This window comes from Salvelinus fontinalis, chromosome 25 (assembly GCF_029448725.1).
Source record: "Salvelinus fontinalis isolate EN_2023a chromosome 25, ASM2944872v1, whole genome shotgun sequence".
Lineage (NCBI taxonomy): Eukaryota > Metazoa > Chordata > Actinopteri > Salmoniformes > Salmonidae > Salvelinus > Salvelinus fontinalis.
This window is the reverse complement of record NC_074689.1, coordinates 14,889,410-14,998,059: the sequence shown is the minus strand read 5'-3', so window position 1 is coordinate 14,998,059 and position 108,650 is coordinate 14,889,410. Positions and strand designations below refer to the sequence as shown.

The following is a 108,650-nucleotide window of genomic DNA, read 5'->3' as shown; positions in this document are numbered from 1 at the left end:
TGTAAGTGTAGATCAATTGGCTAAGCTGACAAGGAGAAATACTGAAAGGTTTCTTGGTAGCCTTCATTTGTGTGTTAGACAACAGAAATGTGCGACAAATAAAACACACTCCGTTCATTTCACAGAAAAGCCTTTCCAAGAAAAGTACAAGTGTATTCCGATACCTTGCTATGTAGTCTCTAACGACGACAAAACACAAATGTTACGCCTGTCCTGAAACTGGGTTTTGAAGGAGAATGTGGAACAACTCCTCCAGTGCGCTGGTTCTGCATCGATAGAACTTCGGAAGTGGGATGTGGACAACACATCAATAACCCCTACCACTATTATGATGCGTTTTTAGAGTTTCCTGAAGTTCATATGCAATAATCAATCCGCAGGCGATGATTTCCAACTTGATTTTTACGACACAATTGTCTCCTTTCATAACAAGTATCGGCCGGACTGCCGGTGTGTTATTATTTTAGTGATGATGTTAATGATGATAGAACATTGGAGCGTTTCCAACCACCATGGAAATTGCCTTCGGCGAAAAGATAGCAACCAAAGAGTTGAATGTCTTTTATAGCTTTGTTTTCATTGTGCAATTCAGTAATACAATGAGGTGTTATGGTTCTCACTGGGTGGAGTGTCATCCTTAAAGTTTGTCTCAAAGCAGTGATCCATGGCAAATAGCTAGAGTCAAGAAGATCGTTGCGACAGGTTTATAATATAAATCAAACATTGGCCAAAAGGAAAGAGAAGATAAAAAATAATAGAGAACTGTGCAAACAGAAAACCTGCTGTTTCAAATGGCCCTCTTGATAATTTGCCAAACGAGGAAACTTTTTGGAGTTACTCGTCGTTTTTTTCCTGTTTCACTTTCACTGGTATCAACAGAATGTACACACAATGCCTAATGCAAGTCCACTGACTACAAGTTGCCACTTGAGCCAAATATGGTTTTGTGCAATGCTTGTTGTTATCACATTGATACAGAGGTTTGAATGTTCAATGCTGAAGTACAGTAAGTGAAAAAAAAGGTATTTTGGGATAACCAACATTCTCCCACAGCTAGGGCATATCCAAAGAAGTATTTTTGGCTATAGTACCATCTCAGAATTTGTCTATTACCCCCTTAATTGTATTGAACTAAACTAAAAGTATTTGATTTCATCCACTCACACACAAAACTAATTTAGCACAATAAGCCCCTCCCTTATCATACCCTCTTATTTTTTTTTATTAATCGCCTATGTATTTTATGTTAATTCACATTTTATATTCAACGTTGGTCGTTTGCCATTCCCCCATAACTGAAATTGCCTTTGTAGCCTGAGAGCCTTTTTGCATTTCCTAATGTTTCAAATCATCTCTCTTTTGTAGTCTGATGTGATTGGGCTATAGTTCAACGTAGTGTATGATAGATTATAGAACACCTCTTTCTCAAGAGCCATAGTATTGCCATTGCCATCCATTTAAAAGCTTCACATTATTAAAAGCTGTTTACTGTATAGCAGACAGCAAGTCTACCTAAAGACTTAACTATAAAACGCACAACATCTATGGTCCGTGGAGACTGTGATACCACAGACCACGGAGCGCTATCTAATGTAAGACAATGGAGGTTTTCACTCATATCGTGGCAATGCCTCCCTGTAGAACTTCTCACTGGTACAGTACACATGCACATATAATTCTCTGGGGAGATCACTTCTAAATTCTATTGTGTAAAGAGCCTCCAGTCAATGCTTTTCTGAAAAGTGCAGCCATTGATCAAAATATATAGCTGTCCAACTCTAATACTGTTAAATGCAACAGTTCAGGGTATGCTTATTTTTGGGTTGTTGTTATAAAACTACCATCCCTGAAATGTTCTTCTTTAATTCGTTGAGATATATTTTTCGGTCATGTCCTCCTTGTAAAGTGGGCTACCAGCTGAGGCTGTGTGAACCCGGAGCAAGGATCCATCTGGATGCCCAAACGGGACGTAGGAGGAGGGGAGAGTCATAGAGAGAGGTGTGAAGAAGGGACCAGAGTTGGCCACTGACACAGCCTTCCTAAAAGTCAGTCAGTCAGTGCCATAATAAGAACAGATTGTGGTAGGAGGGATGGAGGGATGGAGGGATGTGTCCCATTTCTAAAAGTGAGTAACACAGAGACCAGATGACAGCAAGCTCTGAAACTCAGTCAAACAGGCCATCAGAGAGCGAGAGAGAGAGAGAGAAAGAGAGAGAGCGAGAAAGAGGAGGTGTATAATTGGAAAGAGGATGATGATGATGATGATGATGATGAGCTCATTCACAGCCAAAATTGGTTTCACAATAACACCATGCACAGGGGAACACTTTCAAAACAACAAACATAAAACAACAAACTGTTTGGTAGGATTTGGCCCATGATTACAGCTCATGAAGTCAGAAATGAATCTGAAATATTGGGTTGCTAAGGAAAAATAAGATGTTATCCTATTGTATAACCTGGCATATGGTGAAATAATGGATGGTGTGTGTGTGCGCGTGCGGCGTGTGGTCATGCTTGTGTGTGTGTGTATTGTGTGCTTGTCTGCAGACTATATGTCTTGTCCTTCAACCCCCACTGGCACACATATGGTCCCCTGCCACCTCGCCATGTGTGCTGCAGGGTTTAGAGTACTGTACAGTTAGTATCATGTTCTCTGAGTGGCGTCACTCTTGTTCCCTATGCCAAAGTCAATAACTGCACCACCCGTAATTGTAAATGGCAAGATTAGATCATTCAATTGATCCTGACTATACTCTACATTGATCCAACGAGCTGGATGTGTAAGGTTATAAGTAATTGTTTTGAGAGCCTCTTGGAAACGCTATTATAGTTTAAAATAAAGCTTTTCTAGTTGGTGCAGAGCTTTAGTCTATTTAGTGAAATATGATTCTTTTCCACAATGCCCATTGGAATTTGATACTCAACCAGAAATATCCATCAAATGTATTTGTAAAGACATTTTCACATCAGCAGTTGACACAAAGTGATTTACAATAACCTGGCTCTAGACACCAAAATGCAAGCAGAAGCAAAATCATATTGTCCACAAATCATGTTAGTAAAAATGTGGCCTTACTTGTGGCCTTATAACATGTAGAGGGCAGACAGACTACACTGTACAGGTCCACGCTCAGCAGATTAAAGACAATGAAAAAAGCCTGACATGGAAAAGGGCTTGGCCTCCGACAGAGAAACACAAAACCCAGAGACGTATCAAAGTCCGTCTGAAACGCGACGTTGATCGATGTTATCTGAGAAACGTGCGGCCATATTCTACTCCCCCCACTATCTCAACACGCACAACAATTCAGTTAGCGCTCCTCTCCCACTACACATAACAAGATTAGCGCCGAGCGAAGAGCCACGGCGATACACATCTCTCCCCTCGCTCGCTCATGTTTCATTCCCTTTAGGAAATAAATAAATGAGGAGAAATAAAGCTTGGCTGTTAACAATGGGCCTTCCTTCCTTCTTCTGTATTCAGAAGCGCTACCTATTGATGATCACCTGAATTCTAGCGTGTTTGCTTATCTCGCCGACTCACTCCCGTGCCCTCTACACTGTATTCCTTGTGGCATTAGAATGTTGCAGGCTACATTTACTTTTAATAATCCAATTCAGTGTATCCAATGTGTTTATATTAGCTTTGAGCCACTTGTCATATCATTGACATTCACTTTGAATATCTAGCTACAGTCCGTCTTCCCTGAACACGTGTATTTGTTTCGGGAGACCTACTGTATGTCGATAATGGCTAGGTTATTGTAATGTCTCTGGCCTTAATAGTACTGACTGACTGTGTGTCATGGTTGTATGTAAAAGGTTTGCCTACTGTATACTGCTTGACCTCAGAGTTAATGTGAGTATTAATGGTTAATAGGTAAGGCCAGGGGGTTTAATATATCATCAAATGATATTATCAGCTTTAAGAAACCATCGATTTTGTGTGTGTGTGTGTGTGTGTGTGTGTGTGTGTGTGTGTGTGTGTGTGTGTGTGTGTGTGTGTGTGTGTGTGTGTGTGTGTGTGTGTGTGTGTGTGTGTGTGTGTGTGTGTGTGTGTGTGTGTGTGTGTGTGTGTGTGTGTGTGTGTGTGTGTGTGTGTGTGTGTGATATTAAAATAGGAAATCTAAACTAGAGACAGACAGAATATTTCCTCTCCCTCCTCCTGTCACCAAATCCTTGGATAATCCAACAACCTGTCTGTCGTTATGTAACGAAGGCTGGCTTCTTAAAATACGTTCCCACAGTCTTCCTGGTGATGGCCTGTTAAAACATGGTATAATCCCAGGATCCCCCTGGGTCTGTCATTACATGGTATAATCCAACGGCCCCCCCCACCCCATCCTCCACCGCCACGCGGTTCTGGTGCCATGGGTCTTGCCAGCTGCTACCAATTCTTATGATCTTCATCTACATCATGATTCTCTTCATGTGGTCCCTCCTTATAAGGATCAGCTAGAGTAGAAAACCTCCCATTTAGTCAAAACCCTCCCATAGAGTCAAAAACCTCCCATTTTGCAGCATTGGTTTCCCATGTTGGATCTTGGTTGCTTTTCACGTGTGATATGACTGTATTGTCTGTAATGTCCCAGGGATGTAACATACTACATGCCTGTCTTGTCCGTGTGTTGTGGTTTTTACCTCCATGTTGCATGGACAGAAATACAGTGATGTCATTGTGACTGTGTGTAATCTGTTTTCTCCGAGGGTGATCTGGCACCACCAGACCTCCACACAGAGCCTGTACACATGTCACTTCCTCTCCCAGCAGCCCCCCGTGTAAACGTATCACAGGAAATGTGCCTTTTCTTGATAACCCTGACTCACTGACTAAACTGTGCCGTGCCAGTCAGAAAGTGCAGGTGAGGGTGTGTTATAGATGGGCCGCTAGATGAGCGAGCTGCAAAGTCAAAATTGGCTATATTGTAAAAATTCAGGAAAATAAAAATGTGCTTTTTGGTCTTTATTTAAGGTAAGGGCTAGGCAATAGGGTTAGTGGGGTGGTTAAGGTTAAAGTTAGGTTTAAATCAGTTTTTATGACTTTGTGGCTGTGGCAGCTAGTGACTATTCTGCAGAGCTGCCTACAGAAGTCGAATCATGACAATAAACACTAACCTGCCACTGTTAGCCTGGGATACAAACCCTCTGATGGAGCTGCTCCAAAATGAATCAGTGAAGTGAAACAACAGTGAAGTGGAGAGTTATTATACAATGTGGATTCCAGGCTATGACACTGGTTAGACACCATAATCACCAGCAAAGTACACTCTTTTTCAGCAAGTACACTAGATCCACCAGGCTAGCCAACCCATTCACTACAACAGTCTGTGGATGTGGTTCTTATTGATGTTCACTTGAGGTCTTTACTCTTAAGGCTATGACACTAGTTGAACATGATACAGAGATGCACAGCCCAGCCGAAGACCCATCCATTTTCTCATTGTGTGCCCACCATTGCATATATGTCCTACTGGGCAATTCATTTTCCTGATGCATGTGAGACTCTATTTAGATAAATGGTGCAGATATCTGAATGGCAAACATTAAACCCTGACTGGTAGATTTATAGATCAATCTGCAAGCCTGCTGAAAACACCACGGATCAGCTCTTTCTTTCCCCTGCAAAGGTTCCTTTTCCTTCACCACAACGTTTTTAAAGAAAGATTACACTAATAATTAATAATATATTGGCGGCAATAAAACAGTGGGATTTATACTAGTAATTTTTTTCCTGAGTTTGTGGTGATGTGTACTTGATGATCTGATGTTATTAGCTCATTTTGAAATGTTTACAAGGCAATAATCCACACTGCACTCTTGTATGCTTTAAGTGAAGCGAGAAAAACTGCCCAACTGAGCATTTTGCTTTGGAGACTATGTTGGGCAGTAAGAGAGACCAGGGGAACAAAGTAATTGGGGTCACTTGTAACAGCTTAATAACTCAAATTAGAAACTACTTAGAAAGCTTTTATCCAGTGTGCTAATGCTTGGTTAGTGTCTCTTGAACTGACAGTTGATTTGCTATGGCTCTACTCATCAATCTAGCAAGAAGGCAATATTTGGAGTATTGTAGTCGTGCCCCCCCCCCCATAAATGGATTATTTATGTCTGGGAAAGAAAACCCATATGACCCAGTACATAATGCAAGTATAATAAACCATATACAAATATGATAATATTATAGTGAATTTATGACATGTGAATTAATTAGCCCTTTTCATGCTTTATAATGTCTATATATAGTTGCAATTAGTTTTAGCAACATCTACCCAAAATATTTCACGTTCTTTAGTACTTTACCCAAAATATCATGGCATTAATGATAGTTAAAAAAGCTAGCTTTTTCTTGGTTCTACTGTGCTTACGTGTCCGGTGTAAAATAAAAAATGTTTTGGACTTCCACACAAAATTACTTCTTTACTTATCTTAGGTTTAGGGAAGTGTGTTGGTCACATTCTTTATCGTACAGCTATGAAAGTTATATATTTAGAATCACACCCTCGGTAGGAATCCAGCGATGGCTGTGTGACAGTGGGCGTCAACCTTTTCTAAAGACGGCCCCTTTGAGGTGATGTGGCAAAGAGCTGACAAAATGGATTGTAATGACTCAGCCAAGAACTGGATAGAGCCAGAGACATGTTTATTTGACAGAGAAGCGTCTGAATGTCCTAGAGCAGTAGGTTTTTTGTGTTCTGACTTAGAAAACAGTGGGAAATGAATCAAATAAACAATGTAAACATATTAGAAGTAATTACCAGTAAATGTAGTGTTTTATTGACAAAAAAATGTGTTTTGAGACCCTAAAGTAAATATATACTTCCCTATGTATTTATTTGGACAGTGAAGCTAAGACTTTTAATTTGGCTGTATGCACCTGTCACGCCCTGACTTTAGTTCCTTTTTTATATTTTATATTTCTATGTGTTTGGCCTGGTATGATTCCCAATCAGAGGCAGCTGTCTATCGTTGTCTCTGATTGAGAACCATACTTAGGTAGAACCTCTACCGCTTCTCTCTCCCGGATCCGGGGTCCTCCTCATCAAAAAAGCTGACTAGCATAGCCTAGCCTAACGGGACAGGGATATCATATAATGTAATTTTCATGAAATCACAAGTCCAATACAGCAAATGAAAGATAAACATCTTGTGAATCCAGCCATTATTCCCGATTTTTAAAAGGTTTTACAGCGAAAACACAATATGTATTTCTATTAGCTAACCACAATAGCCAAACACACAACCGCATATTTTCACCATGTTTCCACCGCATAGGTAGCTTTCACAAAACTGACAAAATAGAGATAAAATTAGTCACTAACCAAGAAACAACTTCATCAGATGACAGTCTTATAACATGTTATACAATACATTTATGTTTTGTTCGAAAATGTGCATATTTGAGGTATAAATCATAGCTTTACATTGCAGCTACCATCAAAAATAGCACCAAAGCAGTCAGAATAATTACAGAGAGCAACGTGAAATACATAAATACTCATCATAAAACATTTATGAAAAATACATGGTGTACAGCAAATGAAAGATAAACATCTTGTGAATCCAGCCAATATTTCAGATTTTTTTAAGTGTTTTACAGCGAAAACACAATATAGAATTATATTAGCTTACCACAATAGCCAAACACACAAACACATTTATTCACCGCAAAGGTAGCTTTTGCAAAAACCAGCAAAAGATATAAAATGAATCACTAACCTTTGGACAACTTCATCAGATGACTGTCTTATAACATCATGTTATACAATACAATTATGTTTTGTTCGAAAATGTGCATATTTTTAGCTACAAATCCTGGTTATACATTGTAAATACGTAGCATCGATTCACCAGAATCTCCAGAGATATTTTGAACACTCACCTAATCTGACCTAACTCATCAAAAACCTAACTCATCACCTAACTCATCAAAAACTTTACATAAAAATACTTGTTGTATGGCAAATGAAAGATACACTGGTTCCTAATGCAACCGCTGTGTTAGATTTAAAAAAATAACTTTACCATAACATACAGCTTGCGTTATTGCGAGACAGCGCTCACCAAAACGGGGGAGAATAGGACTCAACATTTTACACAGAAATACGAAATACCATCATACATTTTTTCCTACTTTTGCTGAGCTTCCATCAGAATGTTGTACAAGGAGTCCTTGGTCCAGAATAAATCGTTGTTTGGTTTTAGAATGTCAATTTCATCTGTCGAATTCGCGCCACAATGCTAGCCAAGGTTGCTAACATTCCCATCCTCTCTTGACGCAAAGAACGGAAAACTCCAAAATTCCCAATAAACTGATAAAACTCGGTTGAAAAAACCTACTTTATGATATTATTATCACATGTATCAAATAAAATCAGAGCCGGAGATATTTGCCGTGTAAACCGAACGCTTTTCAGAAGACAGTGTCGAGCTCCGCAGCGCGTTAGAAGACAAAGAAAATTCCGGACCTGTCACTCCAAAAGCTCTCATTCGACCTCAGATCAAGCTAGACACCCCATTCTACCTTCCACTGCCTGTTGACATCTAGTGGAAGGCGTATGAAGTGCATGCATATCGATAAATAAAAGCCAGTTGAATAGGCAGGCTCTGAAACAGAGCCTCGTTTTCAGGTTTTTCACTTCCTGTATGGAAGGTTGCTGCAAAATCAATCAATAAAGTTTATTTTATATAGCCCTTCGTACATCAGCTAATATCTCAAAGTGCTGTACAGAGACCCAGCCTAAAACCCCAAACAGCTAGAATGCAGGTGTAGAAGCACGGTGGCTAGGAAAAACTCCCTAGAAAGGCCAAAACCTAGGAAGAACCTAGAGAGGAACCAGGTTATGAGGGGTGGCCAGTCCTCTTCTGGCTGTGCCGGGTGGAGATTATAACAGAACTATGCCAAGATGTTCAAAAATGTTCATAAGTGACAAGCATGGTCAAATAATAATCATGAATAATTTTCAGTTGGCTTTTCATAGCCATTAAGAGTTGAAAAACAACAGGTCTGGGACAGGTGGCGGTTCCATAACCGCAGGCAGAACAGCTGAAACCGGAACAGCAGCAAGGCCAGGTGGACTGGGGACAGCATGGAGCCACCACGCCCGGCAGTCCTGACGTATGGTCCCAGGGCTCAGGTCCTCCGAGAGAAAGAAAGAGAGAAGGAGAAAATTAGAGAGAGCCAAGATTTTCAAATGTTCATAAATGACAAACATGGTCAAATAATAATCAGGAATAAATCTGTTGGCTTTTCATAGCCGATCATTAAGAGTTGAAAACAGCAGGTCTGGGACAGGTAGGGGTTCCGTAACCGCAGGCAGAACCGTTGAAACTGGAATAGCAGCAAGGCCAGGTGGACTGGGGGCAGCAGGGAGTCGTCATGCCCAGTAGTCCTGACGTATGGTCCTAGGGCTCAGGTTCTCAGAGAGAGAAAGAAAGAGAGAATGAGAGAATTAGAGAAAGCATACTTAAATTCACACAGGACACTGGATAAGACAGGAGAAGTACTCCAGGTATAACCAACTGACCCTAGCCCCCCGACACAAACTACTGCAGCATAAATGCTGGAGGCTGAGACAGGAGCGGTCAGGAGACACTGTGGCCTCATCCGAAGATACCCCCGGACAGGGCCAAATAGGAAGGATATAACCCCACCCACTTTGCCAAAGCACAGCCCCCGCACCACTGGAGGGATATCTTCAACCACCAACTAATAACCCTGAGACAAGGCCGAGTATAGCCAACAAAGATCTCCACCACAGCACAAACCAAGGGGGGGTGCCAACCCAGACAGGAAGATCACGTCAGTAACTCAACCCACTCAAGTGACGCACCCCTCCCAGGGACGGCATGAAAGAGCACCAGTAAGCCAGTGACTCAGCCCCTGTAATAGGGTTAGAGGCAGAGAATCCCAGTGGAGAGAGGGGAACCGGCCAGGCAGAGACAGCAAGGGCGGTTCGTTGCTCCAGAGCCTTTCCGTTCATCTTCACACTCCTGGGCCAGACTACACTCAATCATATGACCTACTGAAGAGATAAGTCTTCAGTAAAGACTTAAAGGTTGAGACCGAGTCTGCGTCTCTCACATGGGTAGGCAGACTGTTCCATAAAAATTGAGATCTATAGGAGAAAGCCCTGCCTCCCGCTGTTTGCTTAGAAATTCTAGGGACAATTAGGAGGCCTGCGTCTTGTGACCGTAGCGTACGTATTGGTATGTACGGCAGGACCAACTCGGAAAGATAGGTAGGAGCAAGCCCATGTAAAGCTTTATAGGTTAACAGCAAAACCTTGAAATCAGCCCTTGCCTTAACAGGAAGCCAGTGTAGGGAAGCTAGCACTGGAGTAATATGATCAAATTTCTTGGTTCTAGTCAGGATTCTAGCAGCCGTATTTAGCACTAACTGAAGTTTATTTAGTGCTTTATCCGGGTAGCCGGAAAGTAGAGCATTGCAGTAGTCTAACCTAGAAGTAACAAATGCATGGATTAATTTTTCTGCATCATTTTTGGACAGAAAATTTCTGATTTTTGCAATGTTACGTAGATGGAAAAAAGCTGTCCTTGAAACAGTCTTGATATGTTCGTCAAAAGAGAGATCAGGGTCAAGAGTAACGCCGAGGTCCTTCACAGTTTTATTTGAGACGACTTTACAACCATCAAGATGAATTGTCAGATTTAACAGAAGATCTCTTTGTTTCTTGGGACCTAGAACAAGCATCTCTGTTTTGTCTGAGTTTAAAAGTAGAAAGTTTTCAGCCATCCACTTCCTTATGTCTGAAACACAGGCTTCTAGCGAGAGCAATTTTGGGGCTTCACCATGTTTCATTGAAATGTACAGCTGTGTGTCATCCGCATAGCAGTGAAAGTTAACATTATGTTTTCGAATAACATCCCTAAGAGGTAAAATATATAGTGAAAACAATAGTGGTCCTAAAACGGAACCTTGAGGAACACCGAAATGCACAGTTGATTTGTCAGAGGACAAACCATTCACAGAGACAAACTGATATCTTTCCGACAGGTAAGATCTAAACCAGGCCAGAACTGGTCCGTGTAGACCAATTTGGGTTTCCAGTCTCTCCAAAAGAATGTGGTGATCGATGGTGTCAAAGGCAGCACTAAGGTCTAGTAGCACGAGGATAGATGCAGAGCCTCGGTCTGACGCCATTAAAAGGTCATTTACCATTTACCACAAGTGCAGTCTCAGTGCTATGATGGGGTCTAAAACCAGACTGAAGCATTTCGTATACATTGTTTGTCTTCAGAAAGGCAGTGAGTTGCTGCGCAACAGCTTTTTCTAAAATTTTTGAGAGGAATGGAAGATTCGATATAGGCCAATAGTTTTTTATATTTTCCGGGGCAAGGTTTGGCTTTTTCAAGAGAGGCTTTATCACTGCCACTTTTAGTGAGTTTGGTACACATCCGGTGGATAGAGAGCTGTTTATTATGTTCAACATAGGAGGGCCAAGCACAGGAAGCAGCTCTTTCAGCAGTTTAGTAGGATTAGGATCCAGTATGCAGCTTGTGTCAAGAGATATAGTACTAAAACACTTAAGTGTCTCTCCCGATCCCAGGCCCTGGCAGAGCTGTGCAGATCCAGGACAGCTAAGCCCTGGAGGAATACGCAGATTTAAAGAGGAGTCCGTAATTTGCTTTCTAATGGTCATGATCTTTTCCTCAAAGAAGTTAATGAATTTATTACTGCTGAAGTGAAACTCTTGGGGAATGCTGCTTTTTAGTTAGCTTTGCAACAGTATCAAAAAGAAATTTTGGATTGTTCTCATTTTCCTCGATTAAGTTGGAAAAGTAGGATGATCGAGCAGCAGTGAGGGCTCTTCGGTACTGCACGGTACTGTCTTTCCAAGCTAGTCGGAAGACTTCCAGTTTGGTGTGGCGCCATTTCCGTTCCAATTTCCTGGAAGCTTGCTTCAAAGCTCGGGTATTTTCTGTATACCAGGGAGCTAGTTTCTTATGACAAATGTTTTTCGTTTTTAGGGGTGCAACTGCATCTAGGGTATTGCGCAAGGTTAAATTGAGTTCCTCAGTTAAGTGGTTAACTGATTTTTGTCCTCCGACGTCCTTGGGTAGGCAGAAGGAGTCTGGAAGGGCATCAAGGAATTTTTGTGTTGTCTGAGAATTTATAGCACGACTTTTGATGCTCCTTGGTTGGGGTCTGAGCAGATTATTTGTTGCGATTGCAAACGTAATGAAATGGTGGTCCGATAGTCCAGGATTATGTGAGAAACCATTAAGATCTACAACATTTATTCCATGGGACAAAACTAGGTCCAGAGTATGACTGTGGCAGTGAGTAGGTCCAGAGACATGTTGGACAAAACCCACTGAGTCGATGATGGCTCCGAAAGACTTTTGGAGTGGGTCTGTGGACTTCTCCATATGAATATTAAAATCACCAAAAATTAGAATATGATCTGCTATGACTACAAGGTCTGATAGGAATTCAGGGAACTCAGAGAGGAACGCTGTATATGGCCCAGGAGGCCTGTAAACAGTAGCTATAAAAAGTGATTGAGTAGGCTGCATAGATTTCATGACTAGAAGCTCAAAAGACGAAAACGTCTTTTTTTTTTTTGTAAATTGAAATTTGCTATCATAAATGTTAGCAACACCTCCGTCTTTGCGGGATGCACGGGGGATATGGTCACTAGTGTAACCAGGAGGTGAGGCCTCATTTAACACAATAAATTCATCAGGCTTAAGCCATGTTTCAGTCAGGCCAATCACATCAAGATTATGATCAGTGATTAGTTCATTGACTATGACTGCCTTTGAAGTGAGGGATCTAACATTAAGTAACCCTATTTTGAGATGTGAGGTATCATGATCTCTTTCAATAATGGCAGGAATGGAGGAGGTCTTTATCCTAATAAGATTGCTAAGGCGAACACCGCCATGTTTAGTTTTGCCCAACCTAGGTCGAGGCACAGACACAGTCTCAATGGGTATGGGTATGGCTGAGCTGACTACACTGACTGTGCTATTGGCAGACTCCACTAAGCTGGCAGGATGGCTAACAGCCTGCTGCCTGGCCTGCACCCTATTTCATTGTGGGGCTAAAGGAGTTAGAGCCCTATCTATGTTGGTAGATAAGATGAGAGCACCCCTCCAGCTAGGATGTAGTCCGTCACTCCTCAGCAGGTCAGGCTTGGTCCTGTTTGTGGGTGAGTCCCAGAAAGAGGGCCAATTATCTACAAATTCTATCTTTTGGGAGGGGCAGAAAACAGTTTTCAACCAGCGATTGAGTGCTGAGACTCTGCTGTAGAGCTCGTCACTCCCCCTAACTGGGAGGGGGCCAGAGACAATTACTCGATGCCGACACATCTTTCTAGCTGATTTACACGTTGATGCTATGTTGCACTTGGTGACCTCTGACTGTTTCATCCTAACATCGTTGGTGCCGACGTGGATAACAATATCTCTATACTCTCTACACTCGCCAGATTTAGCTTTAGCCAGCACCATCTTTAGATTAGCCTTAACGTCGGTAGCCCTGCCCCCTGGTAAACAGTGTATGATCGCTGGGTGATTCGTTTTAAGTCTAATACTGCGGGTAATGGAGTCGCCAATGACTAGGGTTTTCAATTTGTCAGAGCTAATGGTTGGAGCCTTCGGCGTCTCAGACCCCGTAGCGGGAGGAGTAGAGACAAGAGAAGACTCAGCCTCAGACTCCGACTCGCTACATAATGGGGAAAACCGGTTGAAAGTTTCTGTCGGCTGAATGAGCGACACCAGTTGAGCATTCCTACAGCATTTCCCTCCAGAAGCCATGAGAAAGTTGTCCGGCTGCGGGGACTGTGCGGGGGGGGGGGGGGGTTTATACTAACGTTACTATCTGTACTTACTGGTGGCACAGACGCTGTTTCTTCCTTTCCTACACTGAAATTACCCTTGCCTAACGATTGCGTCTGAAGCTGGGCTTGCAGCACAGCTATTCTCGCCGTAAGGCGATCGTTCTCCTGTATATTATGAGTACAGCGACTGCAATTAGAAGACATCATGTTAATGTTACTACTTAGCTTCGGCTGTTGAAGGTGCTGACGAACCATGTCCAGATAAAGCGTCCGGAGTGAAAAAGTTGAATGAGGGAAAAAAAAGTTGTGATGGAAAAACTAAAAATATAAACGGTAATTAAAAACAAAAACAAAAACAAAACGTAAAGTTGTCAGCTAGCAAAGTAAAGTTGGCAGCAAAACGCACAGCAACAAAACGCACAGCAGACACGTCTGCAAATTCAACAGGTCACCAAAATGAGTTCTGTTTTACTCACAGATATAATTCAAACAGTTTTAGAAACGTGAGAGTGTTTTCCATCCAATAGTAATAATAATATGCATATTGTATGATCTAGAAAAGAGTACGAGGCCATTTAATTTGGGCACGATTTTTTCCAAAGTGAAAACAGCGCCCCCGTATTGACAAGAAGTTAGGTAGCCTTTTCCCACCTGGTGTTTGTGGGTAGTTGTTTTCTGTTGTGTGTCTGCACCAGCCAGAACTGTTTCGGTCGTTCTCTTTGTTATTTTTGTTATTTCAGTGTTTATTTAATAAATATGGACACCTACCACGCTGCACCTTGGTCCTCTCCTTCCAACAGCCGTTACATCACCAGCATTTTGGATTTGAGATCAAATGTTTTATAAGAGTCAAAATTACAGAATGTTACCTTTTATTTGAGTGTATTTTCATACGTCTCTCTTTTACCATTTAGAAATGAATGCACTGTATCTAGTCCCCCCATTTGAAGGTGTCATAAGTATTTGTACAAATTCACTTACAGTGTATTACATTTTGTCAAAAGTTTAGTATTTGGTCCCATATTCCTAGCACGCAATGACTAAATCGAGCTTGTGACTCTACTACTTGTTGGATGCATTTGCAGTTTGTTTTGGTTGTATTTTAGATTATTTTGTTCCCAATTGAAATGAATGGTAAATAATATATTGTGTCATTTTGGAGTCACTTTTATTGTGAATAAGAGTAGAATATGTTTCTGAACACTTCTACATTAATGTGGATGCTACCATGATGACGGATAATCCTGCATGAATCGTGAATAATGATGAGTGATTAAGTTACATGCACAAATATCATACCTCCAAGACATGCTAACCTCTCAGAATTACAATAACAGGGGAGGTTAGCATTTTTTGGGGGGTATGATATTTAAGATTCTGCAACTTTCTCACTGGTAAATCAAATCGTAAAATTTTTCAATTACCCTTTTTTTTTTTTTTTTTTTTTTTACTATTGAAGACAATGTTACATTTAACCCCGTAGCCTGTTAATTTAACCCCGCCTACCGGGTCAATTATAACATTTAGCTTCTTTCGTTTGAATTGTAAACGACTTGTATGTCCTAGAAACCGTGTTGCTGTTTGTAATGGTAGCTGAGATGCATGTCGTTCGCATAAAAATATCATTAATCTAACTCAAATAATGTTTTCTTAAATAGCAAAAAAAAATGTGTTCTTTAAAGCCCACATCTTCATTCCCACCATCTGGTTTGTATATCCAGTTATGGCAGGAGAAAATGGGAACTATCACTCACTGGGGTTGGTTATTCTGTGACTGTGTGCTATGCTATAAACAGATTTGGGATGGCAGCCGTCCTCCATATTTTCACAGACTTTGGGAGTCTTCAACAAAACTCTCTTGGTCACTCTGGGACACACTCGCAACAAGCACCAGCAGAACAGCATCCATAGCAATCGTCCCACTTCCAATTTAGGTGTGGATCAGATTGGAGAAAAGTGAGCAGTGAGCAAAGCGCTGCTGTATTGTAAGTATGTTTGTCACAGGAATGATAAAAAACAATGACATGCTGTGTGCTTCTCTGTGAGAAGGGCCAATTACCCGGGGTTTCCCTCTCCAAACTTCACCCCAGTGAGAGTGAACTTTCATCATCATCTTGTTGGTGGATAGTGTGGGTTAGGCCTGGGTGATGCTCCAATTACTATGACTCAAAGTGACTTTCTGAGAATAGCTAGCTGCTAGCCTCTCACTCTCAGGCTTTCTAGGGACTGTATCCATGATATCAACTCTAATTTCCAAGCAGTACAACCTAGAAGGAAACACAGACATGAACACACTTAAACACACACACATGAACACACACGCTGTACACGATCACAAACTCACACACCTTCAATTCTCACCACAGATGGCAGAGGCCCCATCACTTTCACAAACTCTAGCTGGTTTCTTGGAGAGTTGGCTCGTGTAAATCTGACTGCATGGTTAAGCTTATTATGTAAATACCCAGTCTGCTCACAGTGATGGGAACGTGTGGGCTGTAATCAGGTTATTTTTATACCATGCACTGCGATACTGTCTGTCTGTCTGTCCTACTCTCTCTGGCCAAGCCTAAACAACCAAGCATCCTTTCCATTACTGATAGTTCTCAAGCTATGGTTAGAGTAACAGGCCGATCAGTGCAATGCCTTATGTCTCCTTTCAAACTTCCTAGAATGAAGTTCAATGACGTAACAGACGGTCAAATCGTTCTGAGAGTCTCTGATATGTCAATTTCCTCTGTCAGCTGGTCTTGGATGTTGATTGGATGCTGATCCACCGGTTTATATGGCTTGTCTCTTCCTGGAAGACTTGACCAGTGGTGAGGGTGTAAAGCAGTGGCGGTTCTAGCTTGTATTGCTCCCTGGGCGAAGCTCCCTGGGCGAAGCCCCCCCCCCTTCAGCGTCCTCCCCACCCCCACCCAAAAAACACCACTCTGCACTAACTGTAATTTTTATTCTGACATTTGGAACAACACAAATAAATAATCATAATATTTAAAACTATATAAATATAAAAAATACAAAAAAAAGGAACAAAGACATATGCTGATTTTGCACTCGAGCATCAATACATTACCCATCCCCCAACACTGTCAACCAAGAGTCAAGACTAAACCAATTCACCTTGGTAATGTGCAGACTGGTTTCATATTATTCTTAATGATTTCGCACAAACCAGAAAAAAAGTGTGGTTTATTTGGTAGCATTTCGTAGCGTGACTGATTTTACTAATTTCATTAGTACTGCACAAAGTTAGAGGTGCGCTATTTGATAGATTCCCCCGCTCCCCCTACCTCGGGCTTCCAGTGGGGAGACCTGAGGTCAACCTACACCCGCTCCCCTCCCCATCTCGTACTTCAAAGTGGGAGACCTTCCCAGACAGTAGCCTGCCTAGCTCACAAACTAGAATCAGGGCGCCCACTCCGACAAGGTTAATTAACACACAGTCCCACACGGTGACATGATATCATTGACGTGACGTGCAAATGAGCGATAGAAAACCGATGTCACCATTCAGATTTTTTTGTGAGGGCGCCCCATGCCACCCCCGGCAAGATGCCGCCCTGAGTGGCTGCCCATGTCGCCTATACCTAAATCCGCCACTGGTGTAGAGTAGCTGCACTGATTATACTGGATGTTAGCCTCCAAGCTAATGTTCGTCTTACATCAGGCAGACGCCATCAGAATTACATGGACATTGTTTTTCTCTAATGTGGTTGCAAAACTTGTTGGATAAAGTCCCAATACATTTAGATCCATAGATCCTATGAGGGAGATATTGAACTGAGGAACTAGAGTGAAACAGACTGAAAAAAAAGAGAGAGGAGAGGGGTAGAGAAAGATAGAGAAAATGAGAAGGGACAAACAAATTCCAACTACAGAATGTGGTGCACCTATGAAGCCTACAGCGGGCTTCTGGGCTTTTTTCATTCATTTCTGGCCCTCAGAAGGAGGAGGAAGCAGAAGGAAGGCTTTGGAGCAGAGCTGCCAATATGACTAGGCTGGGTGAATGAAGAACAGATGCAGATATTACATGTAGAGTCACATTTGGAGAAGGATAGATGGAGGGAGAGCAGAAGAGAGGAAATGAGGCAGGGGGGGAGAGGGAGAGAGATTGAAAGGACAGGAGGAGAGGGAGGTTGGAGGTTTGTGGGGCCCTGCCTAGCCCTGGCAGGACTGCACCGTGGGAGGAACAGGGAGAGTGGAGGAGAGGAGCAATGTGTTGGTGGTGGTGGTGGAGCAGGCTAAAGACTCCTCTGAAGATTACAGAGCAGGAAATTAAATAGGAAAAAATAGGATTTGAGAGAAAAGGAGAGACGGGGAAATAGGAGGAAAAGAGAGAGAGAGACTGGGAGAGAGGAAGTGGGGAATAGAGAGTAAGATGAAGAGGGAGAGAGAGAGATGAAGAGAGATAGAGAGAGAGAGGAAAGACATAGAGAGAGTGTGAGAGAGAGCAAGAGAGAGAGAGAGAGAGAGAGAGAGAGAGAGAGAGAGAGAGAGAGAGAGAGAGAGAGAGAGAGAGAGAGAGAGACTAAAGGGGCCTGTGGTGCAGATGGCAGGTAAATTGACTGCTTGTGCTCTAGTTTTAGGATGCCGTGTGGCGTCACTGAACGTCTGGGACACAGACCAGACCATCCATGAGTCTGCTGCACCTGTTCTCTGTTCTGCTGCCTGTGTGTATGTGTGTGTGTGTGTGTGTGTGTGTGTGTGTGTGTGTGTGTGTGTGTGTGTGTGTGTGTGTGTGTGTGTGTGTGTGTGTGTGTGTGTGTGTGTGTGTGTGTGTGTGTGTGTGTGTGTGTGTGTTCAATACCACCAGCTTGAGATAACATCAAAGACAAATGCACAACTAGAGCAAGCTACCCACTACAGTAAAGAATATGTTCAGTACACTGAACAAGAATAGTGTATAAATGCAACTTGCAACATTTCCAAGATTTTACTGAGTTACAGTTTATATGAGGAAATCAATAAAATGCTATTGTGTTTGTTGTCCATAGCTTATTCCAGCCCATGCCATAACCCCACCGCCACCATGGGGCACTCTGTTTACAATGTTGACATCAACAATCCGCTCGCCCACACGACGCCATACACGTGATCTGCGGTTGTGAGGCCAGTTGGATGTACTACCAAATTCTCTAAAACGATGTTGGAGTCTGCTTATGGTAGAGAAACGAACATTCAATTCTCTGGCAACAGCTCTGGTGGACATTGCTGCAGTCAGCATGCCAATTGCAAAACTCAAAACTTGAGACATCTGTGGTATTGTGTGGTGTGACAAAACTGCACATTTTAGAGTGGCATTTTATTGTCCCCAGCACAAGGTGCAGCTGTGTAATGATCATGCAGTTTAATCAGCTTCTTGATGTGCCACACCTGTCAGGTGGATGGATTACCTTGGCAAAGGAGAAATGCTCACTAACAGGGATGGTAACAAATTCTCACCAAATATTAGAGAAACAATATTTTTGTGCATATGGAACATTAAATAACACTTTACATGTTGCGTTTATTTTTTTTATTCAGTGCATATTAGCTTAATAACAAATCTAGAGTTAATTTATCTATTTGTTTCTTGAAGCGTCTGAAGGTTGGTAATTTCTTCGTTCTACTAGCAGTTCAAAAAGTAGCTACAGATTGTTACACCAGATAATGTGATTTAACCAAAGATTTTTGGTATCCATTACTGGGAGTTATAGATTAGGTACTGTTTGGTGTAGCACAGAGAATTTTCGATCAATCTTAACTTGGTGATACTATTTTCGTTCTTGAGTCAAACATGTATCTTCTAAAATGTCTGAGTCCAGTTGCAGGTGGTGCGTTTGAAATTAGAATAGACTCCGTTATTAAAATGAATAAACGTTTTGCTCCAACAATCCAACAATGTGTACACCGCCATCTTGTCTATTTCAAATTAAACATTTTTATAACAGCGCATTTTCTCATTTCAAACGCACCACCTGCAACTGGACACAGACATGATAAAAGATATATGTTTGTCCGAATCGAGAACGAAGATAGTATAGCCAAACATGATCTGTGCTACACCAAACAGTATCTGTAACTCCCAGTAATGGATACCAAAACTCTTCTGTTAAATCACATTGTCTGATGTAACAATCTGTAGTTATTCAGAAAGCAGCCTTTTCAGTCAATATTTGCTATTGATTACAATTAGCATGGCAATCATGTAATTCAATCAACACAACAGACACAACAAGCAAATCTATAGCTTGCATTCCACATTCATCATTGCCTGTTTTCTGCTCATTAATTACACATACTGTAAAAACAAATATGACATTTCTAATGTTGCTTTAACAGTGGGGATTTTAGCATGTAAATATTGGTGGGGCAAACAGATGTTTTTTTTTTTAGATGCATGCCAGCAAAGCCACTACACAACACAGCACTAAACAATACAGGAAATGCACTATAACGGTGACAAACGGTGCCCACAAACTGTTAGGGCCTACCAGCAGAGCTTTCTTTTCAGCACCATGGAGTGAATCCTTACCACCGCTACACTTGCTATCAGCCTTATCTGTTAGCAAAACAGTTAATTCAGACTCATTTACTGCCTTTAAAAAAAAAGCATTGCTTATATGGCTGACTTGTGGTTTCTACTGACAATTGAGATGTACAAACTATGGAATAAGGGAACGATGAGCGAATAAGAGGCAATCCGTAATTTCGATTAAGGCATTAATGAGTGAGCAAAGAGGAACGTAGTCAATATAACAATTTGTTCAGCACTTTTGAAATGTACAGCAACAGAATTCAGAACATGGGCCATTCATACAGTATTCTCCCTGTACACCAAGTCATAACCAATGATAAATAAAGGGGGCATATAAGCAGACAATGAAAGCTCTTACAATATTCGATGATGACATTTCACCACCAAGTCAGAGCAGTAGGCTAAGTTATGAGGGGGAAAGGGACCAAACTATTAAGGTAAGGCATATGGGCTACTAACAGCTTACTACACAACATACATACTTTCTTAGCTACAGTATACATATCTTCCTGGCATATTGCATCATTTATGCAGCAGCATACAAGACATATTTGGACTCACTTGAACAATTGTGGGCAATTTTTGTCATGAAACTTTGTCATCAAAGTCTGGAATTCTCTTGATTTATGGTGCCTTCAAAACAACTGGGAACTCTGAGATAAACAAGGTTGAATCATGACGTCAGTGATCTTCAGGTCGGAGCTCTAGAAAGTGGCCCGAGTTCCCGACTTGGAATTCCGAGTTGGATGACCGTTCAAAACGTATTATCCCAGTTGGCGCTAGTTTTTTTCAGAGATCCCAATTGTCTTGAACTCACAAAAGTCTAAGATTTCCCAGTTCCAAGTTTCCATTTGTTTTGAACACGGCAGAGGTTGTGCTTGGCCAATGTATTCAACCTTTTCTGGCACATGGTGTTGCGGGTGAATGTTTATCGTTAAACCCAGACTTGGACCACACACCCTTTCCACCAAATAGCAGGCAGGGGAAGCAAAATAAGGATTCCTTGGCAACGCTTGCAGTTAGCCACTGATTCCTTCCAAACCACTCACTGTTGAATTTGCGATTTCCAACTTGTTGTGTAATGTTTATGTCCAATGGCCAATGAGCACCGATACATTTTATCTATAACTTTTCTTCATATAACAAAGATTGAAAAGGATTTGCCAGTACATTGTCGACGTGATTCATGGTGATGACTGCTTGTCTAGCTTGCTAGCTTAGACTTTGAAAGTATGATGTTGACATGATCAGTCCAATCAAAGCTACGGTAGATGTAATGTGATTTGATGTAATTTTATCTGTAGCCAATGACCTTGAACCTTCTTGGATGGGCATATCTAACGTAAATCTATGGCAGCAACCAAGGGTGATTGAACTTTCAAGCTCTCCCTGTACATTTTGCGGTGACAGAACACTGAGCACAACTAGAGAAGATGACCAACCCCTACACTCTTTATTTTCCGCTGGCTACCCCTTCACCACAGAAAGCACTGATCTAGAATGAAACACCAGAATTTTGGAGCAAAACAGAGACCACGTTTGTGTGCGGCTTTATTAACTCAATTTATATATATTTTTTACTTTGTTTGCACACTGACATGTGACACGTATTAATACCAAAACGATATGCAAAACAGGCAACAAATATATATGATTTTTTTTTCATAGCTAAACAGGTGGGCCTCACAAGTCCTCAACTGGCAGCTTCATTAAATAGTATCCGCAAAACACCAGTCACAACGTCAAAAGTGAAGAGGCGACTCCGGGTTCCTCTGTACAGTGTCTGTGTTCTTTTACCCATCTTAATATTTTATTTTTATTGGCCAGTCTGAGATATGGCTTTCTCTTTGCAACTCTGCCTAGAAGGCCAGCATCCCGGAGTCGCCTCTTCACTGTTGACGTTGAGAATGGTGTTTTGCGTGTACTATTTAATGAAGCTGCCAGTTGAAGACTTGTGAGACACCTGTTTCTCAAACTAGACACTCTAATGTATTTGTCCTCTTACTCAGTTGTGCACCGGGGCCTCCCACTCCTCTTTCTATTCTGGTTAGAGACAGTTTGTGCTGTTCTGTGAAGGGAGTAGTACACAGCGTTGTATGAGATCTTCAGTTTCTTTGTAATTTCTCACATAGAATAGCCTTCATTTCTCAGAAGAAGAATAGACGGATACTCATCAGTCTATTTCAGAAGAAAGTTATTTGTTTCTGGCCATTTTGAGCCTGTAATCGAACCCACAAATGCTGATGCTCCAGATACACAACTAGTCTAAAGGCCAGTTGTATTGCTTCTTTAATCAGGACAACAGTTTTCAGCTGTGCTAACATAATTGCAAAAGGGTTTTCTAATGATCAATTAGCCTTTTAAATTTATAAATTGGCCTTCCGGGTGGCGCAGTGGTCTAGGGCACTGCCTCGCAGCGCTAGCTGTGTCACCAGAGACTCTGGGTTCGCGCCCAGGCTCTGACGCAGCCGGCCGCGACCGGGAGGTCCGTGGGGCGACGACTAGCGGCCTTGCGTCGTCCGGGTTAGGGAGGGTGTGGCCGGTAGGGATATCCTTGACTCATCGCGCACTAGCGACTCCTGTGTCGGGCCGGGCGCAGTGCGCGCTAACCAAGGCAGCTAGGTGCACGGTGTTTCCTCCGACACATTGGTGCGGCTGGCTTCCGGGTTGGAGGCGCGCTGTGTTAAGAAGCAGTGCGGCTTAGTTGGGTTGTGTTTCGGAGGACTCATGGCTTTCGACCTTCGTCTCTCCCGAGCCCGTACGGGACTTGTAGCGATGAGACAAGATAGCAATTACTAACAATTGGATACCACGAAAATTGGGGAGAAAAGGGGGTAAAATGAAGAAAAAACAACAACTAAAAAAAAACATTATAAACTTGGATTAGCTAACACAACGTGCCATTGGAACACAGGATTGATGGTTGCAGCTAATGGGCCTCTGTACGCCTATGTAGATATTGCATTAAAAATCAGCCATCTCCAGCTACAATAGTCATTCCGAACATTAACAATGTCTACACTGTATTTTATGTTATTTTGATGGCTGAAAAATGTTATTTTCTTTCAAAAACAAGGACATTTCTAAGTGACCCCAAACTTTTGAACGGTAGTGTATGTTGTGTGCTACTCCAGCGATCACTAGCTGAAACCTTCAAAACAAGAATGTTATCCAATTGTATGCTCCTTTGGCTCACCTGGTGAATTTGGTCTACTGTATTTGTGGGTTCTTTAGATGGTGTATGGATAATTCTCTATGTAGACAAACACTGGGTGGAGACCGATTACCCGTTAGTAGATTGTATGAAGAACCAACTGACCACACTTACAGCCATTCATCAACTCACTGTCACGCCCTGACCTTAGAGATCCTTTTTATGTCTCTATTTTGGTTGGTCAGGGCGTGAGTTGGGGTGGGGATTCTATGTTTTTGTTCTATGTTGTCTATTTCTATGTGTTTGGCTGGGTGTGGTTCTCAATCAGAGGCAGCTGTCTATCGTTGTCTCTGATTGAAAACCATACTTAGGTATCCTTTTCCCACCTGTGTTTTGTGGGTAATTGTTTTCTGTTTTGTGTCTGCACCAGACAGGACTGTTTCGTTTGTTCCGTTTTGTTATTTTTTGTTCTAGTGTTCAGTGTTATTAAAAGTCATGAACACGTACCATGCTGCACCTTGGTCCTCTCCTTCTTCCTCAGACGAACGTCGTTACACTCACCTACTTCCTGTTCTCTTCCAACAATTAACTAACACCTGACCAATCGGATTAGAACAAAGTAGTTTGTAGGTATTGTAGATAATAAATTACCATTACAATTCCCAACAATTGATTCCTCGTATTTTAAAACCACACAGCAGTTACTTAGAAAGCAATAACATCTCCCATAAAATAAGTCTACACTACCATACGTCTCTACATACAGCATATAATGATCATAAAAAAATAATTGCAGGCTATCCTGCTAAAGTTATACACCATTCAGTTACAGCGATTTCAACCGTTGGCTCATTTGAAATCAGCAGCCTAATCTCTCAACACAATAACAAGGATGAAACAGCAATGTTATGCAGATGTTTGTGATGGCTGTAGATGGAGTCTCTCTGCCCATTTATTGCTGCTGCACACACACACACACACACACACACACACACACACACACACACACACACACACACACACACACACACACACACACACACACACACACACACACACACACACACACACACACACACACACACACACACACACACACACACACACACACACACACACACACACACACACACTGTGTACAACAAGACCCCCAGGGGGGAGGCCAGGCAAATTGAAACCTCATCAACAGAACTAATGGTGTCGAGGCTCCCCTCGCCACCCTCTACCTACTCTCTGGTTGTTTTTTCCCCATCACATTTGACTCTAAGTGGAAAATCATTGGTCTGCTTCATTAAACTAGATTCAAATGAAAATGAAAAATCAAATCAAATGTATTTGTCACATGCGCCAAGTACAACAAGTGTAGACTTTACCGTGAAATGCTTACTTACAAGCCCTTTCCCAACAATGCAGAGTTAAAAAGTAAGACAAATTTGCTAATTAAAAAAGGAAATCGTAACACAATGAAATAACAATAACGAGGCTATTTACAAGGAGTACCGGTGCTTAGTCAATATGCAGGGGTACGAGGTAGTTGAGGTAATTGAGGTAATATGTACATGTAGGTAAGGGTAAAAGCGACATGGCAATCAGGATAGATAATAAACAGAGTAGCAGCAGCATATGTGAAAGGTTTGAAAGAGTGTGGCATCAATATCAAATCAAATAAAATTGTATTAGTCATATGCGCCGAATACAACAGGTGTTGACCTTACCGGGAAATGCTTTGTTACGAGCCACTAACCAACAACGCAGTTTAAAAAAAGAATAAGAAATAAAAGTAACAAGTAATTAAAGAGCAGCAGTAAAATAACAATAGCGAGACTATATACAGGGGGTTACCGGTACAGAGTCAATGCGGTTTGTTGAGGCAATATGTACATGTAGGTAGAGTTATTAAAGTGACTATGCATAGATGATAACAACAGAGAGTAGCAGCGGTGTAAAAGAGGGGGGGGGGGTGGCAATGCAAATAGTCTGGGTAGCCATTTGATTAGGTGTTCAGGAGTCTTATGGCTTGGGGGTAAAAGCTATTTAGAAGCCTCTTGGACCTAAACTTGGCGCTTCAGTACTGCTTGCCGTGCAGTAGCAGAGAGAACAGTCTATGACTAGGGTGGCTGGAGTCTTTGACAATTTTTAGGGCCTTCCTCTCACACCGCCTGGCATAGAGGTCCTGAATGGCAGAAAGCTTTGCCCCAGTGATGTACTGGGCCGGTTGCACTTCCATCTGTAGTGCCTTGCGGTCGGAGGCCGAGCAGTTGCCATACCAGGCAGTGATGCAACCAGTCAGGATGCTCTCGATGGTGCAGCTGTAGAGCCTTTTGAGGATCTGAGGACCCATGCCAAATCTTTTCAGTCTCTTGGGGGGAATAGGCTTTGTCGTGCCCTCTTCACGACTGTCTTGGTGTGCTTGGACAATGTTATTTTGTTGGTGATGTGGACACCAAGGAACGCTCTCAACCTGCTCCACTGCAGCCCCGTCGATGAGAATGGGGGTGTGCTCGGCCCTCTTTTCCTGTAGTCCACAATCATCTCCTTTGTCGTGATCACGTTGAGGGAGAGGTTGTTGTCCTTGCACAACACGGCCAGGTCTCTGACCTCCTCCCTATAGGCTGTCTCGTCGCTGTCGGTGATCAGGCCTACCACTGTTGTATATATGCATGTGTGTGTGTGTGTGTATTTTGTGTGTGTGAGTGTATGTAGTGTGTGAGTGTATGTGATCGAGTGTCAGTGTAATATGTGTGAGTGTGTGGGTAGAGTCTCGTGAGTGTGCATAGAGCCAGCGCAATAGTCAGTTAAACAAAAGAAATGTCTCAATAGAAAATAGTCCGGGTAGCCATTTGATTAACTGTTCAGCAGTCTTATGGCTTGGGGGTACAAGCTGTTCAGGAGCTTTCTGGTCCCAGACTTGGCGCTCCGGTACCGCTTGCCATGCAGTAGCAGAGAGAACAGATAGACTTGGGTGGCTGGAGTCTTTGCCAATTTTTAGGGGCTTCTTCTGACACTGCCTGGTAAAGAGGTCCTGGATGGCAGGGAGCTTGGCCCCAGTAATGTACTGGGCGGTACACTACCTCCTGTAGCGTTTTGCGGTCGGATGCCAAGTAGTTGCCATACCAAGCGGTGATGCAGCCAGTCAGGATGCTCTCAACTGTACAGCTCTCAAACATTTGGAGGATTCCTTATCTATTATTTGAAGAGATGAGAGAGCCAGAGAGAGAGAAAGAGAGAGGGGGGGTGGGGCTTTTGGGTTGTATGGGAAAGGGATTGGGGCATTAGTCATTTTAACTCCAATTAGATTGGTGTGTATATTTTCTTCTTCAATGCAAATATTGTACAAATCCATGGGATTGTGACATTGTGTGTTTGCATATGCATAAATATAACTATTGTACTGTACAGTAAGTAGTAAACTGACACGTTTCCTTTCATCTAATATCACATTTAGCTTGTCATTGCCCTCTGGTGGACTTGACAGACAACAACGTACAGTGCATTTCCTCTGCTTTTATCAAAGCCTACTACTGTACAATCACTATGCATCCCAAATGGCACCACTATTCCCTACATAGTGCACTACTTTTGACCAAACCATATGGCTCCTGGTCAAAAGTAGTGCACTATAAAGTGAATAAAGTGTAATTTCAAATACAACCACATATAAGATGTATATGCTGGGCTGTCACGGCCTATACGGAAGTCATTCAACAAGAAACATTTCAACATTAGCTATTAAAAAATTGTACAGAGAACATCTGAAATGAAAGTGTTGCTGCTTGACAGTAGCCTAGTGTTTAAAATGTTAAAAACAGTTTTCTGTAAGAGCATCAATGAAACGGGCAACATGTAGGCTAATAACATGTAATAATGAGTGAAATAGGTCGTCTGTGCAATTATATAGGTTAATCATAATCGAAAGCTTCATCGTCATTATCATCATCATCAACAACCATCGGCAACCACCGATGTTATGGGCAACACAGATTCTGTCATACTAGCTTGGTTAAGGTAGCACGTTTGTGTTTGGCCCCAGGAATAACAACCTCGGGCTCCTTTATCCCCTCCCTTTTCCACTACTGTCCATAAGGTACGATATAGCGATGATATAGTTTGGTATATGATCCAAGATTCCGTGACGCTATGAGCCTCGCAGGCTCCAAAATGGGAGTGTTATAATATGCGGCTCTGATGGGGGTTCGGAGAGAGAGCGCAGGCGCAGTCATCCGAGTTATGGTTGAAAACTAGCAGCTATGCCGCGCAGTGTAGGACCCAAGCTAAATGTGTCTGACAACAGCATTAGATGTGGATCCACTGAGGAGAACTGAGCAGTGGACAAATAAAACGGAACATCTGAAAAACAATTGCGAATTATTGTCTTCTCCGGATAACTTCCTCTTCAACCCTCGACGAACCGAGGCGACGATCATTCCTTCCCCGGGCATGCGAGAGAGATACCGAGAGAGATACCGTCACCACCAATGTTCCTCCTAGCCTCCGCCTGAGACGCCAGGGATTTACTCCTTGTCCGTTTGTTTTTAGTGACTATTAATAAAACAAGCAGAAACAATTAAGGGGCTTCATTATGATTTTGTTAGCATTTCACACTAGAAGACGTTTGAATAGCTTTTATCTAGGGACGTTGTGCTTGCAATTCTTGCTGTGGATTTTATGTGCCGTGAATGGAGAGGAACAACCGTTCAGCGTAGAGGTAAGAATGGGAACGGGGTACTGCTAGCTTTTTTCACTGGTGGTGACCATTCATTGTTATTTCAATTTAAAAAAATAGAAACATCTTGTGTTTTATGCATAATAATTCCTAGTTACCAAGACACATAGGATCATAATGCGTGTCAATTTATGCCTGGGGTTTGAATACGAACCGATATGAGCCCTCCATGCTTTAGGGATGGAGTTGAATTTAGCTTCAACAGCAGACCTCTTTGTGAGTGTTTACGAGGTGCGAACTAGAAAGGCTACAACAGTACTGTTCCATTCGGTCCACCTTTCTCCCTCACGCTATTACTATTTTAGACGTGGAATGTGCCTATAGCCATATGTTAGGCAATTTTAGAAGCAAAGCATGCTTCTATGGTTCAATGGTTGTTGTTAAATAAATCCACCTGATATATCTGGTCACTAACTTTGAACATTGATTGGAGTGGTATTATAATGAACTGAGATCTAACTTGTGATTATGTATCCTAATTCAAATATAACTTGTATTTTCATAACGTAGCACCATAGGCTATTGGCGCATTTGGTGATGCCATTACCTATACTGCAAGGATGGGAATTGGATTTGTGATGTCCCACACAACCCAAGACAAATGAGAATGGGATTTAGAGAACATTTATTTAAACTCCCCACTTTACAGATCAAGATCTTAATTTGATTTCCCTGTTGTAGGAGAAATGTCCTGCAATACAGGAAATGTTAAATTTGTAGTATATTTGAGGTTTAAAAAGGCTTCTGAAGTTTATAATTTCCACTTGAAATTTGAGACTTCATTTTCCCTTAAGAAAAATGTATCAACCCCTACAAAAATGTCCCAAAATTATAATCCACATAATAATTCAGATTTTCAGTTGCTGCAGGATTATTTTCCTGCTGTAGCAAACAGGATACAATTATCATCCTACATCTGTAGCCTACATATCTAATTGTCAAAATGGTTCTCAACTATTTATCCATTGGTTTAACCGCTTGACACATTTGTCTGTAATATCTGGTGTTTCAAAACTTAACAAGGGAGTGCTTTGTGGATGCTGTAGCCTAATCATTTATTTCAACCTTATAACGTGGTCATGAATTGTTATAACGGGTTTACAATAGGCTATAGGCCTACACAGCTTAGTTTATTTCTGATTACACAAATGTTTCTGTAAATAAAAATAAATCAAATAAAAACAAAAACATAGCCTTCTTTCAAAAGGTTCATGTCTCCCCATCCTGCACCGGGTACTCATAGAAAGTTCAAAATTATTACCCACTATCACTCAATATTCTGCCAAGTGGGCGGTGCCAGCTGAAGTTTGGCTCGCATTCCCTAAAATTAAAGGAGGGTGTGGTAAAGTCAAAGTCCGTGCCAAAAGTAGACTATCTGCATAACATGTGTGCAAAAACTATAGAATATGTATAGAGTCAAATGTTAATAGTCAATTTTAGGGTGAGTGAACTAATGGCTCTGTCATTCCTTTGCAATTGAATGGACATAATCCCATTACCAAGCATTTACCCATATACTTACATATAGGATGAATTATATGAACTCTATGCATTTAGCATGTTAACACTGCTAATAGAAGGTTTATATCCACATGATTTGCAAGCCCAACATATACAAACCTGTGAAGATGAAAAACAGATGCTACAGGTCATGCAGTAATAGATGTCAAAGCCAACATGACAAGGGGGCTGCGGCCCTCCCTCTCCCCCACCTCAGGGTTGCATTCCAAATGGCACCCTACTCCCTACATAGGCCACTACTTATGACCAAAGCCCTCCCTATGGGCCGTGTTCGAAAGTGGTGCACTTTAAAGGGAATGGGGTGCCATTTAGGAAGCAGGCATGTCTTGGTGCACGGTCAAAAGCATAGCCAGGAGCCTGAAACTGAAGAACCTTGATCATTGTGATCTGGCTTCAGATCAGATCAGATGACTGAGAGCATATTGTAATGCAAATACATTGAGCTTTCAGTCCCTTCTTTCTGCAGTCAGTGCATGGAGAGAAGGCTAACAGATCAACTGCATTATAAAGCAGGAAGGAATTGTTTGTCATTCCACAGCAAAATACATTTGTATGACCTTAAAAAGCTCAATAGGTATATTATTCTATTTGCTCTAAGATTAAACCTTTTCCTTTGTTGAAAATTCACAACACAATGAATGGGCATTGGAATAAAAGCTCATACAGTGTACAGTGTGTGGTGTTTAGTGTAACGCCAGGAAGTGAAAGAGAACCAAAATACTATGATTCATATTCCTTAATCCCTCTGATACTAAAAATAGTTGTTGGTTTGGAGTACTGTGGTGAATCTGTGTGGTTTGGACAGTACAGGGTGGGTCTGGCAGCCTGTCTCTCCTGCAACTCTTTATACTCACAAACACACATATAGGTCACAGAGGACAATAAAAGATGACGGTTGACATAAACCTGCTGCTCTGTAATTGGTGGTCAGACTATTTTCAAGAGAAATCCTCACTGGCATTGGAAGAAAGTTTAATAATGGTCCCAACTTCCTGTATCTAGTTGGTTGTTAGTTGAGAGTCCTATAACCCCAGAGAGGCCTGAACTTGAACTTGCTTACTTCTTCTCCAATGCATTTCTGAACATTTTCCCTCTTTTGGTCCGTCTCCCACTCTGCTAAAAAGCAATTTCCCCCACATTAGTCTGCCCTTGTTATAATGGAAGAGAGAGAACCAAATGATGTCATTTATTTTATTATGGTTTCGTGTCTTTTCAAGTGGCATGTTTCCCATTGGATAATCAAAAATATGTGTGGAGGAGACATCATTAACGTTTGTGATGGACAAAGGAAGCCTTGGATACTGTGTCTGTCAGTACAGCGACGTATCTAGTGGTACATTATTGTTATGCATGTAAACGAAACTAGAACTGTCGACACAAAGTAATTACAGTGAGACAATGGATTTCTAAGCTTATTTCCCTGTCTGTGTCTGGGACTGGTAAGGTAATAGACACGTATAAGAATCATTCCTCTGACTGTAGGCTACAGTACCACAGTGATGTTATCTGGGTTGTATTCACCAGGCACGAAACGGAAGCAAAAGGGCCAAAACGGGGAGGGACGACCTGAACTTGACCAATAACAAACGGTTGTTTTCATTTTCTGTTGCAAAGCGTTTTGCTACAGTGTCCAGTAATGAATATGACCCTGGTGGAGAGCGACTAAAAGGAATCAGAGTTTACTGATCCAACAAGCATACACGTCATTGCCTTACGTGAAGCAACTTTACTACAAACTACTAGTAAGGTTCAACTAGTAAAGTTGAACTACTTTATGTTCAAGGTCTGTAGAGTAAATGGCAAAAAATCGAATTGCTGGCACGGTACTTGATATATTTTGCCCTCTACTCTATGGTATATTTGTGTGTGTGTGTGTATATATACTGTATACATTGACAGAATCAAGTTCAAGGCAGCATTTCCATTCGCTCTCATTCAGCACTTGTTTCTTTACATTTTATGACTGTAGTCATACAAATAGACCCCATTTTTCCTGGAAATGAAGACGACATTATTCAATAACCACAGCTGTAAAAGTTACAGTGCCTCCGGTAAGTATTCAGACCCCTTGGCTTTTTCTACATTTTGTTAGGTTACAGACTTATTCTAAAATTTATTAAAAAACATGTTTTCCCTCATCAATCTACACACAATACCCCATAATGACGAAGCAAAAACAGTAGTTTTTCCCCCGCTAATTTATTACAAATAAAAAACAGAAATTTCACATTTACATAAGTATTCAGACCCTTTACTCAGTGCTTTGTTCAAGTCCATTTGGCAGCAATTACAGCATTGAGTCTTCTTGGGTATGACGCTATAAGCTTGGCACACCTGTATTTGGGGAGTTTCTCCCATTCTTCTCTGCAGATCCTCTCAAGCTCTGCCAGGTTAGGTTGGGAGTGTTGCTGCACAGTTATTTTCAGGTCTCCAGAGATGTTTGATCGGGTTCAAGTCTGTGCTCAGGCTGGGCCACTCAAGGACATTCAGAGACTTGTCCCGAAGCCACTCCTGTATTGTCTTGGCTGTATGCTTAGGATCGTTGTCCTGTTGGAAGGTGAACCTTCGTCCCAGTCTGAGGCGCTCTGTAGCAGGTTTTCATCAAGGATCTCTCTGTTGTTTGCTCCATTCATCTTTCCCTCGATCTTGACTTGTCTCCCAGTCCCTGCCGCTGAAAAACATTCCCACAGCATGATGCTGCCACCACCATGCTTCACCGGTTGGGATGGTGCCAGGTTTCCTCCAGACTTGACGCTTGGAATTCAGGCCAAAGAGTTCAATCTTGGTTTCGTCAGACCAGAGAATCTTGTTTCTCATGGTCTGAGAGTCTTTAGGTGCCTTTGGTCAAAGTCCAAGTGGGCTGTCATGTGCCTTTTACTGAGGAGTGGCTTCCGTCTGGCCACTCTACCATAAAGGCCTGATTGGTGGAGTGCTGCAGAGATGGTTGTTCTTCTGGAAGGTTCTCCCATCTCCACAGAGGAACTCTAGAGCTCTGTCAGAGTGACCATCGGGTTCTTGGTCACCTCACTGACCAAGGCCCTTCTCCCCCGATTGTTCAGTTTGGACGGGCGGCCAGCTCTAGGAAGACTATTGGTGGTCCCAAACTTCTTCCATGTAAGAATGATGGAGGCCACTGTGTTCTTGGGGATTTAAATGCTGCAGAAAAGTTTTGGTACTCTTCTCCAGATCTGTGCCTCGACACAATCCTGTCTAGGAGCTCTACGGACAATTCCTTCCACCTCATGGCTTGGTTTTTGCTCTGACAACTGTGGGACCTTATATAGGCAGGTGTGTGACTTTCCAAATCATATCCAATCAATTGAATTTACCACAGGTGGACTCCATCAAGTTGTAGAAACATCTTAAGGATGATCAATGGAAACAGGATGCACCTGAGCTCAATTTCGAGTCTCTTAGCAAAGGGTTTGAATACAGTATTTCTGTTTTTATTTTTTATACATTTGTAAACATTTCTAAATACCTGTTTAAGCTTTGTTATTATGGGGTATTGTGTGTAGATTGCTGAGGATAGTTTTTTTTGTTTTTGATCCATTTTAGAATAAGGCTGTAATATAACAAAATGTGGAAAAAGTCAAGGGGTATTTTCCGAAGGCACTTTATGCTTACAGACGTACACTGAGGCAATATTACTATCACTCCACATCTAGCATACACTGAAGGTTTCCCCCAGCGGAGAAGCAGGTGTAAAACTGTTGCATGATTAGTCACAAAGGGTTTGAATTACACCAAGACATTAAACACAGAAATCACCCCAGAGAGAGAATAGAATATAGAGATGAAGTATACCTACTGTATCTATACTGTACTATTTCTGATAGAAATAAACTATGAAATCAACAATGACCGTACAACTCAATACAATACCAAGTGTCTTTGAATACAACGCAATAATAAGCACAAACAGTTAGCTAGCTATTCCAATCTCAGTCCCAAATGCTAAATATCTAGCATGGGGGTATGATGTGTTGTCACTAGGACTCACAACATAGGCACAAGTGTAACGACAGAGCCCATTCCTAACATGACTCATGTTACCAGTTGGCATGCCCTGCCTGGGAGGCCTGGCTGACTGAATAATTGAAAGCGGGTGGTGTGTGTGTGGTGTGTGTCTCTGTGTGTGTGTCTCGTACTGCCAGCGGCCAACAGTGTTATGATGACTCCATGGTGGGACCGAGGCCAATGCTGAGGTCTGTACTAATGGCTGCTCAATGGTCAGGGCAGGGGCTGTTTGGTTTGGTGTGTGTTTATTTGTCCAGTCCCATCACCACACCTCTCGCTCTCTCTCTCTCTCTCTCTCTCTCTCTCTCTCTCTCTCTCTCTCTCTCTCTCTCTCTCTCTCTCTCTCCCCTCTCTCTGCCAGCCCCCCTTGCTCTCTCTCTGTCCCCCCCATCTCTCTCTACTTCCTGCTCACACCTTTCTCTCTTTCATTATTCTCACTTCCATTATCTATCATCCTCTCTACTGCTCATACACGCTGCATCTCTCTGAGACTTCATAGGCATACATTGATCGAGGTTGTGGTTAGTAGCAGTTCTGTGAGCTATTAAATCTTTAATGAAACTGAAGTGTCCAGTGTTAGTTAGGGTAGAGTCACACTGTCACAGGCGAAGCTGTCTGTAGTCGTCACCAGCAGTAGGCCTGTCGTGTGTTTTCAGTACTATCCATTGTCGTGGGAACATGTCACTGGGAGACAGAGCCATTACGCCACAGATAGAACAAGGCGCCAGATGTTTCACCGGATGCATAAATCTGAAGCATCCCGGTTGGAATTTCCACTCCCGACCAAATATGGTGATGAGAGGAAGCCCAGGTGCCGGCAGTGGGAGAGTATGTAGTGAGATGGAACTGGGCTGACATTCTGCACATTTTGCCATCTAAGAAAAGTCTGATCTCAATACAGTTTCCTGTTCCCAAAACTAGAATCTCTTACAAACAGAGAGCACTAAGTTTTGTAACTTTACCCTTTGCCAAAGTTTAAAAAAGTTGTTTACAAGGAGAGCAAGGGCGGATTGAGTTATCACGTGCACTTCACAGAGTAGGCGTTCCCTAGCGGAAATATGCAAATACATAATAGAATGCGCCAATAGGATCTCGCTAGCTCGTGCTTGGCTCTGCCCACCTCCTTCTTCTGCCCACTATCATTTGCTCCCGTTGAAAACGACACAGATTAACTAGTTATAAAAATATCTTTGATTACGATGTTAGTTTGTTCTCTTTCTTGATTACACTATCATTTACTTAATAGTAGTTGGATTTGTGTGTCTAAATTTAAAAAAAGAACAAAGCCTAGAATTTCAGAAGTGATCAGAGCGCTCTGTTCAGTCCAGGACGTAAACATTTAGTCACTATTTCAGAATGTCCACTTTCAATGAGGAACAGGAAATAATCATTAGTATTGCTAGTATCATGACCACATTGTGATATTTGTTGACATTTGTCCTAATAGGGCTACAGCCTAAGTACATGGAGTAGCGATCTCTTCAATGGGTGGCTGGTGGATCAGGCTGTGCTGCCTTGGCGACCCTGGGTAAGGTTGGCACTACTTGCTGGTGGGTCAGGCTGTGTTGCCTTGGCGACCCTGGGTAAGGTTGGCACTACTTTCTGGTCGGTTGGCGTGTGTCCTACTGGATTATTCAAGCAGGCCGAGGCGAGGGTGAGAAATCGAGGAGCAGAGAGGTGACGTCAGCTACCCCAAGAGGCCGGTGTCATGTTCTGAATTGTCATTTGTTAAAAGGCAGTCTGCATGAGAATATCTGTTTACGATCTAAAGACGGGTCACAGCCACACGGCAAGCAAATCATCATCTCTCCTAGAGTAACACTATTGTTATTTTACTGCTACTTTTTCATTATTTGTTACTTTTATTTCTTATTCTTATTTTAGGGGGGGGGGGGTATTTTATAATTATAATTTTTTTGAAACTGCATTGTTGGTTAAGGGCTTGTAAGTAAGCATTTCACTGTAAGATCTACACCTGTTGTATTCGGAGCATGTGGCAAATAGAATTTGATTTGATTTGATATACCAGCCATGTGCACCACTGTTTGTTGACAGCCACTGTCCCAGAAGCGTGTTGCTATGGCTACCTCCTCTTCTTGGAAGTGTGTGTCTCTTCTCTAATGAAGTATTCCCACTGCCTTAAAGGTTAGCCTTTGATTTCCTGGCCAGGCTAATTAGTGAGCCTGCATGATGTAGCGCTAGCTCGTTATCTAGCGATCCACTGACACTACCCAGCTGGGACAGGCACAGGAAGTTCATATGAGTTCACCACTGAGGTGACCAACACACAGACACTGACAGAGGAACTACTGAGGTGACCAACACACAGACACTGACAGAGAGCTACTGAGGTGACCAACACACAGACACTGACAGAGAGCTACTGAGGTGACCAACACACAGACAGACAGAGAGCTACTGAGGTGACCAACACACAGACACTGACAGAGAGCTACTGAGGTGACCAACACACAGACACTGACAGAGAGCTACTGAGGTGACCAACACACAGACACTGACAGAGGAGCTACTGAGGTGACCAACACACAGACACTGACTGAGGAGCTACTGAGGTGACCAACACACAGACACTGACAGAGAGCTACTGAGGTGACCAACACACAGACACTGACAGAGAGCTACTGAGGTGACCAACACACAGACACTGACAGATGAGCTACTGAGGTGACCAACACACAGACACTGACAGAGGAGCTACTGAGGTGACCAACACACAGACACTGACAGAGAGCTACTGAGGTGACCAACACACAGACAGACAGAGAGCTACTGAGGTGACCAACACACAGACACTGACAGAGGAGCTACTGAGGTGACCAACACACAGACACTGACAGAGGAGCTACTGAGGTGACCAACACACAGACACTGACAGAGAGCTACTGAGGTGACCAACACACAGACACTGACAGAGAGCTACTGAGGTGACCAACACACAGACAGACAGAGAGCTACTGAGGTGACCAACACACAGACACTGACAGATGAGCTACTGAGGTGACCAACACACAGACACTGACAGAGAGCTACTGAGGTGACCAACACACAGACACTGACAGAGGAGCTACTGAGGTGACCAACACACAGACACTGACAGAGAGCTACTGAGGTGACCAACACACAGACACTGACAGAGGAGCTACTGAGGTGACCAACACACAGACACTGACAGAGAGCTACTGAGGTGACCAACACACAGACAGACAGAGAGCTACTGAGGTGACCAACACACAGACACTGACAGAGAGCTACTGAGGTGACCAACACACAGACACTGACAGAGAGCTACTGAGGTGACCAACACACAGACACTGACAGAGGAGCTACTGAGGTGACCAACACACAGACACTGACTGAGGAGCTACTGAGGTGACCAACACACAGACACTGACAGAGAGCTACTGAGGTGACCAACACACAGACACTGACAGAGAGCTACTGAGGTGACCAACACACAGACACTGACAGATGAGCTACTGAGGTGACCAACACACAGACACTGACAGAGGATCTACTGAGGTGACCAACACACAGACACTGACAGAGGAGCTACTGAGGTGACCAACACACAGACACTGACAGAGAGCTACTAAGGTGACCAACACACAGACAGACAGAGAGCTACTGAGGTGACCAACACACAGACACTGACAGAGGAGCTACTGAGGTGACCAACACACAGACACTGACAGAGGAGCTACTGAGGTGACCAACACACAGACACTGACAGAGAGCTACTGAGGTGACCAACACACAGACACTGACAGAGAGCTACTGAGGTGACCAACACACAGACAGACAGAGAGCTACTGAGGTGACCAACACACAGCCACTGACAGATGAGCTACTGAGGTGACCAACACACAGACACTTACAGAGAGCTACTGAGGTGACCAACACACAGACAGACAGAGAGCTACTGAGGTGACCAACACACAGACATTGACAGATGAGCTACTGAGGTGACCAACACACAGACACTGACAGAGAAGCTACTGAGGTGACCAACACACAGACACTGACAGATGAGCTACTGAGATCAACACACAGACACTGACAGAGAAGCTACTGAGGTGACCAACACACAGACAGACAGAGAGCTACTGAGGTGACCAACACACAGACACTGACAGAGGAGCTACTGAGGTGACCAACACACAGACAGACAGAGAGCTACTGAGGTGACCAACACACAGACACTGACAGAGGAGCTACTGAGGTGACCAACACACAGACACTGACAGAGAGCTACTGACGTGACCAACACACAGACACTGACGGAGGAACTACTGAGGTGACCAACACACAGACAGACAGAGAGCTACTGAGGTGACCAACACACAGACACTGACAGAGAGCTACTGAGGTGACCAACACACAGACACTGACAGATGAGCTACTGAGGTGACCAACACACAGACACTGACAGAGAGCTACTGAGGTGACCAACACACAGACAGACAGAGAGCTACTGAGGTGACCAACACACAGACACTGACAGATGAGCTACTGAGGTGACCAACACACACACTGACAGAGAGCTACTGAGGTGACCAACACACAGACACTGACAGAGAGCTACTGAGGTGACCAACACACAGACAGAGAGAGAGCTACTGAGGTGACCAACACACAGACACTGACAGATGAGCTACTGAGGTGACCAACACACAGACACTGACAGAGAAGCTACTGAGGTGACCAACACACAGACACTGACAGATGAGCTACTGAGGTGACCAACACACAGACACTGACAGAGAAGCTACTGAGGTGACCAACACACAGACAGACAGAGAGCTACTGAGGTGACCAACACACAGACACTGACAGAGGAGCTACTGAGGTGACCAACACACAGACAGACAGAGAGCTACTGAGGTGATCAACACACAGACACTGACAGAGGAGCTACTGAGGTGACCAACACACAGACACTGACAGAGAGCTACTGACGTGACCAACACACAGACACTGACAGAGGAACTACTGAGGTGACCAACACACAGAAACTGACAGAGGAACTACTGAGGTGACCAACACACAGACAGACAGAGAGCTACTGAGGTGACCAACACACAGACACTGACAGAGAGCTACTGAGGTGACCAACACACAGACACTGACAGAGGAGCTACTGAGGTGACCAACACACAGACACTGACAGAGAGCTACTGAGGTGACCAACACACAGACACTGACAGAGAGCTACTGAGGTGACCAACACACAGACACTGACTGAGGAGCTACTGTAGTTCATTTTCATATTATACATTATTGTCTGTCACTAACTACCTGTAGCTAGGTGTATGTTGTCATTGTGTGTAGTTTGTGATGAATCTGTGTATAAGTGTAATCTCTGATTGGTACATTTTCTTTGTGTGACACTTTTAGGTTGCTCTTTTGTGCAGTTTTGTGTCCTTTGAAAGAGTCCAAGTCATGTTGAGGTGATCCGCAATGACAGAAGGCCAAGAGTTGCCCATTCCGATTCTATTGAACACAGTTGTTTGGGCCTACAAGCTTGATCATTATCGAGTTAGGAAGAGGAGGACAGGGAGAGAGAAATACTAGTATATTGAGTGGGAGCCTGTCTGACATGAAAAGCCAAACGCCTGTGCTTTAGTCCTGAACCCTTACATAGACAACGGTGCTAGGACACCAGATCAAGGGGAGAATGAATACTGTATATCAATGAGAAAGCGAAAGAGAGTGTCCACACTAGAGACACGCGTGTAACACTCATCATTTGCTCTCTCTGCATCCGCTCGTGCTCTTGCAAGATTCAAATAGTTGAAGTGGTGTCATAGCGTGACACGGACAGCCGTAAGTCACAGGCTAACAGAAGAGAGACATGACTGGACGACTGTACAAAAGAACACTAAATGACTGACGGTGGGCTCCCGTATATCCAACCGTCTCCCCTCTCGCCACCCTCCCTCCCTCTCCTTTTCCCTTCTAATGCTAAAGGGTTATGTGATTGTCATCGTTATTGTCCCACAGGGAGATGGGGAAACCACGACAGAGCTGATGCCTCTAGATCAATCTGTCTATGTTGATGGATCTGGCAGATGGCTGTAGAATGTAGCTGGTTTGATGGCTGGTTTGACAGGAACACGAGCTTTACGTGTACACATTTTACTTCCCTGATCTTTGTCCCAAATGGCACTATTTGCACTGTACTCTTAGAAAGAAAGGTGGAATCTAGAATAGAGGTCGACCGATTAATCGGAATGGCCGATTAATTAGGGCCAATTTCACGTTTTCATAACAATCGGTAATCGGTATTTTTGGACACCGATTATGGCCGATTATATTGCAATCCACGAGGAGACTGACCACCTGTTACGCGAGTGCAGCAAGGAGCCATGGTAAGTTGCTAGCTAGCATTAAACTTCTCTTATAAAAAACAATCAATCTTAACATAATCACTAGTTAACTACAAATGGTTGATGATATCACTTGTTTAAACTAGCTTGTCCTGCGTTGCATATAATCAATGTCATGCCTGAAATTGTGTCACTTCTCTTGCGTTCTGTGCAAGCAGAGTCAGGGTATATGCAGCAGTTTGGGCAGCCTGGCTCGTTGCGAACTGTGTGAAGACCATTTCTTCCTAACAAAGACTTTGCCAGAATTTTACATAATTAGGACATAATATTGAAGGTTTTGCAATGTAACAGCAATATTTACACCTACGATTGCCACCCGTTTGATAAAATACGGAACGGTTCCGTATTTCACTGAAATAATAAATGTTTTATTTTCGAAATGATAGTTATTAATGACCTAAGGCTTGTATTTCTGTGTCTTTATTATGTTATCATTAAGTCTATGATTTGATATTTGATAGAGCAGTCTGACTGAGCGGTGGTAGGCACCAGCAGGCTCATAAGCATTCATTCAAACAGCACTTTCCTGCGTTTGCCAGCAGCTTTTCGCAATGCTTGAAGCACAGCGCTGTTTATGAGCACAGCGCAAGCCTGGCAAATCCCGAGATTAGGCTGGCAATACTAAAGTGCCTATAAGAACATCCAATAGTCAAAGGTCTATGAAATACAAATGGTATAGAGAGAAATAGTCCTATAATAACTACAACCTAAAACTTCTTACCTGGGAATATTGAAGACTCATGTTAAAAGGAACCACCAGCTTTCATATGTTCTCATGTTCTGAGCAAGGAACTTAAATGTTAGCTTTTTTAAACTTTCTTCTCTAACACTTTGTTTTTGCATTATTTAAATAAAATTGAACATGTTTCATTATTTATTTGAGACTAAATTGATTTTACTTATGTATTATATTAAGTTAAAATGAAAGTGTTCATTGTTCATTCAGTATTGTTGTAATTGTCATTATTACAAATACATATATATATAAATCGGCCGATTAATCAGTATCGGCTTTTTTGGTCCTCCAATAATCGGTATCGGTATCGCCTTTGAAAAATCATAATCGGCAGACCTCTAATCTGGAACCTAAAAGGGTTCTTCAGCTGTCCCTATAGGAGAACCCTTTGAAGAACCCTTTTTGGTTCCAGGTAGAACTATTTTTGTTCCAGGTAGAACCATTTACACAGAGGGTTCTACATGGAACCAAAAGAGTTCTACCTGGAACCAAAAAGGCTTTTACAGGGAACTAAAAGGGGTTCTCCTATGGGGACAGTCAAAGAACAGTTTTGGAACCCTGTTTTCTAAGAGGCCCCTATGGGCCCTGGTCAAAGTTAGTGCACTAAATAGGGAACATGGTGTCATTTGGGACGCAAGCCTTGACTTCTGGCAAGATTTTTAAATAGGTTAATGCTTAAGTAGCCTAATTAGGCTATCCTAGCCTAATTCAAAGACACAACTATCATAATGGAAATTGTTGTTTTTGTTGACAATGTGTTACTGTAATCCCTTGGGCTATATCATAATTGTGACTGTGAGCCCCAGTTTTCTAAAATACTAATTCAGCTTTCTGCAACACTTGTGCTTTTAGATAAGAAAGTTTGTTCTCATAGCCTGAAAGCACATTTTTCACAGTGCTAACGGCCTAGACTACACTTTAATTAGCTTCTGAACTGTGTTAGGGGACTTGATTTCATCCCAAAAGACATACTATTCCCTATTTAGTACACTACTTTTGACCAGGGCCCTATGGGTGTTGGTCAAAAGTAGTGCACAAAATCGGGAATAGAGTGTCATTTGGAATGTAGATGCCTCACAATATATACAACTCCAACCCAGATGTTTGTTGTTTTGGTTTATTTATAGCTTTTACATTTGACATAATACTCCTCCACACAGAACACATTCTTCTGGAACAGCACATTGACAGTGGTACAACATCATTTTTCAAATTCAAAGCGATTCCCTGCTTTTAACTGTGCTGAGCATTGAAATATATGTACATTTTAATTCCTAGCAAAACAATTGAGCCCCATTTGACTCACAGGAAACAATGTGATAACGCTTGTGAATAGTGGTGGCGTTGTTTACCTAATGTCTAAACGGTGCACTTTTCATCCTAATTTCTGTTATACCCCCCGAAGCACCAGAAAAGTGCTGGGACAGCACAATCATAGATAGTCTTTTACTGTAATAGCTTCCATGTCGTACAGGAGCTGTGGTCGAAGGGCAGAGAGATTGATAGAAAGAGAGAGAGAGAGAGAGATATACAGAAGAAAAAGGACAGAGATAGAGAAAGAGAGATCCTATATAGGACATTTCTCAGGGCCTGCAGATCCCTCATGTGTTTTTCTACAAGTTTACAGTGATGGATCAATCCTTGTCTCATGAGTGTATAATCTGCTGATTATCAAGTGTACCTGAAAGCTGAGGGTTGTGGCTTTCCAATACACTAGCAAGTTATAAAATACAACGTTCACTGAACTCGATGATTAGTCTATTTGCGTAGTTCTCCTTATTGGGTATTGTACAGTACAGTGTGTCTGTTTCTGTGTATTTATAGGTGGTGTCTAGTGTCATTATCTGACTAGTTCACTAGGAATCACACTGGACTGTATCTAGCCTCTGTCCGCCCCAGGGGCCGTTTCAGCCCTGAGAATAACTGACACACGCCGTATGTGTTATCATCCCCTCGCATAGAGGGGGAAAGATGGAGAGAATAGGCGAGGTAAAAGATGAGGAGAGAAAGGCTCAAAGGACAGATGGAGAAGAGCGAGAGAGAGAGACACTTTAACAGCTCGCTGTATTTTAACCCTTGCATGGACAAATAAGAACATTACAGAAAATATCAAAAGAAAGAAAGAAAGAGGTTGTTTAAATAAAACAACATCTCCCTCTCCTCCATGCTTTTATAGGTCCTGGTCAAAAGGAGTGCAGTTAATAGGGAATATAGAATAGGGTGACATTTGGGACTCTATCCAGCAGGAAGAACACAGAGAGGTGATGAGGTGACGAGGTGCAGGGATGTGGAAGGACTGATGACATGTCTAGTTCACACTGAATCCTATCCTGAAAGGCTCCCTGTGTGTGTGTGCGTGTGTGCGTGTGCGTGTGCGTGTGCGTGTGCGTGTGTGTGTGTGTGTGTGCAAGGGTGTGTGTGATTCAGGAGGAGCAGTGGGGCAGAATAAGCCCTCTCAACAGTTCAATGTCTGATGTAGTGAGTGCTCTGTGGAACGTAAACTAGCCTGCATACTTCACACTGTATTACAGATCACTACTGTCCTGAAGCATGGAGCAGTTGGCATTATCCCTCATGTTAGGTCTGGATCGAATAGAACAATATCATAGTGTGTGAGTCTTGCTACGGTCAGTAGTGGGTTGATGCAGGTTGAGAATGAATGTGAGGAGGATGACAATTGCTGGAGATCTGTCTCATTATCTGGCGCTCTTCGCTGGTCTCTCTGTCTTTCTGAATGGAAGTGTGACGTATGCATACGGTACAGTAGTAGTCTATGTGCTTTCCTGTGATGAATCAGAGCAATCACAAGGCTTTAACCTAGTCTTTGCTCTATTCCCCTGGCTCCTCTCCTCGTCTCTCCTCTTCTCACACCATTTCTCCACACAGCAGTTTGACACCTGCCATGTAGAAGACAGTCAAGTGACAAACTGTCACTGCCACTGTGTGTGGGACTCTCTTTACTTCACTCCCTACCCAGAGTCTTTTGGGATCAGGAAGTCAGTGCATCAAGGATCAGTCAACCTCCTGTACTGTTACGTGCCAATCACTATATCTGATTGAAATATGGGATGTCAATTTAGACGTCATACTGTAATACTACAATAGCTGTCTCCTTGGGTTTTTCTGCTGCGATGGCAGTATTTTCACGTTTGCCCTCAATATACGAATATTGGACACGTTTCACACATGCCTGTATGTCAGGTTGTTTCCTTTCTACCACTAGGCCTGTCTGTGTTCCTCTGTAGCCTGTTGGTTGTGTTGGTCGTAAAAGAGTCTGTGTGAACACATTGCTGGAGTAATGAGACTCTCTGTTGGTGAGACTCTAATCCAAGCCTTTCTCTGTGCAGCTATCTTTCTCTCCCTCTCGATCTCTCTCTCTCTCTCTCTCTCCCTCTCTCTTTCTCTCTGTGTCTTCCCCTCCCCCTCTCTCTGTGTGGAGTGGATATGGATTTGAGCTCCAGTATGTGTGAGATTGTGTTTTACTCCCAGGCAGGAGAGAAGATGAGAGGCGCGGGTCTTTTTCATGTGTAATGCAGTAATGCAGCCCCATAATAGCTCTGTAGGGAGGTGTGTGTTTATGCTCTGGTTATTCCCTGCTTCCAGCTCAGTGCTGTTGGCTTACTACTCTATGACTGTGTCCCAAATACACCTATTCCTTCTATTCTGCACTGCTTTTGACCAAGGCCCTCTCCTCTCCTCTCCTCTCCTCTCCTCTCCTCTCCTCTCCTCTCCTCTCCTCTCCTCTCCTCTCCTCTCCTCTCCTCTCCTCTCCTCTCCTCTCCTCTCCTCGCCTCGCCTCGCCTCGCCTCGCCTCGCCTCGCCTCGCCTCGCCTCTCTTCTCATCTCCTCTCTTCTCCTCCTTTGGTATAGAGATCTCAGGTTTTATTGGGTGCCCTGAAAGCTCCATTACATCAGAGTGCTTTCTGACAAGCAGACGATGTGATAATAGATAACATTCCCACGCTGAAAGGTCATCGGAGGATCTCTCTTTCTGTCTCTCTGCCTGTCTCCTCACTAACACTGTGGCTAGAGGCTGCTGTCTGGCTGCTGAAATCCTCCTGCCTGGATGGACACTTGACATTTTTAGCATGGGCACTTTTTGGAAATAATTTAAAGTGCCAACAACTACCAAAATTGAAAATGGCATTGCTTCTTCAACTAAGAGTTTTTTACATGCAGGGTTATGGTTGAATTTATAGTATATTACTTTTTCACTTTAATCATATTTGATGGCAGTGGTGGAAAAAGTACCGAATTGTCATACTTGAGTAAAAGTTAAGATACCTTAAAGAAAATGACTCAAGTATAAGTGAGTCACCCAATAAAATATAAAAGTCTAAAAGTATTTAGTTTTAAATATATTTAAGTATCAAAAGTAAATGTAATTGCTAAAATATACTTAAGTGTCAAAAGTAAAATCATAAAACATTTCAAATTCCTTATATTAAGCAAACCAGACAGTACGATTTTCTTGTTTTTTAAATGTACAGATAGCTAGGGGAACACTCCAACACTCAGACATAATTTACAAACAAAGTAAATCAGAGGCAGTAGGGATGACCAGGGAGGTTCTCCTGATAAGTGCGTGAGTTGGACCATTTTTCTGTCCTGCTAAGCATTTGTAATGTAACCAATACTTTTGGGTGTCAGGGAAAATGTATGGAGTAAAAAGTACATAATTGTCTTTAGGATTGTAGTGGAGTAAAACTAAAAGTTGTCAGAAATATGAATAGGAAAGTACAGATACCCCAAAAAACTACTTCAGTAGTACTTTAAACTATTTTTACTTAAGTACTTTACACCACTGTTTCATGGTTGTGTGGGTTTCAATGCCTCTTATAAAGTACTATACGTAAAGCCTACCTTATTGGAATTGTACATTATTTGACCCATATTGACCAGTTGCTGACAACTCACCTCCGTGTCCTTTCTCTCTTTCTCTCCCCCCTCCTTCCCCCTCTCCCCCCTTCAGACATGGCTCCAGAGGTATGGCTACCTTCCCCCTACAGACCCCAGGATGTCGGTCCTGCGGACGGCCCAGACCATGCAGTCTGCTATCGCTGCCATGCAGCGTCTCTATGGCCTCAACGTCACAGGATCGCTGGACAGGAACACTATAGAGTGAGTCTCACCACTTTGCATGTTGTAGGGCATCAGTGTGAGAAAGAAGGAACATAATTGTTCATCTTGATCACAGAATGAGTAGTTATTTGGGATGCAAGGTGCTTTCTAAATCATTCATTCTGTGCAGTACAACTTCAGTGTAGGTTGATGAACGTCCCTAAACGTCCAATAAAAAGTCACAGACCTTTATAAACATACCTGTAATGCTGCTCTGATTCGCTGCTTGACATTCCGGAAGGGAAGAGAACAGACGGGAGCTTTTCCCAGACAGAGAGTTAGCATCACACAGGTTAAGTGTCCCGTTTTAATGTGATCAAAGGGCTCTTTTACAACAGATACACCTACACCAGCAGATCAAAGTCAGGGTAAATGCCACAGTATTACTCTGAACCTAGAAGCCTAGAAAAGGGAATGACAGCTTCAGTCTTCCTGTCTGCCTGTCTGTCTCTCTGCTGCTCGTTGAACCAATCAACATGTGTAAGAGTCCCTAGGGTTGCATCCCAAACGGCACCCTGTTCCCTATATAGTGCACTACTCTTCTCCAGGGCACATAGGGCTCTGGTTAAAAGTAGTGCACTAATAGGGAATAGGGTGCCATTTGGGATGCATTAAAGGAGTCTAAGAAGCTGCAGTTTGGTTGTGTTAAAAGGATTAGAGAAACAAGTACCTTTTTTTGCTGCTGAGATCAATTGTATAATGTGTGTATCAAATCAGTTACAATAATGTGGTGGAATTTGTGATGACTAACCTGCATGCTAAAGTCTAATTTTCTGTTTCTTTGTGCTTCGTATAATGATGTTAGCGATTACACAGTAAGGTGAGGCATATATCTTATTATGTCTATTTCTTTGCAGATGTGTGTGTGTTCACGAGCGTGTGTGTGTGTGTGTGTGTGTGTGTGTGTGTGTGTGTGTGTGTGTGTGTGTGTGTGTGTGTGTGTGTGTGTGTGTGTGTGTGTGTGTGTGTGTGTGTGTGTGTGTGTGTGTGTGTGTGTGTGTGTGTGTGTGTGTGTGTGTGTGACTTTGTGATAACTAGTATGTCTGTATTGGAAGTAATGACAGGATTGCATTACGTGGGTTGTTCAGGCCAAGCATACATCCTGTTTTGACTAATGGTGTTCTCTGTTCTTCCTAGCTGGATGAAGAAGCCCCGATGTGGTGTACCAGACCAGCTAGGAGGGGCGTCCAAATTCAGTGTCCGGAAAAAGCGGTACGCCCTAACGGGGCAGAAGTGGCAGCATAAGCATATCACATACAGGTGAGTTGATTGGTTGCTTGGTGATTGTTTGGTTGGTGATTGGTTGGTTGGTTGGTTGGTTGGTGATTGGTTGGTGATTGGTTGGTTGGTTTGTTATTAGTTTGGTTGGTTGGTTGGTTGGTTGGTTGGTTTGTTGGTGATTGGTTGGTTGGTTGGTTGGTTGGTTTGTTATTAGTTGGTTGGTTGGTAGCATAAACATATCACATACAGGTGAGTTGATTGGTTGGTTGGTTGGATGGTTGGTTGGTGATTGGTTGATTAGGGATTGATTTTTGGTTAAAACAATTCATACAGTACTTTTAAACATGGGCTTTACTCTATGGGTCTGACATGTGCCTGAGGATGTGTCTAGGCTACATGTCTGTGTTCTTGAGTCTAGATAAGAATGTCTTACTAGGTGAAGACATGTGACAACCTCTCAGCTAGGCTATATCTGAAAGGTCCTGTGTGGCCCAGTTGTTAATATCGCGGCTCTAACAACACTAAGGTCATTGGGTTCAATACCTGCAAGGATCACATACTATAAAGGGTTTCACTTGTTTTACTGTAAGTTGCGTTGGATAAAAAGCGACAGTTAAGTTACATGCACTGTATTATATTGTCGCTGTCTGATGAAACTTCTCAGGAAATGTTTTAAAACCGCCTTATTTTCCCATTAACGAACGTACAATTACGAAACCTCAAAAGCTATTTCGAATACAATCGCTTGGGCCTAGAGTACTCGTACAGTATATTGAGTACATTGCTTTCAAAACATGTACAAAAGTAAATACATTTGAGTTACATTTTTCATCAGACAGTGACTATACAGTATATTATACACTGCTCAAAAAAATAAAGGGAACACTTAAACAACACAATGTAACTCCAAGTCAATCACACTTCTGTGAAATCAAACTGTCCACTTAGGAAGCAACACTGATTGACAATAAATTTCACATGCTGTTGTGCAAATGGAATAGACAAAAGGTGGAAATTATAGGCAATTAGCAAGACACCCCCAAAAAAGGAGTGATTCTGCAGGTGGTGACCACAGACCACTTCTCAGTTCCTATGCTTCCTGGGTGATGTTTTCGTCACTTTTGAATGCTGGCGGTTCTCTCACTCTAGTGGTAGCATGAGACGGAGTCTACAACCCACACAAGTGGCTCAGGTAGTGCAGTTCATCCAGGATGGCATATCAATGCGAACTGTGGCAAAAAGGTTTGCTGTGTCTGTCAGCGTAGTGTCCAGAGCATGCAGGCGCTACCAGGAGACAGGCCAGTACATCAGGAGACGTGGAGGAGGCCGTAGGAGGGCAACAACCCAGCAGCAGGACCGCTACCTCCGCCTTTGTGCAAGGAGGTGCACTGCCTCCTTGCACTGCAACAGATCAAATATAGGTCTCTGTCTGGCCCTACATTTTTAAATATAACTGCCCCCATTTTTAAGTGTAACTGCCCCCAATCCCATACTTTATGGACTAATCCTTGAGCTTCAGAATAAAAATGTATTTACATTTGTGTCTGCCTTGAAGGATAACTATGAACAGTATTACCGAAGCCCTGATTAGAATCTTGAATCTGTGACCCACTCATGAACTGTAGCGATGCCAGGAAGGAATGGAAGAAAGGAAGACATTTTTGCGATAGGGCAAAAATAGAAATGGCTGTAGCGTGTGCAGTGCATTAAAAGGAATGGATGGAGATTGAAGAAAGGAGAGGTAAAGGAAGATGAGGGAGGGGAGAGTGCTGCAGTAGAAAGGGAAAGAGAGATTCAAGGAGAAGATGACATTTTTCACACTGTGTAATTCGTCAAGGCAACCACCACCAAAAATGTGTGTTAATCTCTATACAGTTGAACATACCTGACCATTATATTAGATAATACAGCATATTAATATTAGTACTGTTATATTATATTTAATATACAGTATTATGCAGTATGTGAAAGCCTTTGTTAGTTTCAATGACCTGATGCTTATAGAACACTGAGAGAAAGAGAGCGAGAGGGAGATGGAGAAAGGGAGACAAAGAGAGAGACAGAGGCAGAGAGTACTGAGAGAGACAGAGAGAAAGAGAGGCAGCGATACAGAGCGGAAAGCTGAGTCAGATGATGGTTATATAACGAGATACAACATTTTGGGAGAGGGAGTGGGTGAGGACGAGGGCAGGGGAGAGTATGTGTGTGTGTGTGTGTGTGGGGGGGGGGGGGGGTCGTCTCCAGTAGCTGGCCTGGCCAGATGGGGATGAAGCTATTCCTCATGCCACATCCACCCTCTCTCTATCCACCATGTCCCATCATCATACCTATCCCAACCACTCCTGCTCTGCATTATTGCATGGATGTTGTTCTATGAGATAGAGGCTCTGTATCCATGTAACCTGAGTGGAAGTCTGGCACAATCAGTTAAGTGATTGTGCCTCTCTCTGTTGGTACTGGACATGTGCATGCATTGACATACAGTAGACACATGCTGATGGTAGGGAGGCGATAATTAGCTCCAGCATCCCCATAACTCTCCCAGCATGGAGTATGGAGGTGGTGTACAGTCCTATAGCTCACCCTCATTAAAACAACATGCATCCATACACTACAGTACTGTTTCTCTCTCTCTCTCTCTCTCTCTCTCTCTCTCTCTCTCTCTCTCTCTCTCTCTCGCTCTCTCGCTCTCTCTCTACTGTATGCTTCTGACTCCCAAGCAGTTTATTGTCAGCAGCCACGAGTTGTACTCTTTCAGTAGCTTGAACAAACTGAGTAGAGACAGTGGCAGTAACTCCTATTTGTTTGGCTCTTCTGTGTTGCACAAAACGCATACTGTATTACTAATTCAGGCTAAAGGGGTGAAACAGTTTTTTAACATTAAAGTGCACTTTCTCTTTGCCTTTTATTCTTTAAGTGGTCATAGCCGTACAGGTTTTATATTTTAAGTGAGGTGAGGTGTAGGAGTCATTACGCTGTTAGACAAGGTTAAACAAGGACACTTAGCCTTTTCATGTCGACTGCGAAGCCGGAGACTTCTTACTTCTAATCTCTGTGTCCGTGAGAAAGTGGTCCCACAGTCGAGGTTTTATGATTACTCGATCAGCTGATATGTGTTTCAGTGACCTATTTTTCCCCGCTTGTTTGCCATACCTCGGAGTGCATCCAAATCTGATATACTGGAGATTCTAGAACAATGACCTTACTTCACAACTGTATCGTTTCTGTTACATTCCAGTTATGGACCACTGATTCACAAACCCCACTGCATTCAACACCCACAGTCTTCCACTAAGATCTGAGCTGAGAGAGCCACCCATCAAGTATACTAGTCATGGTGTTCATGCAATGGCACTGAATGATGACACAATGATGACACAATTCGGATGCTAACAGCCATCACTCATCAGAATGACACGTTTCTGACTGAAGCAACAAATCACGGGACACTCTGCCTGGGTAGTTGTGCTCCTCATAAGGACATCACGAGCGTGTGGCCTCAGAGTACCTCAGCATCAAGCTGTGCCTCAGAGAGCCCGGAGAGTCATCATGGGACGACAGACAGCTGCAGACAGTCAAAGTTCAATCCAACCAGCGGCGGATTAGAGAGACACCTTGGTGGCAAATGTCCCCCTGGGAATTAATAAACAAGACTTAGAGTCCTTATTGGACGAGGACATCTTTCATTCTCAGTTAGAGTAACACCTTCTGACCTGAGTGACAGATGAAGAGAGCGGAAGAGAGAGAGAGAGAGAGAGAGAGAGAGAGAGAGAGCGCAAGAGAGCGAGGGAGAAGGAGAGGGGGTGCTGTAAAATCAAAGATTTACTCGTCTTGTCATCTGTTAGGGTTTCTGTTGTATTTTGTGTGTTTACCGTCGTAACACTGAGAGACAATAGACGATTATCAAGCTCCTCCAACAACAGCCTACTACCTTCTGCCTAACCAGAGTCCTCTCTGGAAGTCTGAGAACGTCTGGGGGAGACAGAGAGAGCGAGAGAAAGAGACAGGATAGAGGTAGGGAGAGGGAGAGAGAGAGAAAGAGAGAGACATAGAGGCGGGGGAAATAGAAGGCTGGAATGCTGACTGGAAGCATACACAGTCCAGCAGCTCCATCTGTAAGAACATATAGCCATGAGGACTGTGAGTCTGGAGAGGAGAGATAGAGAGAGATGTCAAAGATCACCTTTGAGCTGCTGAGTCGTTAGCTCAGCTCTCAGCTTATACTATGCTGATACGGTAAACTCCCTAGGAGTAGATATAGAAGGAGCACAGGGCAATAGATTCACCATATTTTTTATGTTTCCCAGAAGAATTAGAGAAAGAGGAAAAGAAAGAAGGGGACAAGAAACCGAGAGCAGGAGTGGAGAAGAGTAAACGCACCAGAGCCCAGATGAGAAAGAGAGACAGATAGACGGAGAGAAACAGATAGAGAGAAACCAAGAGAGAGAGAGAGAGAGAGCAGATCATCTCCAAAGAGGGGAAATGAAATGGGGGTTTTTTCGAGGCAGGCATCACTTCAGAAGAGCAGATGAGTTGAACACTCAGTCAATGTTAACAGTTTAGATTCCTTCAGTAGAAGATAGCACACCACGACCTCCAGAGTACCTGCTAACTTCAGTAGAAATGTAGGGAGTGTCTGACCTCTCCACTTCACTCATCCACTTCTGCTCAAGAGAAGAACTGGGGATAAAGCCTGATGCTCAAGTGCAATGTTGAGAAGGAAAAATAAGTTTAAATTCAAAGTGCCCCTCTTTCCCGTATTTTAGGCGTGACTAAAGTGTAGAGGGTATGGAGATTGGCCAAGCCAGACTGAGGCTTCGTCTCAAATTAAACCCTATTCCCTACATAGTGCACTACTTTTGACCAGAACGCGTTGGGCCCTGATCAAAAGTAGTGCACTAAATAGGGAGTAGGTTGGCATAGGGGATACAGATTGCTGGCGCTCTTGTGACGCAGTGAGCTGTGTATAATCCTTAATTAGAAAGTAAATTCCAGGGACAGGAAATCAGGAAATCCTCTAGTTCTTCTCTCAACACCTGGCTACAGCAGTTCAAGCAGCAGGAGAGGACTCAGCTGCGTCTCTGGCTGCCTCACAAATAGCACCATATTTCCTTTATAGTGCACTACTTTTGACCAGGGCCCATGGGGCATAGAGTACCATTTGGGAAGCACACTCTCTCTCAAAGCCCCTTTTTACACTTCACTTTTTGGCTTTACGACTTAGTGCATAATGGTGAGAGGTAATGGTATGTGTGTTGCTGTATGCTATGGTACATTATAATATGTTACAACATGGAATGTGTGTGTTATGATATACTGTTATGATATACTATACACAGTATGTGTGGCCTAACCCCTACCATCCTCTATCCTCTCCCCCTGCCACAGCATAAAGAACGTCACGCCCAAGGTGGGCGCAGAGGAAACCCATGACGCCATCCGGCGGGCGTTCGATGTGTGGCAGAACGTGACGCCGCTCCGCTTCGAAGCCGTCCCCTACAGCGACCTGGAGCGTACCAAGAAGGACGTGGACATCACCATCATCTTTGCCTCGGGTTTCCACGGCGACAGTTCGCCGTTTGACGGAGAGGGAGGCTTCCTGGCCCACGCCTACTTCCCGGGCCCCGGAATCGGAGGGGACACCCACTTTGACTCAGACGAACCCTGGACCCTGGGCAACCCCAACCACGACGGTAAGATGGGTAATGATAACCTTTAACATTAATATGGAAACAGACATTGATGCTTACATAACAATGATGTAGTCAACTAATATATGATTATGACATCACACTCCTCTGGACTAGTTGAGTGTTTGAAAGCTATCAAACATTATCAACTGTCACAGTATTTTTGAGTTGATATGTAAGTTGGGTTTACAATTTATGCCTGTACTCAGTGTGTTGTGTTCCTCTGGTCTGGGCTTGGATGTGCCTCTCTCTGTATAAACCCAACCTGAGCAGGCAAGGAGGGGAAGTTATGGTGAGCCACAGGGTCCGCCGGCAGGCCGGTCGATGCGCTCCGTTTAAGCTCACTATCTGACCTTTGACCTCCTGCATGTAGTCTGCAGCACTGTCTGAGTACATCCCATCTAGGATAAAACAACCAGGGTCATCATCGACCGAGAGAGAGGAAGAGGTAGAGAGAGTGATGGGGGTGAGAGATGAGAAAGATAGGGAAAGGAGGGAGGGACAGAGAGAGATAATGGATGAGGGGTAGGGAAAGAGAGACAAACATGGAAAAATATGGAGATATGAGCGAGAGAAAAAATGAAGTACAGGAGGACATGACAGAGAGGCGTGGGAGAGATGAGAGGGAGTTAGAGTGTCTGACTGTGAAGAGAAAGAGAAGATGAGAGAGAGGGATGAGAGAGAGGGATGAGAGAGAGTGGGATACCCAAAAGGAGGAAAAAGTAGCTGGAGAGGTAGACGAGGAGAAGAGGAGGATGAGAGGAGAGATGTAAGGTCAGGGAGAGGAGAAGAGTTCAGACAAGAGATACTGGAGATTTCCAGATTGTGAAGTAGGAAGTAAAGCGGATAGCTGATGGTTTAGGGTTAATGCAGCATATCCAGTGGAGGGGCGGGAGAGGGGAGAAATAGTCTGGGTATAGATGTAAGCTATTAAAGGACACATCTGAAGTGAGTCCTATGGGACATGCGTACGGACACACACACACACACACACACGCACGCACGCACGCACGCACGCACGCACGCACGCACGCACGCACGCACGCACGCACGCACGCACACACACACACACACACACACACACACACACACACACACACACACACACACACACACACACACACACACACACACACACACACACACACACACACACATGCTAATGAGATGGAGAAGCAGCTGTCAGAGAAGCTAGTGATTCTCCTCAATGTAATATTGATGCGGCTTCTTTTTTCCAACACTGCCCACACATCAATGAAAACATTCAATTAAATGATATATTCACGAGCAGTAACGCATCCCACTGAATATAAACATGTGTTGCTTAAAGTAATCATGAAGACAGGCTAAGGTCTGGGTATCTTTATCAATACAATATCCTCTGTGTGTGTTATTTCTGTGTGTGTGTGTGTGTGCGTGCGTGTGCGTGCGCGCAGGTGTGTGGGTGCGCGTGGGTGTGTGTATGCATGTTGAAGGGAATGTCATGGAGTATCTACTGTGTCGAACGTTGTTACTTAGAGCTATGACACTTACCTAATAATAATAATAATATTCAACTTTCTCCATAGCATTACTTAACCATAGGACCTCTGTAGCATGAACAGAGTAATTCAGAACATGATCTTCAATTGACACTCAAATAGAGTCGTTATTCACTGAGCTATGAGCTAGTTAGTGCTTTATTAAAGAAAAGATAACACACTCTATGTTGCCCGCATTTATTGATTCTATTCTAAATTATGTGACAACTCCATGACACACTTACTAATATATGTGTTTTAATCATGGTAATATGGACAGTAGGTAGTAACTTGTATGTGTTTTAATCATGGTAATATGGACAGTAGGTAGTAACTTGTATGTGTTTTAATCATGGTAATATGGACAGTAGGTAGTAACTTGTATGTGTTTTAATCATGGTAATATGGACAGTAGGTAGTAACTTGTATGTGTTTTAATCATGGTAATATGGACAGTAGGTAGTAACTTGTATGTGTTTTAATCATGGTAATATGGACAGTAGGTAGTAACTTGTATGTGTTTTAATCATGGTAATATGGACAGTAGGTAGTAACTTGGAATTAGAACGCTGTTGTAGTTAAACTACTTGTAGTGCTGTGGGGAAGAAGGGTTGCCCTAAATTCACTGTTGGCATTTCTATTCTGATTCAGCCTGAGATATTCCAGGGTTTGAGACAGAGAGAGGGATAGAGAGAGGGATAGATAGTGACAGAGAGAGAGAGAGAGAAAGAGAGAGAGAGAGAGAGAGAGAGAGAGAGAGAGAGAGAGAGAGAGAGAGAGAGAGAGAGAGAGAGAGAGAGAGAGAGAAAGAGAGAGACTAGTCTGTGGCTACCTAAATGCCAGAACTGGACAATAATCTGACACCCTCAGCACACAGGGGGACAAACACCTACCTGGAGACACAACTACGACAACATAACCAACAAAAACGGGTCAATACTCCTGCAGCTCTGTCTTACTCCTGCCTACCATTGACTATGTATGTGCATAGTCAATGGTAGGCTTCGAGGGGACTTCTACAGTAGGATTCCTACGGTAGGTACACCTATAGCTCATCTCTTGGCAGTAGTACTGTAGACTACTTTATCACTGACCTCAACCCAGAGTCTCTCGGAGCGTTCACAGTCAGCCCACTGACACCCCTATCAGATCACAGCAAAATCATAGTCTACTTGAAGAGAGCAATACTCAATCATGAGGCATCAAAGCCAAAATAACTTAATAATATTAGGAAATGCTATAGATGAAGGAAAGTAGTGTGGAAACCTACCAAAAAACTATTAGGCAACAACTAATTAAATCAGCTCTATGTAATTGAAGAATCCATAGAATCTAACCACTTCTGGGAAAATTGAAACACACTAAACAAACAACAACACACAACAACACCACTTCTCCAATCTTTTGGCCCTATAACAAAGAACAAACAGCAAAAACGTAAACATGATAAAATACAAATCTTAGAATCAACTATTGAAGACTACCAGAACACACTGGATTCTCCAATTACATTGAATGAACTACAGGACAAAATACAAACCCTCCAACCCAAAAGGCCTGTGTGAACTACAGTGCAATATACAAACATTCCAACCCAAAAGGCCTGTGGCGCTGATGGTATCCTAAATGAAATGATAAAATATACAGACCACAAATTCCAATTGGCTATACTTAAACTCTTTAACATCATCCTCAGCTCTGGCATCTTCCACAATATTTGGAACCACCCCAATCCACAAAAATGGAGACAAATTTGACCCCAATAACTACCGTAAGATATATGTCAACAGCAACCTTGGAAATCCTCTGCATTATCATTAACAGCAGACTCTTAATTTCCTCAGTGAAAACAATGCATAATTGGCTTTTTACCAAATTACCGCACGACAGACCACATATTCACCCTGCACACCCTAATTGACAAACAAACAAACCAAAACAAAGGCAAAATCTTCACATGCCTTGTTGATTAAAATAATTGACATGAGGGAAGCGATGGAAAGCGGTGTTGGGGGAAAAACATACAACATTATAAAATCCATGTACACACACAGTAAGTGTGCGGTTAAAATTGGCAAAAAACACACACATTTCTTTCCACAGGTCCGTGAGGTGACACAGGGATGCAGCTTGAGCCCCACCATTAGAACCTAAGAACAGATATATCAATGAATTGGAGAGGGCACTAGAACTTTCTGCAGAACCCCTGGCCTCACCCTACTAGAAGCTGAAGTCAAATGTCTACTGTTTGCTGATGATCTAGATCTTCTGTGCAGATTCTGTCAGACCTGGGCCCTGACAGTACATCTCAGTAAGACAAAAATAATGGTGTTCCAAAACAGGTCCAGTTGCCTGGACCACGAATTCAGATTCCTCCTAGACACTGTTGCACTAGAGCACACAAAAACCTTAACATACCTTTGCCTAAACATCATCGCCACAGGTAACTTCCACAAAGCTGTGAACGATCTGAGAGACAAGGCAAGAAGTGCTTTCTACGCCATCAAAGGAACATACATTTCGACATAGCAATTAGGATCTGGTGAAAAATACTTGAATCAGTTTTGAGGTCTGGGGTCCGCTCACTCACCAACCGAGAATTCACAAAATGGTACAAGTTGAGACTGCATGCAGAATTCTGCAAAAACATCCTCTGTGTACAATGTAAAACACCAAATAATGCACGCAGAGCAGAATTAGGTTGATATCCGCTAATTATCAAAATTCTACAACCACCTAAAAGGAAGCCATCAGCTACAGAGAGATGAACCTGGAGAAGAGTCCCTAAGCAAGCTGGTCCTGGGGCTCTGTTCACAAACACAAACAGAACCCACAGAGCCCCAGGACAGCAACACAATTCGACCCAACCAAATCATGAGAAAACTAAAATATAATTACCTGACAAATTGGAAAGAATTAACAAGAAAACTGAGCAAACTAGAATGTTATTTGGCCCCAAATAGAGAGTCCACAGTGGCAAAATATCTGACCATTGTGACTGACCCAAAATTAAGGAAAGCTTTGACTATGTACAGACTGATTGAACATAGCCTTGCTATTGAGAAAGGCCGCCGCAGGCAGACCAGGCTCTCAAGAGAAGACAGGCTATGTGCACACTGCCCACAAAATCAGGTGGAACCTGAGCTGCACTTCTTAACCTCCTACCAAATGTATAACCATATTAAAGACACATATATCCCTCAGATTACACAGACCCACAAAGAATTTAAAAACAAATACAATTTTGATAAACTCCCATATCTATTGTGTGAAATACCACAGTGTGCCATCACAGCAGCAACATTTGTGACCTGTTGCCACAAGAAAAACGGCAACCAGTGAAGAACAAACGCCATTGTAAATACAACCCATATTTTTGTTTATTTATTTTCCCTTTTGTACTTTAACTATGCGCACATCGTTACAACACTGTATATAGCCATAATATGACATTTGTAATGTCTCTGTCTCTATAACTTTTGTGAATGTAATGTTCACTGTTCATTGTTGGGGGTTATTTCACTTTAGTTTATTATCTATTTAACTTGTTTTGGTAATGTAAACATCTGTTTCCCGTGCCTATAAAGCCCTGTGAATTGAATTGAATTGAGAACCTGGGGTGAATAACTCACTCATCCTGTAGCCTTTACATGCAGCAGCAGAGGTTACCAGGCTGTTGTTTCCTAGGGACCAGTTGTACTCTGTCATCTTATGACCTGTATCATATCCTATCTAGTACATCATTCCTGTTTTCACCTCCAAACACTCCATCGCCACATCACACATCCCTCTCTTTTCTTGTCCCTTCGCTACAACTATCGCTTCCTTCACACCATCGCTTCATCTCTCCGTCGCTCTTCTCCACATGCTCTCTGTTCGTCTCCCCCACTCTAGCTTTCTCCCTACCTCGCCCTCTCTCTGTCTCATTCCCTCAGCTCTCCCTTTGTGTGTCTGTGTGTTTGTAGAGAACAGCTGTGGATGACGTCACAACTCTGCCTGTCACTTCTCTCTCTCTCTCTCTCTCTCTCTCTATCTCTCTATCTCTCTCTCTCTCCCTCCCTCTCTCTCTCTGTATATATATATATCTTTTTTTTTACATATATATATACAGTATATATGTATATATACAGTAATAATATATATATATTTCTCATATTTCTGTACACGTGCCGACAGTCTAACCAACCCCTTAGTCTGCATGCACACATGCACGTACACACACTAGCAAGTTTGCAAACCAAATACACAGCTGGAGAGAGTTTTTTTGGCACATCTTAGCAGTTCACTTATTACTTATAAGACATATGGCTGGAAAACATTAGTAGTGAATTAGAAGTGTAACCCATCAATCATAAACAGTATATTTTATACATACTGTACCAGTTGACAGTACATTACAGTACAAGAACTACACCTTGTGTAGATCACAATGATTACATACAGAGCATACACCACTTATAATGGAGATCACAGCCCAACATTGTGGGTCATGTGATGTCAGGAACTAGGTCAAGTCGTTAATGAATAAAGCACTCTGTGACTGTCAGTGATGCAGAGAGCATAACGATGAATAGGTCACATTCAATAGGGCCCGGTAATATATTTTAGTCTCCGCTCTCTCTCTCTCTCTCTCTCTCTCTCTCTCTCTCTCTCTCTCTCTCTCTCTCTCTCTCTCTCTCTCTCTCTCTCTCTCTCTCTCTCTCTCTCTCTCTCTCTCTCTCTCTCTCTCTCTCACTATCTCTCAATTCAATTCCCTCTCTCTCTCACTCTCTCCCTCTCTCTCTCACTATCTCTCCCTCTCTCTCCCTCTCTCTCTCTCCAACCCTCCTTCCCTCTCCCTCAAAACATTATCTATCTCCAGTGTCTTCAGCTCCCTGAGGTGCAGGAGGACAGACAGACAGAGAGAGGGAACAGTAACACCTGCCAGCGTCGTGCTAGCACAGGCGGTGGTGGGAGAGAGGAGAGAGCCAGAGAGGGGGTGATGTTCAGCTGCTGTAGCCAGAGTGAGGGTGGGAGGCCTGGGGGCTAGAACAGAGAGATCCATCCCCTCTTGTCCTGGAGCTCTGGAGCTACCACGGGTGTTGCTGTGCTACACACACCCTAGGCAGTGTGGAGAGTTAGAGGACAGGGGAGGGAGGGGTTGCGATGGGAAACAGGGGAGTATTTTGGTCAGGGATGGATTATAGTTCAGCACCCTTTGGTTTGCTGAAAGGTTTGTTATAACAAGGACCACATGTTAGGTGTTCATCCTCGTAGGTAGAAAAACGTTGAAGTCGTGAAGTAACATTTGAAGTAACATTCACATCAAATGTAGTTGATCTGGTTGGTTGATCTCTAGCAGGGCTTGTACTCCTACCAAATGCACTTGCAATGTTGGTGTGTTGTATCTCGTATAGTGCGGAGAGCCTTAGCTCAGACATACTTAAAAAAAAAAGTGAAATCTAAAAGCCAAGATTCCTTGACTATCCGGTACAGACCTGGCCACATTGCATGCTGTGTGATTATTTGTGGCCTTCTACAGGCCAAATCACCCTGTGAGCAGTCAGTCATATGAACTCCTAATCTTTGATGTTCAGTTGACTGGCAAAAGACTGGCACGATAACAGTCAAACTAGATAAAATGCCAAACTGGTATTTCCCATACTGATATCCCCATAGTGACTTATAAGGAGTGGTATGCTTTACAGCCAGCGTTCATGTGGCGATAGCATCGACTAGCCTAACACAGTGGAAACTATTTCAACTTAACATACATATTAGCTGATGTGCTTAACAGGAAATGAAGGTTCCACGGTGACAGTTCTTCACTCTGAACCTACGATGAATGTAGGGGTTAGCTAAACAATGCACCGGGAGATAGAATGTCAAGACCCATTCTACGTGGGTCACATCCTGCTGGGTTAGAGATCGTATGGAATAACAGGAATAGGGTGGGGTTGCCCCTAGACCTTGGGTCAGTTCAGCATTTCTCCCCCACTAATGGTTAAGGCTAGGATTGGGGGAGGGGAAGCTGATCCTAGATCTGCAGTAACATGTTAGAGGATGGGCCATAGAGGGACTTGGGAGTTGATAGCCATTGACCCGTCGGTTTATTGATTGGTTGTCACACTGCAACATAGGCGTAAAACATTTCCATTGTTTGAATGAACTGCTACTTGTCTATTCCCAATCTGTTTTCCCTGTCGTTGAACTGATTCCTTATTCAGACGCCGGTAGCTAAAATACAGTCATTGTGTCTCATGAAAGACTCACAGGGATAACCTACTGTAGAACATGGTTCAACCCCGGTTCAGGCTTTGGTGTTGTGGATGTTGTAGATGTGGCAGTGAAGGAGGCTGTGCTGTGAAGGAGCATATGGTGTCCTTGTGGGTCTATTTTTAGGCCTGGATTCTCAGCACGCGGCCAGTGACGGGATGTGGAGCTTTGATAAGACGGAGCAGCCTTCAAACTGCAGCAGCCGAAAACAGTCATTTATACACTGATGCTGCTCGGGCTGCCAGGGAACTGGGACTGATCTCTATCTCTTTACTGTGTGTGTGAGTGTGAGTGTGTGTGTGTGTGTGTGTGTGTGTGTGTGTGTGTGTGTGTGTGTGTGTGTGTGTGTGTGTGTGTGTGTGTGTGTGTGTGTGTGTGTGTGTGTGTGTGTGTGTGTGTGTGTGTGTGTGTGTGTGTGTGTGTGTGTGTGCGCAAACAGTTTGCTTCTACAAACACCCAGTGTGGTGACATTTGGACAAGAGGTATTGATATTGATGACTGTCAGTGGTATACCTTGCTGGAGGCCAGCAGCAGGGGCGGTTACTGTGAAGAGCTGAACACACAGAGAGGAATCTGAGGAGGCTAGGGTACTGTACTGTACTGAGGGAACTGAGGAGGCCAGGGTACTGTACTGTACTGAGGGAACTGAGGAGGCTAGGGTACTGTACTGTACTGAGGGAACTGAGGAGGCTAGGGTACTGTACTGTACTGAGGGAACTGAGGAGGCCAGGGTACTGTACTGTACTGAGGGAACTGAGGAGGCCAGGGTACTATACTGAGGGAACTGAGGAGGCCAGGGTACTGTACTGTACTGAGGGAACTGAGGAGGCTAGGGTACTGTACTGTACTGAGGGAACTGAGGAGGCTAGGGTACTGTACTGTACTGAGGGAACTGAGGAGGCTAGGGTACTGTACTGAGGGAACTGAGGAGGCCAGGGTACTGTACTGTACTGAGGGAACTGAGGAGGCTAGGGTACTGTACTGTACTGAGGGAACTGAGGAGGCTAGGGTACTGTACTGAGGGAACTGAGGAGGCTAGGGTACTGTACTGTACTGAGGGAACTGAGGAGGCCAGGGTACTGTACTGTACTGAGGGAACTGAGGAGGCTAGGGTACTGTACTGTACTGAGGGAACTGAGGAGACTAAGGTACTGTACTGTACTGAGGGAACTGAGGAGGCCAGGGTACTGTACTGTACTGAGGGAACTGAGGAGGCTAGGGTACTGTACTGTACTGAGGGAACTGAGGAGGCCAGGGTACTGTACTGTACTGAGGGAACTGAGGAGGCTAGGGTACTGTACTGTACTGAGGGAACTGAGGAGGCTAGGGTACTGTACTGTACTGAGGGAACTGAGGAGGCCAGGGTACTGTACTGTACTGAGGGAACTGAGGAGGCTAGGGTACTGTACTGTACTGTACTGAGGGAACTGAGGAGGCCAGGGTACTGTACTGTACTGAGGGAACTGAGGAGGCCAGGGTACTGTACTGTACTGAGGGAACTGAGGAGGCTAGGGTACTTTACTGAGGGAACTGAGGAGGCTAGGGTACTGTACTGTACTGAGGGAACTGAGGAGGCTAGGGTACTGTACTGTACTGAGGGAACTGAGGAGGCTAGGGTACTGTACTTTACTGAGGGAACTGAGGAGGCTAGGGTACTGTACTGTACTGAGGGAACTGAGGAGGCTAGGGTACTGTACTGTACTGAGGGAACTGAGGAGGCTAGGGTACTGTACTGTACGGAGGGAACTGAGGAGGCTAGGGTACTGTACTGAGGGAACTGAGGAGGCTAGGGTACTGTACTGAGGGAACTGAGGAGGCTAGGGTACTGTACTGAGGGAACTGAGGAGGCTAGGGTACTGTACTGAGGGAACTGAGGAGGCTAGGGTACTGTACTGAGGGAACTGAGGAGGCTAGGGTACTGTACTGAGGGAACTGAGGAGGCTAGGGTACTGTACTGTACTGAGGGATCTGAGGAGGCTAGGGTACTGTACTGTACTGAGGGAACTGAGGAGGCCAGGGTACTGTACTGTACTGAGGGAACTGAGGAGGCTAGGGTACTGTACTGTACTGAGGGAACTGAGGAGGCTAGGGTACTGTACTGAAGGAACTGAGGAGGCTAGGGTACTGTACTGAGGGAACTGAGGAGGCTAGGGTACTGTACTGTACTGAGGGAACTGAGGAGGCTAGGGTACTGTACTGAGGGAACTGAGGAGGCCAGGGTACTGTACTGTACTGAGGGAACTGAGGAGGCCAGGGTACTGTACTGTACTGAGGGAACTGATGAGGCTAGGGTACTGTACTGTACTGAGGGAACTGAGGAGGCTAGGGTACTGTACTGAGGGAACTGAGGAGGCCAGGGTACTGTACTGTACTGAGGGAACTGAGGAGGCTAGGGTACTGTACTGTACTGAGGGAACTGAGGAGGCTAGGGTACTGTACTGTACTGAGGGAACTGAGGAGGCTAGGGTACTGTACTGAGGGAACTGATTAGGCCAGGGTACTGTACTGTACTGAGGGAACTGAGGAGGCTAGGGTACTGTACTGTACTGAGGGAACTGAGGAGGCTAGGGTACTGTACTGAGGGAACTGAGGAGGCTAGGGTACTGTACTGAGGGAACTGAGGAGGCTAGGGTACTGTACTGTACTGAGGGATCTGAGGAGGCTAGGGTACTGTACTGTACTGAGGGAACTGAGGAGGCCAGGGTACTGTACTGTACTGAGGGAACTGAGGAGGCTAGGGTACTGTACTGTACTGAGGGAACTGAGGAGGCTAGGGTACTGTACTGAGGGAACTGAGGAGGCTAGGGTACTGTACTGAGGGAACTGAGGAGGCTAGGGTACTGTACTGTACTGAGGGAACTGAGGAGGCTAGGGTACTGTACTGAGGGAACTGAGGAGGCTAGGGTACTGTACTGTACTGAGGGAACTGAGGAGGCCAGGGTACTGTACTGTACAGAGGGAACTGATGAGGCTAGGGTACTGTACTGTACTGAGGGAACTGAGGAGGCTAGGGTACTGTACTGTACTGAGGGAACTGAGGAGGCCAGGGCACTGTACTGTACTGAGGGAACTGAGGAGGCTAGGGTACTGTACTGTACTGAGGGAACTGAGGAGGCTAGGGTACTGTACTGTACTGAGGGAACTGAGGAGGCTAGGGTACTGTACTGAGGGAACTGATTAGGCCAGGGTACTGTACTGTACTGAGGGAACTGAGGAGGCTAGGGTACTGTACTGTACTGAGGGAACTGAGGAGGCTATGGTACTGTACTGAGGGAACTGAGGAGGCTAGGGTACTGTACTGAGGGAACTGAGGAGGCTAGGGTACTGTACTGTACTGAGGGATCTGAGGAGGCTAGGGTACTGTACTGTACTGAGGGAACTGAGGAGGCCAGGGTACTGTACTGTACTGAGGGAACTGAGGAGGCTAGGGTACTGTACTGTACTGAGGGAACTGAGGAGGCTAGGGTACTGTACTGAAGGAACTGAGGAGGCTAGGGTACTGTACTGAGGGAACTGAGGAGGCTAGGGTACTGTACTGTACTGAGGGAACTGAGGAGGCTAGGGTACTGTACTGAGGGAACTGAGGAGGCCAGGGTACTGTACTGTACTGAGGGAACTGAGGAGGCCAGGGTACTGTACTGTACTGAGGGAACTGATGAGGCTAGGGTACTGTACTGTACTGAGGGAACTGAGGAGGCTAGGGTACTGTACTGAGGGAACTGAGGAGGCCAGGGTACTGTACTGTACTGAGGGAACTGAGGAGGCTAGGGTACTGTACTGTACTGAGGGAACTGAGGAGGCTAGGGTACTGTACTGTACTGAGGGAACTGAGGAGGCTAGGGTACTGTACTGAGGGAACTGATTAGGCCAGGGTACTGTACTGTACTGAGGGAACTGAGGAGGCTAGGGTACTGTACTGTACTGAGGGAACTGAGGAGGCTAGGGTACTGTACTGAGGGAACTGAGGAGGCTAGGGTACTGTACTGAGGGAACTGAGGAGGCTAGGGTACTGTACTGTACTGAGGGATCTGAGGAGGCTAGGGTACTGTACTGTACTGAGGGAACTGAGGAGGCCAGGGTACTGTACTGTACTGAGGGAACTGAGGAGGCTAGGGTACTGTACTGAGGGAACTGAGGAGGCTAGGGTACTGTACTGAGGGAACTGAGGAGGCTAGGGTACTGTACTGAGGGAACTGAGGAGGCTAGGGTACTGTACTGTACTGAGGGAACTGAGGAGGCTAGGGTACTGTACTGAGGGAACTGAGGAGGCTAGGGTACTGTACTGAGGGAACTGAGGAGGCTAGGGTACTGTACTGAGGGAACTGAGGAGGCTAGGGTACTGTACTGAGGGAACTGAGGAGGCTAGGGTACTGTACTGAGGGAACTGAGGAGGCTAGGGTACTGTACTGAGGGAACTGAGGAGGCTAGGGTACTGTACTGTACTGAGGGATCTGAGGAGGCTAGGGTACTGTACTGTACTGAGGGAACTGAGGAGGCCAGGGTACTGTACTGTACTGAGGGAACTGAGGAGGCTAGAGTACTGTACTGTACTGAGGGAACTGAGGAGGCTAGGGTACTGTACTGAAGGAACTGAGGAGGCTAGGGTACTGTACTGAGGGAACTGAGGAGGCTAGGGTACTGTACTGTACTGAGGGAACTGAGGAGGCTAGGGTACTGTACTGAGGGAACTGAGGAGGCCAGGGTACTGTACTGTACTGAGGGAACTGAGGAGGCCAGGGTACTGTACTGTACTGAGGGAACTGATGAGGCTAGGGTACTGTACTGTACTGAGGGAACTGAGGAGGCTAGGGTACTGTACTGTACTGAGGGAACTGAGGAGGCTAGGGTACTGTACTGTACTGAGGGAACTGAGGAGGCTAGGGTACTGTACTGAGGGAACTGAGGAGGCCAGGTCACTGTACTGTACTGAGGGAACTGAGGAGGCTAGGGTACTGTACTGTACTGATGGAACTGAGGAGGCTAGGGTACTGTACTGTACTGAGGGAACTGAGGAGGCTAGGGTACTGTACTGTACTGAGGGAACTGAGGAGGCTAGGGTACTGTACTGTACTGAGGGAACTGAGGAGGCTAGGGTACTGTACTGTACTGAGGGAACTGAGGAGGCTAGGGTACTGTACTGTACTGAGGGAATCTGAGGAGGCTAGGGTACTGTACTGTACTGAGGGAACTGAGGAGGCTAGGGTACTGTACTGTACTGAGGGAACTGAGGAGGCTAGGGTACTGTACTGAGGGAACTGAGGAGGCCAGGGCACTGTACTGTACTGAGGGAACTGAGGAGGCTAGGGTACTGTACTGTACTGATGGAACTGAGGAGGCTAGGGTACTGTACTGTACTGAGGGAACTGAGGAGTCTAGGGTACTGTACTGTACTGAGGGAACTGAGGAGGCTAGGGTACTGTACTGAGGGAACTGAGGAGGCTAGGGTACTGTACTGTACTGAGGGAACTGAGGAGGCTAGGGTACTGTACTGTACTGAGGGAACTGAGGAGGCTAGGGTACTGTACTGTACTGAGGGAACTGAGGAGGCTAGGGTACTGTACTGTACTGAGGGAACTGAGGAGGCTAGGGTACTGTACTGTACTGAGGGAACTGAGGAGGCTAGGGTACTGTACTGAGGGAACTGAGGAGGCCAGGGCACTGTACTGTACTGAGGGAACTGAGGAGGCTAGGGTACTGTACTGAGGGAACTGAGGAGGCTAGGGTACTGTACTGTACTGAGGGAACTGAGGAGGCCAGGGTACTGTGCTGTACTGAGGGAACTGAGGAGGCTAGGGTACTGTACTGTACTGAGGGAACTGAGGAGGCTAGGGTACTGTACTGTACTGAGGGAACTGAGGAGGCTAGGGTACTGTACTGTACTGAGGGAACTGAGGAGGCTAGGGTACTATACTGAGGGAACTGAGGAGGCTAGGGTACTGTACTGTACCGAGGGAACTGAGGAGGCCAGGGTACTGTACTGAGGGAACTGAGGAGGCTAGGGTACTATACTGTACCGAGGGAACTGAGGAGGCCAGGGTACTGTACTGAGGGAACTGAGGAGGCTAGGGTACTATACTGTACTGAGGAGGCTATGGTACTGTACTGAGGGAACTGAGGAGGCTAGGGTACTGTACTGAGGGAACTGAGGAGGCTAGGGTATTGTAGTGTACTGAGGGATCTGAGGAGGCTAGGGTACTGTACTGTACTGAGGGAACTGAGGAGGCTAGGGTACTGTACTGAGGGAACAGAGGAGGCTAGGGTACTGTACTATACTGAGGGAACTGAGGAGGCTAGGGTACTGTACTGAGGGAACTGAGGAGGCTAGGGTACTGTACTGTACTGAGGGAACTGAGGAGGCCAGGGTACTGTGCTGTACTGAGGGAACTGAGGAGGCTAGGGTACTGTACTGTACTGAGGGAACTGAGGAGGCTAGGGTACTGTACTGTACTGAGGGAACTGAGGAGGCTAGGGTACTGTACTGTTCTGAGGGAACTGAGGAGGCTAGGGTACTATACTGAGGGAACTGAGGAGGCTAGGGTACTGTACTGTACCGAGGGAACTGAGGAGGCCAGGGTACTGTACTGAGGGAACTGAGGAGGCTAGGGTACTATACTGTACCGAGGGAACTGAGGAGGCCAGGGTACTGTACTGAGGGAACTGAGGAGGCTAGGGTACTATACTGTACTGAAGAGGCTATGGTACTGTACTGAGGGAACTGAGGAGGCTAGGGTACTGTACTGAGGGAACTGAGGAGGCTAGGGTACTGTAGTGTACTGAGGGATCTGAGGAGGCTAGGGTACTGTACTGTACTGAGGGAACTGAGGAGGCTAGGGTACTGTACTGAGGGAACAGAGGAGGCTAGGGTACTGTACTATACTGAGGGAACTGAGGAGGCTAGGGTACTGTACTGAGGGAACTGAGGAGGCTAGGGTACTGTACTGAGGGAACTGAGGAGGCTAGGGTACTGTACTGAGGGAACAGAGGAGGCTAGGGTACTGTACTGTACTGAGGGAACTGAGGAGGCCAGGGTACTGTACTGTACTGAGGGAACTGAGGAGGCTAGGGTACTGTACTGTACTGAGGGAACTGAGGAGGCCAGGTTACTGTACTGTACTGAAGGAACTGAGGAGGCCAGGGTACTGTACTTTACTGAGGGAACTGAGGAGGCTAGGGTACTGTACTGTACTGAGGGAACTGAGGAGGCTAGGGTACTGTACTGAGGGAACTGAGGAGGCTAGGGTACTGTATTGAGGGAACTGAGGAGGCCAGGGTACTGTACTGTACTGAGGGAACTGAGGAGGCTAGGGTACTGTACTGAGGGAACTGAGGAGGCTAGGGTACTATACTGTACTGAGGAGGCTATGGTACTGTACTGAGGGAACTGAGGAGGCTAGGGTACTGTACTGTACTGAGGGAACTGAGGAGGCTAGGGTACTGTACTGTACTGAGGGAACTGAGGAGGCTAGGTTACTATACTGTACTGAGGGAACTGAGGAGGCTAGGGTACTGTACTGAGGGAACTGAGGAGGCTAGGGTACTCTACTGTACTGAAGGAACTGAGGAGGCCAGGGTACTGTACTTTACTGAGGGAACTGAGGAGGCTAGGGTACTGTACTGTACTGAGGGAACTGAGGAGGCTAGGGTACTGTACTGTACTGAGGGAACTGAGAAGGCTAGGGTACTGTACTGTACTGAGGGAACTGAGGAGGCTAGGGTACTGTACTGTACTGAGGGAACTGAGGAGGCTAGGGTACTGTACTGAGGGAACTGAGGAGGCTAGGGTACTGTACTGTACTGAGGGATCTGAGGAGGCTAGGGTACTGTACTGAGGGAACTAAGGAGGCCAGGGTACTGTACTGTACTGAGGGAACTGAGGAGGCCAGGGTACTGTACTGTACTGAGGGAACTGAGGAGGCTAGGGTACTGTACTGTACTGAGGGAACTGAGGAGGCTAGGGTACTGTACTGAGGGAACTGAGGAGGCTAGGGTACTGTACTGTACTGAGGGAACTGAGGAGGCTAGGGTACTGTACTGTACTGAGGGAACTGAGGAGGCTAGGGTACTGTACTGTACTGAGGGAACTGAGGAGGCTAGGGTACTATACTGAGGGAACTGAGGAGGCTAGGGTACTGTACTGTACTGAGGGAACTGAGGAGGCTAGGGTACTGTACTGTACTGAGGGAACTGAGGAGGCTAGGGTACTGTACTGAGGGAACTGAGGAGGCCAGGGCACTGTACTGTACTGAGGGAACTGAGGAGGCTAGGGTACTGTACTGTACTGAGGGAACTGAGGAGGCTAGGGTACTGTACTGTACTGAGGGAACTGAGGAGGCTAGGGTACTATACTGAGGGAACTGAGGAGGCTAGGGTACTGTACTGTACCGAGGGAACTGAGGAGGCCAGGGTACTGTACTGAGGGAACTGAGGAGGCTAGGGTACTATACTGAGGGAACTGAGGAGGCTAGGGTACTGTACTGTACTGAGGGAACTGAGGAGGCCAGGGTACTGTGCTGTACTGAGGGAACTGAGGAGGCTAGGGTACTGTACTGTACTGAGGGAACTGAGGAGGCTAGGGTACTGTACTGTACTGAGGGAACTGAGGAGGCTAGGGTACTGTACTGTACTGAGGGAACTGAGGAGGCTAGGGTACTGTACTGAGGGAACAGAGGAGGCTAGGGTACTGTACTATACTGAGGGAACTGAGGAGGCTAGGGTACTGTACTGAGGGAACTGAGGAGGCTAGGGTACTGTACTGTACTGAGGGAACTGAGGAGGCCAGGGTACTGTGCTGTACTGAGGGAACTGAGGAGGCTAGGGTACTGTACTGTACTGAGGGAACTGAGGAGGCTAGGGTACTGTACTGTACTGAGGGAACTGAGGAGGCTAGGGTACTGTACTGTTCTGAGGGAACTGAGGAGGCTAGGGTACTATACTGAGGGAACTGAGGAGGCTAGGGTACTGTACTGTACCGAGGGAACTGAGGAGGCCAGGGTACTGTACTGAGGGAACTGAGGAGGCTAGGGTACTATACTGTACCGAGGGAACTGAGGAGGCCAGGGTACTGTACTGAGGGAACTGAGGAGGCTAGGGTACTATACTGTACTGAGGAGGCTATGGTACTGTACTGAGGGAACTGAGGAGGCTAGGGTACTGTACTGAGGGAACTGAGGAGGCTAGGGTACTGTAGTGTACTGAGGGATCTGAGGAGGCTAGGGTACTGTACTGTACTGAGGGAACTGAGGAGGCTAGGGTACTGTACTGAGGGAACAGAGGAGGCTAGGGTACTGTACTATACTGAGGGAACTGAGGAGGCTAGGGTACTGTACTGAGGGAACTGAGGAGGCTAGGGTACTGTACTGAGGGAACTGAGGAGGCTAGGGTACTGTACTGAGGGAACAGAGGAGGCTAGGGTACTGTACTGTACTGAGGGAACTGAGGAGGCCAGGGTACTGTACTGTACTGAGGGAACTGAGGAGGCTAGGGTACTGTACTGTACTGAGGGAACTGAGGAGGCCAGGGTACTGTACTGTACTGAAGGAACTGAGGAGGCCAGGGTACTGTACTTTACTGAGGGAACTGAGGAGGCTAGGGTACTGTACTGTACTGAGGGAACTGAGGAGGCCAGGGTACTGTACTGAGGGAACTGAGGAGGCTAGGGTACTGTATTGAGGGAACTGAGGAGGCCAGGGTACTGTACTGTACTGAGGGAACTGAGGAGGCTAGGGTACTGTACTGAGGGAACTGAGGAGGCTAGGGTACTATACTGTACTGAGGAGGCTATGGTACTGTACTGAGGGAACTGAGGAGGCTAGGGTACTGTACTGTACTGAGGGAACTGAGGAGGCTAGGGTACTGTACTGTACTGAGGGAACTGAGGAGGCTAGGTTACTATACTGTACTGAGGGAACTGAGGAGGCTAGGGTACTGTACTGAGGGAACTGAGGAGGCTAGGGTACTCTACTGTACTGAAGGAACTGAGGAGGCCAGGGTACTGTACTTTACTGAGGGAACTGAGGAGGCTAGGGTACTGTACTGTACTGAGGGAACTGAGGAGGCTAGGGTACTGTACTGTACTGAGGGAACTGAGAAGGCTAGGGTACTGTACTGTACTGAGGGAACTGAGGAGGCTAGGGTACTGTACTGTACTGAGGGAACTGAGGAGGCTAGGGTACTGTACTGAGGGAACTGAGGAGGCTAGGGTACTGTACTGTACTGAGGGATCTGAGGAGGCTAGGGTACTGTACTGAGGGAACTAAGGAGGCCAGGGTACTGTACTGTACTGAGGGAACTGAGGAGGCCAGGGTACTGTACTGTACTGAGGGAACTGAGGAGGCTAGGGTACTGTACTGTACTGAGGGAACTGAGGAGGCTAGGGTACTGTACTGAGGGAACTGAGGAGGCTAGGGTACTGTACTGTACTGAGGGAACTGAGGAGGCTAGGGTACTGTACTGTACTGAGGGAACTGAGGAGGCTAGGGTACTGTACTGTACTGAGGGAACTGAGGAGGCTAGGGTACTATACTGAGGGAACTGAGGAGGCTAGGGTACTGTACTGTACTGAGGGAACTGAGGAGGCTAGGGTACTGTACTGTACTGAGGGAACTGAGGAGGCTAGGGTACTGTACTGAGGGAACTGAGGAGGCCAGGGCACTGTACTGTACTGAGGGAACTGAGGAGGCTAGGGTACTGTACTGTACTGAGGGAACTGAGGAGGCTAGGGTACTGTACTGTACTGAGGGAACTGAGGAGGCTAGGGTACTATACTGAGGGAACTGAGGAGGCTAGGGTACTGTACTGTACCGAGGGAACTGAGGAGGCCAGGGTACTGTACTGAGGGAACTGAGGAGGCTAGGGTACTATACTGTACCGAGGGAACTGAGGAGGCCAGGGTACTGTACTGAGGGAACTGAGGAGGCTAGGGTACTATACTGTACTGAGGAGGCTATGGTACTGTACTGAGGGAACTGAGGAGGCTAGGGTACTGTACTGAGGGAACTGAGGAGGCTAGGGTATTGTAGTGTACTGAGGGATCTTAGGAGGCTAGGGTACTGTACTGTACTGAGGGAACTGAGGAGGCTAGGGTACTGTACTGAGGGAACAGAGGAGGCTAGGGTACTGTACTATACTGAGGGAACTGAGGAGGCTAGGGTACTGTACTGAGGGAACTGAGGAGGCTAGGGTACTGTACTGTACTGAGGGAACTAAGGAGTTCAGGGTACTGTGCTGTACTGAGGGAACTGAGGAGGCTAGGGTACTGTACTGTACTGAGGGAACTGAGGAGGCTAGGGTACTGTACTGTACTGAGGGAACTGAGGAGGCTAGGGTACTGTACTGTTCTGAGGGAACTGAGGAGGCTAGGGTACTATACTGAGGGAACTGAGGAGGCTAGGGTACTGTACTGTACCGAGGGAACTGAGGAGGCCAGGGTACTGTACTGAGGGAACTGAGGAGGCTAGGGTACTATACTGTACCGAGGGAACTGAGGAGGCCAGGGTACTGTACTGAGGGAACTGAGGAGGCTAGGGTACTATCCTGTACTGAGGAGGCTATGGTACTGTACTGAGGGAACTGAGGAGGCTAGGGTACTGTACTGAGGGAACTGAGGAGGCTAGGGTACTGTAGTGTACTGAGGGATCTGAGGAGGCTAGGGTACTGTACTGTACTGAGGGAACTGAGGAGGCTAGGGTACTGTACTGAGGGAACAGAGGAGGCTAGGGTACTGTACTATACTGAGGGAACTGAGGAGGCTAGGGTACTGTACTGAGGGAACTGAGGAGGCTAGGGTACTGTACTGAGGGAACTGAGGAGGCTAGGGTACTGTACTGAGGGAACAGAGGAGGCTAGGGTACTGTACTGTACTGAGGGAACTGAGGAGGCCAGGGTACTGTACTGTACTGAGGGAACTGAGGAGGCTAGGGTACTGTACTGTACTGAGGGAACTGAGGAGGCCAGGGTACTGTACTGTACTGAAGGAACTGAGGAGGCCAGGGTACTGTACTTTACTGAGGGAACTGAGGAGGCTAGGGTACTGTACTGTACTGAGGGAACTGAGGAGGCCAGGGTACTGTACTGAGGGAACTGAGGAGGCTAGGGTACTGTATTGAGGGAACTGAGGAGGCCAGGGTACTGTACTGTACTGAGGGAACTGAGGAGGCTAGGGTACTGTACTGAGGGAACTGAGGAGGCTAGGGTACTATACTGTACTGAGGAGGCTATGGTACTGTACTGAGGGAACTGAGGAGGCTAGGGTACTGTACTGTACTGAGGGAACTGAGGAGGCTAGGGTACTGTACTGTACTGAGGGAACTGAGGAGGCTAGGTTACTATACTGTACTGAGGGAACTGAGGAGGCTAGGGTACTGTACTGAGGGAACTGAGGAGGCTAGGGTACTCTACTGTACTGAAGGAACTGAGGAGGCCAGGGTACTGTACTTTACTGAGGGAACTGAGGAGGCTAGGGTACTGTACTGTACTGAGGGAATTGAGGAGGCTAGGGTACTGTACTGTACTGAGGGAACTGAGAAGGCTAGGGTACTGTACTGTACTGAGGGAACTGAGGAGGCTAGGGTACTGTACTGTACTGAGGGAACTGAGGAGGCTAGGGTACTGTACTGAGGGAACTGAGGAGGCTAGGGTACTGTACTGTACTGAGGGATCTGAGGAGGCTAGGGTACTGTACTGAGGGAACTAAGGAGGCCAGGGTACTGTACTGTACTGAGGGAACTGAGGAGGCCAGGGTACTGTACTGTACTGAGGGAACTGAGGAGGCTAGGGTACTGTACTGTACTGAGGGAACTGAGGAGGCTAGGGTACTGTACTGAGGGAACTGAGGAGGCTAGGGTACTGTACTGTACTGAGGGAACTGAGGAGGCTAGGGTACTGTACTGTACTGAGGGAACTGAGGAGGCTAGGGTACTGTACTGTACTGAGGGAACTGAGGAGGCTAGGGTACTGTACTGTTCTGAGGGAACTGAGGAGGCTAGGGTACTATACTGAGGGAACTGAGGAGGCTAGGGTACTGTACTGTACCGAGGGAACTGAGGAGGCCAGGGTACTGTACTGAGGGAACTGAGGAGGCTAGGGTACTATACTGTACCGAGGGAACTGAGGAGGCCAGGGTACTGTACTGAGGGAACTGAGGAGGCTAGGGTACTATCCTGTACTGAGGAGGCTATGGTACTGTACTGAGGGAACTGAGGAGGCTAGGGTACTGTACTGAGGGAACTGAGGAGGCTAGGGTACTGTAGTGTACTGAGGGATCTGAGGAGGCTAGGGTACTGTACTGTACTGAGGGAACTGAGGAGGCTAGGGTACTGTACTGAGGGAACAGAGGAGGCTAGGGTACTGTACTATACTGAGGGAACTGAGGAGGCTAGGGTACTGTACTGAGGGAACTGAGGAGGCTAGGGTACTGTACTGAGGGAACTGAGGAGGCTAGGGTACTGTACTGAGGGAACAGAGGAGGCTAGGGTACTGTACTGTACTGAGGGAACTGAGGAGGCCAGGGTACTGTACTGTACTGAGGGAACTGAGGAGGCTAGGGTACTGTACTGTACTGAGGGAACTGAGGAGGCCAGGGTACTGTACTGTACTGAAGGAACTGAGGAGGCCAGGGTACTGTACTTTACTGAGGGAACTGAGGAGGCTAGGGTACTGTACTGTACTGAGGGAACTGAGGAGGCCAGGGTACTGTACTGAGGGAACTGAGGAGGCTAGGGTACTGTATTGAGGGAACTGAGGAGGCCAGGGTACTGTACTGTACTGAGGGAACTGAGGAGGCTAGGGTACTGTACTGAGGGAACTGAGGAGGCTAGGGTACTATACTGTACTGAGGAGGCTATGGTACTGTACTGAGGGAACTGAGGAGGCTAGGGTACTGTACTGTACTGAGGGAACTGAGGAGGCTAGGGTACTGTACTGTACTGAGGGAACTGAGGAGGCTAGGTTACTATACTGTACTGAGGGAACTGAGGAGGCTAGGGTACTGTACTGAGGGAACTGAGGAGGCTAGGGTACTCTACTGTACTGAAGGAACTGAGGAGGCCAGGGTACTGTACTTTACTGAGGGAACTGAGGAGGCTAGGGTACTGTACTGTACTGAGGGAACTGAGGAGGCTAGGGTACTGTACTGTACTGAGGGGCTGAGAAGGCTAGGGTACTGTACTGTACTGAGGGAACTGAGGAGGCTAGGGTACTGTACTGTACTGAGGGAACTGAGGAGGCTAGGGTACTGTACTGAGGGAACTGAGGAGGCTAGGGTACTGTACTGTACTGAGGGATCTGAGGAGGCTAGGGTACTGTACTGAGGGAACTAAGGAGGCCAGGGTACTGTACTGTACTGAGGGAACTGAGGAGGCCAGGGTACTGTACTGTACTGAGGGAACTGAGGAGGCTAGGGTACTGTACTGTACTGAGGGAACTGAGGAGGCTAGGGTACTGTACTGAGGGAACTGAGGAGGCTAGGGTACTGTACTGTACTGAGGGAACTGAGGAGGCTAGGGTACTGTACTGTACTGAGGGAACTGAGGAGGCTAGGGTACTGTACTGTACTGAGGGAACTGAGGAGGCTAGGGTACTATACTGAGGGAACTGAGGAGGCTAGGGTACTGTACTGTACTGAGGGAACTGAGGAGGCTAGGGTACTGTACTGTACTGAGGGAACTGAGGAGGCTAGGGTACTGTACTGAGGGAACTGAGGAGGCCAGGGCACTGTACTGTACTGAGGGAACTGAGGAGGCTAGGGTACTGTACTGTACTGAGGGAACTGAGGAGGCTAGGGTACTGTACTGTACTGAGGGAACTGAGGAGGCTAGGGTACTGTACTGTACTGAGGGAACTGAGGAGGCTAGGGTACTATACTGAGGGAACTGAGGAGGCTAGGGTACTGTACTGTACTGAGGGAACTGAGGAGGCTAGGGTACTGTACTGAGGGAACTGAGGAGGCTAGGGTACTGTACTGTACTGAGGGAAAAGCAAACAAATACATGAACTAGCAGACAAAATAATTAGAAGAACTTGATTTTGAATGATTTTTCCAAATGTTTGTATAGCAATGAATCTATGCAGTGAGAAAGAACTTGATTTGTTTTATTAACACAGTGTGTGGCATAGAGAGAGAGAAAGAGAGAGAGAGGAGAGCGAGAGAGCGAGATAAGAGAGAGAGGAGAGAGATATAGAAGAGAGAAAAATAAGAGAGAGACAGAGAGAGAGACAGAGACAGAGACAGAGAGAGAGAGAGAGAGAGAGAGAGAGAGAGAGAGAGAGAGACAGAGAGACAGAGAGAGAGAGACAGAGAGAGAGAGACAGAGAGAGAGAGAGACAGAGAGAGAGACAGAGAGAGAGACAGAGAGAGAGACAGAGAGAAAGCTAGCACCATTCTCTACCCCACCAGGCTGCCTCTAGAAATAGACGCTCACCCACTGACACTAGCACTAGCTGCCATGTGGGTGGCATCAGCCTCTTCCGCCCTCACACACACACGCACGCACACACGCACACACAGACCTCATCTCACGTGCCTCTTTCTGCCACAGCACTTCAGGCAGGGAGCCGGAAGTCAAACTTATAACCTCCCCATCAAGGCCATTAATTAAACAACCTCCATACACAGCCACTTCCCCTTTTTCCTTTCCTGTCTCCTCTTTCAGCTCTTTTGTAGAGGAGATAGATTCATTCAACACAATTGTGTTTTAACAGGAGATCACCGATAAGGTTTTGCGAAAGGGAATTGCGCTGAGAATCGCATTTTTCCGTTTTTTGTGTGATATACATTTTAAAGTGAATAATCGGAGTCTCAGCGTAATTCTGTAAGCATGGAATTTCCCCAAAGCAGAGAGCACAGGTATGCAGAATGGGGCCGGACAGAGTGAGAGAGAGTGTAAATCAGAGAGATAGAGAGATAATATTGTGGCAGGGTGCTTTAGTTTGGCTGCAGCCATAATGGCCAGTCTGTCTGTTCACACCCAAAAACCAGGCCAGGCGCAGCAAAAGAAACAGACCTTGAGCCCTGCTGGAAACAGCGCAGGCAGGGGCACCAAGCTCCCAGACTACTCCTGGAATCTCAGCACTCAGCTACTCCTTCCCTCCCTTTTCTCCCTCCCTCGCCTTGCTCTCGTTCACTCTTTTCCTCTTCAGGTTTGCCTCTCCAGTTCGTGTGCGCGACATGTTATTGACAATGGACTGAAGTGGCGCTGCTGTCAAAATATTGGGAATCGCTGTTTTCCTTGTATTTCTTCAGCCTCTTTCTCATCTTTCTTCCGTTCCGTTCCGTTCCGTCTCTCTCCTCTCCCATTTCCTCTTCCTCCTCCCACTCACCTCCAGTCCTTTAGTACCACAACCAGTTGCTCGCACACACGCACGCCGGCGCACGCACTCACACCTCTCGGACGGCCGCTCTACTTTTTAGGGGCCTCGACCCAGGGAATGCTGGGTAGGAGGAAGACAATGGGAACATTTAGCTCCTCCAGGGACAAAGGAAGTGCTTATTCTCAGTGCTAAGACTCGGGCGTAAACAACAACAGCAACAGCAAGCATGCAATAATAACACAGTTGTCAACACAAGTGTCAGGCCTTGAGTGGGGGAAGGCTGATGGGCGGCAGATCAGTCTTTCCTTGGGGAGCTCTGCTGGAGATGGGAGTGTTGTACTACATCGTTGGTAATTATATGGCATGTGGATGATGCAGTTCAATTGTTGTTGTTTGAGTTCCGACAGAAGATGCAGTGTCAGCCTTTTAATATCGTACAAACTCTCTTTCTCCCTCTCACTCCCTGTCTCCCCACCTCTCTCTCTCCCTCCTCTCCCTGTCTCCCCACCTCTCTCTCTGCCTCCTCTCCCTGTCTCCCCACCTCTCTCTCTCCCTCCTCTCCCTCTCTCGCTTGCCCTTTCACAAACCCAGGATGAATTGAATGAGTAGAGAAATACAGAGCAACTGAAACAGCATTCATGACAAAAGCAATTATAAGCTTTATTTTGTTAAGTTAGGAGCAGAAAGAGAGAGGGAGAGAGAGTACAGTACAGTACGTAAAGAGGTAGAGCAGAGAAAGGTACAGTAAACCACGGTCAGATCCATTTGAATTTGTTTCTTGTCGAAGCAAAAGTTTATTGTGGTGAAATACTGTCGTGCCTCTCACTGTATGGGGGATAGGAGGTCGGAGTTACAACCACAGAAAGAGGCCAGCACTGCCATGCAGAGCAATATAACTCCTGTGTGTCGAGAGCCCGAGATCTAGTGGGAAAACAGAGGACTCAGAGTCAGTCTGTTGAGTAAGAAACACAGTCAGACTGAGTCACGTGCGTCCCCAGGAGCAGCCCTGCACTGTGCCATGTGCAGCTAGCCACGTCACCAATCAATTATGAAGAAAGGGCAGATCCAGTAGAGCTCCAGGTTCCTAATCACAGCTCTTGTTTATTTTGCTGCTGCTGTGATAGAGAGAGAGAGAGAGAGAGAGAGAGAGAGAGAGAGAGAGAGAGAGAGAGAGAGAGAGAGAGAGAGAGAGAGAGAGAGAGAGAGAGGGGGCAGAGAGAGAGAGGGGGGGGCAGAGAGATAGAGCGAGAGAGAGGGGGCAGAGAGAGAGAGAGAGAGAGAGAGATATGTTTATTTACTTTCCCTTTCAACTGCTTGCACGTTGTTACAACACTGTACATAGCCAATAATATAACCTTTGAAATGTCTTTATTCTTTTACATTTTTGCGAGTGTAATGTTTGTAATGTAATGTTTATTGTCTATTCCATTTGCTTTGGCAATGTAAACATATGTTTCCCATGTTAATAAAGCCCTTTGAATTGAATTCAATTGAGAGAGAGAGAAAGAGAGGGAGGGAGGGAGAGAGAGAGAGAGAGAGAGAGAGAGAGAGAGAGAGAGAGAGAGAGAGAGAGAGAGAGAGAGAGAGAGAGAGAGAGAGAGAGAGAGGGAGAGATATATATATATAGAGAGAGAGAGAGAGAGAGAGAGAGAGAGAGAGAGAGAGAGAGAGAGAGAGAGAGAGAGAAAGGGGGCAGAGAGAGAGAATAGAAAATGAGATGGTGATCATAAATCTCCTGTGTCTTCCTCTCCCTCCCTCCCTCCCACCATCCCTCCCTCCCTATCTCTTCTCTCTGTGCGAGAGGGTTAGCTTCCTCCCTGCCTCATTTATAACAGTATGACCTCCAGTGTCTGTTTAGTAGGAGAGGACTGTAGTGGCAGAGAGAGCAGAGGAGAGGGGAGGCGAGGCGAGGAGAAAGGGGGAAAGAGGGAAGGAGAGGGGAAAGGGGGAGAGAGGGAAGGAGAGGAGAGGAGAAATGGAGAGAGAGGGGCGGAGCGGAGAGGAGAAAGGGGGAGAGAGGGAAGGAGAGGAGAAAGGGGGAGGGAGAGGAGAAAGGGGGAGAGCGGGAAGGAGAGGAGAAAGGGGGAGAGATGAAAGGTAAAAGGGAGACATGGGGAGGAGAGGAGAGCTCCAGCAGGTTCCACAAGTGGCTCCCGGCATTACACCTAAAGCGGACATTGCCATCGGCTGCACATTAACAGAAATCCCATGCAGCCTTGTTTACGAGTTCTAACACTGGAATGAGAGATGTCATCTACCTCTATTAGGATGATAGAAACCCTCATTATTTAGTTTGATCATTTCTCTATTTGAGCGGCATTCTCTCTGTATAGCCTACACTTTCTCGTTCTGACTAATTAACAGAGTGGGATGGGTGTGGCTTTGTGACAATGGTCAAGAGCAGCTGCTCACTGATTTGACGGCTTCAATGAAATTCCACCTCCGACACGGCCAAAACATCCGTCTGCTATTGCTGGTTAACGCCGGATCTGATTTAATCCAGGCCTACATTGATTCCCAACTTTCACCTTGTTAATATTTAGCAACAGTGCTAAGAACCAGACAGCGCAAACAGCAAATGTCCCTGGAATCTGGCGGTAGAGAGGGACAGGAGAGCAAACAACAGTGGATAAAAGACTGGAACTATTAAAATATCAACAGCCAGTGTGAGACAGACTTTCTGCACAGAGACAAACGGAGACTTATTGAGAGATTATAGTGAGACATTTGAGAAATGATGCTGGTGGTGTGTGTGACTGTTGTCCTGGGACTTCTCTCAGTGGGCGGCTCCCAGGTGGCCCCATCAACCTCTGCGGATCTCCTGAGTTCACTAGAGCAGCGCAGCCTCAACCAGACTCTGGGTAACTCTGTGGCTTAGAGTTCAGAGCGTCCTTCTTGGGAGTTAATCCCTGTTGGTAACCAGAACAATCCACTTGACATCACCCAGTTCCATGATTTAAGAGGAACATGCTTCAGGATAATCTCTAACTTGACTCGCAAGCTTCACTGCTTGAACCCCTAATAATAATTAATGCCAAAAACAACAATGTGGTTTCTTGTAGCTTCTGTTACAATTGTTACAGGATTTTGTTTTTTAAGTTTCTAAATACCAGGGTCAACGGCATCATTGCATTTCGCTTTCCATGATGGGCATATGGACACATGGCAACGTCCGCTCACTGTTTTGCTGCACCCTAAATTAAAGCTTTGGTGATTAAGATCTGTTTCAAGGCGGTCTCAACTCTGTCCTCTGTTGGTTCACATGGGCCAGCTCAGGAGAACCACTTCCAACGATATCATCAGTCTCTCAGTGCCTCTCTCTCTCTCTCTCTCTCTCTCTCTCTCTCTCTCTCTCTCTCTCTCTCTCTCTCTCTCTCTCTCTCTCTCTCTCTCTCTCTCTCTCTCTCTCTGTTCACTTCTTTCTCTTTCTGTCCTGCTCTCTTTTTCTGTATCTTTCTCTGTCTCTGCCGTTTCTGCATTTTCTGTGCCGTTGATCAGGGAATGGATGGATGGAGGGGGAGGGAGAGAGTAGAAGGGAAACTTGTGCAGTGGGGACTCTCTTCTCCTCACCTCTCCTCTCTTCTCCTCACCTCTCCTCTCTTCCCCTCACCTCTCCTCTCTTCTCCTCACCTCTCCTCACCTCTCCTCTCTTCACCTCACCTCTCTTCTCCTCACCTCACCTCTCTTCTCCTCACCTCTCTTATCCCCACCTGTCCTCTCCTGTATTCTCCTCACCTCTCTTCTCCTCTCCTCACCTCTCCTGTATTCTCCTCACCCCTCCTCTCTTCTCCTCACCTCTCTTCTCCTCTGCTCTTCTCCTCACCTCTCTTCTCCTCACCTCTCTTATCCCCACCTGTCCTCTCCTGTATTCTCCTCACCTCTCTTCTCCTCTCCTGTATTCTCCTCACCTCTCTTCTCCTCTCCTGTATTCTCCTCACCTCTCTTATCCCCACCTGTCCTCTCCTGTATTCTCCTCACCTCTCCTCTCTTCTCCTCACCTCTCTTATCTCCACCTGTCCTCTCCTGTATTCTCCTCCCCTCTCTTCTCCTCTCCTCTCTTCTCCTCACCTCTCTTATCCCCACCTGTCCTCTCCTCTCTTCTCCTCACCTCTCTTATCCCCACCTGTCCTCTCCTGTATTCTCCTCACCTCTCCTCTCTTCTCCTCTCTTCTCCTCACCTCTCTTATCCCCACCTGTCCTCTCCTGTATTCTCCTCACCTCTCTTCTCCTCACCTCTCTTCTCCTCACCTCTCTTATCCCCACCTGTCCTCTCCTGTATTCTCCTCACCTCTCCTCTCTTCTCCTCACCTCTCTTATCCCCACCTGTCCTCTCCTGTATTCTCCTCACCTCTCTTCTCCTCTCCTCTCTTCTCCTCACCTCTCTTATCCCCACCTGTCCTCTCCTCTCTTCTCCTCATCTCTCTTATCCCCACCTGTCCTCTCCTGTATTCTCCTCACCTCTCCTCTCTTCTCCTCACCTCTCTTATCCCCACCTGTCCTCTCCTGTATTCTCCTCACCTCTCTTCTCCTCACCTCTCTTCTCCTCACCTCTCTTATCCCCACCTGTCCTCTCCTGTATTCTCCTCACCTCTCCTCTCTTCTACTCACCTCTCCTCTTCTCTCTTCTCTTCTCTTCTCTTCTGCTCTCCATCAGGGAAATAGATTGGAGTAGACATCTCGCGCTCTTCATTTGCATAGCAATATGCCCCAATTTCCCAAGTGATTCTTAAACCATTGGACTCTCTCTCTTCTCGTTCTCTCTCTCTATCATTATTTATCTCATTCACCCTCATTATATTCTTGCAAAAAATCTTTTCTGTGATTGTTAGCATTTTGCTCACATTTTCATTTTGGTGTCAGCTAAACCATAACAGTCATTTACATAAGAAAATACAGCTGGAATCATTTTTTACATGGCCTACTATAGCACTGTAGACACTACCCATTGGGCACAGACGTCAATTCGACTTCTATTCCACTTTGGTTCAAAATAATTTCATTGAAATGTAGTAGAAACAGTGTTGATTCAACCAGAGTGTGCCCAGTGGGTACTATATATTATTTTATACTGGCATCTCATTTATTTGCTGTATACACAAATCCAGACCCAGTCATTTGTGTGTTTGTCTATAGCAGCATACTTATTGAGAGAGCACATCTGGCCCGGAGTGGACTGTTACTGGATCTATTTTTCATGGTACACATTCCTCTGTAGATAAGTGCTTCATGTCAATGAGAACAGAATGAATAAACTATTGTCCTTTTGTCCATGCCGGGTGCTTCGGAAAGAGTGAGAGTGAGGGGTGAGTGAGAGGAAGAGGGAGGAAGAGAGAGGGAGACGGTAGGAGGAAGATATGGCGTGAGAGAGAGAGAGCGATAGACAGGGAGAGAAGAGAGGGGGAGACAAAACGTGGAAGAGAGAGGGAAACGGTAGGAGGGAGAGAGGGGGAGAGATAGAGAGAGCGGAAAGAGAGAGCGGAAAGAGAGAGACTAATTGATAATGTGGCTTTCCGACTGTTCTCTATTCATTCTGGGTTTTCTGGTTCCTGTCCTTCTCTGTCCCAGTTAGTGAATGACTCTAAATCTGCGTCCCAAATGTCATCATATTCCCTATGTAGTGCACTATATAGGGAATGGGGTGTCATTTGGGACGTACACTCTGACTGGGACATGGCTGGTTGCCACTGGAGCCTTCTGGGGTCAGAGTTCAACCCAGCGTAAAATCACCGGCTTACCCGCATAATTACAAAGGGGACCAGTGCTTCCCATGCTCTCACAGAGGGAAGACACTCCAGTTCATTTTGATCTGTGTGTGTGTGTGTGTGTGTGTGTGTGTGTGTGTGTGTGTGTGTGTGTGTGTGTGTGTGTGTGTGTGTGTGTGTGTGTGTGTGTGTGTGTGTGTGTGTGTGTGTGTGTGTGTGTGTGTGTTTGTGTTAGTGGTTCCCATCAGTGGTAGTGGTTGTTTTTACTGCATCATCATTTCATTTGGGGAATCAATGGTGGATCACACACACTCTCTCCGACCCTGCTCTGATCCTGCCGACCCTGCTTTGACCCTACTCTGACCCTGCTCGCCTCTCACACACATATCACTCATCTCTTTCTGTGTGTGCATATTTAGCGATTGTGGCTTTCTCGGGTGTATAGTAAAACTAAAAAATAAATTGCGCTGCAGATTATAATTCACACATCCTGTCCATTTGAAGTATGATGGTGCATTTACTCATAGGGATTGTATGTGTGCGAAAGGCAGATGTCACTCTTAGTCCTCTGATCTCTCTCTCTCTCTCTCTCTCTCTCTCTCTCTCTCTCTCTCTCTCTCTCTCTCTCTCTCTCTCTCTCTCTCTCTCTCTCTCTCTCTCTCTCTCTCTCTCTCTCTCTCTCTCTCTCTCTCTCTCTCTCTCTCTCTCTCTCTCTCTCTCTCTCTCTCTCTCTCTCTCTCTCTCTCTCTCTAGGTAATGATCTGTTCCTAGTGGCAGTCCATGAGCTGGGCCATGCCCTTGGTTTGGAACACTCCAACGATCCCACAGCCATCATGGCCCCCTTCTACCAGTACATGGACACAGAGAACTTCAAGCTGCCCCACGACGACCTCCAGGGCATCCAGAAGATCTACGGTAGTCTAGCCTTCCTCTTGTTTAATACAACCATCTGCTTATATCATCAGTGTGCTGCCGGAGGGAGGGAGGGAGGGGCAGACCTGGGTACATCATCAAACCTCTCCTCGTCCTTCCTTCTTTTACTGTTCTTCCTCCTCCTCCACCCTTTCATTGTCATTTTGGTCTTCAAGGGAAGTGGGCAGGACTCTTATAAAGCGGATGGGTCTTAACCTTTCCCCTCTTCCTCCTCCTAAAATCAGGGTTGTATTAACAACGTAACAACATGAGAGTTTGCCGTCGTAAGGGATAGCATCGAGCGCAGATTCTATTGATGTTTATGGTGTGTGTGTGGTTCATCTCTCCATCGTTCTCGCTATCATTATATAATTGCAAAGTGCTTTGCCCCCACTAATCCAGGGTCTATTTCAAGAGATTTAATTCAGTCAATGAATACAATCCCTGTGGTGCTCCCAGGAAGCAGCTGATCAGTTCACTGTACTGACTGACTGGCATGATGATGATGATGATGATACCTAGTGGAGTAGCACTGTAATCTGCTGATCCTATGGGCCTACAATCCCCGGGGATGATTGCCTAAGGTCATGTGTTCGTCCATGTATTCACTTGTTGGTTAGTTTGTCCATTCATTCATTTGTTTTTTGTTCATTCAGTCATTCACTCACTCACTAATGAATTTATTCACCCTCTCTTTCTCTATTTCCTAATGCTGTCACCTCTGTGTAATAGTCCTGTCACTGTTGTTGGCCCCAGCCTTGTTATCCGGCTGCATGATTGGCACCGGTCCTGTCCAAATGGGATTAATAATCATTTAATAACCCACAGCTATGGACAGACATCCATTATAGAATTTCAGCTGTTTATTTATATAAGCTAAATAAGTACACCAACACTGAACCCAAGCCGCTTAACATTCAATAATACTACTGAACTAATAATGTCAAAGAATCACAGTCAGTTCATTTAATAAGAACAAAGTTAGAAATGAGTCTGTTTGGATAGCAGGGCCAAGTCCCAAATGACACCCTATTCCCTGTAAAGTGCACTTCTTTTGACCAGAGCCATATGCACTATATCGGGAATAGGGTGTAATTTGTGATGCAGACTAGGTCTCGTCTCCTGTTAATGGCTGTAGTCTAGCTAGGTTAACATTGGACTGTAATTGACGTGTTAATGATGACAGCGTGTCACGCTGTGTTCCTCTGTTCTTTATTACCAATCTAAATGACTATTACATTTGCTAAGTCAATTACACCACCTCTCTGTAACAGGTAGTTAGAGAGGATTGAAGTGGAGTGTTTTGGTGGAACCCTGCGACACAAAGCTCCCAGGAGATTGACTTATGCGTGTCTGTGTCCTGTGTCTGTCGGCTATTGCGTTAGGACCAAAAGTTTCAGATACCCTTAGGTGCGCATCTCAAATGGCAACCTATTCCCTCGACAGTGCACTACTACTTTATAGAACCCTATGGACATAACGTAGAGAATAGGCTGCCATTTGGGACTCATTATGAAAGTACAATGCTGTGTGGACCCCACCCCACCTTCTAGCTCTGAGTCTACTGATGGCTACGTTATTGAGGGAAAATGTACTTTCTTTACCTGTGATATGTGGTTGTCCCACCTAGTTATCTGAAGATGAATGTACTGTAAGTTGTTCTGGGTAAGAGCATCTGCTAAATGACTCAAATGTACTGTAATCTTTTGATTGTTTTTGTTAATTTGTTTGTTTGTTTAGTAATATTCTTGATGTTGTTTTCATTCAGGTCCACCAGATAAGGTTCCCCAGCCGACCAAGCCTTTGCCAACAGCCCCCCCACACCGCTCACAACCCCCCTCGGACCCTCGCAAGCCTGACAGGCAGACGCGACCCCCCAGGATACCTACGGGGGACAAGCCCAGCCAGCCCAATGCCAAGCCTAACGTCTGTGATGGAGGCTTCAACACCCTGGCCATTCTGAGACGAGAGATGTTCGTGTTCAAGGTAGGAAGTCACTGTGTTTAACCATCCACTACTTCAACTACATTCAAAAGAACTACCTGAGTGGCAATTACCTTTGGGCATGTGAGAGTTTGCAACAACAACAAGAAAAACAACAACATCATGATGGCATACAACAAACACACCACATATGACCAACACAGCAACTTCACAGCAAGATAGCACAACATCAACACGTCATGTTCCTGGGTGTGTGTGTGCATGCATACGTGTGTGTCTATCCAGCTCAAAGGACCAGGGCCCGGTTGCATAAAACACCTTCAGTTAATTTCCCCCTTATATTTTCACTTAAAGTTTCCTTAACTTTAAGTCAGTTGCACAGAACATTTTAATGTGAATTTCCCCCTTAAATTAAGTGAAAAATTGAAGTGTGCCCATGAGGTCCCTTAACGGTTTCATTCCGTATGGATATCAATTTAAGCAGCATTTGTGGAGATTAATGTTGCTTTTATCTGCTCTGGTTACAAAAGAAAAATGTCTTAGGTAAACAATGGAAGGTGCACAATTCATGGCTATAAAGCTAGCTGGCTAGTTAGCTATAGCTACTCTGTAAGCTAGCTTGACGTACTACAAAGTAATATAATGTAAGTTGAGAAAAAAGTAACCACCAGAAACGTGGTTTATTATCTTCTGAAGCAATATGGTTATCCTATCTTGATTGTAGAAGTTATTTTTTGTTATCTTACAAAATGAAAGCAACCTTTTTGACTAGTTGTTTAGTAAGGCCGTCTCCGTGGTAACAGATACTTGTTCTGCCATACATGTCTTCAAACTACCGTAAAACCCCTTAAGTTTGCCCTTACCTAGGGAAATATTTGAGGGGCTCTATGCAATGCCCTTAAACCATTCCCGTAGGTAAGGTACGATTATTCCTTAACCCTTAAGGGAAACACTCTGTGGACCAGAGTACAAGAGTACTTTTAGGGTACATTATTGTTCCCGGTGGTACAAAAACATAAAAATACACATAATATATCTTCAGAGGCACACTTTTCTCACCTGGTACTTTTTAGCATACATGTGCTGATAATCTATTATAATGGTACATTTTTGTACTTTAATATTTTGAATATGAAGCTACAATCATCACACACTCTCAAAAACCATTCCCATTATTATAATATTTCCCAGCATGCTCTATTTCAGGTTGATTTTTTGTTTTTTTTGTTTCAATATGTGTGTTTTTGTATGCACATGAATTGATTGATTGATCTTAAGCTACACAAAGATAAATTACATACATAACAAAAGGAATCTGTTAGTAGTTGGATTTAATGCATCCGTTATTGAGATGGTTGGTTCCATTTAGATGGTTTAGGTAGTCTCATTTATCCATTTTCCTTACCTTGGCAGTCATTCTGAATGCAGGTTACAGGTGAATAGAAGTTCCATTTTTTTGAGATCCTAACTCTGGCTGGATTCCAATAAGAACTACATATTACTTTGCAAGCAGCATAATGTGACTTGCCCGAAATGGCCAGACACCCTGGGAAATATTCAAATAAGGTTTTACACCCTACAGTGTTAAAACAACACCTAAAACCCATTTAAGACATACATTTTTGCCCCTTAAAAAGAAAAAAGTCAACAACCAAAAAAGGGAAACGTTTACCTTTTCCAAATGTATGCTTCTGTGGACTACATATAATGAGGTACTATCTCATCCCGTAAGGTACACTATTGTCTCTTTTAAGGTACGAACTGCAAGGGTACAATTATATACCTATAACTAAAGGTACAAACGACTACCTTACAGGATATCACTACAGTGACAAGCGTTTGTACCCCTTTAAGAACAAATATAAACCTTTATTTTGGAGAGTGTGCTTTCAGTTAGTCAGATCTCAGAGTCGAACTAATGGAAAGGCTCTGTGTGGGAGGGCTTCATATATGTGCCTAATATGTACTAATGTAGCAGATAAATGAAGCACTCTGGGTAGTGGGTATACCCGTAGTTATATATAGCTACAGAGTAGTCAGTGGTTTCTGTTGGTCAGGAGATTTCAAGCGTTATCATCATTGAAACTCAAGGGGACATGTGTACTGCACTGTAGCTCATGTAATTAGCACTTTAACATCTCTAAAATGTAACTCTCTTCCACATTCATTTTCTTAAGAGGAATTTAACAGACTGCACTGGATGATAGTCTACATATAGCACTTTATAGTGATTATGTAAGTGACTGAGTGACTCACACATTCTAAATGTGAGGTCTGTACGCTATGACAGGGATGCGTTCCAAATGGCACCCTATTTCCTATATAGTGCAATACCTCTGACAAGGGCCCTGGTCAAAAGTAGTGCCGTAAATAGGAAGTAGGATGCCATTTGGGACGCAAGCCCAGGACTTGTTTGAATATCTATTAGCTTACATAGAAATAACATCTAGTCCAGATGGAATATGGTGTTCTCTTCCCAAACAAACCCCACAGTAGTAAACTCATCTCAGTTCACCCAGAACAAAAATGGTGCATAATTTGGTTTATGTTTATGTTTCGTGGTCTGTCCACGAGAGATTATCCAGTAACAAACCCCACAGTAGCTTTCTGTCCAGTAACAAACCCCACAGTAGCTTTCTGTCAAGAGTCAGTGTGCAGCAGGTAGGACGGAGTCAGGCGCAGAACACAGAACTGAGTAAAAACGTACTTTACTTGGAAAATCAAACAAATTCCATACAGTTAAAAATATTCCAGCTCGACACAAACGACCAACTACTTAACAAAGAACAAACACGCACAAAAACCATTTGGGAACCAGAGGGTTAAATAGGGAATAAATTATAACGTAATGGAAACCAGGTGTGTACAATCAAGACAAAACAAATGGAAGAAGAAACGTAGATCGGTGGCGGCTAGAAAGCCGGTGACCGATTGTTCGGCCGAACGCTGCACGAACAAGGAGAGGCACCAACTTTGGCGGAAGTCGTGACACTTTCTGTCCAGTAACAAGCCCCACAGTAGCTTTCTGTCCAGTAACAAGCCCCACAGTAGCTTTCTGTCCAGTAACAAACCCCACAGTAGCTTTCTGTCCAGTAACAAACCCCACAGTAGCTTTCTGTCCAGTAACAAGCCCCACAGTAGCTTTCTGTCCAGTAACAAGCCCCACAGTAGCTTTCTGTCCAGTAACAAGCCCCACAGTAGCTTTCTGTCCAGTAACAAGCCCCACAGTAGCTTTCTGTCCAGTAACAAGCCCCACAGTAGCTTTCTGTCCAGTAACAAGCCCCACAGTAGCTTTCTGTCCAGTAACAAACCCCACAGTAGCTTTCTGTCCAGTTTAACACAGAGTCGGGATGTGCCAATGCTTATGTATCCTCATCCAGAGACTCAGAGTCTCCGAGTACAAGGCCCTGGCAGCTCACAGTCAGCTAATGCACGCCTGCACACACATATACATATGCACACACACAGGAGAAAAGGGGAAAGCCCTCCAGGCAACACAAAGATCAGCTATGTTCTCCACCAAAGAGAAAGAGAAAGAGAGAGAGCGGCTGTTCTTTTGTGTGTATTTTTCAGGGGTTATAAATAGCTAGTATTCATTGGTTAAGTAGGCTAAGACACGTGGAACTCACTGGGGAAATACCCCTCTCATAGAATATTGCCAAACACACTTACACTGTGGTTTGGTTTATTTAATTTGAACAGTGATTCTACTTGTGTCTTACATTGCTTGGAATGCTCACTCGTCTTTCCAAAAAACAGTAACAGCCATTGCAGTAACAGCCATTGACTCTTCTCCTGTCTCAGTCCACTGTACTTAATCATGGAGACAAGACAAAAGGACACATGTATAATATTTGTGTGTAGGAAAAACCTTCAGGCCAACAGTCTCAGTTACCTGTGTCTCCATGGAAATGTCTGCCTAAGAACCCCCCTCACATGGTTTCTCCCACCTCTCCCCTTGCAAAAGTTGGTGTGGAACGACCCGGCCTTGGTGATAGTCAGTAGTGGAGAGAGACATGAGATTTCAAGACAGAGCTAAGAAAGCTAGATAGTATGTCAAATAGTGGCCCGTAGGGCTCTTGACAAAAGTAGTGCACTATATAGGGAATAGGGTGCTATTAGGATGTACACAAAGGAACACAGGAAGTCTCAGTCTGATCGTTTATGAGTTTGGCACCTCAGCTCGGGGATGGATGGATAGATTTCCACAATAACGACTCTGTGGATATGAATCAAAACACTGGCCAACTACTCATGATTCAGACCATGGATAGAGGTCATATTTAACTCGCAGATCAAAGAGAGCATTGGCCCGTTTTATTTTCTGGTTTGGTTTAGTGGTATTTCAACTCCAGAAAGAGTTGATTTCAAGGGCTATTGTTTTTTTTGTTTTTTTAAAGCTGTCAATGAGCATATTTAACGACGCTAAAATGAAAATAAATGACATTCCCTGTTCTAACCATCATCATTATCCCTCTCGTGAAGAGACAACACAAAATCACCTATTATGCAACTTCCTTTATGTATATGAATTGTGTTTCTAAGTAGTTTTTTATACTATGCGTTTGAGCTCATTGTAATTATAGTGTGTGGTTTGAATCCGGTTTTCAAGAGAAGCTCTCAGCTTGTCCATCATTTGCAACAAAAGCACAATGCATGTTTTCTCCCAAATCCAAATGTGCTCCGCATGGTCAAGACACATCTAAGCTAGGTATTATGAGAGAGAGAGACGGTGTGGGGGATTCTATTAGCATCACTTAACCAGCAGCAGGGGAGATGAAGAGGAAGTTAGTGCTACTCTCTGACTGGCTCACAGCTACTCAGAGCCAATCACAATCCCTCCCACACACATCAGACAGGAAGCAGGACGCTGAGAGTATGGATGTTCTGTTCAGGGTAACTGAGGTTGTCATGGAGGAGACTGACTGGTCAAGAGTGGATGAATAACAACAGAGGGAGGGAGGTTGGGAGGGAGGGAGGGATACGTAAGTAGATCAAATACATGATGTGTAGAGATAAGCAGTTTCCTGAACAAATAAGTCCTCTAATTGAATAGCAATTTGGAAGGATGTTTATTACTCATACTTAGGGCTGTACTCTGCAATGTACATGAATTGGCTCCAGTAACAAGTAGAGTTGGAATCTTCATTAGTCTGTGTCTGTGGTATTTCCTCTGAAGCAGGTCTGTGTGCAGAGTGACAGTCTGTCTGGTTGATGGGTTACTGAGGAGGGAGGGAGAGAGTACGAGCGAGCTTTGGCTATTTTGGCTCACCTCGTCCTCCAGTTGATTGTGTTGGAAGACACGTTGTCACTACCTGCCAAGTCATTAAAGATGAAATCTCCTCAGCCCTGAAAGACTGAAACACAGGTGGTCCCATAATGGGAAATAGGACTAGAGAGGATGGTGTGGTAGACCTACAATCGTTTCAGCTGTAAGTTATATGAAACCATGAAGGAATATCATACACTTCCATCAAACATCAAGAGATCCTTGAGGGAGTATCTCTCATCATAACTACAGTTGCAGTCTCAAACTCTGGGGCCTCTTCCGTACCCCCCTGCCTATCTGATGTACCACAGTGATGTATAACGGAGACTTTCTGCATTTAGAAGGAGTTACCTTTCCTCCTCTCCGCTCTGCTTTCAACAGGAAGAGGATGGAACGGATGAAAGGAAAGCACATGCTGTTCAGTAGCTTTCCAGTGTCCTTGACGGAGCTCAGAGCCATACAGCCAAGTCTGGATTTACAGTTATTATGGCCCTGCCGTCTTCAGTGGTGGAGAGGAGGGGTTGAAGAGGGTCGGCAAGGTTTCAGAGAGAACAGTAAACTGTACAGACATGACATGTTGCGTCCAGCAATCACCACCACATGATACCCGTACATGCCCCCAAAAATTGCACGCTTCCTTATGCTACCCCTTGGCTCCCACCCACCTCCTCCTACCCCCTCCTCTCCCGTGCCCCTGCGTACAGGGATTGAGGGACACAGTCTCATGCGAGAACCCGATTTAGACCAGAGCAGCAGAGAGACACTTCCTTCCTGTCCTGAATGTGTGAACAGATTTGGTGCTGGACTGGCTGGTCACACTAGGATGCAGTGGCAGAGCAGGAAGACCCATCTGATTCATCCCTCCACCTTTCAATCTCTTTTTTTACTGTTACTACACCTTTTGTTTTGTAAATGGGGGTTGTTTCTCTTGTTCTCTCTCTTTCTCGCCTCCCACCCTCTTTTCCCTCCTTCCCTCCTTCTCTGCCCTCTCCTCACTGCTCCTCACTGCTTCCCCTCCTCTCTCCTCTTCAGTTGGGCTTGAAGAGAAGAGCGGGCGTCACTTAACTAAGTGTCTTTCACTCATCCATCCCCACCCATCTTTCTCCATTCTTCCCTTCCTCCTTGTCTTAACTAGAGTAGTGTGCTTGTCTCTACTGCCTGACTTCCCCTCTCTGAGGCGGTAGGTAGACTAGCATTTAAGAACGTTGGGCCAGTAACCGATACGTTGCTGGTTTGAATCCCCGAGCCGACTAGGCGAAAAATCTGTCGTTGTGCCCTTAACCCTAATTGCTCCTGTAAGTCGCTCTGGATCAGAGCTTCTGTTAGATGTGCGTTGATGTACGGGGTCTACTAGGAAGTAGGCAACAAAGTGTGTGTATTATCTGTGCTTATCCCTCTGAGGCGAACCCAGGACCTGGCTTCTTTCATCTCCACTCCACACTGTCCTTTCACCTTAACACACACGCACAACAGATCAACCGCAATTGGCTTGTTTAGCCTCAGCTGACCTCATTGTTGACCTCTGTCATGTTCAGTCTCTCAGGGATGCCCGTATGCTGCTTTATGGCTGTTCTGTGGCTAGGTGCTCTTACTTACAGCACTTTTAATGCAGATCATTTATAGATGTCAGTTGTTGACTTATAGCCCTACATGCATACCTGCAGTGATATTTGCACTACATTGAGGAACATCTGTGAACTCAAACATTCAGTGTTAAGAGTTTTTTATTTTGTTGTTGTCCTCTTTTACAGCTGTACCACTGTCTAAATGCATCATCAGTTTTGCAAGGTAGCACTGTGAGTCTGTTTGTCTGCATTTCTTCTCCATAATCTTCTGTTACAGAGGTTATAGTAGTTATTTTGATTAGTTTGGACATTTGGGTAATTCCAAGTGCCAGCAGAAATTGCCTACATCTCAGGTTGGCTCACTGTCCATATTTTCAGAGCAGGAGAAAGAGGGAGATTGGAACATTTTGTCTTCTACAGAGTCGAAAGGAATCAAATAGCTCCGATTTCACAGTTTGATCTGTTTTCAATTACCGGGCTGAGTCCCATACTGAAGAAAACGCTGAACAATTGAAATCAATCAGGGCTTAGTGTAGAGTGTAGGGGCCATGGGACACTGTGTGTGTGTGTGTGTGTGTGTGTGTGTGTGTGTGTGTGTGTGTGTGTGTGTGTGTGTGTGTGTGTGTGTGTGTGTGTGTGTGTGTGTGTGTGTGTGTGTGTGTGTGTGTGTGTGTGTGTGTGTACATGTGTACATGTCCTCCACACACACACACACACACACACACACACACACACACACACAGGGAGTTTGATAAATGGGCTATGCACGTTTTAATGTGAATAAGGCGTGGTGTTGTGATGATGCCAGTGATGAGGTATCTCTATCCTTCTCTCTTTCCCCCTCACTCCCCTCATCCTCTCTTTCTCTCTCTCCCTCTTTCGCCCCTGTCTTTCTCTCACTGTCTCTCTTTACCCTCTCTCTCTACCCCCCCCTTTCTCTGTCGCTCTCTCTTTCTCGCTCTCTCTGTCTCTACTTCTCCGAGGGCAGGTCACTGTGTGTTTGGCCTCTGTGGAAGGCTAGAGCGGCCATTCCGTGCCAAGGGTGTGGTGTCTTACTGAGCCATAATGTCTTTCTCAGCTGGGCCTGTGAGCTCTTTCCTCTGAGTTTTGGCCCAACTCTCTTATCTTCAGGTTACATCCAGCATCAAAAAGACAGGCACACCTTAAACTTGGCTATGTGCATTTTTCCTTTAGATTGTTTTATTTTTCCTCAAGTTTCTTAAAAAAACTGAGCCATTTGACCTGAATAGTTTAGCATGTTTACAGTACAGGTTACATACTAATAAGCCTAATGGATGTTGATGCAGAGTAATGGAATCATCTCTCGGTCATTAAGCTTCACAGCTGTTAAACTAACTAACTGGGTTTTGATTTCCAACAACACATTTTAGCTTGTGTTGAAATGTTGGTATGCCAGTGTGTTAATGACCCTTTCTCTCTCCTCTCCTCTCTCTCCCTCCCTTTTCTCCTCTTCTCTCCTCTCAGGATCACTGGTTTTGGAGGGTACGGGACAACGCAGTGATGCCGGGGTACCCCATGCTCATCAATGTCTTCTGGAGAGGACTTCCCCCCAAGATAGACGCTGTCTACGAGAACAGCGAGGGGAAATTTGTCTTCTTCAAAGGTAAGGATGCCCACAGATGTATTATACATGATCTATATCAGGGATGGGTAACTGGCGGCCCGCGGGTCGCATGGCCCCCCTTTTGTAGTTTTTTTGGGGGGGCCTCATTCTTACTTACTGTTAAGAGTTAGAATAATAGTACACAAAGTGCAATTTCGAAATTTGTTAGTTACTAACAAACTAAGTTACTCAATTAGGCCATGTCAGCTAATTTTGGGGGGTTTGGTAAGTTAGTCTAGCGGCCAGCTATCTAAACTTGTAGTAAGCATGGTCGAATTACTGACCAGGGTGTGGACCATTGATCATCAGGTATCATATTAAAAGCTGCACGTATTTGCCTCCAACCTACAGTATAGCAACATGTGAAGAATTGCAGGAAATTAGCTGTAAAACTACACATTTTTCTCTTTTCCCCCGACCAATGTTGCCCATCCCTGATCTGCATAATCAGATAAATCCTGGACCAAAAAGCATTTTTAGTAGGATACAGTAGGATGGGTCTTGCTCCTTATTCTTGGTTATGTGCATGTGTATGCGTACGTGTGTGCGTGGAGTGACGTTGCTGTAGTAGAAGGATTAACCAGAGGCTTATCTCTCTAGACTACGTGACTATAGACCCTGTACTTACTGTAACCCAGGCAATTTGCCTCTTAATCTCAGACAGTCAAAAGCAGTTTGTCCTTTGAAAATGTGTGTGTGCGTGTGCTTTCATGCATTGTCTCTTCCATAATCAGTCTATTTGAATGTATGACCTCACTAGCCCCACTGCAGCACAGATTAGTCTCTTCTCTGAACGTGTTTACATCATATAAACCTATAGCAGAAGAAGGGGATGTCTCAATATATACATTTACTGAAAGAGACAGCAAATAAACAAACAAACAGACTTGTATACTCCCATGAGAGAGGAAGGGAGGGATGTGGGGAAGAGAGGAGACGGGTGTAAATCTGGGTCTGTCTTGATAATAACTACAAATCACAGATGGCTCGCAAACACATTTCTATTTTTCACAGTTCCTCGAAAAACAGACTAGTTGTCCCCTGTGTCCCCGAGAGCTCCTGAAATCCCTTTTTTCTTTTTTTTTCTTTTCTGGTTGTAGCTTTGAGATTTCCATGAAATAAGAGGGTTTATTACTATGTCCTGTAAAAAAAAAAAACCGGTGAGCTTTCAAACAGAAGAAAGTGACTCTATAGGTAACAATGTAGGCAACGCATATTCATGAAGGTGTCTGTGGAGATAAGCATTCATGAATGTTTATTAATTGACTTTGAATGCCTTATAAGGCAAAGCTTATAAAGACGTTCTGACGTTGTTTGCAACAGACTCATGCAGACTCAAATGGCACCTCATTTCCTATTTAGGACATTACTTTTGACCAGGGAATATACACTGCTCAAAAAAATAAAGGGAACACTTAAACAACACAATGTAACTCCAAGTCAATCACACTTCTGTGAAATCAAACTGTCCACTTAGGAAGCAACACTGATTGACAATAAATTTCACATGCTGTTGTGCAAATGGAATAGACAAAAGGTGGAAATTATAGGCAATTAGCAAGACACCCCCAATAAAGGAGTGATTCTGCAGGTGGTGACCACAGACCACTTCTCAGTTCCTATGCTTCCTGGCTGATGTTTTGGTCACTTTTGAATGCTGGCGGTGCTCTCACTCTAGTGGTAGCATGAGACGGAGTCTACAACCCACACAAGTGGCTCAGGTAGTGCAGCTCATCCAGGATGGCACATCAATGCGAGCTGTGGCAAGAAGGTTTGCTGTGTCTGTCAGCGTAGTGTCCAGAGCATGGAGGCGCTACCAGGAGACAGGCCAGTACATCAGGAGACGTGGAGGAGGCCGTAGGAGGGCAACAACTCAGCAGCAGGACCGCTACTTCCGCCTTTATTCAAGGAGTAGCACTGCCAGAGCCCTGCAAAATGACCTCCAGCAGGCCACAAATGTGCATGTGTCAGCATATGGTCTCACAAGGGCTCTGAGGATCTCATCTCGGTACCTAATGGCAGTCAGGCTAGCTGTGGACAGTTTGAGGTCATTTTGCAGGGCTCTGGCAGTGCACCTCCTTGCACAAAGGCGGAGGTAGCGGTCCTGCTGCTGGGTTGTTGCCCTCCTACGGCCTCCTCCACATCTCCTGATGTACTGGCCTGTCTCCTGGTAGCGCCTGCATGCTCTGGACACTATGCTGACAGACACAGCAAACCTTTTTGCCACAGTTCGCATTGATGTGCCATCCTGGATGAACTGCACTACCTGAGCCACTTGTGTGGGTTGTAGACTCCGTCTCATGCTACCACTAGAGTGAGAGAACCGCCAGCATTCAAAAGTGACGAAAACATCAGCCAGGAAGCATAGGAACTGAGAAGTGGTCTGTGGTCACCACCTGCAGAATCACTCCTTTTTTGGGGGTGTCTTGCTAATTGCCTATAATTTCCACCTTTTGTCTATTCCATTTGCACAACAGCATGTGAAATTTATTGTCAATCAGTGTTGCTTCCTAAGTGGACAGTTTGATTTCACAGAAGTGTGATTGACTTGGAGTTACATTGTGTTGTTTAAGTGTTCCCTTTATTTTTTTGAGCAGTGTATATTTAGAATTTTTATATTTAACCTTTATTTAACTAGGCAAGTCAGTAAAGAATACATTCTTATTTACAATGACGGCCTACCCCAGCTGGGCTAATTGTGCGCCGCCCTATGGGACTCCCAATCACGGCCAGATGTGATACAGCCTGGAATCAAACCAGGGACTGTAGTGCCATCTCTTGCACTGAGAGCCAGTGCCTTAGACCACTGCGCCACTCGGGAGTCCTAATTTAGAGAAAAGGGTGCCATTTGTGACTCGGACTCCCTGTTTTTAAAGCTGTGTTATACAAACGCTGAACCGGCATGTAAATTAGACCCTTATTTGAATAAATATGCATCGCTCATAACAACCTTGTTTCTTAGCTGTCTGCCTTTAGGACTAGGGGTGTATATGTTTGGTGAAATCTGCTCATAAAGAAAGTCATTGACTCAATAATGTCCACTCATACCCTGCTGACCTTTAAATGGGAGCAATGCGATAAGATAGAAAGTTATAGTATCAAAGTGCACTGACTATAAGGTTGCGTCCCAATTGCCACCCTATTCCCTATATACTGCACTACTTTTGAACAGAGCTCTATGGGTTTTTGTGAAGTGTAGTCCACTATAAAGGGAATAGGGTTCCTTTTGGGACTTAGACTAAATGTAGAAGAGCTACCAGAATAACTGCATCAACCCGTTAATTCGGTAGCACTGCATCCATGGTCTTTCTGATTAGCCCGACAGAAACACACACACACACACACACACACACACACACACACACACACAGACACACACACACAGACACACACACACACACACACACACACACACAGACACACACACACACACACACACACACACACACACACACACACACACACACACACACACAGACACACACACACACACACACACACACACACACACACACACACACACACACACACACAGACACACACACACACACACACACACACACACACACACACACACACACACACACACACACACACACACACACACACACACACACAATGGGTATATCAATGCTTGGTTCTAAGAGAATTATGCATCTATACGATCTACCACTCGGGGTAGAGAGAGACAATTTAGCTACGTACACTGCTAGAGCCAATCAATGATTTATTTAGCTTGGCCTTGATTATATTTCATTTTTTATACAGAGAAAGCTAGCCTACAATGCATGCCCTGTGTTTTGTAATGTTTTGTGTGGTCACTATGTTAAAGAGTGTAGCGAAAGTGTGTGTGTGTGTGTGTGTGTGTGTGTGTGTGTGTGTGTGTGTGTGTGTGTGTGTGTGTGTGTGTGTGTGTGTGTGTGTGTGTGTGTGTGTGTGTGTGTGTGTGTGTGTGTGTGTGTGTGTGTGTGTGTGTGTGTGTGTGTTTGATCTGTTTTCAATTACTGGTCTGAGTCCCATACAGAAGAAAAAGTTGAACAATTGAAGTCAATCAGGGCTTAGGGTAGAGTTGAGGGGCCATGGGACCCTGTGTGTGTGTGGGTGGGTCTTTACGTAATGTGTGTGTGTGTATGTGGGTGTTTACGTAATGTGTGTGTGTGATCTACACACATATACATGTGTGTGTACAATACACTCTGTGTGGTCCATGTGGAGGAGGAAGGAGCCTGTTGTTCTTGGCACCTTGCCCAGACTCAATGATCACCATCCCCTGTACAACACTGTACAACACTGTTTAGACATTGTTAGGAGATAGCAAGAGATTAGCAGTGTTCACTGCGGGAGGAACATCTGAGCTAACATTAAATACTGACAGTTAAAGTTAAAAGATGTAGTCAGTCTAGTCTGAATCATTATTTACTCCCCAAATATCTCACCCTGGTGAGTTCTGAGAAGCCCCTTATGTCCAATATCCTTCACACCCGTCTTAACACACACACACACACACACACACACACCCAATGCCCCCTGACCAAGTTTACTCAGACGTCCTTAGTGCCTGTGCCAGGGGGAGGGGCTTGGCAGGGCTGGAGTAACCATGGTAACCATGCGCCTGCTATGTATGGAGCATGATAATAAAACAGGTGTAATGACAGGCATTGCCTGTCACATGGCCCTGTCACGAGAGCTAGGCTATATTCCTGCGACCTTCCCACCACTTCCTCTTCCCCTAAAAACATCTCCCTCCTTCACACATCCCTATATCCCACCCTCACTCCCTCTCCCTTCTTCCCTTCCTTCCTCCCACCACAATCACAGTTGCCCTTCTCTTCCATAGACATTAAAACCAGTTAATTTCCTCCCAGTCCTCCCCAGACCTATGCCAGTGAATTAAAAAAACACTTCCTGGGGTCACCAAGTCAAAACTGTGCCACAACCTAATTACCAGAAACATATCAGTCCTCCTCCTATCCCTCCATCCCTCCTCAACTCCCTCCTCCTCCCTCCGCTCTCTCCATCCCTCTCTACCTCCCTCCTCATCCTCCATCCCTCTCTACCTCCCTCCATAACTCTCTCCTCCCCCCTCCACTCTTTGAGACACTTCTTTAATACAGGCCCTGGCATCTAGACTCTTAACGCATTGCCCCAAATGGCAACCTATCCCTGCGCCATGGTCAAGTGTAGCGCACTTTTTAGGGAATTGGGTGCCATTTGGGACTCTTGGTCTGCCTCTTGGTTTGCGAGAGGTAAAAAATCAACAACTGAAAAAACAAATATGCCACTTACCACTATTAGGCAACAATTAAGAGGTTGAACAGTGGTAAACCTGCCTGGTAGAAGACCCAAGTGTATCTTGTCCCCACTAGCAGTGAGGAAGATGGTTCGGGAGGCAAAGAAAAGACCAAGGGCCACAGTTGGAGAATTACAGAACTTGGTTTTATCTTGGGGAGTCTAACAAATCTACAATTAGATGCCAACTCCATGCCAGTAGGCTATTTGGAAGTGTTGCCATAAAAAAAGCCTTTATTTAGAGCAACCACCATATGTAAATGCCTGGAGTTTGCTTAAACCATTGCCACTTTGATTGGAACCGGGTGCTATGGCCAGATGAGGTGAAAATAGAGCTCTTTGGCCACGTACACCAGTGGTGGGTTTGGCCTCAAAATAAGGATGCATACAAGTAAACTTCATGCCTACTTTAAAATACGGTGGTGGATCTTTGATTCTATGGGGCTTTTTTACGTCCACTGGTCCTGGGGCCCTTGTTAAGGTCAACGGCATCATGAACTCAAATACGAGGCTGAAACTTGGCCACAAGTGGATCTTGAATGTTTGTTCCGCCTAAATGTCAAGTCAGACCAAATAATGCAAATATTAGACTAATGCTTAGATATTGTAGTTCCCTACTGAACCAGCATTTAATGTTATTGATTGTTCCAGAGAGAATGTTCTGTTCAATGATAAGGTGACTATTGCACCTAATATATTATCATGTGGTTATATATAACCAAAATTGAAAATGCTGCAACTCTTGTGCAACGTGATATGACTCTAACAACCTCACTGTACTGTAACATTCATGATCTCCAGTGATGTAGTAGTCTAGCAACACTACAGCTTCAGATACTGTACACCTTGGGGTTCTGAAACTGATTTGGTATGGCTCATGTTAGGCAGGCTGGATTATAGTTACCCTGCCTGGCCAACCAAATGTCATCCCCAGGTTTTAGTAACCCCTCCTGGCCAACCAAATGTCATCCCTGGGTTAAATCCCCTCAGTGCTGGTGAGTGAGTGGATGCGTCCCAAATGGCACCCTATTCCTTGTACAGTCCAATACTTTTGACCAGAGCCCTATGGCAAAAGTAGTGCACTATAAAGGAAGTAGGGTGCCATTTGAGACGTGTAATGTCCCAGCAGTCCCTCTGAGCCCTGTTGTCCTGTGTCTCTTCCAGGGAAGCAGTTCTGGGTATTCAAGGACACCATGCTCCAGCCCGGCTACCCCCAGGACATCTCTATGTTCGGCCACGGCATGCCAACCCAGAGCATCGAGACCGCCGTCTGGTGGGAGGACGTAGCCAAGACATACTTCTTCAAAGGGGACAGGTGTGTACACTGAGCTGAGCTGTGTGTGTGGGTGGAGTGGTGTGTGTGTGTGTGTGTGTGTGTGTGTGTGTGTGTGTGTGTGTGTGTGTGTGTGTGTGTGTGTGTGTGTGTGTGTGTGTGTGTGTGTGTGTGTGTGTGTGTGTGTGTGTGTGCGTGCGTGCGTGCGTGCGTGCGTGCGTGCGTGCGTGCGTGCGTGCGTGCGTGCGTGCGTGTGTTTCTAATGTATTTGGACTGGGATGCCTATGAAATTGTGAGATGTGTGTTTTGATGTCTGATTATCCCACACCCTAATCCCCATGGCTGTCTGTTCAGGTACTGGCGCTACAATGAGGACATGAGGACAATGGACCCAGGCTACCCTAAATCCATCACTGTCTGGAAGGGTGTCCCAGACTCTCCACAAGGAGCCTTCGTAGACAAAGCCAATGGTATGTCCACCTATCTATCCCATAATACCATTATTACTAGACAGTAATATAATGACACTTACGTCTCCCTATCTATTAATCCTCTCCTTCCATCTGCTAGACAATAACACTCACATAATGTGTACCAAACATAGTCTTTACTTCAGCCTCTTAACTACACATTTGAATACCTTGTAGCTACAAGAAGCTATGATTTTAGTAGCCATGTTTTGACAGTATATTGTAAGACCCAGTTGGAATATGACAGGGAAGCAGAAAACAAAATACCACAGTCTGCTGCCCAATCCGGTTGAGGCCAGTTGGTCTGCACAGAGGGTGGGAAAGATTAGGTTTCTATTTTTTTTGTCAGGCCTGCGGGCTAGACTTATTAGACAAGTGGATCGTACAAAAAACCTGAGAATGGCTCCTATTGGTTGGTAATGGCCAGCAGGGCGGGATTTGAGCGGACCTGGCAGTGCCTCTATGGGAAAAAACAGGCCAGGTTGGGAGGCGGAGCACACTCATGCCATCTGTCCCCGTCCCTCTCAAGGGGAACTGCCCCATCCTACCTTCAGGCTTTGCTCGAACCCTACACCCAAAACCGAGCACTCCGTTCTGCCACCTCTGGTCTCTTGGCTGTCACAACCCTACTGGAAGACTGCTCCCACTCAGCTCAGTCAAAGCTCTTCTCTGTCCTGGCACCCCAATGGTGAAACCAGCTTCCCCCTGAAGCTCAGACAGCGGAGTCCCTGCCCATCTTCTGAAAATGTGTGAAACCCAGGTAAACGTCTGGTACCATGGTAAACGTCTGAAACCCAGGTAAACGTCTGGTACCATGGTAAACGTCTGGTACCATGGTAAACGTCTGAAACCCAGGTAAACGTTTGGTACCATGGTAAACGTCTGAAACCCAGGTAAACGTCTGGTACCATGGTAAACGTCTGAAACCCAGGTAAACGTCTGGTACCATGGTAAACGTCTGAAACCCAGGTAAACGTCTGGTACCATGTTAAACGTCTGAAACCCAGGTAAACGTCTGGTACCATGGTAAACGTCTAAAACCCAGGTAAACGTCTGGTACCATGTTAAACGTCTGAAACCCAGGTAAACGTCTGGTACCATGGTAAACGTCTGAAACCCAGGTAAACGTCTGGTACCATGGTAAACGTCTGAAACCCAGGTAAACGTCTGGTACCATGGTAAACGTCTGAAACCCAGGTAAACGTCTGAAACCCAGGTAAACGTCTGGTACCATGGTAAACGTCTGAAACCCAGGTAAACGTCTGGTACCATGTTAAACGTCTGAAACCCAGGTAAACGTCTGGTACCATGGTAAACGTCTGAAACCCAGGTAAACGTCTGGTACCATGGTAAACGTCTGAAACCCAGGTAAACGTCTGGTACCATGGTAAACGTCTGAAACCCAGGTAAACGTCTGGTACCATGGTAAACGTCTGAAACCCAGGTAAACGTCTGGTACCATGGTAAACGTCTGGTACCATGGTAAACGTCTGAAACGTAACACAAACAATCCTACACAAAGACATGATGGGGAACAGAGGAATAAATACATATGAAATGATTGGGGAATGAAAACCAGGTGTGCAGGGAACAAGACAAAACAAATGGATACATGATAAATGGAGCGGCGATGGCTAGAAAGCCGGTGACGTCGACCGCCGAACGCCACCCGAACAAGGAGAGGAGCCGACTTCGGCGGAAGTCGTGACAGATGTCTGCATAAAGACTGGGGTGTCAGCTATGCCATGACACCTCGCGTTTGAAAAATGTATTTTGGTTATTGACCTACATTAGGTGAAGTGGATTGGAGAACTAAGAACAGAAATAGCCCTTGGTTCACTCCAGACTTTGACCAGCACAAAAATACCCTGTGACGTACTGCACTAACATCGAAATTTGCATCCTGCAGCACTAATTCCAAAAAGTTTTGGGACACTGTAAAGTCCATGGAGAATAAGAATACCTCCTCCCAGCTGCCCACTGCACTGAGACTAGGAAGCAGTCACCACTGATAAATCCACGATAATCGAGAATTTCAATAAGCATTTCTCTATGGCTGGCCATGCTTTCCACCTGGCTACCCCAACCCCGGCCAACAGCTCTGCACCCCCTGCAGCAACTGGAGCCTCCAACACTCTACTCAGCAAATTAGATGCAGTCTATCACAGTGCCATCCGTTTTGTTACCAAAGACCCATATACTACCCACCACAGCAACCTGTATGCTCTCGTTGGCTGGTCCTCGCTACATATTCATTCCCTAACCCACTGGCTCCAGGTCATCTATAAGTCTTTGCTAGGTAAAGCTCCGCCTTCTCTCAGCTCACTGGTCACCATAGCAGCACCCACCCGTAGCACGCGCTCCAGCAGGTATATTTCCCTGGTCATCCCCAAAGCCAACACCTCATTTGGCCGCCTTTCCTTCCAGTTCTCTGCTGCCAATGACTGGAACGAATTGCAAAAAACACTGACGTTGGAGACTTAAATCTCCCTGACTAACTTTAAGTGTCAGCTGTCAGAGCAGCTTAGCGATCGCTGCAGGTGTACACAGCCCATCTGTAAATAGCCCATCCATCCAACCAACTACCTACCTCATCCCCATATTTGTTTTTCTTTTTCTGCTCTTTTGCACACCAGTATTTCTACTTGCATATCCTTATCTGCACATATATCACTCCAGTGTAAATTGCTAAATTGTCATTTCTTCGCCACTATTGGCCTATTTTTTGCCTTACCTCCTTACTTCATTTTGCACACACTGTATACAGATTTTTCTACTGTGTTATTGACTGTATGTTTGTTTATCCCAGGTGTAACTCTGTGTTGTTTTGTCGCACTGCTTTGCTTTATCTTGGCCAGGTCGCAGTTGTAAATGAGAACTTGTTCTCAACCGGCCTACCTGGTTAAATAAAGGTGAAATAAATAAGAAAAAGAATCAAATACTGTGCTCTACTGTACTGTACTGTGCTGCCTAAACTTGTGAAACATAGATGTCTATGATTGGTTCATATTTGGTCCGGCCGGACTGAGCAAATTTCAACTTCTTTTCAAAGTCAATGGAGATCCGGTGTGGTCAGTGCTCAGTGGGTGAGGATGCTTGTTACAATAAATGGAAAGAGGATAGGTGATAGGTGTCATGGTAGGTGTCAGTAAGAGCCAGTAGAGGTGACATTAACTGGAGAGAGAGAACATGGAGAGAGCGGCAGAGAGAGAGATAGAGAGAGAGAGTGTCTAAGACCCCTTTTCCATCTGTTTGACCAGAAATCAAAACCTTTGCTTATTTCCACATTTTTAAGATGGGAAATGGTTGAAAAATGTATATATGCCTTAATTTCTCAAAAATATAGGCTCTTAGCTTTCATTTGACACCCAATTTGACATGCTCCTATGAACTTCTCACGTTGGTGCTCATGGGTCCTTTCACATGGAAAATGCCCAGAAAATGGACCTGCAACAATATGTGGTTGTCTCACCCAGCTATCTTAAGATGAATGTGCTAATCGTGATTCGCTTTGGATAGCGTCTGATAAAATGACTGAAATGTAAATGTAATGACGATGTGGGAAAACAACCTCGAAAATGTACCCTGATCATCAACCATTATCAGGTCAGGTGACAGTAGGGTAGGCTATACTCCACTGTTTATAGATGTTTGGTTGGGTCATTGTGACTGGGATCTGGGATGCTTGAACAGAGGTGTGTTGTAACACTCATCCGCTCCTACACACACCTTCACACAGTGCTCGGTCTTATAGTGGGATTATTTGTCTCTCTGAAATGAAACCATGACGTGATAGATTTTAAACAAATACATGTCTGTCATTGAACAACTGGGCCATGATTAGAAAAACACACCAATCTCGTCTATAATTTCAAACAATAAAAGCTAGTTTACCAACATTTCTGAAAATGGATATGGAAAATGGGTTTTGGATATAGGGGTATAGGGTATAGGATTTTGGATATTAAACTCTTCTTTTGCCCACACCAGTCAGAGCTCAACTAAAAGCCAAGTCTCTCCCTCTCTTCTTTCCCAAGATGAATCTTTCAGGACACTGCTCTCTCTCTCGCTCGCGCGCTCTCTCACTCCCTGGGTTGCTAACCGTAAACAACTCAGCTGCCCATGTGATTTAGAACCCCATTCTCTCTGTTTCTCTCGCACTCTCACTCTCTCTCGCTCTCTCTCTCTTTCTCTCTCTCTCTTCCCTTCTAAAGAACTCCTCCTCTCCTCTGTGCACTTGGAAATAGAGCGCATATCTCATCTATTCTTCCCTCTCTCTTTTCTTAGAAGTCATGAATAATGCAGAGATGTATAGAGGAGAGGAGAGGAGAGATGGGGAGTTTAGCCAGGTTGTCATGCTGGGGATATGTCACTGGTTTACAGTGTGTTTGTGGTCCAGTGTTTCAGGTCCTCCAGAGAGGAGTAAGCACTTGTCTTTATCACTGCCAGGGCTTTATTCTACTGGCCTGTAAACCCCAGGGATATATTGGGCCCCTGGAATAAAGAGAGAATTACAAACTACATGGAAACAAGTTCTTTACCAACCTCAGATTGACATCCAAATGAATCCTGTGGAGACCATATTAGGAGACTTAGACTGTGAAGAGATTGTACTTAATTGTATTATCTTTCTCTCTCTCTCTCTGTCTCTCTCTCTCTCATCCCCCTCTGTCGCTTTCTCTCCATCACTTTATCTCTCCAGGTTTCACCTACTTCTACAAAGGGAAGGAGTACTGGAAGTTCAACAATCAGAGGTTGCGAGTTGAACCTGGTTACCCCCGCTCCATCCTGAAGGACTTCATGGGCTGCGACCTGACCCCCATCGACCCCGAGTGGCCGCCCACGGAAGACGTCGACATTGTCATTGAGCTGGAAAACGAGGCCAACACAGTGAAGGCCATTGCCATCGTGATCCCCTGTGTCCTGGCGCTCTGTCTTCTTGTCCTGGTCTACACCGTCTTCCAGTTTAAGAGGAAGGGAACGCCCAGACACATACTGTACTGCAAACGCTCCATGCAGGAGTGGGTGTGATGACTCTGGGTGACACACAGGGGTCCGCTAGTTGGACCAATATGACTTTATTATACCCTCCAGTATAATGGAATCAATGGTCCGGAAATGACATCCAGACAGAGGTGGTGGCGGTTGTAGTACGCCGGTGACTCCACTATGATCTGATCTAATTTTAGGCCTACTCCCAAGACTCCCCCGTCTTTTTAAATGGGAGCGGGAGAGGGTGTGGCCTTTGCTTAGATACCCCTCCACCCTGAGATTGAACAGAGGGTACTGTTATTTTGTATCCCATCAACCCCCATTCCTAGCCCTGCCCTTTTAGGACGGCGCCTGGTGCAACCGCTCTTAAACGGGGAAGAACTTTCATGTGGCTTTCAACTCTTCCCATGGTGCACTGCGTCAGTCATCTTCCTGTTGTCATATCAGGCTGTCGCCCAATCAGAGGAACACAGCCAGTTCTTATCTACAGTATCTTAGGTCTTATCCCCTACTGCACGCGCTCAGAAAGACAAAAGACCCCCAATAACAACTGTTGCTGAAGTTAACCACCCAGTTACCAACTCCTGTCTCTTTTTATTGTTTTTTTCCTTCAAAATATAATTTATTTTAAAAAAATGAACGTTTTTACAGTCCTGTTAAAAACAGTCCTGAAGAAAAGTACAACCCAAACCAAATAAATACTTGTTTCTCTCTAAAGAGGATGCTTTTTTTTCATAATCATTTTTGCTATCACTTTCTTTTTCTTTTCTTTTTTCTCTCCCTGCTCTTCTTGATCCTTTATGCAGCGGAAACTTTGACTGTTGTGGCAGTCTGTCTCAAAAACAGGGGCCAAAATATTTTGCAATATTTTTAATCGCCTTAATTAAAGATCAATTGTGTTCTTCTTGTGTTTCATTTTCTTGTTTTTTGCTATTTTGTATACTGCTTTGTTTGTTTATTTGTTTACTTGTTTCTTGAAAGAGCTGTTGGGGCCATATTGGTTGCTATCCAAGATAAATAGTCATGGGTTAAACAAGGTTGCGTGCCAAATGACACCCTATTCCCTAGATACTAGTAGTATATAATATCTAGGGAGTAGGGTGCCATTTGGGACGCAACCCATGTTCTATTACCCAGATGCCTCAGCGCTGGTTTGCCAGACCACCAGAACAGGGGAAAGATTCTGCCTGTATATAGAGTTTAAGATATTAGTCAAAATAGGGAGGATGAAGGTTCTTGGAAAAAGCCGCTAAAGTTGAGTGTTATGGTATTGTTATGGTATCTGACTTGATATATATATATATATCAGTTTGATAGGAAAGACTGATAAATTAAAGAGATTCAAATGCTGTTACATTATAGATTTGCTTATTGTTTGGTCCTGTCAACCGACACTCCCCCCTCTGAAATGGTAGTTCTGTATTGGTTAAGTTTGCATCCCAAAAGAATTGTATGGTCTTTGTAAACGTACGGACAGACCGTGTTTAATCTTCTTGACTGCCTTGTTGAGAGAGTTCTACTTAAGTCACAGACGCCTACTACCCATGATGCACTTGTCTCTCGACCGAGGACCAATAGGAGTGACAGTGACGTCAGTCAAGACAATGCAGTGTCTTCTCCTGTGTCCAAGTGCATGCAAGCATCTACATCCACTTTGGACTGCTCAGAAAACCTCTACGAAAATAAAACAGAAGAAGTGAAAACAAACAATATGGACAAACCGGATTCACAGATACAGCAGTTTGTTCCTCCAGTGCTTGAAAACAGGTTGCAGTTCCAGTTCGGTGGAACATACCTGCAGGTTCCTTGTATGCGAATAGAACGCACCATGTGGCATGCAGCTTGACTAGTGGTTCTGCCCAAAGCTTACGGAAGGACTTGATGATGATGCTCAAACTCTTGAATATACCTTGTTTGCATCTATTTGTTTATGTTTCATGGCTGCGGGTTCCCTTTCTGGTACTATAAAAACAAAAGAGTCATTGGAACCTCACGATTCAAATGGAAAATATCTCACCTGAGCTATAGGAAGCAGGCATTTAGGTCATTTCTTGGTAATTGGCGAGTTAGGTTAGGTTGGCCAGAGGAAACTTGATTTGATTTGGTCACCGAATCCTAAAAAAGTAACTTGTGTCGTTGCTTCATGGTGAGCAGTGTTTGAATGTGTGTCTGTTTCATGATAATGGTTTCCTACTTTCTTTCTTTTTGCAAAAACAAATGCGACATCCTTCTTCCTTCTCCGTGTAAGACAGATTGGGACAATGGAAAATGTCCTGACAGAATTAATAAATTGATCAGTATATGATTAAAAAATGATGCCTTGAAACTCATTGTTTATATTTATATATACATGATATACCCAATGAAGTTGTGGAGTAAGGGTGTGTTATGTGAAAAATTTGAGGTGGGATTTGACATGTTTTCGCTATGTGTGTAAGCTCTCCCCTTGCCCCTCGCTGTGTTCTTAATGGTAAATCCTCACCAAATCTAAACTACTTCTGCTCACAATCCATTTCTCTCAGAAGAGATGAACTCACACATGTCTGACGTATAGAAAACAACTCGATTGGTTTGACATGTCAGACACAGTACAGTGCTCTCAATAGACA

At 45.0% G+C, this 108,650-nt stretch overlaps 1 protein-coding gene across 4 annotated transcripts; it reads left to right on the top strand.

Annotated features, from left to right (window-relative positions):
- Positions 1–27,677: 27,677 nt before the first annotated feature.
- LOC129822870 (matrix metalloproteinase-16-like) lies at positions 27,678–108,357 on the top strand. Of its 4 annotated transcripts, none has more exons than XM_055881349.1 (11): positions 27,678–28,187; positions 45,862–46,010; positions 46,816–46,830; positions 47,148–47,270; positions 52,620–52,933; positions 83,457–83,618; positions 85,384–85,601; positions 93,879–94,017; positions 100,471–100,621; positions 100,934–101,049; positions 105,752–108,357. In XM_055881349.1, exons 1-11 carry the CDS (start codon positions 28,062–28,064, stop codon positions 106,078–106,080), a joined length of 1,842 nt encoding a protein of 613 aa, XP_055737324.1. In that variant the 5' UTR covers positions 27,678–28,061; the 3' UTR covers positions 106,081–108,357. The 4 variants fall into 4 exon arrangements, with proteins under 4 accessions (XP_055737324.1, XP_055737326.1, XP_055737325.1 ...); XM_055881350.1 differs by having other exon boundaries at positions 27,681–28,187; positions 52,620–52,924; XM_055881351.1 differs by lacking the exon at positions 46,816–46,830 and having other exon boundaries at positions 27,679–28,187.
- The last annotated feature ends 293 nt before the right edge of the window (positions 108,358–108,650 follow it).

Excerpts from the sequence above, each read along its gene's own strand:
- LOC129822870 (XM_055881349.1), top strand. The coding sequence starts at position 28,062 with ATGATTTTGTTAGCATTTCACACTAGAAGACGTTTGAATAGCTTTTAT. Across the intron at positions 47,271-52,619 it reads CATAAGCATATCACATACAG|CATAAAGAACGTCACGCCCA; the intron begins GTGAGTTGATTG and ends CCCCTGCCACAG. Across the intron at positions 85,602-93,878 it reads GAGAGATGTTCGTGTTCAAG|GATCACTGGTTTTGGAGGGT; the intron begins GTAGGAAGTCAC and ends CTCTCCTCTCAG.